The sequence below is a fragment of the Ruditapes philippinarum genome, unplaced genomic scaffold, assembly GCF_026571515.1.
Source record: "Ruditapes philippinarum isolate M1 unplaced genomic scaffold, ASM2657151v2 ctg2032_1_1_1_1, whole genome shotgun sequence".
Lineage (NCBI taxonomy): Eukaryota > Metazoa > Mollusca > Bivalvia > Venerida > Veneridae > Ruditapes > Ruditapes philippinarum.
The window spans coordinates 85,223-229,401 of record NW_026861727.1 but is presented as its reverse complement, the minus strand read 5'-3'; the positions used below and the strand labels follow the sequence as shown (position 1 = coordinate 229,401).

At 33.1% G+C, this 144,179-nt stretch overlaps 3 protein-coding genes and 1 long non-coding RNA gene across 4 annotated transcripts; 2 read left to right on the top strand and 2 right to left on the bottom strand.

Moving 5' to 3' along the window:
* Nucleotides 1–9,044: 9,044 nt before the first annotated feature.
* On the top strand, nucleotides 9,045–41,308 carry LOC132716615 (APOBEC1 complementation factor-like). The gene is made up of 11 exons (XM_060699923.1): nucleotides 9,045–9,808; nucleotides 20,500–20,572; nucleotides 20,987–21,090; nucleotides 22,790–22,819; nucleotides 25,553–25,641; nucleotides 27,758–27,893; nucleotides 31,068–31,157; nucleotides 34,836–34,943; nucleotides 36,224–36,353; nucleotides 38,034–38,171; nucleotides 40,688–41,308. The coding sequence occupies exons 1-11, from the start codon at nucleotides 9,137–9,139 to the stop codon at nucleotides 40,765–40,767; spliced, it is 1,650 nt and encodes a 549-aa protein (XP_060555906.1). The 5' UTR covers nucleotides 9,045–9,136; the 3' UTR covers nucleotides 40,768–41,308.
* A 13,324-nt stretch (nucleotides 41,309–54,632) lies between these two features.
* Nucleotides 54,633–59,073, top strand: LOC132716610 (uncharacterized). The gene is made up of 2 exons (XR_009623834.1): nucleotides 54,633–58,169; nucleotides 58,206–59,073. It is a non-coding gene; the product is annotated as an uncharacterized LOC132716610 (long non-coding RNA).
* Nucleotides 59,074–64,447: 5,374 nt separating this feature from the next.
* LOC132716609 (uncharacterized) lies at nucleotides 64,448–85,375 on the bottom strand. Its single transcript, XM_060699918.1, has 11 exons — nucleotides 85,213–85,375; nucleotides 83,116–83,211; nucleotides 82,545–82,706; nucleotides 81,333–81,436; nucleotides 79,634–79,787; nucleotides 79,130–79,261; nucleotides 78,353–78,486; nucleotides 77,394–77,523; nucleotides 67,155–67,239; nucleotides 65,949–66,047; nucleotides 64,448–64,738 (listed from the first exon to the last, which is right to left on the bottom strand). The coding sequence occupies exons 1-11, from the start codon at nucleotides 85,357–85,359 to the stop codon at nucleotides 64,551–64,553; spliced, it is 1,431 nt and encodes a 476-aa protein (XP_060555901.1). The 5' UTR covers nucleotides 85,360–85,375; the 3' UTR covers nucleotides 64,448–64,550.
* Nucleotides 85,376–90,786: 5,411 nt separating this feature from the next.
* Nucleotides 90,787–93,348, bottom strand: LOC132716608 (cytochrome P450 2C23-like). The gene has a single exon (XM_060699917.1). It carries the CDS (start codon nucleotides 93,217–93,219, stop codon nucleotides 91,717–91,719), a length of 1,503 nt encoding a protein of 500 aa, XP_060555900.1. The 5' UTR covers nucleotides 93,220–93,348; the 3' UTR covers nucleotides 90,787–91,716.
* Nucleotides 93,349–144,179: the final 50,831 nt, after the last annotated feature.

Genomic DNA, 144,179 nt, shown 5'->3' with positions numbered 1-144,179 from the left:
TTGGCCAACCGTGACTGTATAGTTTTATATACACGGCAGCTGTCAATTCATGAAGAAATCTCACTTCTTGCAGCATTATTAGTTCGAGACAAGTTATATGGCCGTATATAAACTGTTGTTTGCAATATAACCCTCGCCTGGCGGCTCGGTCTATATTTACGAACAACCGTTTATATAGGGCCATATAACCTGTCAAAAATCTTTATATCTATACTAAATAACAAAATATTTTTATAATTGGTCATATAAATCTACAGTCTTGCATATCAGACTGGCGCTTCCGTTAGTTTTACCCATGCCTCAAAATTCATCTGGCAAGATTAAACAGAAGCGATGTGTGCGTTTTTATTTGTCTCGTGCGCAAAAGAAACTAAGTCGTGTGCACGAGTTACTAAGTGGTGCGCATGAGATAATTAATTGGTGCGTACTTGATAATATCTTGTGCGAACAAGATAATTAAGTGGTGCGCACGAGTAACTAAGTGGTGCGCACGAGTTACTAAGTAGTGCGCACGAGATAATTAAGTGGTGCGCACGACATAATTAACCAATCAGATGACACTTTATATATGAATTTTCTTAGTTAACTAGAAATGTTCCGTAGAACAATAATGCCCCTAATTCACCTGACTGTCACAATTGCATATACACAGTTGAAAAAAATCACTTTAACATTGACCTTTGATCATTTTACCTCATAATCAGTAGTGGTCATCTACTTGCTTTGACCAATATTCCTAACAGGTAACAATGGCTTATTCATTTTCGAGTGATTGATTCGTCATGGATTTTACATTACATGACTCTGTGACCTTTACCTTTGACCTAATGACATTGAAATCAATATGGTTTTCTACAGGCCACTAAGATACTAAGGGCAATGTCTCTATCAAGTAACTAAACGCATGGCTTATTCCTTCTCAAGTTATTGATTGGACAATGATTTTACCTTAATCGTCATTGTGACACTGATTTTTGACCCAATGACCTCATAATCATTAAGTGCCATCTACTGATCAGGTGAAATGTCTATACTAGGTGATAAAAAATCATGGCTTATTCTATCTCAAGTTATTCATCATTAGACAAGGATTTTACATGAAGCGTCATGGTTACCTTAAACTTTGACCTTATGACCTCAAGCATCGATAGAGATCATCTACTGGCCATGGGCTATGTCCCTACCAAATGAAATAAACAAGGGCTTATTCCTTCTCCAGTTATCGTAAGACCGTCAGTACGTACGTACTGACTAACCCTATCACAGGATGGTCCCCATAAAGGACCATAATTTAGTCAACATTAATGTCTGATTTATGGACCTTTCATAGTGACCTCTTATATGATCTTAACGACCTGTATAAAGTTTCGAGTGAATACCTTCAGTAGTTTCAAAGATTGAAGTTCATATATATATAGTAGAATCTAATTAGTTATTTATCTCGTGCGCAATACTTCATCATCTCGTTCGCACCCACATAGTAACTCGTGAACACGGCTTAATTATCTCGTGTACACGACACAGTAACTCCTGCGCAGGACTCGTAACTCGTGCGCACGACATAGTATCTCGTGCCCATGACTTAATTATCTCGTACACACGACTTAATAACTCGTATATATAAATAAACGAGATACACGAGATAAATAAAAAAAAACACACACGTGTCACCCCTGTGCCACCGTGCATTCTAGATCACTTTTCAGCAGCTTTTTATAGGAAAATCCAAATGATACATTTTTTTCCATAGTAATTGTAAACAATCAATAGGTGGTGACAGGATAACGATATACTCGAGTCGATAATATGCCGTGTTTTCCCTTATGTCTTTTTTCACCCCTTACCGGCCTTGTCGTATTTTTTCAGTGTGAAATTATTTTATTTTATGAGTTTTATTATCATTTTTAAGCGATCATTAAGTATATCAACATGACAGCCAGGGTTATATTTATGCAGACGACAGTCAATTTATTTTAGAGAACGCCGCAAAAAATATAACAAACAAACGATCACAGAAAGACCCGTTCTACTGAACTTTTTTTCTGTTTTGAAAGATTATGTATTGAGAGAAACATGTTTTTGCCAAAGTAAACGAATGATAAATTAATTTGGTTGACTCTATAAAAAAATTATATGCTACGAGAAAAAAAATCTGGTAATACCTCGATCGCAACTACTCGGTACTTTCCGTCAAACTTCGGATTATGAATCGTCGAGGTAGTTCGAATGGTTATAGTACACGACGTTGAGAAGGCACGGGGCATCGGCAGATGATTTAAGATCCAATGCAACGTGTAAGACGGCAAGTTCGCATACTCTCTACGTTTTAGTTTGTATGAAGTCAGCTGCCATAACTCCATCATAATTCATTGAACCATAAAAAGCCGATGATATGCACAACTAGACTTGGTACTGATCATTCCTGTACTGTAAAGTTTTGATGAAATTGCGACAGTAAATTTTGAGAAATAGTCCGGACAAGCTTTTGTGTATCTGGCAACACACAAGAAAAAACAACTTTTTCATTAAAGGGCCATAACTCGGCCAAAAATTATTCGTCCGAAAAACCTGTGTAATATGCGCAATGACTTGAGCTGCAAATCAATTCTGTAATGTTTCATTCAAATTGCATTAGTGGTATTGGAGTAGTCCGAACAAACTTTAAAAATTATTAAAGGGTCATAACACGGACAAAAATCATTGAACCGGAAAATGCTTACGACATGCACAACTAGACTTGATACTGACCATTTCTGTAAAGTTTGGATGAAATTGCACCAGTAGTTTATAAGGAGAAGCACGGACAAGTGTTGTGACGGACGGACAGACAAACGGACGGACAGACAGACGACGGACAAGTGATCCCTGTATGTCGCCACTACTCCGTAAAGGCGACACAAAAAGCAAGACTTTATTTATAATATATATATAGTAATATATAAGATGCTAAGCATGTGGAAGCAAGCAGCGTTGAATATGAAATTGTTTGTCATAAAATTAGTAAAACGTCATCAAAGTGTTATTTTGTCCTCTGTACTATAATGATATATTTTGTTGTTGTTTTTTTATCTTTTAGAAAAATAAAAGCAATAACAATTATTTGGTGTTCAAGCAGCATGCCTCCAGATTCATGCTATTTTTCATGAAAAATTTGGAAATTTGTTTAACTGAATAATATCGTCAAGAAACCCAAAAAAGAAGCAATTTACACATTATCACTGGCACTTAAAGGGAGACACAGGCAAAATTTTCATTTCTTAGTATAGAGTTTTTCAGTCATTATTCTGTAAATGCCCTCAAAATGAATATATTAGACAGTCAAAGGAACAAAACTTTTCATATAAAGAATAAAATTGTGGTCTCCTAACTTGACCCGCGTGGGTTAGGTTAGAGCGCTAGGATTTCACAATAATTGCCAAAGTGAACTCTGGAAACGTTAAAGAACATGTCAAATGAATGACTTAGACTTGATTCAATCATACAATATCCATAATATCTGTTATTGTAACTTCAAGGGTTTGAATAAGTCATGTGACTTGTTTTAAAACTATTGGTGATTCTATTCGGGTCTAAATTTTGTTCAACATATAATATTTACGCTTCAAACCCAAAATATTTAGAATTTAAACAGAAATTCATGCTGAAACTTCAAGAAATGTCATTTTAGCGTGATTTGAGTACATAAGATCATTTAATATTTTTGTCATTATTTTGTCTGAATATCCCTTTAAAGCCCATGTAAATTAACAAAAAAAAAAGAGAGAAAATATGCTAAAATAGCCCCTAATGCGTTAGCATTAGAAATTTAGTTACAAATACTGAAAAATCAGCCATTCATTGCACTAAACATGTTAATAATTACTTGAATCTGGAATATTTTTACTTTTCCTAAAATCTAAGTACATTTTCTCAAGTTTGATTTTATTGAAATATTTCGACTGCTATGGAGGCATGTAGTTTTAAGGAAGTTTATTATTGTCAACCGAACAAAGAAAGTAATTTTCAAATTGCAAACAATGTTTACAAATTTTGAAAATTCCCGAAGAATAGGTCAGAATATGCAGAAATAGTCCATACTGTGTTAGTCACGCAGTAGAAATTTGGAAAGAAATACTACAAATTTTAAAAATATCACCAAAAATAGATCATAATAGCCAAAAATAGGACATACTGTGTTGGTAACGCAGTAGAAATATGGTACGAAATACCGCAAAATCAGTCAATATATCATAATTATATCATGCAAATGTTTCCTTGAATTGTAAATATTTTCTACTTTTCTTAAAATCTTAATACATTTTGCTGAATGTTGATTTTCTTAAAATATTTTCACTCACCTTTGAGACATATGCACATTTCATGTGCAATGCAATAATTAGTGCTCCATGATTAAACAGTAAAGATTTTTATGCACATGTGATGAACGGATGCTTACCTTTTCAAGACTTTTCCATTATTTATCTGATTCTAATTTCACCACAAGAACATCAACAAAAAGCTATTGAAAATTTCATTTTACATCTCCATGTTTTAAATGACAAAAGATGAGGTGTTCCGAATGACATTTTTTCAATGTACGACGTCGCAGGCTTTACTGAACACCATTATATGTCTAGCGTCTACAAACTGATCATAGAAAGTAAATATGTGCATTTTGTACAGATTAGCAGTGATATTAGTGTAGTATGTTTGTTTAATGAATAACTATCTAAATAGATACATGAAAATGGCCGGTCGTTACATCATACAGGTATTCTAAACTCGCTAATCATAAATGTAAATTAGATTTTAGAGACTATAGATGGTCTCTTTTCGATATCATCAAAGGTTATCTGGGTGAGCAATAAAACAGTTTACAATGTACATAAAATCGTTGTTACCATTTCGTGAAAAGACACGAAAAGTGGACGCTCCGCCGCTTTACAACGAATAGAGACCAAAATACTATGCTGTCACTTGTAACCAATTTCCCACCCCTAGTCTACGGAATGCCGTTAGGGCCATCGCCTATGAATGTGTTGATCTGAAACGCGATAGTCGATAGTACGATGGTGAAAACGCGAAATCACGAAACTACGATGGTGAAAACGCGAAAGCACGATGATGAAAACGCGATAGTACGATGATGAAATCGCGACAGTACGATACAACGATGATGAAAACGCGATAAACTATCGTGTTTTCACCATCGTACTGTTGCGTTTTCACCATCGTAGTTTCGTGATTTCGTGTTTTCATCATCGTACTGTCGAGTATCGCGTTTCATATCAAACCATTCATAGGCGATGGCCCTAACGGCATTCCGGAATGCCGTTAGGGCCATCGCCTATGAATGTGTTAATCTGAAACGCGATAGTCGATAGTACGATGGTGAAAACACGAAATCACGAAACTACGATGGTGAAAACGTTGATAGTACGATGATGAAAACGCGAAAGTACGATGATGAAATCACGACAGTACGATGGTGAAAACGCGATAGTACGATGATGAAAACACGACAGTACGATGATGAAAAACGCGATAGTACGATGGTGAAAACGCGATAGTACGATGGTGAAAACGCGATAGTACGATGATGAAAACACGACAGTACGATGATGAAAACGCGAAATCACGATGGTGAAAACGCGACAGTACGATGGTGAAAACACGATAGTTTATCGCGCTTTCATCATCGTAGTATCGTACAATCGCGTTTTCATCATCGTACTTTCGCGTTTTCATCATCGTGCTTTCGCATTTTCACCATCGTAGTTTCGTGATTTCGCGTTTTCACCATCGTACTATCGACTATCGCGTTTCAGATCAACACATTCATAGGCAATGGCCCTAACGGCATTCCGTACTAGTCTGGCGGACATAGCAGGAAAAATTAACAGTGTGTTTGACTTCTAACTGTCCCCGCATTGCCATGTCAATGCAGTTTGTTTTTTACTTTCGCGCCAAGAAAAAATACCCGCCGTGCACATTGCATAATTCAAGTGCGGCGGAGGAATGAGCGGGATTTTTATATATATTATTACCATATGACTGTTCAGCACAAGGCAATGATTTTGATCAACAGTTTTGGTGATCCTTCAGTCAAAGTCTGCTCTTTTCGTCAAAACTATGGTGGCTGATTTTTGCCATTCTTGATTTTGCCCCGCGACCCCGCCAAACCAAAAGTCGACAATTAACAAGTAAAAATGGCGAGTCGCGGGGAGAAGACAAGAATGTCACAAATCGGCCACCATACAAAACACTAAACAGATCGATTGTATAAGGTTAGATAATGACATATTTATTTATGAAAAGATAACTAGCCGGAACTATTTCTACATTGTTATTTTTGTAATTACGATGTATTTTGAATATTTAAAAAAAACGTTCCGAATGTTTGTTATGTTGATTCCGTTTGTCAGCGCTCTTTTCAGATGTTTTAAAGGGGCTTCACGGAGATTTTTTTATATGACAAAAGCTAATTTTTCGAGATCTTTTTACCTTTTGAGGTGGGTTCATAACCTCAGATCCCCTTTCAAAATTCCATTTTATTTAGTTCCGCCCATTGTTTTCTCGTTTAGGACACACGCATTCTTTTACTTGGGGACCATACGCCGCTTTTCATGAAATGGCACTACTGTGTCACATTGAAGGTTCCATGGTAATCGCCGTATGAACACATCTGCGGATGTCTCTAAATTCAAATTTTCACCATTTTACGTGTTTAAATATTGAATTCTGCTTAAGCCGGTGCTAGGGGACGTGGATGGTAACTTTCACTTTCCAGTACCTTCAATGAACAGGCTCAATCAAACCGAGCCTGCAACATTTTCAATCTTGTCGTGTTGGGCTTTCTTTAGGGATTCTGTATTTCTCTATTTTATAGCAATAACCTGTGTGCAAAATTTAATTTCATTACCTCACTCCGTTTTTACGAGAATAATCATAATTATTGTGTAAAATTAGCTAAAATTAAAATAGTTTAAACTCTTCTAGTTCAAATTGGGCTAAGATTCGGACTTACTATCGATTTTCAACTTAATGCTGGGCATACTTTATTATCATCTTTTCGCATATTTTTCAGTTTTAAGTGCCCAAGTTGATCTAAGTAAAATTTTAAGATTTTATATTTTTAAGATTTTGGACCTTTGTAATTTCTCACAAAGTTGTGCCCCTTTAATGCCCTTTTTTCAGCCGGGCGATTCCTCACCAACTTCTGACTTGAATTCATCAACATTTACTAGGAATCTTCACTACAAGGAGATGCGAAAATCAGCAGATTTTTCTGGTTCATTATACATACTATATAATATATTTAAATATAAAAAAATTGGAGCTTTTCTGATCCATGTGCATATTGTTTAATATATTCAAATATAGTAAATTTGGTGCTTTTCTGGTCCATTACACAGACACTTGGGGTTTGGAGCTCAAAACGCCTTTAAAATCCAAATAAAATGCATATTTGTCAATCCCAGCACATGTACTGATCATATATATCAAAAAAACTTAATATAAGCCGTTTTGAAAAAAAATCATATTTCAACATCTATAATAATTATAGATGTTGAAATATACATCAAGTAGTCAGCACATTTTTGCAAATTTTGATATCAAATGTGCCAATATTAATGCTAAGTATTCACATTTTTCTTTAACCAAGTACATCACTTATTTTTGCAGCTCAACATATTTTCTTTCTAAAATTCGTTATAATTTAGGTATAAATTCAAGTAGGTAAATAAAAAGTTTTTCTCAAAAAAAAGGAAGAAAACAAAGAAAAATAAGAAAAAAAGAAAAAAAGAGACAAAGTGTCTGGAAAAGCTTTGCACATTTTACTAGTGCACGCTTGCACGTGCTGCCATCTTTCATTATTGCAAGCATATTTTCATACTCAACAAATACTCGCGTTTTTTGTGTAGTAGTTGATTTGTGCTATGACGTATTTTAGCTCCGCTGGTGGCCACAGGCGATATAACACGAAAACATGACAAAGTCACATCGTAACTTGACGTGGCACAACTCAGCCACCATAGGTTTTAACTGTGAATAGTCAAGTCAGGATGTCAGTGATATGATACACAACTTATTTATATAATCTCATATAATCCCGATAATCTGTAGAAATAACAACAACAGATACATAGTGGATAATCTACAAATTTACTTCATAATTTCTAAAAGTGAAAATTTATTACAAATTTTAAATTTTAAAGATTCTGACATGTAATTGCCGATCTATTTTCAAATGAATTATTCCAGATGGAATTAAGTGCCGTTTAAAACATACTATTTAAAATGTTGTGAGCACGATCTTTTTTCAAATGAATTATTCCAGGTGGAATAAAGTGTCAGTATTTGATAAGTTTAAAACATACTATTTAAAATGATGTGAGCACGATTTAAGCACGTGCCCTTCGTGTTGGAAGCGCAACATGGCCTCGGCTCAAACTGGAAATTCGACGACGACGACAACAACAACAACAGCTAACGTTTCAGGGTATTGAAAACAATTCCTCTAATTATAGAATAATATATTGTCACGCAAAATATTTTGAATTACGTCTTACAAACGCAAAATTCATAAAAAACAAATCTCGTGGCGTAAATTAAATCTCAGATAACTTAATTATTAAAATGAGAAAGTTTTTCTACCCCCCCCCCCCCAAAAAAAAAAAAAAAAAAAAAAAAAACGTTTTAGATGTAAGTTTCTAAAATATGATTTTTTTTATATATAAAACTTTAGTTTAAGCACGGGTTTACATTACAGTAATTAAGATCCGTGGTCAAGCGCTTGTCCTTAAAATTAATTTAGCCCCGTGATCATATACACTCCATAATCACCGTCAATTTTATTACTTTAACTTTACAGAATTGCAAATATACAGGCCTTGCTTATTTTCGGATGCTGGTATTCGGCACGCGCTTTTGCGGTACTTTGAAGTCGAACATCAAAGACTTTCGAAATAACCAATCGCTGATCAGTTTCTCTCGAGATAATTTGCATATCAAAGTCCGCGCGCTTTCATTAGCGAATTGCGCATGCGTTAGTACTACGACACAATTGTAGACGTCTGCTATGTTGACACAAAATGATAGCGAGTGTAGATTGATAAAAGATTTTTAACAAAGTTAGACATAATTTAGCTTAAATATGGATTCAAATGGCGTGCTGGGGGCTCCGAATGAAAGGGCATTATTGAATTTGATGGAAAAAACAGGATACACAATGATTCAAGAAAATGGACAGAGAAAATACGGTGGACCTCCCCCAGATTGGGACGGACCACAGCCAGGAAGAGGATGTGAAATTTTCGTTGGAAAAATACCAAGAGATTGTTTTGAAGATGAACTAGTACCAGCGTTTGAAAAGATTGGTAAAATATATGAATTTCGTTTAATGATGGACTTTAGTGGAAGCAACAGAGGTTATGCGTTTGTCATGTACACAAACAAAAATGACGCTATCCAAGCTGTAAGATTAATGAACAACTATGAAATCAGAAAAGGACGTTTACTTGGAGTATGCCCTAGTGTTGATAACTGTCGTTTATTTGTAGGAGGTATCCCTAAAAATAAGAATAAAGATGAAATAATGACAGAGATGACAAAAGTTACAGACGGTGTCACAGATGTTATTGTGTATCCATCAGCCATGGACAAAAGCAAAAACAGGGGCTTTGCATTTGTAGAGTACGAAAGTCACAGAGCTGCAGCGATGGCCAGAAGAAAACTTATACCTGGCAGGATCCAGCTGTGGGGCCATCAGATTGCTGTTGACTGGGCGGAACCCGAGCAAGAAGTTGATGATGATGTCATGAGTAAGGTATAAAATCTAGAGTGAAAATTGTGTAAAACAGTCCCCTTTATATTATATGGGATTAATTTGAAACAGTGGCTAAAAGTCTGAAAATGCTATCCAGCTAGCTTAAACAGGCTGTCGGTGGTTCTACTCCGATGCCCACTCCCAGATCTACCTGAACTTCTAATGTACAGGTATGCAGTGCCCACAGTCTGACTATCATAGCTTCTGCAGCAGCAACTGCCAGCTAATTATGCCAGATCATGATGAATGAAAGAAAATTTGGATTTCTTCACTGAACTTAAATTTTCAATGGTTAATTTATAGTTACTGTATGTAGACTGAAAATTTAAGATATTTAGCAACTGTAGTCTAATTTTTTTGATCATACATTTTTTAATCATACATAGTCCATTACAAGAGATGCTCACTAAGGTGGTTAGGTATATACCATATTTTTAAAGAAGACTTCAATTTGTATGTTTTGTTCAGCTAGAATTAATTGTCTGTTGTTATGCCCTACATTTTACATTAAATTCACTTGTGCTCATAATGATCTGGTGCATACATGTGTCCTGTGAAAAAAAATATGTGAAGCATTTAGTGATCTGTCTATCATAATTATTATATACATGTATTAAAATCTATATATGAGTTTTTTATCTGTCGGTACATATTTGATACATTGTCAGTGGTGAATTTCAATCACAATTTGTTATCTTCAAAACTTCAAAATGTTATACAACTTAAAATAAAATTGTGTCAAATTTTATGCTGATAAGCTGTGGATATTGAACAAGAGCAGTAAAATTTATATTTGAAATATCCAAAGATAACTGGGATTGAGATGATACTGGATGGTAATAATAGATAAACAATGATGTAAAATAGAATCGCTGGGTCACTACACCTTTTAGGTGTTACACATTTTATGAACATCTCTTATCTTATTTACTTTAGCTGATCGTAATATTGACAAGGGGACTTATCGTAAATAGGTACATCGAGGGCTCGGCGCAAGACTATTCTAACTTGTATTTTGAAAAATTTTCAGGAAAGGGAAAAAATATGTTATTTATTTTGATTTCATTTTTTGAAAAAAAATTCACAACCAATCTTATCAAAAAATAGCAGTAAGTTGTGTACATGTTCATTTTTTCAAGAAAAGTGTAAAATATGCATTTTATTGCCTACATGCTAAGATAGCCTAGTATTGCACTAGAAAAGCTACTTTTTCCAGAATATTTTATTGTGCAAAACTATTCTATCTTGAGTTAGAATACTTTAACACTATAAAATATGTCCCTTTGATTTTAAATCTTGTGGCAAAACTATTCTATCTTTAAGATAGATTACTTTTGCAATAACTTGAAAGTTAAGAATATCTTTTATCTATCAAGTTAGAATATATGTTTACTTTTTTTGAAAGTAAAATTAATTTCTTTAATCATATTTTTTAAGGGATATTTGAGGGTTTCGGGCTGTTCTAAGACCATAATATATAACTATAATTTGATATTGTTACATATTTGCATAATTATAAGTAATTTATACCCTACTAAATATAATATAAAAATGTAGTAGGTACAAGTGATAGCACCCTTGACTTATTATCTCATACAAACACACAAATCAGGTAATAATTTTCATTCTAGTCATATCTTTTGTGTTTATACAAATTCTTAAAAGTGAAATCTGCAGATTCTTAATATTAATCCCCATGTTGAGGCAAAAGCCCTTGTTGCAAGTTTTTTATATGCATGACTCGGGGCACCATGTAAAATTAACTGAATGCAATGAGGCAAAAAAATAAAATTATGAACATATGGTACTTTGTGCTAGAAAGCATTGCATGCATGCTTGGGCTGTGAATGCATCCTTGTTGATGCACAATTAAAAGACTGCTTTAACCCTCTATTATAGGAATTTTACTATCCTTTAAAGCTGCATGCCTCCAGATTTATGCTAATTTTCATGAAAAATTTGAAAATGTATTATAAAGTAAAACATTGTGAAGTGAAAAAAGAAAATTGTAAACAGTACTTACAACCCGTGTTAATTACCAAAAAGAGGTCAAAATATGTTAAAATAGCCCTTACTGCATTAGTAATGCAATAGAACTAAGGTTGAAAAATACTGCAAAATCGGTCATAATTCGCACATAACATGGAAATTATAACTTTTATCTTGAATCTTTATACTTTTCTTAAAATCTGAATACTTTTGTTTGGTTTGGCTTTATTGAAATATTTTGGTTCATCTGCAGGCATGCAGCTTTAAGTCTCTTATTATTTTTAATTTAAATAGGTACTGGTAAAAAATACATGATGTTTTACTAACACATTAGACATTTTGCAAATTTAAAAGATATATCATAATATCATTAATTCAATTTATAGAAAAATTGTTTTGTGACTATAAATTAACAAATATATTATGATCTTGCATGAAAAAAAATAAATTTCTATTCATTCCATCCTTTTTTATCGGTTTAAATCTTTTTTTCCTGACTTTTGCCAAATAACGACATGCGCTCTCATTAATGATGTCATGATGTCGGAAGACGGACAAAACCCCACCAGTTAAAACCCCACCACTCAAAATTTTATAGAGTGGACAAAACCCCACCACTTAATTTTATAGAGTGGACAAAACCCCACCACTAAATTTCATTGAGTGGACAAAACCCCACCACTTATTGGGCAAGATTTGATGAATTATAATATATATAATACACACATATTTTTCACATTCTATTTTTTAATTTCAATATATCATTTGTGTAATATAAGAATGAACAATTTAATTAACAATGCATGTACATCTTGCATGTGCAATATGCAAAAAAGGTGTTACAAACTGTACACAAAAAACTTAATCCTAAATCCCTGAAGAACAGAACAGATTATTTATTGATGTTTTGATTCAGAAAAAGGTGTTACAAACTGTAACTCCTTATTGATGAGTTGTTCACACATTATTTAGAGTTTCTGCTGATGCACAATTGTTTGTTTTTAACATGTTTACAAGAAAGTTTAGTCCACTCTATAAAACTGATGTGGTGGGGTTTTGTCCACTCTGTAAAATTTAGTGGTGGGGTTTTGTCCACTCTATAAAATGTAGTGGTGGGGTTTTGTCCACTCTATAAAATTTTGAGTGGTGGGGTTTTAACTGGTGGGGTTTTGTCCTACATTCCATGATGTCACATAGTTCTTGTTGAAAAATAATCCTGTCACCTTTTACGAAATTATGATACATTTTTGAATTGATATGACTATGTAGATAACTAGATATTTATGTGTCTTTGCATGTAAGGTCAAATAAGATTTCATTTAATTTATTTGTGAACACCAGCAGTGTTATATTTTCACTTGTGGCTGTGTCAAAATATTGCATTGGGTGTTCATTTTATAATAGGTTTCAATCTTATCTTCTAATATACTAAACCCCACTTTAAAATGACTGAAATATTTTATCTAAGGAAACATTTTATTCTTTTAACATTTGTACTGGTAATTTATGTATATATTTTCAATAAATGATAGACACTATTGAAACATATAATAAAATACCCATATCTTGACCAAAATACACTGTTTCAAATTATTTGTGTGTGTGTGTGTATGGACAATCACAACAAATAGGTAACAAGGCAAATTACCTCAGTGATGAAACAGAAATCATTCACATCCATATGGTGTATGTTTTGAGTCCCCTTGTTCCCATATTTTCTGTATGTGGAACATTTGAGTGTTTACAAGTTAAATATCATCATTATTATACCAATTGTGCAATGAATACTTATGTGATGGGATGTTTTCAAAATATTATTTAAATACGCATATGGGAGAAGAAAAAGGAACAACCAAAAAGGCAAATAATATGCCTGTAACAGTATTAAAACAGTAATATTAAATATTAAATCACTGGGATAAAGTATGCAAAATGGGCAATAACATTTCTGACAATCAGTGTTTATGAAAGCATGCAGTTTTTATAGAAAGGTCTTTTCCAGTCTGACTAAAGTTCTGTTCTACTTATTTCTTACATGTAGATCTGATTGCCCCCTAATTTGTTTAATCTTCATTGTGATTTGGATTTCCCAGGAAAGCTATTTTTAGCAATGAAATCAAACCGTCCTTTACATATAGGATTTATAAGACGAAGTATCAAAATATCATTTTCTGTTAAAGTAAACATAAGTATTGTTGATTTTTGATAGAAAAAAAATTGTTGAAGTGATGTGAAATGAACTGGAAATTAAAGACTAACTTTTTAATGGGCATGCAGTTTACCTGCTGGCTATCTGGACAACACCATGTTTGTTCTCGAAATTGTGAAAATGACCTCACTCAGTAATGGTTTTCCAGCCATTAAAGTTAGAAACCATATCGCTTTCAAAATTGTAAAAGCTTGCTGATGATTGGCTGTTTGAAAGGTTATGAGAAGGCGACAACCAATTGGTGGGTCGTCAGATCCTAATCCATAGTGTTAATTAGAAGCTGATTTTAATCAGGACATCCTTAAGATTCTCATATTATTCCAGTTCAAATAGCATTTTTAAGTTTACAAGCCTGTACATAATTGTTTTCTTTCTTTGTATTTACAAAAGGTATACTTTATAGTACTAGATTGATAATCTAGAAATACAATTTAGAGTTATGTGCAAATGAATGTTGAATTTTTTTAAATTTTTAATTTTTAAAACTTCCAAAACTTTCACTGAATTTATAATGTATCTTTCAGCAACCTTTATTAATATAGTAAAAAAATTATTTTGTTTTTGAGGATTTATTTCTTAAAACAAGGATTGTTTTTACCAAAGCACATTCTTTTACATTTATGACACAAATTAAGTAATACTATAATATTTTGAAAATTAATCACTACTAAATGTATCTTCTAAATTTTTAAAGGGAGTTTCATTAAATTTTTGTGTTTTGTATTTAAATACACTTTTAAAATGTCAGTTCTAAGAAATTGTAATCTTTGATTGGCAACTTTTGTAAAATCAAAAAGTGTTTTCCTGGGGCATAATTGACAATTTTGGACAGTGGTCTCCTTAACTCAAGTAGGTTTGAACGGTTTAATACACCTCAAAGCTTCCTAAATAAAGGTTAATAATTTGTGCATACTGGCAACACTTCATTCAAATAAATATTTTTTTCTTTATTTTTGAATTAAATTTAATTCAGTGATGATTTTTGCATAATTGTATTGTCATAAAGCTTGTTTTATTCTTCTGTTGTTTTATTGAAATTTACTGAAAGCCAGTACTCAGGAGCACTATCCAGTGAACTTGATTGGCCATAAACCATAAATCTTTAAATGTAAGCAACTTATATTCATCATTACTATTTAAACAAAGACATAAAAGGGAAAATTTCTTCTAAAATTGTATAATACTGAGTTCTGATTTTTTTTTATTCTTTGTACAGAGAATTTGAAATGCCATGCAGTCAGTAAAATAAATTAATTACAAGTGTTTGAAATTGATTAGCACTTGGTATAAATATTAAAATGAGGAATCAAATTGTCTTTCAACTTGAAAACAATGAAAGACAGGCAAAAACACATCAAGAATATGTTTTAAAACTGTAAAATTCTGTAAAATATGATCAAAGAAAAAGTGTCATAAATATTCTTGTAATTTATGACATCATGAAAGCTTGTGATGACATCATCAAACTTTGTTTATTTTCAGTTAGAATAGTTTAAATAGCAAAAACTCCTGTTAACAGCATCTTTTTATTTTCGCTAGACTAATTCTAACTTGAAGTTAGCATAGTCTTGCACAAAAGAATATCAAGCTTTTAACTTAAAAAAGTGATTGTCAAACTATTCTAACTTGAGTTAGAATTAGTTTTTGCACTGAATATATTATATCACCAGATAGAATATTTTTCTTAAAATGTGTTAAAACTTAAAAATTAGTGGGAAATTAATTATGTCTTTTTAACAGAACATGCATTGAAGGAATTTATACAAGAAAATGTCAAAAAACCATTTTCTGAAAAATATTGAGTTAGAATAGTCTTGCGCTGAGCCCTCGACATGCAATTTAAGGATCAGTTGATTGGGGGTGAAATATAACTTGGTTTGAACTGTAAATAAAATCATGTTTAAAGTCTTCAAAGAAAGCTAATTTATAGACAGTGATAGTGCAAAAGTAAACCTTGAATTTTAACATGTCTCATCAAATCAAATAATTCATGAGCTTGAATATTGAAACAGTTTACAAAAGTGATACATTAAGTCTACATTGTGTAGAAAGATAAAATGTACAATGGTATTAAAAAGGTCAACTTTTTTTGTTGACAGATAATTTTTATCCCCAAACAGGCCTTTTTTTATCCCCGTGCAAATGGTCTCCGTCCGTGTGTCTGTCCCAGTTTAGTCTGGAGCATAACTCCAAAAATTATGTGCAAGAACAATAACTCTACCTTGCCTTTTATTAGAGTTATTCCCATTTATCATACAGTGTTTTTTTTTCACTAAAATAGTTTTTTCCCCCCTCAAAGCCGGGGAAAAATCCCCCCCCTCAAAGCCGAAATTTCCCCCTATACGGCAGCCCGAATTTGCCTGCAATGACTATCATTTTATTGCAACTTACTGCCGAAAAATGTTTTATTTCATGCCTGGAAGACTTATTGTTAAGCAAGGTTGTTTACAAATTGTTCTCTGGTAGGTACATGGGAGCTACTCCCAGCATACCAACAAGTTTAACATGTCGATTTTTTAGATCCGCATATTTAGAAAAAGCGTCCTATATTAAACTTGTGTTGCATTTTTTTTTGCAAGTGTGGTATACACACAGTAACAATATCAATCGCAAAAATACAGGATCTTTAATATACGGATCTAAAATATTGACAGCAGAATTTAAAGCATAGCATGTTAATCTTGTTGGGACGCCTTGAGTAGCTCCCCTTACCTACCCGGGAACAATAAGTAAACGACTTTGCTTAGGCCTAAAAAAAATAATTGATTTGTTAGGGTAACATGCTCTCAAGGAATAGGTAGGGTAGGTCGGATTTTTTTTTTTTTTTTTTTTTTTTTTTTTTTTTTTTTCACCAGTATACATTGAAATTTAGAATATGGAAATTTCTTCTAACATCCCTCCCGGGTGGCTCAAATACATGGATCCCTTCTATGTTTTCAAAAGACATTTCAGGTATAACAATCTTAAAAACTCTCAGCGTTCTTCTGCGTGAGGATTCACACGCACGTTTTAAACAAATATTGACGATGTGATCCGCCATTTTTGTAACTAAAGCGGCGATAAAACCTGTACCGTACACAGGGCTCATCCTGGGGGGAAATTTTAAAGGAGAGAGTGACTTCTCCTTGTGAAAAAAACTCGGCAGAAGGGAAACATCCCAATGTTTATGCATTAAATTTGCATGGCTATAACATCCTTTAACTAGAATAGAAACACAATCTATTTATCAGCTATTTATAAAGCTTTTCTCATATATTTTTGATAATAATGTGTAAAAAACTATGATAATAAATTAACTTTAATATTTTTACTTTCCAGATAAAGTTACATTGGATAATGATTAATAAAATCTGTCTATCCCATGTTCTGTTTAACAGAAATTTCTTTTGTGATCTTTCTGTGTGTGTGGTGTATTTTGCGTTTATTTATTACTCGCCACCCGGTTGCCATTATGGGGCGAGCCCTCCAGAAGAGTATTAGTCATTTTTATTTTTTTTTCGGAGGATAGTGCAATTACAGGATTTTACAGAAAAGATCCCCAGTTCAAGAAGCTTCTCCTGGTTCTTTAAGCGGTGCCAAGTGTTTAAAAGCACCCATACAACAGGACCTCCCGGGGAATTTTAAAAGGTTTCCCATTCCCAAAAAATCCCCCAAAGAACTGATTAGTAATTTTTAGTTGGCCAGCCCGGAATCGAAACCCACAATGTCGAGATTTACAAGTATCCGCGCTCTAACCGAATTGAACATAAGGCGGGCTGGCTTTGTGATCTTCTATGTTTGTATTGGGTCATTATTTTAGGTGCATATAAATTATGCTTATAAAACAATTTTACATATAAGAAGGGAAATATGTAAAAATATGTAACTGCAAACATTTTAACACAATAATATTTGATCACTAAAATTATATACTTCATTTTCTTATTGAAAAAATTGACTGAGAAATTTAAGAAAAAAAATTTTCAATTACCTCCCTTTTATTTTCAAAATGAAATGTTAAACTCGGTAATATCTTTTAATAAATAATGCTTTTCGAAATTTACAATATTAATAAATCTTAAAATCTGAGCGCGTCATATTTATGACTATTAAAACAAATTATATATATTGAAACAATAAAGAACACTTCTTTCCTGACAATTTCGTTGTTATAAATATACATTGAGCACATGGGAATATAACGACGAATATTGTCGCAGTGCCGATCATGGAATTCGGGTAGTTTTTAGCAGGAAATGTCGTGCCCACGGAAAGGAGCGTACAAGCTGTGTCAAATTTTGGCATTTCTACAAAGATAACAACTGGCAAAAACACTCCTCACTGTCTACAACATAACCAAAGTAATAAGATTTTTTTTGGAATTGACTAACAAGTTTTGGGTGTAGCCCGAAAAACCCATTTGCAACGCCTTTACTTCGGGTTAAACCCCACCGGTGTATATCAAATTAGGGAAGATTTTGGCACGTGTTTAGGATGATTCGGAAAAAAATTAATACTTTAAATTATCGCCAATCCCGTATTAAAACTTGCCAAAAATATACTCGTTTCGGGCCGATGCTCTCATTATTTAAACGGTTTTAGAGTAGGCGGTCTATCGCTTTGCATACAGGTATGAAGGGTAGTATATAGCGATGCTTGATGGGATAATGATAATTAGCAGTCGTCATCATGGGCGGATACAATCTCTGCTCTTTACATCGGCAAGTAATTACTCTTTGGGAATTAAGATTTTATCGGCGTTGTTGACTTCTTTGATCAATTGGGAGAAGCGAAAATGGAAATATACAACAGCGGAAATTTTCGCCTGAATTGCCCTTCACACTGGCTCATTGAGTACCTCAATAATACGGTATTTTTATGGATTTTTTTTTTTTTTTTTTTTTTGGACAGAAAAAAAATGGTAGGGTCGGCGCATATTATTAGGTAGGGTCGGGTGACCCGAACAGAACAATTTTTTTTTTTAGGCTTAACAGTAAGTCTTACAGGCATAAAATAAAACAATTTTCGGCATTTATAATATTATGCAAAAAAAAAATGGTATTCATTGCAGGCAAATTTGGGCTGCCATATGGGGGAAAATTTCTGCTTTGAGGGGAAAGAAAACATACTATTTTGTTGGGAGGAATGGGGCCGAATTTTGCCAAATATTTTGGTGAAGAAAAAACACTGAATACTTGTAAATTTACTTAAATGGAAATAAAAAAATACAAAAATAAAAAACAAGCCATTAATAAGTTCCTTTGGGGGACCTTATTTGGTCAAAATGCACCGATATACAATATAAAAAAATAAGTTTTAGGAAACCATTTGAAACTCCTTGGACATGCTTAATCAATAATGATTCCAACCCACTTGGACTTGTTTTCAAATCCTCTTCTGAATTTAATTAAGTTATTATAGTCTTTAACATTGTTACTTTACCGCTAAATTTATATCTTCAGTCTTTTTTGAAAATTTTGGAAAAAAATATGTAAAGTAATAGTAATTGCCTGTCATAAAATAGTCTGTCTAAATATAGCCACAGAAAATAAAACGCAAAAAGATTAACCTAAAATAGATTTTACGGTAAACGTCATAAGTTACTGTAGCTAGCACGTTCAAGTGCAGTGGGCACTTGCAAAAAACATGCACAATAAATGTATATTTGCAAAATGAACAATTATCATGCAAGTGATGAAAATACAAGCTCTTGGTAATTTCTGCTAAATGCTGTATTAGATTGGCATTTTGCAAGCATGTAAGCTTAAATTCAAACCCTGTATATCTTGATGTGTACCGGACATATTAGGACCAAAATTCTGAAAAAAATTATGGGACAAGCCTGATTTTTGTATGATATGTTCGACAGTCTGGCGACAGTCTGGCAACTTTCGCGAAGCCCGGTGTCTGACTTACAATGATCAGTTTAGTTTAACTCAGTCAACAATTTTGCTAAGATAATGTTGTTTTTACCATATTGTTTTTAATCTTGCAAGGTTTAAAAGATTATTTATTTGTCAGTGTTTGTTGGGATCCAATTGACAACCAGTCTGTAATAAATTTGTTTATAAATCATAGACATTTTATATTTATGCAGCTGTATAGGCTGCTATCACCTGGCTAATTAATATCCCAGTCCGGCATTCTCATTCTCGGTCCAGAAATTATATGTTCATATTTCAAACTACTAGCAGTAAGCACAGATTTTACACTTGCTTGTATGTGCATAAATATGGGCACTATAAAATTTATAAACATTATAAATTTAATTTTCTTATAAAAAACTATAAATTTTTTAAAAAACTATGGGAATGCTTATTTCACTTTAAAAAATTATTTCATGAAAAAAATGCAACATTAATTTAAAAATTTTTTATAAATTTTTAAAAATTTTTTTCCCAGGGGAAGTTCTGTTGTAAAAATCTAAGCGAGTACAACGGGGGGAGACCAAAATTGAGGGCATTTAAAAAGCAAATAGCCATGAAAAATGGGGTATGAGAGAGTTTTTAAAAAGCTAAAAAAAATTAATGCTTTTGTTCACTTTAGAGAACGGGATCTTGCCATCAAAGCCATGAATGTAATGAATGGTATGTTAATAATTATCTCTTTTTCTGCTGGCATTTTCTTTGGTCAAAACGTCAATGTTGATTTGTGTGGAAAAAGATCTGTTTCGTTATAAATAGGGGAACCATTTAAATATATATATGGAACTTTTAAGCACACATACTGTGATCATAGGGTCAGTTTTTACCCCATCTCTTTTAAAGCACTGGTAATATTTTCCTATTGGCCACAAATCAATGTCCCAGGGGCGGGAGTGCTGAGGTTACAATTGATTGTAGATACTACTGATAAAACCATTATTTCACTCTGTATCAATAATATTGCTATTATAGTCTGTATTACGTATTGATACCTCTTTTTTTTAAAGGCCCATCCTTGGTTTTCAATTTTTATATATATATAGATATGACTTTTCTGCATATTATTAATATTTCTAGGTTCAGTTTTGGATAATTCAAGAATTGAAGTTGTACTTGCAAAGCCAGTAGACAAGGCAGAGTATCAGCGCTATGCACGTAACAAGACTGCTTTTCCTTCTCGGGTAATTTTCAGTGCTTTTTTTTCGTAACACTTTGAACATTTTTTTTTTTTGAGTTTTTAAAATTATAGCTAATTGAGGCAGCTGTGAAATTTTGGATTTTTTTTAGCACCATTCTGGGAAAAAAATGGGTGTTTTTGAGGTTTTAACTGGAAAGAGACAAACTATTTTTAGAATTTTATGCAACCATGAACTTGTTCTCTTTTCAGAACTGTTCATTGTTGTTTTAGTCATCAAATTAAGCACTGGCCCGGTGGCCCATGGCCAGTGAAAATTAGTTTGGGCCAGAATAAATTTTAAGAAAATTAGTAAAATATTAAAAATATTAGTTAAATATATAGCAGAAAACTGGAATTCGGGCCAGTAAATTCAAAATTTTAAATTCAATGACTGTTGTTTGAATTAAAAAGTTTGAATTTAAGTGCATGGTTAACAATATCTAGTCAAAATCTGATTGCACAGATGAGCAGGCCAGCCTAGCTCTATTTCACTTCTGGTTCCAGAAGGTTAAGGAAAATTCACAGACACTTGGGGTTTGGAGCTCAAAACGCCTTTAAAATCCAAATAAAATGCATATTTGTCAATCCCAGCACATGTACTGATCATATATATCCAAAAAACTTAATATAAGCCGTTTTGAAAAAATTTCATATTTCAACATCTATAATAATACACAAGATAAAAATGTTCGCCGGAAAAATTCCGCACCCCTACCGTCATAATCACCATGTATTTTATTCCATTTCCAATATTTTCACATAATCCTTTGGTCCATCGACACAGAAGATATAATTCTTCACGATGATGGTCAATTTTTAACTTCAACGGTAATATAAACAACGCAACAGCCGAAATAAACATCAGTATTATCGCCGTTTTCCTTCAATGACATTATCTTTCGATAAATTCAAACGTGCCAGTCGGCTATGACCGAAGCAATCCGATTTTGTGGCCCCAGCTTTGCCATGTGCAAAATGCGCAGCGCTTTTAAGTTTGGGAGCCACATAATCGGATAGCTTCGTTCATAGCCGTCTGGTCCATTGAATTTATCGAAAGATTTTGTAGTTGGAAAAAAAACGGCGATAAAATTGATGTTTGTTTCGGCTGTTGCGTTGTTTATATTACCGTTGAAGTTTAAAATTGACCATCATCGTGAAGAATTATATCTTCTGTGTCGATGGACCAAAGGATTATGTGAAAATATTGGAAATGGAATAAAATACATGGTGATTATGACGGTAGGGGTGCGGAATTTTTCCGGCGAACATTTTTATCTTGTGTATTATTATAGATGTTGAAATATGAATTTTTTTCAAAACGGCTTATATTAAGTTTTTTGGATATATATGATCAGTACATGTGCTGGGATTGACAAATATGCATTTTATTTGGATTTTAAAGGCGTTTTGAGCTCCAAACCCCAAGTATCTGTGGGAAAATTGGGTACATTTACTTTTCTATGCCAGTGATCTTCCTACAGACTTTGCTAAAAGACCTCTTCCCAGTTGTAATTTTCTTTAAAATCATGCAGTTTTCCCAAAAATCTTTACTAAAACCTGCTTTTTTACTTCCCAAATCAGCAATTTTAGCAATAATTTTTCCCGAAAATCAAGCGACTATTTGAGGCCTCTTCTCGATTAAAAGAAAAAAATCACTGTATGCATTTGGGTTTTACATATATTTCTTTGATTCTTATATATAGGAAGATGAAGAACTGAGTGAACTCGTGGAGGTTAGAATCAGTGTTTTGCATGGTTTTGTGTTCATTTTTGTTTTCTTTTTTGTTTACATGATTTGTAAATTTGAAGTGCTAGCTTTAATAATTAACTATGATTAATCACATTTTAAAAAATACAGGCTAACTAAATATCATTTAGTGAGCAATTTTTGTTTTATTTTTGGGCATTTGTTACTTGTTTCGTTCATTTTCAAGTATGATTTTTGTATTGAAATTCAAGATTTTTTTTATTAAATTACAGTCGACTCTCGTTATCTCGAAGTCATAGGGACCGTCCAAAAAATATCGAGATAACGAAATGTCGAGATAAACATTTTAGGGTTTGAATAAGGCAGAAACCGATTTTTACAAAAGACATGTGCATACCTTATGTCAAATAAACTACATGTATGATATCCCCAAGTCTTGTTTCATAGGCCTACCCAATATTTAACAAAGTAACATAAGCGGATTTTTACCAAATGAAATACGGGTGTCTGTGATAAAAAAAATAGTGAGGTTTACTCAGTAATACACCAATATAGTGGAAACATTGTTTTCAGGGTGGTTGATCCGGATATCCTCCCGTGTTATTTATCGGGTCATTCTCGAGATTGTTCGACCGCTGATTGTGTTGGTCGTGATGTTGCGAAACAATATTGCAACGATAGCGTTTCTATACTTTCACTATTTTATTTACATTTAAAGTCATAATGAATTAATACAGTGTTCGAATATTTATAAAGAACGCAAAATTCACTCATTTTGGACATAAGTCAATCAACACGCTAAATAGATTAACTTTTATAAAGATAGCTAAACTTGTTACAAACATAATCATCATTATGACACAGGCTATTGAGCAATTATCGTCTAGTTTGTGTTTTTCACACGTCTGAAGGGAACAAACGAAAGAAAACTATAAGTCGAGATAAACAAAGGATAATAGTGTGAAAATAACTGTTGGGGCTGAAATTTTACATCGAGATACTGATAATATCGAAATAAAAATATCGAGATAAACAAATATTTCCAATATAGATAAAGAAGGAAGAAAATCGGGACTTTCAAAATTTCATCGAGATAACGAAATATCGAGAAAAGCGATGTCGAGATAACGATAGTTGACTGTAGTACAAAAGAAAAGAAGTACAAAAGAAAAGAAGAAGAAAATTGAAAAAATAAAGAAATTTGAAAAATATTGCCCTATATAGAATGTTGAGTTTGTATTCTTTAACAAAATATTGAATGTCTGTGTACTAAAAAACCTGTGACACCTAATTTTGTAATATATACATTGCATGAATTGGTTCTTTTGTTTGAAACTTTATTTTGAAGTTATACTAACTAAATGTGCCATCCTTAAAATGCATTGGTTTATAGAAAAACCATGAACCGAATATACAGTATGTACATTTATTAAAATATTTTTTCATCTTTTATTGGTACGGTCAGAGTTTTTTTTCCCTTCTATAGCAGGGCCGTGACAGGGTGACCTTCTCAAAGAAAAATTCTTAAAATTATGCAGTTTTCCCAGAAAGTTGAATTAAGTCATCAAGTTTTTTCTTCCCCTTTTGCAAATACACTGTATAATTTCCCCCAAAAAATTTAGGGTGGGGCTGTTTCCCCAACCTGCGAAAAAAAAAAAAAAAAGCCCTGAAGGTAAGTATCATTTGTTTAAATAGCTAAATTATAAGAGAATTTAAGCTTGACTATTTGAGGACAATTTATCATGAACATCGAGTCAGTAATGGTCATTTGTCTCTTATCATGTGGCATAAGTGGTGGATCACTTGCAAAGAAATTGTTAATTACTAGTTGCCAATTAAAGCTACATGCCTCCAAATAAGTCAAAATATTTCAATGAAATCAAACTTGAGAAACATAACTAAGATGTAGGGAGAAAAAAGTTTCAAGATTTAAGATACATATTATTTGCGATAAATAACTGATTTTTCAGTATTTACAACTATTTTAATTTCTTCTTTGTTACTAACGCAGTAAAGGCTATCTGATGCATATTTTGACATTTTGGTAGTTAACCACTGGTTTGTAAGTGCCATTGATAATTTGTAAATTGCTTCCCTTTGGTTACTTCGCAATATTACACATTCAAATACATTTTCAAAATTTTCATGAAAATGAGCATGGATCTGGAGGTGTGCTGCTTTAAGTGTATGGACTACCAAGATGTTACATTTGAAATTTTTTAATTTTTTTTATTAATATTTTAAAAAAACCTCAAACAAACAACGGAAATCTATTGCTTATGATAACAATATACTGACTATACTGAAGTAATGTCATAGAAATGTAAACCCGAGTACCTTTTCAGGATGGCTGGAAAATGTAAAATCTAATACTGTGCTGTGCATTTGGCATTTTATAATGTTAGATATCATAGAATATGAATATGTGAAATGTATGTGTACATGATGGTTTGATCAGAAGAAAAAACAGTTACAGAAATATTAGAATTAACCTTTATTTGGAGAATTACAGCCAAATGTTAAAGGGTCAATGAAACTGAAATGTTTAATGTTTGGATATAATTTAGAGTTTTTAAATTCACATTTCCAAGATCATCTTTACAATTCATCAAAATACTGACCAAAAAACGTAGATATAAATAACAAAAATGCTGAGAATTCAAAACATTCTTAATTCTTATATTTTAACCCTTTTATTAGGATTTGAAAGTAATGATGAAGCTGAGAGTAATATGAACGTTTTGTTTTTCTTGTATAGGTTTTTGGATACAGCTTTCAATTAGGTGACACTGGGAACAACCCTGGTGTGATGTATAACCCATTTGCACCTCCACAACCATTTCCAAGGTAAGTCTGTTCTAACAATATGACTTTGTAAAAGGTAGATAACTTTGGTATACTGACCCATATCATATTTTGCTTGACTTGAACTTAATTAAGTGATAATTTTTACCACTGCACATGACTGTATTTCCAGGTTTATTTCCTTATTATACTTATAGAAGTTATCTTCTATGGAAAATTATTTAAATTATGAAGTGTTTCTCTAAAATAAAGTTAATACATCATTCTTTTCCTCCCCCCCTTCCCCTTTTTTGTAAAAACAATGTTTAAATACTTTTCCCAAATATGAAGGAAAGGGTCCCTTGTTTTACAGAGTGAAAAAAAACCTTGATTTATATCAATATATAGCTTGATTTAGGGGGAACATGCATGAGCTGATATGGTTATTTTATATAGCTGACTTTTAGTCCATTAGACTTCCACAAGTTGTGGTCCCACTAAAGATGATGAAGGTTTTCATTCAAGAATCTTTTCCTCCAAATGGTCTTAGAATAAACAGGCACTTGCAAATGTTGTGGATTCCTTCATTTTTTCAAACAAGGAAGCTATTCAGCTAGCTTTGGAATGTTGTCATTCTACTCTGGGGACCATGAAGGCATTTTTTCTTGCCATAATCCATAGAGAGTAGTGATGGAAATCGGATGAAATTTGTCCCAATCAATCATCATTTCAGTCGGATTGGACATAATCGATAACTTTTCGAATAAAGTCGCGTTTAAAAGAAATAGGGAAGTAACATTTTTTCCCCAAGGCATTTGATTATATCCAGTAACATGAACTTCAATTAGCACTTTTCAACACAGTTTTTATTTGTTTGGGTCGTCAGACCAAACAAATAATGGTAGCGAAATTTCAGAGTCTGATGCTGTTAATTGCAAATGCCGAAAGTAGGCCGCTGTTTTGAAGCGGTTACTTGCCTTTATATGTACACTAACGCCGTAAAAATTCAGGGGAGATCACTGCGTACAGATGGTCAAATGACAGGCGCATTAATTTTCAAGCAAAATAATTCCCGCATGGTCGAAGATTTCTAATATTGTTTTATCCTTTATAGATATACATGCTTATAATAAATTCCATGATTATTAACATCTGTGTTAAACAACAGTTAGCGTCGAAATAATAAGGGTTACAAACCCTAATTTAGAATAATATGGTTTTCTTCAGGCCTTTTAAAAATAACTTCACTGTGGCCAGGGGTCTGGAGACCAAATCCAGGAAGGCAACTCTTTTTTTTTTTTTTTTAAATTGTTTAAGTCAAATAAACATTGAATTGAATGTCAGTGTTGCAATTAGTCTTAAAGCCAATTAACTTGTAACAATTGAAACGCTGGAAAGCACTGGTGGCACTTATGATACAAAAACAAATTGGTTTATAATCTCACAACCTTCACCTTTCTGACATTCTGAGACCAAAACAAATTCAGCGCCTTCTGTGCTTTGATTACCTTATATAGTCATAATTTTACGAAATAGATTTTATTTTTTATTGGATGTCAAATAATAACATTCACATCACATTATATTACTCTTGTTTACATCACTTATTGATCCTGTTTAACTCCAAATTGTCTCTGAGATGATTTTTTGAGATCGGCGAGGTGTTCCTAAAAGAAAATTACCGTCAGAATTAATTCCCTTTGACACTTTTAATATTTTGAGGACGTCGCAGAACCAATTTTTTTGAATTGATTATTGTTGCTTTACATAACAGTAACTGATTATCGGCGACTTGCGACAATCGGAACATCACTAAAAGAAAGGCATCTAAAGAATCTTCCTTCACAAGTTAAGCTGCACATTTGCCTTGTTATGTTGTTTTAGTGTGCTTAAAAAACTACCTTTATTTAAGTGCATCTGGACCTGAACTGAACTGCTTCCAGAGCTTAATTTTAAATTCTCCTATAAAATTATTTACAGTGGACAGTTCAAACAGACAAAATTTAAAGCAGGGACACAAATTCTACTGGGACAATTGCTTATGATGACTAAATTTAATCAAATATTCAACCTTTTTAAATTGTGAGTACCAAATCAATCTTAACAATGTTTTATTTATAGGGGTGTTGGTAGAACAGCAGGTGAAATCACCCTTAAATTAACAATTCTTTATTTATAGGGGAGTTGGTAGAACAGCAGTAGGTGTCAGGGGAATGATGCGTGGACGTGGAAGAGGAGCAGCTGGGGTCAGGGGTGGTCGAGGTGGATTTATGCCAGGCTTCATCAGGGCACCAATGCCAAGATACCCAACAGATGTAAGTTGTATCTTCACCTAAAATGTTAAATTTTAAAAGAGTATTTTCTTTCTTTTCTCATTATATCAGTTCAATATAAACTTTTTTATTAGCTTTTGCATGAGTTTCTTCAAGATTATTTCCTTTGCTGTTTAAGAAATAATGTCTGATATAAAAAATGAACACAAAAATAATGTTTTAAATTACCTGACTTTTAAAACACCCATGCAGTCTGACAAAGCTTATTATATTATTGACTGACCAAGTTAGAATTTTTATCTTGCTATCCACAAATTCCAAAAATGTAAGCCACGTCCAGACGTGTCCATTTAAGAAATTTAGCCAGATAGTGGTTAAGAATTAAGCACAAATTGGTTAAGACTTTTGTTATTTTTTGGTCATGTAAACAGGGCTCGACAAATCCACTCCTCACGCTTGTAAAAATGAGTATAAATTACTCTTGGCAAGTATCTCTCCTAGCATAATACTCCTCCTATAGGACCTGTGAAATTTCTTGCAGAAATAATCAATATTCAATCCAATTCTTTATTTATTTGGAAACATATTTTTCAAGTTCAAATCACAAATAAACTAGAACAAAATAGTTTGCATGTTTGATGTGCAAAGCAGATGTTATGTTGTAGATACTATAATACCAGTCAATGAATTTAAGATTTTGAATTTACTAGCATGAATTCAAGTTTTGAATTTATTCTACTATATATTTAATGAATTTATTCTACTATATTTTTAACTAAATTTTCTGGCCTTAACTAATTTTCACTGGCCATGGGCCACCGGCCAGTGCTTAATTCAATGACAGTGTAATACCCAGTCTTCACGAAAAACTTTAAAAAGCACAGGACATTCGGGCCAGTAAAATTTCAAATCTTACTGGACCTGGTGATTTTTAGCCGGACCAAATACATAGATAGGTAATAAATTGATGGGTAAAGGAAAACACTTTATCATGCTTCCCTTGTTAATTTTGAAAGAAGCAAAATACTTCTTGTATTCTGGACCATAAGTTGATAGCTCTATAAATTTATAAGGACCAAATGTTAAGGCAAAACTGACTAGCATTGAACATGAACAACGCAGTTTGCTTCAAACAAATCACTTTCACACAAAATATTAACTTAACTCAATTATCACAAAATCATAGGTAAATAATGACCATTATAAACAATGGTTTAATTTCCGTAACTGTACGGTGCGGTACGGAAAATATCCAAGAAAAAAATGGCGGCCTCTATTACTCAATACAATTTAGACATCTCTCGCTGTGTTTTGAATTTTTAGGACAGAATTGATGGGTTTCACTTGCAAAAAAGGCAAAAATATCAATCTTTTAGAGAGCCCTGCTTCATTATTTTTAACCAGGTTTTCCGAAGGAAAAAACTGGTTATTAGATTGAGGTATGTCGGCGGGCGGGCGGATGGGCGGACGGGCGGGCGTAAACAATTTCTTCTGTGCGCAACTCCTCCTACATTTCTCAACGGATTTTGACCAAACTTTCACAGAAGCTTTGTCATCAAGTGCCCTGGGGCATATTGTCGGGGTTTTGCCATTAGATAATATTTGACCTAATTATGGCCCTTTGTTTTTTTTCCTTATATAAAATATATAGTGAACAATTTCTTCTGTGCGCAACTCCTCCTACATTTCTCAACGGATTTTGACCAAACTTCCTCAGAAGCTTTGTCATCAAGTGCCCTGACACATATTGCCAGGGTTTTGCAATTGGTATATATTTGACCTAATTATGGCCCTTTGTTTTTTTTCCTTATATAGAATATATAGTGAACAATTTCTTCTGTGCGCAACTCCTCCTACATTTCTCAACGGATTTTGACCAAACTTTCTTAGAAGCTTTGTTATCAAGTGCCTGGCACATATTGTCGGGGTTTTGTGATTGGATAATATTTGACGGCATTATGGCCCTTTGTATATTTTTTCCTTATACAGAATATATAGAGAACAATTTCTTCTGTGCTCAACTCCTCCTACATTTCTCAACGGATTTTGACCAAACTTTCTTAGAAGCTTTGTTATCAAGTGCCTGGCACATATTGTCGGGGTTTTGTGATTGGATAATATTTGACCGAATTATGGCCCTTTGTATATTTTTTCCTTATACAGAATATATAGTGAACAATTTCTACAGTGCGCAACTTCTCCTACATTTCTCAATGGATTTTGACCAAACTTTCACAGAAGCTTTGTCATCAAGTGCCCTGGCGCTCACTAAATTCCCATGTTTCTTCCAAGACATCATTCAAGAATTTTTTTAAAATTGTGAACATACTTTTCTTGATATCGCACAAAACACCACACGCCAATATTGTTGACAAAAGAAAATGACAAGAGACGCAAAAATGCAAAAATTAAGCAAAAATAAAGTACTGTTTGTTTACCTTTCTAAAACATTTGGGAAAAAAAGGCAAATAGACAACATAAAATTTCTCAATCATTTTTGTTTGAGGAATATTAAAAAAGCCATAATTCCTCCTAAAAGTTCAATTAAAAACAAATGCCCCTTCATGACAAAGCTTCTGTGAAATATTTTGCTGAAAACCTGGTTGCATCGCATTGCGATGTTCCTTGTGTTGAATTTTTCTTATAATATTTTTTCATGGCCAAAAATCTACTGGCCCGTCGGACCACCAACCTTGCAATAATCACCGGACCGATGCTAAATTTAGTGGCCTCGGGCCTCGGACTGGCGTTAATTTCGAAGACTGAATACCACGCTAAATTCAGTCTGATTCGATCTGTAGCAGTCGCATTTGCTTAAAGCTTGTTGCCGCAATTCTGGTATGTACCGCATACACTTGTCTGTCCACAGTAAAACAGTTTCAAGTGTAAAAAAATTCTTTAGTTTTATTTCACATTCTTTAACAGTGTAATGATTTAAATACAATATAACATGTATATATCATGTTGACAAGGTATAATCTATTATTTCCATTTACCTTTAGTGAACTAAAGACAAGTACATGTTGTAGCTAGATGAGTGAAAATTCTTAGCGGCTGGTCCTGCACCAGGACAAGTTGCTCTCCAAATATTTGTCGAGCCCTGCTGTAAATGCTTTTTTGACCTTTTATCGACACCTGAACGTTGTGTCCAATAATGCAGGAATGAGGAATAATTTTATATATCTTATATACATATGTTATGCGTAACTTGCACAGGCAAATTTGTATGATCTGCTCCCTGGCATGGAACTAACACCAACTAACCCCGTCACATTAAAACCGCAACATTCAAAATCTCCGATACAGGTAGTATATAGCTTATTGTCACCCATGCTTATATATATGTCAGATTGTATTCAGAAACACTGCAATTATACCAGAGCCATTATAGTTACACCTGAGGGCCAGGAATTAAGGTGAAGGATACTAAATTTACCATGTGCTGGTAGATAGAAATCCAGAAATTAGTGCTAGTTAGTTATATAAACAGACATTGTGTCCTGTGCTTGTGTGTATGACTGTATGTGGAATTTTTGCTACTCTGTCAGGGAAGCTAAAAGGTGAAGGAATGCCACTAGAGTATGTTGTATTGGTAGTTAGAAATATACTAAGTGTTGCTATAAATAGAAAGTATTGCACAAATGTATTTCCTAGGGTTGGCTTCAGAGCTGACATTGTTTCAGTGCAGAGCATATAAACTATATATCAATATCGGATGACAAATATCAAAGATACACCGATAGACATGGATCTATAATAACTGTTAATTAACCGCCTCTGTGGTCGAGGGGTTTTAGAGTCGATGACTTCTAATCCAGTTACCTCTCTGGCATGGGTTCGATCCCCAGGAGATGCTTTGGTAGTTAGGCGCGGAGGAAGGTAGTCCAGTACTGGTGTAACTCTTCAGGAACGAATCTTGGTCAGGAAACTACCCGCCTATATGACTGAAATACTGTTGGGAAAAGGTGTAAAATTAAACAAACTTGTCTGTCATTCACTTTCATACCTGTTGAAATGATTTCAGTTAAAAACATGTTCTGTTGACACTGTCTTGGTTTGCCCATTGCATGCTTTTTTTCTAGACCATTTTTTCGTGTGATCATTACTGTGAAATATTTTTACTATATATAACTACAGCTAAATATTGAATATGGAAAACTCCTTCTGTATATGTTTTGGGTGAATTTTAATAATGTCTAGACTGAATTACTTAAAATTATCAATTTTTCGAAATGTGTATCGATTATTGATCAAAAGAAAAATAACAACAATACATCAATATTGTTTCTATTGATGACAGCTCTAGTTGTCTGTTCTTCAAGAGGCGATAGACCAATTTCTTCAGTAAAGGACAAAAGTTTTTGTACTTTTCAAATTGCAAAATTTCTCAAGATTTATATAATATTGCCTAACTGTATTTAAAGCAGAACAAGACAGTTTACTTACCGCATACAGTAACATAATTTTTACTTTAACACAGAAACTTACGTATTATTATGGGTATTTTTACAGTGTTTTTTGTTTCCCTTTCTCCAGATGAGTCTGGAAAATGAAACCTGGTTCCCAATTTCAGAATCTGCTTTTTGCCCCTGAAAAGTGGTCATATTCCCCTTGACTATATGAATGGACAGCTTTCTTCACTTCAGATATCTAATTTTACAACTCAGTTACGCAGGTTTATAAAGGGGGGGGGGGGTAATAGTATGCTGATAATTTGAGCTTGCATACATTTAGTTTTGTTTTTACACGTGTTATTAGTTGTGAAAAATTAATTATTAAATAGGAAATCATTTACTTATATATAAATAACGAGACAATTACAAATGATATGACAATTTAAACGAGACACTGTACAAACAATGTCTATTCTAGGATTCGAAAAAACAGGAATTCTTATTGAAAAGTAAGAATTTATAAATGGTAGTTGATCTTTTTCCGTCTTTTTCTATGTAAAAATCCCCCCCCCCCCTCCTGCATTTGAAAAAATGGGGGGGGGGATTCTCAAAAATATGAGTGAATACCCCATCCCACCTGCTAGAATATAAGACACTGTATAAAAAAACATTTGAAGTAATACATGAACTGACTTTATAGCAACAATATACAGTCTAACTTGCCCATGCGACCACGTGTATTAAGCGACTTTTGTCATAAACGACCACTTTAAATTCCCCCCGATCATTTTCTCTCTATATCTTTAATGTATTAAGCGACTTTTGCTCAACGCGACCAGCGACCGCTAATTAGTCACCTAATTGACATCGATCTTTTCATTAAACGACCACTTTTACCTGTCAAGTAATTGTGTTTTTAGAGAACGCCACCTCGTTATGTCACAAGTGTCAGCAATCAAAACACAACAATAAACGTGTGAAAAACTCTATTTCCCATACAGTTTTAGCGTATGCAAATGAAGTTAAGTATACGCGTGACGTGTATTATCCAATGATATCGGATAAACAATGCAACGCTCCGCCCATACTGAGATGGTGTATACGCTTCGCTTGTTGACATTTAGACTGCATTGAATTGACCTTGAACTTGATCAGCCATTAAATTAATCGTAACAAATAGATGTAGTTTGTTTATTTCAAATGAAAAAATGCTCAACAGAAAACATCTTCACTAATAGGGTTTTCGTGTTGGAGACAAGGAAAAACAACGGAGAAGTTAAAAAATTCTGGAAAAAATGTCAAACATGTACGTAATGGATCAAAACTGTTTTGTCAATAAATATCAGAACGTTATTTTTACATTTGCATCCGTTTAGATTATCGGAGCGTACTTATTATTCAACATTTATATAAAAATGAAGTTGAAAAACAATCCCATCGAATAAAAAAGATGTCATTTATAAATTTTGACTTTTATATCATGCTGACTGTCTTAAGAGACCGTTTCATTAAGCGACCGTTTTTGGTGTTTCCCTTGCCCGGTCGCTTAATACACGTTTGACTGTATTTTTTAATTTTAAAAGATTTTTAAAATTTTACTCAAATAAATATTTCTTTGTAAATATTCAAGCAATTTAAGATATTTTTGGTCATTATATTTTTGAAAATATATATAGTAACTAGGAAAAAAACCCAACTGGAATTAAAAATATATTGTTCATGCTTATCAATATTAAAGAAATATATATTAGTTTATAAAATTGTACTATTTATGACAATGTAAATAACCTTTGATAATGTATCAGATATGTTTGAACCTTTTTACTAATTTATTAAAAGATTGGTGTTTAAAATTTGTTTGAATATTAAATATTAATTTTTCGATTCATACCTTAAATCTATGTAATATAATTATGTACCCTACATAATGCTGATAAACCAAGATGTGACCAGCAAGCTTACGGAAGGCTAGCCCTTTTGTGCCTTAGATAATGTACAGAACATAGGAGTTCATCCTTGACCAGAAATTTAACTGAAAAGTCACCCAATGGATTTCTCACTTAATTGGCGAAGAGTCCTTGAGCTTCTTGACTTGGGGAAAAATCTGTTGCTAAAATTGTTAATTTGGAAACTAAAAAGCTCACATAAATTAAAATTTTTGGGAAGACTGCATGATTTAAAAAAAAAAAGTTCCTTTGGGAAGAGGCCTTTTATGGGCGTCTGTTATATAGGGTGAAAAATCACTGGCAGACACTACATATGACCTTGACAAAACTCTTTTTATCATACCATTTGATATATCAAGGTGCTAGCTTTGTGGCTTTAGTGGTTATCTTTACAGTTATTATATAAAGCTTGCCAAGGAAAGTTTTTATTTTATTTTACTTTTCAACGAAATATCTTTTTACTCTTGAATACATTATTTGTGTATCAAACATAAAAACTTGAATTTAAAAGAAACAGAATTCTTAACAAGGTTATTATATAAGTGATCATCCTTTGAAATATTGTGATTTTTATAAATATTAAAACTTATAGGTTGAAGGCTCTTGTGAGAAAAAATTAAAAAAAAAAGTGTCTTGACTTTCAGATTTTAGATGAGGTTTGCCAGAAGAATGGATGGGGGTCACCAAACTACCAGCTACATTCCACAATGGGTCGAGATGGGGGAGGTGATATGCAACTCTTCTTGTTTAAGGTATGATGAAATGGGTGTAGTATATTTAGAACCTCGAAATTTATGCCAGACAATGAGCAAGTATATGATAAAATGATTTTCATTTTAAACTCAATCTAAAAATTTGATAAAACATAAAAAATAATCTATAAATCCAATTTATTATTTTGATTCTTAATTGTAACAAGTTGGCAAGTAGATGGTGCTAGAATTTTACTTAGGTATGTTGTATGCAGTAAAATGGTTAATGCTAGCATTGATTATTAATTGCTTGCAATAAGGTGAATTGCTGATTCATCCGAGTATAATAGATTTACTCCAAAGCAAGTTTTCTGTTTCATTTAAACACAATTAGTAATTTTTTACAAAAAAAAAATATGTAATTATATTTCTTAACAAAGCAAATTTGTAGATATTCATTTATTGGAAAGTAAAATAAATACCAAATAAAAACCACTTAATTAATGTCTATAGAGACGATGCTTTGTCTGTCCCTTGGATAGCCTTTGTTCACAGTAATAAGGTTTGGTTGTAATTGGTATATTATTATATTGCAAAACTCATACAAGAAGCACCTAAGAATCCAACATTTTAGAGATATACATAAATTTTGTTTCTATCAATGATGTTTCTACAAAATAAAATTGAAAAACAGTTTTGACAAAATAATAGAAAAATAGGTCTATAAAAGTTTTGATTTTCAACATGATTCAGGGCTGCCGTTTTTCCGCAGATTCGCGGAAATCCGCGGATTTCGTGAGCTCCTGGGTCATTTTTGAGATCGATGTAAATTCGACAAAGACAATAAATTCATTTGTCATATTTTATACAGTACCCAAAAACCGGCACGCTTCAGCTTTTTATTATCTTTAAGCTAGCCGCCTATGGTAGGTCTGTAAGCGCTTTTCTCATTGGTCAAATCGAGTCTTTTCCGGCATTCTATTTTAGAATAACCAATCAAATTACAGTTTACATTGTCGCTCTTGTCTGTTGTCAAAATGTCGGATATTTGTTTTGAGGGCTGATGAAAACCTGAAGTCCAACTAAAGTGTCTCTGAATGGCTTTAAAGGCAACCAAGGAAGTCAAATTTAGAGTCCAGGAAATTGATTGTAGGGCATACCAAATCATCAGTATCCATGAGCTTCCGGGGTCTTTGCCCCTTGGGGCCCCCACCAGGGCTCTGCCCGGACACGCAAAGGGGGCTTGCGCAGCCCCCTTGACCCCCGTCGTATTTTCCTCTGAGTTTGCAATTTGCTGTTGGCAGCCCTGATGATTTTAAAGGAGTATTCATCTGTTACAGGTTGCCGTTCCAGCCTTGATGACGGCCAACAATGGGCCTTATTTGCCCAACAAGCTCTGTAGAACTGTAGATGAGGCCAAGAACTATGCTGCAGAATTTGTTCTTCAACAACTTGGTATACCAACTGAGGGTAAGTCATATTAAAGCTTTTGTCCTTCATACATGCTTTACAAGACTAGACAAGATTTGCTTTTTTGAAGAGAAAAACAAGTAAATATACATGCATTGATAATTTAAAGAGAATTATTGATAAATTATTATTTATATAAAGAAACAAAACATATTTCTAGAAAAATAAATAAATGCTATTTAAGAAATTATAGAATTCATAACAACAGACAAGACATAACTTAAGGCAGAGCAATCTTTTGTTGAGCAACAGCCCTTGGAAGACAAAAAATTTGGTTGTTGCCAAGAGGGTTTGCTTTTGGAAGGTTTAAGTTCATTATGAAGTCTTACCATTGTTGTACAAAGGTTTTTGCTCAACAGAGGGCAGCTTAACAGAGGTTACACTATACATGTTTTGCATTGATTCTAGAATTTCTATATGAGAAGAGAAATAATTCCAGCATGTAGATTTGTTGTTCTCTTCATTTTTAGCACATTTAAATATTTCATATGCAAGTATTGTTGTAATAAGATTTTCATTCTAGCTTACTCTGCTTTGAAAGATTTGCTTTATAAAGTTAAGAAGTAATAAAAAGACTTCTAAATTAACAACCACATGTTTACAGGGATAAGTTCTTGTTATGTATATTCTATAAAGAAATGGTTTATTTTTATACACCTGATGAAACTTTTGGACATAATTATATGGTATGGCATTCACAGTCTGCCTTTATCATATGTCCATAAACAATGGGTTTCAGCAGCATAACTTTTGAAGAATTTCAATAATTGTGTTTATACTTGGCATGTAAGTATGTTATATCAAATCACGTTGGGTTTTATTTTTGCTGCAATTAACTTATTTAAATGATAAGAGTTATGCCCCTTTTTAACTGATGTTTCTCGTGAAATTATTATTGGTTTCTGCAGCATAACTTTTAAAGGATTTCAATGATTGTGTTCGTTTAATCCTGTGTTTAAAAGACCTATTTAAATAAAGATAACCCTGTAATTTAATGCCTTTGTTTTGATAACCTTTCTTTAAATAGTTGAATAAAGTAACCTCCAAATAAAAAACACTTAATTAATGTCTATAGTGACAATGCTTTGTCAGACCCTTGGATGGCCTTTGTTCACAGCTTTGGCTGTAGCTGATAATGATATTTCATTGTTTCTTGATAAAACTTGTTCTTGAAGTAAGTATCTTGGCAACCAACATTTTAGAGAGTGGTCTGGCTGCATAAAGTGCAGACTGGCATTATATAGGCAAGTTTTTGTTATATTGACTCACAAATGATATTCTAATAGGTAGCTTTTACTGTAGATATATATGAAATTTAAAATATTATTCAAACTCGCCAGAAAACTTTTAAGTACTCCGATTTTAAACTTGTTTGAAAAAATTTATACTTCATAACATATGCCTCATCAATATTGAAAATGTGGATTGTTTGTTTTATAGCATGCCTATTAATAAGTTAAAGTTTAGTTAGGTGAGACCTTTAATCGTGACTCACATTCTCACTCAGACATCACATTCTGACACAAGATTTTAACCAACCTTCTAGATGGAGTACTTGCTAGTTTTAATCGTGTGTACTTTAACTAAATGATCTGTTGTACTAATCAGTGCTATCTTTGACTTATAGTTTATAGTAGATGCTAGCTGATCTATCTGGCTATGTTAATCTGTCTTTGCTAGGTGCTGAGCTCTTCACTGGCAGGCCAATAACCATTCCAATATCTGTTCCCATGCCAACAGGGGTTCCAGCCCCTTCTCCTCAGGATGTTGCTTTTGCTAACCAGATGTTGAAAATGCCACCCCCACCAAGTCACCAGAGTGAGTATTATTCTAGGGCTTATTGTGACACTTACACGTCTGTTTTGACTCATAGAGCAAGTTGCAGCAATGTTACAATGAAAGGGCCTTCAGTTTATGAATTTTGTTGCTGGAATTTGGCACTAACAATTTTCGTTTTATGTTGTTTCAGCATAGAACACATTTTGTAACGATTTAACAGATATTTATCATTTGGACTTGTCTCAAAATTTAATAATTTGGGCTTGTTGAATATCAAATTTATTATTTGGTTTGTGGAATATGGCAATTATCATTAATTTTTGGCTTGGGAAATATCAGAATTTAATCATTTGGGCTTGTGAAATAATATATATTTTTCATTTGGCATGTGGAATATCAGAATTTATCATTTGTCTTGTAAAATATCCAATTTTTCATTTGGCTTGCAGAATATCAAAATTTACCATTTTGCTTGGCTGAAGTAATATCAAATTTAGCATTTTGCCTTATGGAATATCACTTGAGGATATCAAAATTTAGCATTTGGCTTGCAGAATATCAAAATTTAGCATTTGGCTTGCAGAAATCAAAATTTGATCATTTGGTCTTGTGGAATATCAAAAATTATCATAAAAATTATCCTTTTTGCTTGTGGAATATCAAAATTTATTCATTTGGTCTTGTGGAATTTCAAATTTTCCATTTACAAATGCAAAAAACAAGAGAATTTCTGCATTTCCTGTGAACTTAAAATTTATTTTTATGTGAATATTAAACAAATGAGGACTTTTATTTTGCTCATGATAAAACATTGTTTGAACGTTTCAGTAAATATCCAAAGCTATGTACATTGCTAATGTGCTAATTACATAATGCCAGGTGTATGCATAAATGACTTCAATATTATTTTTTATACACCACATTATCTCAAACTAAATTATAATACGATGTATCTGCTTAACAATTATATAGAGGATATTTGTTTAGTTCAGTGTAAGATCGGAATATACGAGTGGCGCAGCCACGAGTGAAATATGAACTTTTGGTGTTCACAAGGTGTAATATATTTCGATCTTACACTAAACTAAACAAATTTTCTTTTTATTATATGCAAAAAAACGTTTTAAAAAGACATTAAACCTAATACTGAATGAAAAGCGCGCCAAATAATAATAAAACATGACGTCATTTACGACGTCACATCATTAAGTTGGTACCCAGTACTGTGCACGCTGGTATTTTACTGAAAAAACGTAAAGGGCTTAAATTCAAAACAGTGAAATTACCAAAGTGGTAATTTCACTGTTTCAAACAGTGAAATTACCAGTTTTATTTCACTGATATATTTCTATAAACCACCGAAAAGCATGTAATAAAATGATGCGTTTTGAAGCGTAATAGGGACAGCTTGATTTACAGGGTCTTACTATGGATTTTTGTTATATTTATCTTAAACAATGTATATCAACCTTGTAAGTAATGAAATTTAGATTTCAACAACTTCCTTGCTGCATAAATTACAACAAGGTGATTACCTGAATACAGATTATAGCAGAAATTATCTTTACATTTGTTCAAGTATATCTCTGGAAGTAGATTTGAGCTTTGGCACGACAAAACCAACATAGTGGGTTAGCGACCAGCATGGATCCAGACCAGCCTGCGCATTCGCGCAGTCTGATCAGGATCCATGCTGTTCGCTGTCAGTTTCTCCACTTGTAATAGAGTTGATAAGCGAACAGCATGGATCCTGATCAGACTGCGTGGAAGCGCAGGCTGGTCTGGATCCATGATGGTCGCAAACCCATTATGTTGGTTTTGTCATGACGCGGCTCATTTGATTACCTGAATACAGATTATAGCAGAAATTATCTTTACATTTGTTCAAGTATATCTCTGGAAGTAGTTTTGAGCTGCGTCACGACAAAACCAACATAATGGGTTTGCGACCAGCATGGATCCAGACCAGCCTGCTGTCAGTTTCTCCACTTGTAATAGAGTTGATAAGCGAACAGCATGGATCCTGATCAGACTGCGCGGATGCGCAGGCTGGTCTGGATCCATGCTGGTCGCAAACCCATTATGATGGTTTTGTCATGACGCGGCTCATTTGGACTGGTGTGTCAAACAGTAGAACAATGGTCAAATATTTCATTTAAAAAGGCATTTGGCATTTTTGGTTACCATTTGAGAAAAACGGCATTTTTGCATTGTGGAACAGGAAAATTAAAAAAAAACCCCAAATATTCTATGTATTATTTATTAGTTATAAAGATTTTTGACAGGTTATATTGGCCTTATATATAAATGGCTGTTTGAAAATATATTGCAAACAACCATTTATATATGGTCATATAACCTGTCGGGAATATTTATAACAAATTTTTAATACAGCAAATTTCCTTTTTTGAGAAAAATGCGAGATTTCTTAGAAAATTGACAGCAGCCGTGTATATAAAACTATATAAATGCCATGATTATCCAATGAAAAGTGACGTTACAAACATGCAGCATTATAAATGTTGATATACATGTATACAACTTTTTTGTTGCAGTGGCTGAGCAGTTTTTCCATGCTGCAAGTTACGGTCCGCCACCCCCTGTGACTAGCATGCAGACAGTATCCCAGTATTAGTCTGCTTAGGGCTAGACAAGAAAAATACCTCAGACATTCAAAATCCAGGGATGATGTGGACTGAAAAATATCTTAAATTTCAGCTGAATAAAGCATATATATTGAAATTGATGGAGATCATATTGAAAGAGTTATTTTGAAGTAAGCTGTGATATTTACAAGCATGTTGCCTTATTATATAGTGACTTGAGAAGCTGTTTTTATATACATATATATATCATAATATATTTATCATATTGTATGTTAGAAGTTCTATATATATTATATAAACACTGTTAACATTCCTCAGATTTGAAAGGAAAACAAAAATTAAAGTATTCATTTTAGTATATATTTTCTTTTCAAAGGCCATTAAACATTGTCTTTATAAGCAGTTTTAAGTGATATTTCATCGATAAGAATTTTGAAGAGGAAAAAAAAAAAAAAAAGAGTATAATCTATAAATGTTCACATATATTAATTATTTAAACTCAAAAACTGTCTTCTTGAATGCAAAATTTCACTAGAATTTCACTGTTTTATATGCATGTTAATTTAGACTATTGTAGGTTAAGCTTTTGCCATGACTAAGTTGTGCTTGTGTATTTACCATCTGGGTTGTTACAGAAAAGTGATCTTTAATTTCTAGGTTGTAAATTTTGTTTAAATGTCTGCTGTTTTTATTTTGTGGTTTTTGTTTAGAAACTTAAAACTTAACAGAAATGTTAATGAAAGTTTGTTATGAAGTGTTTTAATGTTTTTTCACTGCTTTATATAACCTAATATTAACTCTTTCGCTGCCAATTTTCTGAGAAAACCATTGTCCCAGTGCCAAATAAATAACAGACAATTCCAGGAAATATAGTGTATATAGTGTATATACAAAACTAGCCCTAAAATAGTTATTTGTTGTTAGATTTTGATGAAACTTTCAGGAAATATTGTATTTATGTTACTCTTTATGATGATACATTCCAAATATGTAAATTTTGAGAATGTGACCTTAACCTTGACCTTGCCTGACCTTAAACGACAAAAATTAGGTATAATTTCATTTATTGTCATTTCTCGGTATACCAAACTCTTCAAAACTCTTCAAAAGTTGTCTATATTTACAGTTATCTTCCTTTAACATAAAAAAGATACTAATATAAATATATTAGCCTTCTATTACACATTTGCAATCATTAAAAGAACGTCTGTAGTTGAATAGCGAGTCGCCATTTTGTTGCTGCCAATTACAAAACAAGTTTCACTCGAAAAAACTGCTTCAAAATCGATAAAAATGACTTTTTTACATTGATGTTTCTTCACTTCCGCGTTTAATAACGTAAAACAGTCTATTTGCCGTAAAGAAGTCTAGATGTCGTTAAAATTAGTGTCGCAAAATGAAAGTAAACACACGTGGCAAAACATGTGACATCTGGTCGCCGATAGGCGACATTGGCAGTCTATACGAAAGTCGCTTATCGGCGACATTGGCAGCGAAAGAGTTAAGCAGTTATTAATGTTTGTAAAGGTTTCCTTGATTTGTGAAAATACAAAGATTTTTATTTTTAACTGTTTTTTACCCCTCTCATCTTATATCAAAATACATACAACTATTGCACCAACCCCATTTTGGAAAAAATACGTGTTTTCTGATTTTATATGCAAGTTCTCTTGTGACAAATGCATTCAAGTGCAATTATATTTTTAATACACAAGCTTAGTAATATTGATGTTTATTTTTTTCCCTGCAAAGTTGTGTTGAAGGAAAAAATTGTAATTGTAAGGAAGGATTTTGTTTTCATTGACACATCATTCATGCTATACAATCTTCCTGTATTAATTTTTATGTTTTATTTTCTATATTGGAACATTGTTATTTTGTTTTTGTTTTCATTCATATCAATATATATAGTTTTTTTCCTTTAGTTTTTGAGTCATATATAAGAATATTATATATATATAAAATGTATTTGAACACTCAATGGCTGCATAGGAAATATAAAGAAAAAATAATAAAAAAGAATGTGATAATGGGTCATAGTAATGGCAAGTTATTTTACACCAATGTGATGGATAAGTTATAAATTTTTTTGCTATTTTTTTCGGAGACAACATTTCTTCAATTTGTTTTGGGCTGATTTTTAGGCAGTTTTTTTTCTCTCTCCATATAATGCATTTTAAAGCTGCATAATATCTGAAGGTTCAAAATTAAATAAAACATCAGATGTGACAGGAGTGTTAAAGAAATTTCTAAATCCATGTTTAAGGAATGCAGGTTGGACATGAAATTTATGTTTTTTCCTCTGAGAGTAAAAAAAAATCTGTAAGAAGCATGCCAATGCTGAAAAGAAGTCAAATGCCAATTCTGAGATGAAATTAAATGCCAATTCTTAGATGAAGACAAATACTAAAGGCAAATGAGTACAAGAGCACCCCATACTTCTGTTTTTTTTCAAAGACTGTTAAAATTATTTAAGGAAAAATGTCTTAATTAGATATTTGCATGTGTTGTGCAAAATGTGACAGGATTTCCTGTTGTTTCTTTATCATCATATTTTACCATGTTACTGTCAGAATACAGACATGTTTGTTTTTTTTGCATATTTTAAGAGGTTATAGTTAATTGGACAATTAAGAGTAGGTGTATTGGCTTTATTTATATACTTTACAAAAGTTTTACCAATTTAAACCATTTTGAAAAATAAGCATGAATCTTGAGAGGTATGTTACTGTAAATAATTCATGGAATTATTTTGATTTGTAAAATAGTCATAGAGGAACATTTAAGAGATTGTTAGTCAAGTGTCTTGCTATAATAGTCTTCAAACATTAAGTTGTCTATGCCTGACCATGCAGTGCATAAATTACATGCATGAATGATTTACTCTAGTATAGGCATATTTAGTTGTTAGAAATCTTATCCAGTCAAGATAATATGTTCCACTGATATTCTAATGTTGTACCATATGTTTACAACATTTTGGCTCTTTGTGTTTCCAAGGAATAGAATATTTGTTAAGATCGTACAAAATATTTTATTTTTAAATGTATATATGGAAATTAGAGAATTGGAAAAATATTATTTACCTTAGAGCACTGCAAAATTGACTTCTGATTTTGATGAACTGGAAATAATTGATAGATTTATTTAGATTGTAGTAAGCCATTGGGTGTAGAAAGATTTTGTTTCATCAAGTTATAGGGAAGGAACAAGCACAAAGTGCTTTAATGTATTTAAGTTCCATTCATTTTTTTCCCCCATTTCATTTGTCATACATTATGTTGTAGCAATTTTTGTCATTTATGGAATCTTGTTTAATATTGTTTTTATGTTGCACTTCATTTTTACTCCATTTTTTACTTTGTATATTTTTTTTATTATTTTTTATGCACAATGAATCTTAATGCAAGAGTTATTCTTTTTTTTCTATCAATGATAGAAAATGAGCCGCACCATGACAATATCAACATAGTGCGTTTGCGACCAGCATGGATCCAGACCAGCCTGCACATCCGCGCAGTCTGATCTGGATGCATTGCTGGTCGCAAAACGCTGGTTTTGTCATGGCGCGGCTCAAATTTGATTACAATCTGATTGGATTTATGAAGTTTTGTGCCAAAGTTGAGAGAAATAGCACAAATTTTCAACAATAAAAAGCTCCAAGAACAATAAATAAAAAAATCGGTGTTTGTAGCTTAAAACAATTGTTAATTCCTTGAAGATATTTTAACCCTTTGCCTTCTGGTGGCAACGGATTCTACCCATATAACTAAGATCATGATGTTGGAACTCAGTTCCCTCAAATAATTTGGATATTTGACCTGGAACAATTTTCATTTTACTGTTTTTACTATTTTACATAACAACCTTGATCTATTTCTTAAGATGAGAGCATTGGAAAAAAAAAAGCAAATTACACCTAGAATGTTTTGATGTCGTATGCTTAAAAAGTTTAGGTTGTAAAGAGAATCTTCACTGTTTATGGAAATTTTCCAGATAAAATTGAGAATCTTAAAACAGTTTTATCAATTTGGAAAATACTTTTATTTTTTCCTCCATTTTATGTCTAAAAAACGAAGTCAATGGCAGTTGAGTTTGTTTGTTGAAATTTTGTGCCATTTCTATAGTTGAGCTGTCCCACGTATGAAATAGGGATATTGAATTCTTAAGTATTGATAAATATGTTTCATTTAGACACAGTGTGTTTTAATTTTTGTGACCATGATAGAACTTTTATTCACATTCTGTTAAGGAGTTGTTTTTCTTATTCCAGATTGTCAAAACCAAGATTTTAGCTAAGTAAAGAAAAAGATTTTTTTTTCCTGTATATTTAGATAATCCAGAGTAATTCATGATGGTAGCAGTACTTTGATTTTAAGACTGAAATCCTTGACATTTCAATGAACCAAGTACTGCGTGTAAGATTTCTTTATCACACACCCGTGCCGATTTTGTGACTCCGTAAAAATGGTATTGCACGGCCGTGCATATATATTGACGTGACGTCATTAACGTTATACAAACATAGTGTAAAGACGCGCTAAATGTTAGCGTTATACTATAGGCGCGTCAATGAAAAATGACTTTTATTTCACATTTAACGGTCTTTTTTGGGGTATGTGATAAATAGAATATTAGATTCGTGTAAGTTCATTACTGAATTTATTGCACTCGTTGAATAAAATAATATTATGCTCGCCAGAGGCTCGCATAATATAATTTTATTCAACTCGTGCAATAAATTCAGTATTGAACTTACACTCATTCAATATCCTCTATTTATGTATACATTTTATGATGATCTGGACAGAAAAGGGAACCATTTGTGTATAAATGAAACAGATTTTAAATTGGAAGCTGATACTGTTTATAGCTGGGTACCGGATTAAGGCTTGAAAAGATGTCAAAAGTATAAACAATTTTAGGGCTAGGTACCAAACTTGTAATGAAATTGGGTAAGATTTCTGGCATTATTGTAAATATAAATTTGAAGAAGGTTGAAAACCTAAAACTTTCAAACAATGACTTGTGTTTGTCAGAACTTAGAATTAAATTTGACTGGTTTGAAATCTAGACTTATTTAGGAATGTTACTAGAATTATGGAGATATATGATGGTGTGGTACCAAGCTTTAAAGTGATAAAGGGTACCAGAGTTTCAAGTAAATAGGATGGTACCAAGCTTTGAATTGATAAAGGGTACCAGAGTTTCCAGTAAATAGTATGGTTCCAAGCTTTGAAGTGATAAAGGGTACCTAAGAGTTTCCAGTAAATAGTATGATACCACGCTTTAAAGTGATAAAGGGTACCAGAGTTTCAAGTTAATAGTATGGTACCAAGCTAATTGAATTGATAAAGGGTACCAGAGTTTCAAGTAAATGTTTGGTGACAAACCTAGTGTTATGGAAGGGGTACCATCTGAGTTTGTTAAAAAAGAATCAAGTCTTCAAGCTACATGATTGTGTCCGAGACAGATATGAGATTTTGCTGCTGTTTTCAGTAGCAACTTATTATTTTTTTTACACATGTTAACTTTTACGTTTGTTTTTTAAAAACCATACTCAGCAATAAGGTTTTATAATTGCTCAAGAACATTTTAGTATTATACTTGATTTAAACAAAATATACAGCAATGTAAATTTGCATGGAAAAAGCTTTATTACATAGTGTGTTTCTATATTATAATCATGCTTGATTTATGAAAAAAAACAATACATAATGCAGTAGGGAATTGAAATCTTGATTTTAAAGAAAAAGTAAGAAATTAGCTTATTTATGTTTTAATTATTATGTTTTTTTGTATCATGCAGAGCTAAATTGATCACTGAATGTATTATTGCCTGATTATATGGTTTAAAAGATTACCTGTACGAAATTTTCTGCACGGAAATGACGCGGAATTCAATGGCAGATTCCGCCCAGAAATTTAAATTCTCCCCAAAATATACAAGTGTTAAACCATTTGCTTTTGGCACGGATTCCGGCCGGATTCCAGGCGGAAACGGGACGGATTCTGGGCGGAACTGGGACGAAATATGCAAATGAGTTGGGGGGAATTTTGAAGCGGAATCTTGGGGCGGAATTTTGAAGCGGAATCTTGGGGTGGAATTTTGAAGCGGAATCTCGGGGCAGAATTTCGGAACGGAATTTTGGAACGGAATTGTCAAACAAAATTCTGGGCGGAATTCTGGGACAGAATTCATGGGGGCGGAATTTTTATGAGTTTAACATGATCACATTTTTTTGGGATAAAATTATCAATAATGTATCACATTAAATTTTCTTTCACAAAATTTAATACATATCCTTTAGTCCAAATACAGAATAGAATACCATACATTCACTATAACACAAACAGTTTTTTTCTACCTGCAGGTTTTGGAAGGTACTGGTTTTCTTAGAATCCAACACTTTGTTTTTTTGCATTTTTTTTTTTTTGCTGAGAGTGTTTCAATCATAAATTTGTTTCAAATGTTTCTGATTATTTAAATTACTATTTCTTTAATTGATGTCTGTTTTAAGTCCACTGCCTGTGTTTCCAAGAACTTCTTGTGGTTGTGCTCACCTTTAATAATAAAATTAATAATCAATTAAACAAAAATGTAGTAATGAATTATGTTTGATTGCATAATTATATGCAGTTATATTTCATATTTTTTGATAATATCAAATTTTATGTTTCAACAGTGTTAAATATTAACAGTGCTTATGCATATTCAAAAATACTAAAGCTTACGCAGTATCTTATTTCAGTGCACAAGTGTTTAAGAATTGCTCTGTATAAGAATTAATTAACTGCTTTATTTGTGACACTATTTATTACCGGTTATGTATTTTTTCAAGGAAAGATGTTGAATAGTAAAGTATTGAGATTTAAAAATATACCTTTTCAGGAATAATACTGCACATCTTTATTGAAACACCTTGCATCTCACAGTCAGCACTTAACTCCCAGTCTGAAAATATGAGTGTAAAATGTTATTTTAGATTGTTCCATTGGAAACACAACACATACATGTAAAATAATAAATGATTATGATGACCCTGTTCAGCTGTACAAAACTTCTGAATTTGTACCATTTATTCCTATTTAATCAAATTGACTTAATTTGTTTAATAAATTCCAGGAAATAAAAAAGATCTGCTACATGCTATTTATTTATACAATACACACAATCATTATATAGAATCATTGAATAATTTATATTTTACAGTCATTATACATGTAATAAAGATTTAAAACAATTATCAGAAAAAAACAAATGTATGAAGTTGAAAATATAAAACAACATTGACCTCTTGTTACAAATTTTAGTTTGCTACCACTGATAGTTTGATATAAAACTTGTTTCAGCATTAATGTAACTAAAGGTTTATAATTACCTGATTACGTTGTTCATCATCTTGTCCCATGTTTTCACACTTATTTATCATACCAATACTAAAACACTTTGAGATCTTAAACAAAAGTATATCTCCAAAATTGTTAAAATATCAAGTACATCCTCTGTTATTTGCACTCTTTTTGCTGACCCAGATATCTAAGAATTCAAAATTCACAACTGTATAACTGCATGGACAGGTCAATCATTATGTAAAACAGGGTTGATTTACTCATCATCTCAACCTCCATTCATTGAATGTAACAAAAATTCAAGTAACAAATAGATATATAATTATATATAGAATTTAAAAATCATTACAAATTTCTGAACAAAAAAAAATTGCAATGTTCTAGACAAATTCTGCATATGAAATTTATAATGTTATCTCTCCCCAAAATAATTCAATGGAACAGCCTGATCTGTTGGAATGACCAGTGGAGTAAATTAGTCATGCAAAGAATTTAAGATGGTGGGAAACTGCTGGTCAGTTGAGTTTTATCAGAGCTCAATCTGTGTAGTGTAAAATCTGAGTGGATATATATTGTAGTATTTATTTACTTAAATGAAAGCAATTATTAGGCATATTGGCTGATCAATTCTATATAGATTAAAAGGGCATACTATATGATATTATTTCATGCAATGTTTTTGTTTTGTTTTTGTTTATTTTTTTATAACAAAATCATGATTTCTTAGAGTTTAAAATTGCAAGCACACTATCTTGTCCTGTGGCTGTCCTGATATTAAAATTTAAACAGCATTCTTATTTCAATGTTGCTTTTTATAAACTTAATCATTTTGGAGGTGAATGTTTTCAAGTTCTACACTAAGATTATTACAGTTGCTTTTCAGTACAACAAATATTTGCTAAATTAGTCTGACAATATATCATTTGCCACATATTTAAAAACATTGTTTAGGCAATTATTTTAATGTCTAAAAAATAACCCTATTTATTCTAAAAATACACCTGTAATTATTGGTCAAGTATCATGCTTCAACAAAAGTAATAGTTGGTAAAATTTCAATGTCTGCAAGTGTAAAAACGAGAGTTAACTATCATGATTTAGACATCTTATATGTGAAATTCTGTTTAAGAAAAATGTTTAAGTATAGAATTCCGCCCATAGTGAAGACCATTCCTTCCGAAGAAAATTTCAAAGTTGAAAATTCTGTCCAAGATGAAATGTTTAAGTATAAATTCTGCTCCAAATAAAATTCCAGCCGAAATTTTTCTAGTTTTCCGCCCAGAAAAGTGAACAAGATATTTTTCATGTGAGACGGAAAGACACGGAATTTGCGTTTCCGTTCCTGGTCCGCCCAGAAATCACTGATTCCGTGTCAATTCCGTGCCAATTCCGCCCAGAATCCGTGCCAAAATTTCGTACAGGTATGATTAAAAGTGAAAACTGGAAATGAAAATGAAGAGATTTTTATCCGTGATTATGTATAATTTGGCCCTGTTTACTCTACCCGGGTGTAGATTTTCCAAGGTTTTTGGCTCAAAATCCTTGGAAAAAAACCTCGGAGTATTGGAACAAGAAAATGCAAAACTTTGCTATTAAGAAAACCTTGGAAAAATAGGGAGAGGGTATAAAACCTTGTAAAAAATTTCCGAGGTTTTTTTTAAAAAAAAAACCTCGTAAAAAGTAAGACCTCGGAGTATTGGAACGATTTCCAAGGATTTCAGAATAAAAACCTTGTAAAATAATTTCCGAGGATTTTTTTAGAAAACCTTGTAAAATGAGTGACCTCGGAGTATTGGAACAATTTCCAAGGATTTTTAAAGTGTTTCCGTGGTTTGTTTTCCAAGGTTTTTAAATGAAAACCTCGGAAAGTTTCTCAAAACTGGGAATACTGTAATATTTCCCTGAGGATTCTTACTAAAGCATCAAGATCATTTTCCAAGGTTTACTTGAGCAAAAACCTTGGAAATTTCTAGAATATCCATGGAAAATCAAAAATATAACAACCAATGAAATATTCTGAAAAGAGCAATTATATTGTCCTTTTAAAGAATTAATAAATTTCTTTATAATAATACTACAGAGCAAATAATGATCACATGACTCACTGAAACATTTAATGTCAGAGTGAAGTAAATAGTAATACACTACAAATGAAAATTTAAGTTAGTAGTCTTTAATGGTAAATATTACACTCAATGTTCAGTTATAATTTTTTGGTACCTGGCAAATTTATATATATTTAAATATTAATCTATTGAAGTCCTAGCTGTTCACTCTTCATGATTTTAAAGTGTCCCCAAGTTTTTCCCTCACCGTCACAGGGGTCACATGTGGAAAATGCTTGGATACAATTCCTGAAATAAATAAAGTTAATATTTAATAAAGTACAGCCATTGAAGTTTAAAAAAAAACAACAATTATATAAAATCACTACTGGGCGCATCCCTCTCCATGTGGTCAGGCTCAATGACTTCAAACTTGCCTTACAACATTGAATTTTTGACTCTTGAAGCCAGGACGGGGCTTCTTCCCTCTGAGGGAGCTATCCAGCCCAGGATTAAGGAACACCTGTGGTTATACTCAGGACAGTACAGTATGTGTAGGCAATCAGAATTACATCATTTAATTTCTTTTTTATTCATCAATAAAAACAAAATAATACGTTCCTAACGTTTCCATAGACAAAAATATCAGTTGATATATTGTTTTAAAAGATCAGCACTTGTGTGTTAAAGGAAATATATCTTTTGAGTGATCCAAAACTACTTTAATGACAAGTTGTTTAGATAGCCTTTGTTTAAAATGAAGGCTTTAATATTTTCAAATGACCTTTTCTGTAGTTACTTTAAATGTTTGTCTAATTTGTTTTGAAATAATGAATTTAATTTTTTTCATGTTGATTTCTATTTTTTCTTCATCAGTATTTAGTGTCAAGATTTCAAGAAAACTTTTGTTAGCAGTGTGACAATTCTGCGATGTTTAGAAAAGAAGCAACGTCTGTTACTATTATTTTAGATTATGTCATATGGATGTTACAACCTAAAGCACTCTAAAAATATTGCAAAAAATAACGCTTTTCATAAGGTGATTCTGATTGCCTACACTGACTGTATCTGTCTGCTCAAAGGGGCATGAAATGTGTTCCTGCAGCAATAAAGCTGAAGAGTCATCTGATATTACATTTACAGCATTTCAAGTATCAATAAAAAAATCAGTTCCAGAAACCGTCATTCATTCCAATTTCAAATTGAAACTTTCAAAACCTAGTTTTAAAACAAAAACATACTGTAGTATATTCCTTGAAGCCTTTCCTGGTCTACAGTTGGCTTCCTTTGTGCCAATGCCAATGACTTTCCAGTATATTCCTCTGCTTTATACTATGATAAGAGACTGGATTGCCATCTTCTTGTAGTTTGGAACACCTGCAAACTTGCTTTCAAGCTGACTCTGTAATTAAACATTTGTAGATTCAAATAATAGATGAAAGTTTATGAATAATGTCATCATAGTTTCATGCATTCATCTTGTTAATACAATCATAGACAAACATAACATTCATACTCATAAAATATCCTGTAAACAATTGTATTTAAACAAGCTTACAAAGGTTTAAAATATAGATCTAAAATAGTGTGTATTTAATACTTATTTGAAGAAAAAAACACAGTTTTTCTGCATAAATGTATCTAAAAGTTATTTACCTGGACCTTTTTACTATTATGTTTCTTTTGTTTATCTTCCTGTCTCAGGTCATTGATCTTTAAGTTCAATTACAACAACCAAACATTTCCTGAATCTTGTCACACTTAGATAAATGTTTTCTTTGAAAATTCCATAATATGCTCCCTAACATTTAAAACAAGATATCTCCAAAATTGCTTAAATAAATCCATGTTTCCACTATTTTCAACTATAACAACTTGACCCATTAATGTCTGAGATTCAAATTTTTCAACAGTATGTTGGATAGGTTTATTATAATGTGAAACAGGGGTGATCCCAAAATATCAAAGCCACCATCATTTTAATTTTACATTTATTGAAGGTACATATATATTAAATGATAAATTAATGTAAAAGTTGAAAATTTTAATAAGTTCTTGAAAGAGAATCACTGTTGCAATATCATTTAGACTGATTGTTTTGGAATGTATAAAAACCCAGACTCCCTCTGAATAATCACATGGAACAATCTGGTCTATCCCAGAATGCCCAATGAGAAGATTGATCATGCATAGATAGAGAAAACCACCTGGGGTGCCATTAGTTTTATCTGATCAGTGTGTTATATTCTGTGTGTGAAATCTTAGTGGATGCAGTATTTATTTATCCTAATTATAAGAAATTAACAAGCATACTGGTTATTATATTTCAGACATTCAATTGTACATAATTATATTTAAAGGACAATTAATAACTATGTATGTTTATTGTACACATAAATTAATGGCAGAGTAAATTGTAATCTGAATGTATGTCACAAGTTTTTTTGTAGAATATACTATTTTATATGGCATAAAACATAGATTAAAGATTATATAGCATTCTTATTTCAGTGTTGCTTACAGGCTGTCAAGAAACCCTAAGTTAAGTCTATATATAGAAAGAAACTTTAGGAAAAATACTGATGCATTTGGAAACTAATAGACATAAACACTGATTGTTTCTTTTTGTATTATAGTTTTGCTCTTTTATCTATTTTTAAAAATGAAAAATATCTAGTAACGATAATTATAAATAATAAAAAAAAATATGAAAATAATTTTTGTTTTTAAAGTCTTTCTGATCATCAGTTATTTGAATAATCTTTCTTTTATTATGATTAGATGCGATACATTTATAGCCATTAATAAATGTATTTTATGTCAACAAGGAATTTATTTAACTTTTCCATGTTTTCACACTTAAATTTTTTTAATTGATTCCTCCCAAATAAATCGCTTCAGAAATTTAAAGTACAAATTTATTGAGAAGGTAGTTGGCCATCGACAATGTCCATACTGAAAATTGATTTCCCTGGACCATGCTGTCTTGCATGGACTAACCATGGACAACTGTTTGCTCTGACCATGGATTAAATAAATATCCATGGGCAAACTACAGCTGGGTTGGTAGCTTGGTTTGAGTAAATCTGCCAGCTTTAACTGTTGATCATTGCTTTTGATGCCCATTTTAAGTTAAATCATGATTACCATTATGGCTTAACATTTTCCGAGATGAAATTTAGTAAAGTACAAATTTCCGAGGTCATTTCCAAGCTAAATATTGGCAAAGTGTTTCCAACAAATTTACGTAAATTTTCTAAGTTCTTTTCCGAGCAAAAAAATGACAAAGTTCTTCATTTCCAAGCTTTTTCCAAGCTGATTTTTGGCAGAGTGTTTAAATTCCGAGATAGTTTCCAAGGTTTTCTTTATTTCCAAGGATTTTATACCAAAAACCTTGGATAAAGTTTCCAAGGTTTTAAGAAAAACCTCGGAATTAAAAAAAACCTTGTAAAACTGGTTTATTTCCAAGGTTTTTGAAGCAGTTTCCATGGTTTTTTTCACAAACCTCGGAAAATCTACACCCGGGTAATGTCAAACCAGTTTTTTCAACTTCCTTTTACCTAATATTTTAATCTTGAACATGCTAAAAAGTTTAAATGGACTTTTCCTTCTTCCGTTTTGAGACTGTCCATTATCAATTTTAGGGATATCAATTTATATATTCAAAGTTTGTCAGCCAACAGTATAGAGCCTGGTCAGACTTCATGGATGTGCAGGTTGGCCTGGCTCTATACTGATGGCAAAGGCTTAACCCTACGGTTCCAGCACTTTGAGGGTTAAGGATTAACATTTTGTATAGATGCCAATCTTTTTAAGGAAATCATAATATATGGTCATTGACACAATGGTAACACCAGGAGTGGAGCCTGTGGTTTAATTTGACTCAATATAGGGGAAAAATAAAGGAATAATCAGGAATGTCCATGGCGCTTATTTCTTGAATGACCAAAGTTTTCCAGTTGTCTAAAGCAATATTTTCAATGAAATGCATACATTTCCTTAGTTTTGATTTTGTAGGTCACTGTTAAGACTCATTGTACAGACTCAATCAAAACAAGTCTGCAATTTTACGTGTAATTTTGCTGTTTTTAATGCTTCCGAGCGTTACTTTTCCCTTAAATATCATCTAACAATTGTAGACAGGGCCAATGAATTGGTGAGTTGATTTTTTAAAGGAAGGAAGGTGATAATATTTGCCTTTGCTGTAGTTATAGATTTGCTGGTGTGAACATTTCAAAAGTTAAATTCAGGGTAGCATTGGGACTATAGTTGATTTATTTTTAGACCTCGTGTAAGTAACTCTTGCCATTTTGATTTCAGCACTTGATTTTATTAGTCATTTTTATGTTGATTTTTACTTTGATAACTTTGTTTTAGATTTTTTTATAAAGACTATTCCATTTTTTTTTTTGGGGGGGGGGAGGGGGTTAGTATCAGTAAAAGATAAGATAAGAAATGGTTAAAATTCAATTTGAAAGAATTGGGGGGGGGGGGTATTTGTGTGTAGGTGGGTGGGTAGGTTTGGAAGTGGGGTTTGTTTTGATAATTCACAATGGAATTGTCTTTGTAAACATTATAGGTAGTTGTTTTTAGTATTTTATTTATATGTAATCATTTGTAAATTAAGGGATTTTGAAGCATTTCAGAAATTATTTTTGATTCATTGTATAATTATGTTTTCCTGTATTAATCTCCTCTTTATTTGACAATCAGTTGGATAATTTTGGTGAAATGCAGTGCTTATATAACTATTTGGTGAGGGAAATTTATGTTTTACTTATTGAAATCTTTAATTATGTTCATTTTCTATAATTATTTTGTGACTACACATAGTTGCATGTGACTTATAAAGGTTGTGATGAGACAGTTGCCCTCTCTTTAACATGTGGAACTACAAATTATATGTGCTAAGAAAAATAATCTGATAATGCAAAAAGAAAAAGTGTGTTTTTGAAAACAATATTATCATAATGATGTTACTGTCAATAACTACATTCTGGACATATAGGATTCTCAATATTTTCATGATTTTCAGTAAACTGTTATAACCTTATTTATAACTTTGTGCATGAAAAAATTGTAATTTGAATGAACAGTTTTAAACAAATCCTTATTACTTTAAAGTTGAATTGTGTTTAACGCACAAAGGGAGTAGCACGCAAAAATGAACGTTGTGCAATCTAAATTAGATAAAATCATCAGAATATGGACATTATAGTATTGTAAAAAAACCTTTCTGTAAGTAATAAGGTTAAACTTAATTATTTAATCGTGTTCAATTGCACCAATCTTCTGATTTAACATGAACTTGCCTATTAATTTTTTGCTCAAGGTCGGGACAGCTAGTTGTCAAAATTGGCGTTTTCTCTGTCAGCCCAAAGTTAAAGTGAATTCCTTAACAAAGAGATGCTTTTCAAAAAATAAAAAAAAAAAACAACTGGTTTTATATGGGTAGATTCACTTATATTTCTAGGTGCTTGGCACTGTAAAGTCTGTCAATCTTCTATCTTTATCTTTTATCCAAAGTACCATGTTTGTGTCCCTTCCCATCATGCTGTCAAATATTGATTGGTGCTTTTGAATAAGCAACATGGATTATATAGAAAAAATTATTAAAATTTTAGAATCAAAATTGTTTAATCACATTAAAACACTATAATACCCTGTTTATATATTGTAAGGAATCATTTACTGTATAGACATATACTATTTAAAATATTGGTTAAAATGAAAAGAAATAATCATATTATGACATATAACCTATTTCCTTAATCATTTATGAATATATACTGATCATAGATAGGTTTGTTTAATCACATTGATAAAATATAAATCACCGTACTAATCACATAGAACATGAAAATAATCGCATTAGTAAATGTAAAGAAATCATTTAGTAATGTAGAAATCACTTAAATAATCACATAAAAAATCATGTAGTAATCATATCCTAAAAAAAAAGAGAAAAAGGGTCAAGAACTAAGTGAAAGGCAAATAATAATAACAAAAAAACAAAAAAAAACACACGCACACACCCACCATTCCACAGTTTTCATATCAATTTTTTTTCCCAATCATTTTTTATCTGGAAAAAAAACAACATATTTTTAAATTAAATATAAAGAAATAGTTATAAAGGAATAGTAATATGGCTTGAAGATAAGAAAAGATACCGAATGTAAATTAGGGCTTACAGGCTGGTTTGAAATTTTGACTGTCCAAATTTTGGCTGAAGTTATATTTAAAAAAAAAAAAGGATGCTTGGTTAAAACTGTAATTTCAACACGTGTTCAATAGAAAGTTAAAATTTTTTGGAATTATTAACTTCATTCAATATGAGATTCTTGAATATATGGAATTAATTATGATAAATAATAAAAATAAGAATGCCTAAAAAAAATTTTGTTATCATATTGTTATGTAAGATCAAAGTAGTATTGTATTAACCTGTTAGCCTTTATTAGCCTTTGCCTCCAGTATAGAGCCAGGCCAGCCTACACAACCATATACTGTTAATAGTTGAACTTTTGTATCTTTATATTGAAAACACTTGCCGATTGAATGGACTGTTCGGAACTCAAGGGATGGCAAATTCATTACACAAATTCAGCTGGTTAAGCTTTCAGTTGTTGAAGTTAGATTCTCACTAAGTCGATATGGTGCTAATTTTGTAGTGCTATTTATTATTATTGAAATTTTTTGCTGGTTTAGTAGTAAAGATGCATTGCTGCCATAGAAATTGCTTATAAAAATATATTTTTATTATGTCTTCCACTGAGCAATTTCCTATTTATACAGTAAGCCAAAACGAAAAAACACCCATCCAGCATGCTTTGTTTAATAAGTATATTTATAATGTGCCATAGGTGAAAAACGTAGTTGCTAAGTATTTTAATATTGTATGTGTAAAGTGCCTATGTATGTTCATCATTTTTCAAAGTAATTTATTATAAAATGCTAGAATGTTCATGAAAATAAACGTCTTTTTTAATAATGAGAATGAAGTTTTTAAAGACGTAGAAATACATCTACTTGTTTTTGAGTAGTTGAGACAGAAGTTTTAGTTCTATGAACTTACTGTTGGGTTGTTCCAGTGAAAGAATTTGCATTAAAACTCTTAATGGGACAGACTTGCATTTTTTTCCTATACTGCTTAATGCATTAAATGGTATTAATTTTTAGTTTTATGAAAATGTTAGGATTATATTATTATCATATAACTTTGAAAGATAATTAATTATCATATTATTAGATAACTTTGAATGATAATATTATTAGATAACTTTAAAAGATAATATTATCATATTAATAGATAACTTTGAAAGATGTTTTAACATACAGAGCATAATGTTTTAAAACCTTACATTTACTGCATGTTGTTTTTAAATTTGATATAACAAATATTTTGAAGTTGTCAGGGATTTTTTTGTTTGTTAATTAGTGCTTTTCCCCCTTTTCTGTATATGACTGCCTTGGCAATCAGGCTCTTGTTTAAATTATTATTTGAATATATAGACTTTTATAAATGGCTGTATAGAGAAGGGGAATTGGAATGGAAAAAAATACAACACAACTGGTGTATGAATTTACAAGAATTGTTCTTACTTTATGTAAAGATTGTTAGTTAATTTTATGTAGTTAATTATATGTGGAAAAAAACCAGTGGGAGGGAGGTAATCAAAACATTCCGATTTCTAACTTTAAAGTATTAAGATTTTTAACTTGAAGGGAGATAATCAAATTATGATTTTTCACATAAAGAATTATAATTGAAATTGTTAAGATTTTTAACTAAAAGGGAGATTATCCATATATTAAGATTTTTACCTGAAGGGAGAAAATCAAGGTATTTTGATTTTTTTACCTGAAGGGAGATAATCAAGGTATTATGATTATTTTTACCTGAAGGGAGATAATCAAGGTATTTTGATTTTTTTACCTGAAGGGAGATAATCAAGGTATTTAGATTTTTTACCTGAAGGGAGATAATCAAGGTATTAAGATTTTTTTTTACCTGAAGGGAGATAATCAAGGTATTAACATTTTCAACTTGAAGGGAGATAATCGAGGTATTAACATTTTCAACTTGAAGGGAGATAATCAAGGTTATTAAGAGAATCCAAAACCTTTTTGGATTTTGGAAGGTTATTTTATTGTTTAAATGAAGCATATTTGTAATAGAAAGGGAAATAATTCAAAATATTTTTTTCAGCGATAGGGGAGATAATTCATAGCAATTTTTACATAATTTAAGTGGGTATTGACTTGTGATAGGAACTTTAAATGTGCAAGCTGGACTTGAACTGTTCACTACATAAATAAAATTTATATATTTTTGAGATACAGACAATTTTTTTGGGAATATAAAGCTAAAATTATAGGTGGTAGTTATAACTAGTTCTAAATCAAAATAATGGAAGTCTCTGTTGTAATGGAATTGTACAAGATTGTATTTCAAATTCTTGCGATTTTGTGACCCTCAAAAAAAACACCACCTGGTGATTAAGACCAGCCTTTTACTTAGGCCTTTTATAAGTAGGTTTGTTAAAGAAGGGTTATTTTTTTTTAGAATTTGATTCACAACTTTAAAAAAAAATTAAAGAAAGCTTTTGATTTTAAATAAATTTATTTAATTTAATCATGTGGAAAAAATCCTGCGTAACAATTTAATTAGTAGAAAAAATAATTAAGAGAAGTAAATACAGAAATAATGTATTAATGTTGAAGTTTTATATACAGTAGAGTCAGGTGTGAAGATTTTAGCCTATTTACAGCAATGTTTTGTTTAAAGTATTTGCCATTGTTGTTAATCTACAGTTAGACATATCATAAAGCATAATGACTTAGTTCTACATGTTCAGTTATTATTTGTTATGAGAAAAAGAAACTAAAAAAGTTTCATTTGAACATTGCAATAATAAAACAGTTGCTCATTCATTCTGGTTTGTTATTTATATGTAACGGTTCAGAATTTCTAAGATGTCGTCATTGTGTTTAGTGGCCAGAAAGCTCAGTTGGCAGAGCTGTGAAACAGTATTTAATGGGTCCCAGGTACAAATCCCAATCAGAATGCACATTTTTCTCACCCTGTGACAATTCAGGTAAAATTTATTGGAAAGTTGTGGTTTTACTGAAGTGTCTGCTTATGACAAAATTAACACATGAAAATTGAAAAGCACCCGACCTTCCATCAGTAGTTTGCAAGTTATAAGACCATAACAGTGTTGTGACCAAAAAGAATTTTTTTTTTCCATTTTATCAGATAAAATGGAGCTCAAAGGCAGTTTTTAATTAAAGAGTGCAGCCTCTTTTAATTCATGGGAACAGGCACGTGTTAAGCACAATATTTAATGGGGGATAAGTACAGTATCCATATTTACTTATTTTAACATTTTATCTGATAATTATATGGAGATCAAATGCAGTTTTTAACTAAAGAGTGCAGCCTTTATAATTCATGGGAACAGGCACTTGTTCAGCACAATATTTCTTGAGGATATGTACGGTATCCATATTTACTTTTAAGTACTACTTATTGCACCAGCGTCTTAGGTAAGATAAACCACATGGAAGAGGGTAAATTGGTCAATCCATTTACAAATGGTGGCCATCTTTGACGCCATCTTGGATTTCTCAGCCGGAAACCAACCAAAGAATTGTTTTATTTACATAACCATATACTTCAAATAGTACTGAACATTTTGAAATCTGACAACCTGTTTAATACTTTTGTGACCAAAAAAAAAAAATTTCTGTAACACTAGCAGATCTTTACTTTAAGTACTCCTTTCATATTAGTAGGGGTGTCGCGTTTAGTCTTCAGTCGGTTTTAAGCTAAAAATGGGTTAGACAAGATGTGACAATTTGTTTGTATTTTAGTTTGGTAAATAATGTGTTTTGAGTACGGTGCAACCCTAACAGAAAATACTACTCCACATTCAGATATGTACTGTAATCATTTTGAGTACAGTAAATTACCCCGGTACAAACAAAATGCCAAATCTTCTCATAAAGAAAAGATGTTAACATTGAAAATCTATGGATTTTATTAGTACGGTCAGTTAAACTTTTAAAACGTTTATCAGGTCCCCATTTTAACGGTTAGACTTTTTTCAGACTAACAACCACTAAAACCGCACACACACCCCCCCCCCCTAAAAAGTGCTGTTCAGACCACCTTCCAACAAGTTTTATTCATATCATGTCTGTGTATAGAGACGTTACTCCTATTGTTATAGCTCCTATGGTTATAGTGCCTGTCCTGTCCTACACATTGTCTGGACCTTGACATGTAACTTGACAAGTAATTCAATTATCATCTTGAAAAACTTCATAGGTGGACAGATCTTACAAGGAATGCAATGCACAAGAATGATAACTCTTTGCTCCATAACTCTTGAGTTATTGCCCTTTTATAATTTTATCAGTAACAAAATTTTGCTTTTACATAATTACCTTAGTTATTCTATTCTATAATGAAAAAAGAAATTCAAACAAATTCATTATCTGTTTAGTTGTTTAATAAACATGGAACATCATTTTAATAAACATTAGGGAAAAAAACAAAACAAGAGGGCCATGATGGCCCAAAGTCGCTCACCTGTATATAGGCCCCCGGAGCGGGGCCAGTTTAAACCCCAGGGCTTTTATTTGAACAAACTAATGGTTGACACCCATTAGAAGATGTTTCATGCTAAACATCTAAGGTCTAGCTTATTGGGTTTTTTAAAAGAAGATTTTTTATGTATATATATATATATATATATATATATATATATATATATATATATATACATATTATGTATATAATTTATAAACATAATATGTATATATATATATATATATATATATATATATATGTGTGTGTGTATATATATATATATATACATATTTTTATATATGTATATATGTATATATATATATATATATATATATATATATGTGTGTGTGTGTGTATATATATATATATATATATATATATACATATTTTTTATATATGTATATATATATATATATACATATATATATATATAATATGTATATATATATATATATATATATATATATATATATATATATGTATGTATATATATATATGTATGTATATATATATATATGTATGTATATATCTAAAAAAAAAAAAAGTCGAGCTAATGAATGACCCCCAGGGCAGGGCCAATTTTGACCCCAGGGCTCTTATTTTGAACGAACATGGTAGACATCCATTAGAATATGTTTCGTGCTAAATATCTTAGCTCTAGCTCTTTGCATTCTTTAAAAGAAATTTTTTTAAGTTTTTACTATATGCATATAGGGAAAATCAATGACCCCCTGGGGCGGGGCCAATTTTGACCCCAGGGCTTTTATTTGAACAAACTTGGTAGACACCCATTAGAAGATGTTTCATGCTAAATATCTTAGCTCTAGCTCTTTGGGTTCTTTAAAAGAAGATTTTTTAAGTTTTTACTATATACATATAGGGAAAATCAATGACCCCCAGGGCGGGCCGATTTTGATTCTAGGAACAAAATTTGAACAACTTTGGTTTTGGACCTATAGATGATACCATAGACCAAATATCAAAGCTCTAGGCCATTTACTTTCAGACCAGAAGATTTTTCAAGTTTTCACTATATGTATATAATGAAAATCAATGACCCCCGAGGGCGGGGCCAATTTTGACCCGAGGGCCATTATTTGAACAATCTTGGTAGAGGTCTACCACACAATGTTTCATGCCAAATATCTTACCTGTAGCCTTTGCCAATTCAGAGAAGAAGATTTTTTTATGTTTTACTATATACATATAAGGAAAAACCTATGACCCCCCGGGGCGGGGCCAATTTTGACACTAGGGACAAAATTTGTACAACTTTGGTATTGGACCTTCAGATGATACCATAGACCAAATATCAAAGCTCTAGGCCATTTACTTTCAGACCAGAAGATTTTTCAAGTTTTCACTATATGTATGTAATGAAAATCAATGACCCCCCGGGGCGGGGCCAATTTTGACCCTAGGGCCATTATTTGAACAATCTTGATAGAGGTCTACTACACAATGTTTCATGCCAAATATCTAATCTGTAGCCTTTGCCAATTCAGAGAAGAAGATTTTTTATGTTTTACTATATACATATAAGGAAAAACCTATGACCCCCCTGGGCGGGGCCAATTTTGACACTAGGGACAAAATTTGAACAACTTTGGTAGAGGACCCATAGATGATACCATATACCAAAAAGCAAAGCTCTAGGCCATTTAGTTTCAGACCAGAAGATTTTTCAAGTTTTCACTATATGTATGTAATGAAAATCAATGACCCCCCAGGGCGGGGCCAATTTTGACCCTAGGGCCATTATTTGAACAATCTTGATAGAGGTCTACTACACAATGTTTCATGCCAAATATCTAATCTGTAGCCTTTGCCAAATCAGAGAAGAAGATTTTTTTAGATTTACCTATAGACATATAAGGAAAAACCTATGACCCCCCGGGGCGGGGCCAATTTTGACACTAGGGACAAAATTTGAACAAACTTTGGTAGAGGACCCATAGATGATACCATATACCAAAAATCAAAGCTCTGGCCCATATACTTTCAGACAAGAAGATTTTTTTAATTTTGTGTTTTTTGAAATCCTTTTCTGGCCCTGTGACCTACATATGCAACAGACCGGAACCATTTGAACAACTTTGAAAGGGGACCATCCAAGGATCATTTCTGTAAAGTTTGGTTGATGTGCAGTCATTGGTTTCAGAGGAGATGTTGTTTATGTGAAAAGTTGACGACGCACGACGACGGACGACGGACACAGGGCGATCACAATAGCTCACCCTGAGCATTGCTCAGGTGAGCTAAAAATTACAAATCATATGGCAAACAATTTGACAAGTACATAACAACTTTTAGTCAAAATTATGCAAATCTGAGTAAAAGACAATAATGAAAAAATAAACTATTAGTTTAAAGGTAATGTAAAATATATCATTAAAGTGACATTATATGCTCTCTGGTCATATTAACCTAATTTAGGCTACATTCCATTAGTAACTTGAATAACTTAACATGAACATGTGATTTCAAATTAAAGTTGTATTAAACGTGGAAAAGAATATTCATCACCTTAGTGCAGTAACAGGTTAGGTCCTAAATTTAATAGGTGTTACCCAGTATTTAGTAGGTGTAAACCAGTTATTACATTAAGTCGACATATTGTCCAATCTCTGACATTTATCAGATTTTTGGCAAGACTTAAACAAATACAATCGAAAATGACTTAACCAGCTTGAACTGGAACTGTTTCGCCTTCGCCAGTTACTAGTATAGAGTACCTGTGCTTCCTTACATTCTAATCAGGTTCTAAACTCTTGGTGGCTAAAATTGTATTTTGGTATTGAAATCCCTGAAACTTTGAATGAACTGTTCCAAATCTGAAACTTTGAATGAACTGTTCCAAATCTGAAACTATGAATGAACTGTTCAAAATCTGAAGCTTTGAATGAACTGTTCCAAATCTGAAACTTTGAAAACTTTGAATGAACTGTTCCAAATCTGAAACTTTGAATGAACTGTTCCAAATCTGAAACTTTGAATGAACTGTTCCAAATCTGAAACTTTGAAAACTTTGAATGAACTGTTCCAAATCTGAAACTTTGAAAACTTTGAATGAACTGTTCCAAATCTGAAACTTTGAATGAACTGTTCCAAATCTGAAACTGAATGAACTGTTCCAAATCTGAAACTTTGAATGAACTGTTCCAAATCTGAAACTTTAAATGAACTGTTCCAAATCTGAAACTGAATGAACTGTTCCAAATCTGAAACTGAATGAACTGTTCCAAATCTGAAACTTTAAATGAACTGTTCAAAATCTGAAACTTTGAATGAACTGTTCCAAATCTGAAACTTTAGATGAACTGTTCCAAATCTGAAACTTTGAATGAACAGTTCCTAATCAGAAACTTAAATGAACTGTTCCAAATCTGAAACTTTGAATGCACAGTTCCTAATCAGAAACTTTAAATGAACTGTTCTAAATCTGAAACTTTGAATGAACTGTTCCAGATTTAAAGCTTGGCAAAATCATTACATAAATTCAGCCAGTCAGGGGTTAATGCTAGATAATACGGACGGCATGCTCCATTGAACATTATTTTGTAAATACAGAAGCAAAATGTTGCCCAAAGAAGATTTTGTGATTATAGTCAAATATTTTCTAGATACCCTTGTAAAATCTGATATGTTAACATACGATTGCCGAACCTCTACCACATAGAGTCTGTTTATTTGCAATAGTTATATATATGCATAATTATTAGTCACAACATCAACTAATGAGCAATGAATACATGTTTTGATCCCTTTTTTCCCGAATTATATCACTTTGTCTTCAATACAAAATTAAGGAAGTCTACACCAGTCTCTCTAAGTAGGCGTCATATCCGGCCTTACGATACAACTCAGCTTCACTAACGGGATCCAACGCTTCTGTTATTCCACGTCCGACAATTATAACGTCAGTTTTGTTCACAGATATTGCATCGTTTGGAGTAATGTACAGCTGTCCTAAGGAATCAGTACCTTCTCCTAACTTTACGCCTAAAATAAATTAAGAAATTTTTTTAAATCAAATTGATTACTTGTGTTTATTTTTAAAATGTGTACAGGAGAACCAATGTCTGATTTAACAGATAGTGGGATCATAAGTTTGAACCCACTGACTATTTCAGCATAAACAAGCAATTATCATAGTATTGCAAGCAATCCATAAGTCCCCTACCGGTTAGAACCCCAGCAACTTTCTGATGGGCCATTGGCCAGTCAATTTTACCAGTGAATGAATGACATGAATGAACTTAAATCTTTTGAGTTCTAAGTTTGTCTATATCACAGTAATGTGTTAAGTTTCCCTGCCTAGTAAGGAAATTATGTTTATACAACCTTGTCATATTATTACGATGTGGGATTTTAAAGTAAATCCTATAAGGATATAAAAAATATTTTCGGTACTTTTTGAGTTATCACTGGATCCAGTTTATGTGTTAAAATTTGCCATATTTTCAGATTATTTGTTGCCATAGCAACCAGAATTTTCAACATAGGAAGAAAAAAAAAAGACGTGCATAATCTCCATACTGCCATCTATCCATATATCAAGTTTCATAAAAATATTTTCAGTACTTTTTGCGTTATCGCGGGATCCAGTTTTGTGGACGGACGGACTGACAGACAGACAGACAGACAGACAGACGGACGGAGGGTAAACCTAAAGTCCCCTCCGGTTAAACCGGTAGGGGACTAATTACAGTCTGGAATGAAATCTTAAAAAAAGTGCCCTCTTTTCCTTATTTGCGCTGGTTTCCTTTAATATGGGCACGCACACTCGGCTAAATAGATTTTTACATGACACAAATTTGTTTTTCAGGAATCAAAATTGAGGACAGGAAGCATGCTCAAGGTCAGATATTATTGGTATTAATATATATAACAAGAGCTGTTCATAAGACAAGCACGCTCCACTTTTCTCTGTGCTTGACAGTAAAACAAGGGGCATAACTTTGAGAAAAGGTAACTCAGAGTTATGGGACCTGTGCTCATCATGTTAGATAATCACAGAGAACAAAATTAATTTAATGTGTTATCTTTTAAGTTTCAACACATTTTTATCAACACTTTTGAAGATACCAACTTGTACACCAAAACTGAACCAATGTGCAACACCTATGCAAAGGTGAGTACAAGAGCTCTCCCTGTCTACAGAATAGCTAAAAATTGGATAGTTTTCTACCAAATGTTTATAAACACTTACCTGGGGTCATATGTATGAAAACTGGATCATCAATGAGTTTATGCTGGCATATAAAACCTATCACAAAATCTGAATTTTCTTTGGCAATTTCAACAGTTGCTGAAAACAAATATGATACATTTTAAATAGTACAGCTTTTAATACTTACAATCTAGGTGTCAAGGTCATATTTCATTGCATGGATACAAAAAATGATCCCGATAATATATTAAAAGAGTACATAAAGACATAAAGCTTTATCTTATGAAATGGGGTCTGACCGGCACCAATAGGAAGTCACCTTCTCCTGACCTTTCGAACAGCCAATCATCAACAAGCTTTCACAATTTTGAAAGCGATGCGATTTCTAATTTTAACTGCTGGAAAACTTATAATGAGTAAGTTATTTTTATGATTTTAAGAACAAACATGATGTTGTCCATATAGCCAGCAGGTAAACTGGAAAAACAACCTTGCCAATCAAAAATTGAATCTAATCTTTTTGGGCTGTGCTTATATCGTTTAATAATGCATTCGATTGCCCTATCTGTTTGATATTGTTTATTTTAACGCACTTGACTCTTTGGAATTTCATTCTGAATTTATCTATGAAGTAGGACAGTCTTTTTCCTATTCGAAGCAACTTTAAAATGAGCTGCCCCATGAAAAAAACCAACATACTGCATTAACGACCAGCATCGATCCAAACCAGCCTGTGCATCCATGCAGTCTGATCAGGATCCATGTTGTTCCCTTTCAAACCCTATTACAAGTAGAGAAACTAATAGCAAACAGCATAAATCCTGATTAGACTGCGCAGATGCGCATGCTGGTCTGGATTCATGCTGGTCAAAAATACACTATGTTGGTTTTGTCATAGTGCTACTCAAATTTTATTTTTTTATCATAAACATTTGTCCGTAACAATTATTGGTCAGTCACCTTTTTAATTGTCATTCTTTTGAAATGCACTTAGATTATTCGCAGCAACTTGACAGAGAAGAAAATAATGAGCATATTGTTACCATAAACTTATAACATATTTATACAAATTCATAAAACCTCAAACAATTTAGAAAGAGGAATGCTAAAACAATTCCTAAATTTGTTTTAAATATTTGTTTTTCAGCAACAAAAGTATATCTATCAATGAACATTTTTGTTTTCTTTTTCCTCAAACATGGAAAGATAACTCTTTATGTACATAAGAGATAACTCTTGCCTTACCTTTAGTATAATCTCCCTTTGCTAGATTACCTGAGCTGCTCATTTCGGCTATCAACAAACATGCCCTTTGTCTATTTCCAGCAGCCTGAGTAAAAGAAAAGGTTATTCTACTTTTAGAATATTCTATTTTTAGAAGTGTTATCACATCATAATTCTCATACTGCCAGTTATAAAGGTTTTTGACAGTTTATATATTCTATTTTTAGAATACTATATTTTTGGAAGCATTATCACATCCTAATTCTCATACTATCTGTTATAAAGGTCTTTGGCAGTTTATATATTTTATTTTTAGAATATTCTATTTTTAGAAGTGTTTTCACATCAAAATTCTCTTACTTATCATCTTCAAGTTAATATGACTGAAAATAGTTCAGGGGCCGTATTCATAAAGGATCTTAAGTTTTAAGGGAAACATTTCCTTATCTTCAAGAAAACTCCCTAAGGTAAAATTTTCCCTTAACTTAGAGGTCAAAAATCCCTTAAGTGAATTCCTTAGGCAAGAAATTCCTTAACTTAAATTTTATCCTAAGGCGAAAATTTCGTTCAATATCAGTTTTTCTATTTGTAATTACCGACTGGAGAGCACTGACTGTGCTAAAAATAGTAACAAAAACAAGATGGCTGACCTAGAGCAGGAAATGCGCGACGTTTCAGACCTTTTCATGGATATTTGTTGTATATCATGGAATTATTCGGACAATCATCATAGGACGATGGCAGAGGAAAACGATTGTGGGTTTAACACTAGTGTCATGGTTTGAGACTGACGTTTTTAAACAATATCAGTTTCATTCGCATGTCGTTCTTGTTTACCTAACTCGCTTCGAAATTTTCCGAAATTACAAAGTGAAAGTAAGGTAAGTGTTTACTATTTTACTGATAAATTAGGCCGATATGATTAAACATACGTAATAGCATGTTTATGAAAGAACCATTGTTTCACTCCTAATTGATTTCGTGACCATACATTTGACTATTTTCTGAATTTTGAGTCAATAACACAAATTATTCGTCCCCTGGTCACTTCGTGCACATTTTGCCTTTTTGGTAAATTGTTGGAAGTTGATACTTTTTTCTGAAAAAATCCATCTTTGTAACAAATTTAAAAGCCGTGTTGCAAGGGGGTTATTGGACAATTGCCAACTTTTATTAATTCTAAACACAATCAAGTCCAAGGTATATACATTATGGTTGTGAATGCTCCTTCACTTAACAGTTTTGAAAACAGGTTGGACAAATTCATGGGAGCAACACAGTATTCCACCATACTGGATCAGAACTGGGTACAAAGCCTTGGGGGGGGTTATAGAAGACGATGACGTCTTGCGACCTCAACTCCAGTAAAGTAAAGTAAAGTATGCTAGCCAATTAATTTGGGGTGAACGGTTTGACCCAATTTACAGACTTTTTATCTTACTGTCAAACAGTTACACAGTGCCCGTCCAAAATTATCTTGGTGTCTCTTTGACAAGTCTAATTAGTTGGACTAACATCATACATGTTTCTTAATTTTGTTTACAATTATTTACTTATTTTTATTTGCATAGTTCATAGTTACAAGATCAAAAAGTTAAATATACATACTGTATATAGTAAAATGAGTAAATAATGTTTTAACAAATACAATATCATTAATTAATGTTTTCATTATTCATGCAATTTGAATTTATATATAATACTAATAGATAAATTAAATTATGGACTTCAGTATGTTAGCTTATTTTATTTAGACATATAAGACATAGGTACATGTACTATCATTTATTGCATGGTTTACTGCCCTTAAGGGAATAAAAACTCAAACAAAAAAGAAATTCCTTAAAATCATAGACTCATAACCTCTGATCCCCTTTCGAAATTCCATTTTATTTAGTTCCTCCCATTGTTTTCTCATTTAGGGCACACGCATCTTTTTACTTGTGGACCATATGGCGCTTTTCATGGAATGGCACTTACGTGTCACATTGAAGGTTCCATGATGACGGCCATATGAACACATCTGCGGATGTTTCAAAATTCAAAGTTGTACCAGTACATGTTAAATGTTGAATTCTGCTTAAGCCGAGGGGGCGTGGACAGTGGTTTGCACTTGGCAGTACCGTCCATGAACAGGCACAATCAAACCAAGCATGTAACATTTTCAATTGTGCCGTATTGGGCTTTCTTTAGGGATTCTTATTTTCTCTATTTTGTTGCTGTTGTGTCTGCTTTTAATTTATTATATATGACATAAACAAGCTCATATCAGCTTTGTCTGATAAAATTGATATCAAAAATACAATAGTATGTTATTCTCTATTGCAAATTTAAGTAATTGATGTTCTTTCATTTGGTATTTGATTAAATGAAGATCATTTGACACAAGGGAATAAAAATAAATGATAAAGAACAATTGTTTCAGTATGACTGGTCTTAGTTAAATTAACTGAAGGAAAAGAGACATGAACATTTTAAAAAATAATTGACAAGAACAATGACAATGTTTGAACTCATAATATAAGGCCTTTAATTATTTTGAATTTATCAAAGAGTAACTTTCATTGTAAGAGTATATTTACAAGAAAATAATATATATTAAAAATTAAGGTTCATTAAAGTTTGTTTTGACATGTTAACTTATTCACTATGTGTTATGTAATTTTGGTAAAAAATCGGTTGTTTTCATGTGTTTTTATTCAAGAAAGGCTTTTCAATTATAATTTTCCTCTACATAATCAACTAATCAGTGAAATTTACAATTTGGAAAAAAATAAAGGAAAACAGTTTGTAAATGATTGTGAAAAAAAAATTCTTGTCAAATAGTTTTATTCATCTATGGCAAATCATTATTACAATGTGGTGTATCCTTACATTACATACATTATTAACCAGCATGAATCTGAAGGATCAAAACAATTTTACAACACTAAAGTTAGTTATTGTTAATCATGTCAATATATTTGTTTGCAAGCAACATAACAGTAGTAATCACTAATGTACTATGATAAATTAAACAGTATAATTACAACAAACAGTTTTGTCTCATTGATAGAACACAATCTTTATGAAATATGTATTTAAGTATATAAATATGCCACTGGCACTATGACAGCCAAATGTTTATGAATTATATGGCACATGGCTTATTGACACATAAAATTTGTAGTTTTCATGTGTAAATTGAACTGAATATTACATTGTAGATTTTTCCCAAAGCTTCATTTGTAGTTTTGGGCTAAAGTAGATACTACTTTACAGTAAATTATCTATAATTTATTTAGCTTTCATTTTATATTGAGAGCATCTGAATCACTGTGCATACCAGCCTTTACACATGATACTGTCTAAACCTGTCATTTTAGTAGTCAGTAAGGGAAGTGAGCAAAAATAACCACCATAGTAAAATGATTAAAAGAATAATTGTGGCTTGCATATGGTTTTTATAATCAGATTCCTGTGCTATAACTTTCTTATTTGATTCAATAACAAATATCTTTGAAGCCATGTAAACAAATCTGTCAATGTATTACAGTGATTTTTTTCCAATTTTAAAAACAACCTGTGGCTTTCTGAAGGGGAAAATATAGTGTGATTAACCAGAAAACAGGGTAATCTAGTCACATCAAATTCACATTTGATCAAATTTTCAATTTCAATTCAATTTAACATGCATAGTACATACATGTAGCAGAGGCTATTTATAGGGAGAGGTTATTGATATAAGTCAGCCAGGCTATATATAGGGACAGCTGCTGTCAGATATAAGTAAGATGCTGTTAAGTCATGGTTCTGGTAAAAAAGTGAACTTGGCATTTAAGGGGAAAATATCATTAACACTTTTAGGGGCAAATATACTTATTTTGGGCTAGGGGGAAACAGCCTTTATTCGGCTGTAAAATGTAGGGTGAAAAATCATTGTATTTAAGCAATCCTTATGTTTAATTTATGTCAAAGTAATGACTTCAGCTGTGTTCACACAATATATCTTTAATAATTTTTTAATTGCTGTCATTCAAGTATGCCAGATTCCTTTCACTGAGAACAAATTGACAAAAAGTAGTAAATTAAGTATGCAAGTAAGCCAAGTACATAGACTCTTATAAGGATCTTACACCGGATACCTATAGTATACTGACTGGAATTTCTTGCATAGCAGACTTGAATTTTTGTTCATTCTACCCATGCCGGACTACTTCTCAAAAACTACTGGTGCAATTTCTTTCTAAATTTACAGGAATGATCAGTACCAAGTCTAGTGTGCATATCATCGCATTTTATGGTTCAATAAATTTTGTTGGATTTATGGCCCTTAAACTATATATTTTTTTAAAGTTTGTCCTGACTACTCCTATTATACCACTAATGCAATTTCCAAGAAACTTTCAGGATTGATTGGTAGGTCAAGTACTTGCACAAAATACTCCGGGTTTTCCGCATGTTATGGCCCTTGAATGAAAAGGATGTTAATAAAGTTTGTCAGGACTACTCCTCTTATACAATTACTGCAATTTCAATGAAACTTTACAGGATTGATTGGTAGGTCAAGTACTTGTGCATAAATTGATAATACACAAACTTTTCACTTGAATGATTTTCAGCTGAGTTATTGCCCTTGAATAAAAAAAAGTGTTTTGCCCAGTTAATGATTTTTGGGTCTCCTGCTACACAGTAGCTGCAACATGTGACTGGCAATCATGAGGCGACACATGTAATCACTGATGGCCCTTGTTATTAGCTTAGGAAATATTCCACATAAAAAAACGACCAAAGTGGCTACTGCTTTAGTGTTAATGAATGAATTTCATACATGGAATAACATTCTCTGGATTGTTCTTTTAAGATGACCAGACTAACCCTGACCTTGAGTCACAAAGCTTTAAGGTCAAATAACTGAAATTTTGCTCTCTTTTTTTCTGTAACTGACTACAAATTTTGTATTAATGAATTGTCTCATAATTAGACTGAAATACCTTTAGGACAAGACATTCATTAAGATCAAATTATCTTAGACCTTGACTTTTAAATGACCTTGGCCTTAAAGATGCAATTACTGAATTTGTTAATTGTTTTTGCTTGGAATGGCAATTAAACTTTGCAATGAGTATATGGAAATTATTAAAATTACAATGCATCTTTATCTGTGTGTCAAGTTTCATAACTCTGACTATTTGTCTTCTTTAACTTAGAAAATATCACAAAAATGTACCAAAGTGGCTAAAGCTTAATTATTCAAGAATGAATTGTCCTTGTGGATAGACCTTCAAGATGATGAAACTTACATTGATCTTAAGTCATAAATGACATTGACTTTCAAGGTATAATTATTTTTTTTTGTGATGTAACAGACCGTCCCCATCTCAGGAACCAGAAGCAATATTTACTTGAACTTGAAATATCCTTGCAATATCACAAAGAAGCCTTTATCTTTAATGGTGGATAACAATATAAATCAGTGTGAGAGTTTATAATTTTATTTTACAAATAATATTGAATTCAGGATGAAAGTTTATTTCATGAAGAATGAGTTCATGTAAAATAAAAGTCATAAAAACATCATAAAGAGTCTTCCAGATTTTCACTGATGTAATAAGTAATCACACTTCCAAAGATTATTACTTAGTTATATGTCACCTACATTGTAGTATTTACACTTTTCAAGATCTTCAATAGATCACTTTTGTCAGTAATTGCAATCACACTTTTTCAATATTGCAAGGATATCAATACCATATGTTAGTATATTGTATTTTTTTTTCAAATTGTCAACAAATGTCATTGATTTCACATTTACAATGAGTATGAAATTTCATTTACTTAGTCACTGGCCAATAAAAAATTCTGTTTTTTTGTTTATTCCTTCTGTAGGGTTTCCAAAGCAATCTTCAATATCTTGAGTATGCTGGAAAAAAAAACAACAAATGTATTTTAATACTTAATTAATATTTATTTGAACAAAGAAGCTTAAAAACAAAAGCTGAAACAAGACTGAAGTTGTGAAATAAAATGCAAATGACTTGTTTTGTGCTGAATCTAAATAAAAACAAAAGTAGTTTATCATTTGCAAGTACATACCACCTGACAATGATCAACCAAAGGCAAATATTTCAGAATAAGAAACAGAACACAATTATCACTTATAAATGTTAGAATATATAGGTATTAGTGTAAATATCTAGGTGGCTCAAAATCAACCAAGTCTCTTTCCTATCCTAATCAGTTCCCCTCTAGCTAAATATTCCTGTCTTAACTAGGGCTGTCTGATTGATGGAAAATTTTGTATTGATATATCAAGAGACAAATATCGACTTTGAAAGTAGATAAATGAAAACATTAAAATATGCATTATGAATTGGAATCATGGTGTTATGCATGCTTGTATTAGACATTACAAATACTACAAACTAACACAAAGTTTTTTCTGTTATTTTTGTCACTCACATTTGAAAAAATAGTTTAAAGTTCATTATAAGACAAAGTTAGCCAAGAAAACTTGAAAAAAGTGACTTCTCTTATTAGGCAAAATAGACAGGTATATACCAGTAAATGAATTGAGCCGCGTCACGACAAAACCAACATAGTGGGTTTGCGACCAGCATGGATCCAGACCAACCTGCGCAGTCTGATCAGCAGATCCATGCTGTTTGCTGTCAGTTTCTCCACTTGTAATAGAGTTGGTAAGCGAACAGCATGGATCCTGATCAGACTGCGCGGATGCACAGGCTGGTCTGGATCCATGCTGGTCGCAAACCCACTATCTTGGTTTTGTCGTGACGCGGTTAAATTTTAGCTTTTATTGATATTTGAAAGTGTGTAACGATATTGTATTGTATGATATAGCGATAATAAATGACAGCCCTAGTCTGTACTGGTAGCGGGTGAAAGATTTTTATAATAAAAAGGGGCTACTTTTATACATGTTCATTTACACCATGAATTGCTGTGATCAATTCTACATTAAAATGATTTAATCATTCACTTAAATTTAAATAGAACAGAGAAATTGGATACACTTACACTGTACTTTTCTGTCTTGATTAAAAATATTAAAGATTTTTGACATGTATTTTACTTTATACGATTTACAGACACTTCACCCCGACACTTAACCCTAGACCCTTTTTTGCAGACACTTCAGCCCTCGGACAGTTCACCCCTCATTTTAAGGAATTTGATTGAGACACTTCAGTCCCCATTTTTTTCTTTTGTGTTTAACAATTATTTCTGTAGAAAATGTTAAATGTAATCAATAGTGATAGAGTATCTTTATTGTTTTAACCTAACATATTTTATTATTATTCTATCATGTAATTGACCAAAGACAATGGATATATTGTTGCTTTTGCCCTACAAAAAAGGCTCATATCACAGTTAATAGAAAATTTTTAGCTCACCTGTCACAAAGTGACATGGTGTGCTTTTGCGATCGTTTTTCGTCCGTCCGTCATCTGTCCGTAAACTTTTACTTTAAATGACATCTCCTCATAAACCACTTAGCCAATTTCATCTAAACTTCACAGAAATGTTCCTTTGGTAGTCAACTTTAAAAATTATTCAAAGAATTTAATTCCAAGCAGAACTCTGGTTACCATGGCAACAAAAACAAAGAACTTAAAATAACTTCTTTTAGAAAACCGTAAGAGCTAGAGCTTAAAAATTTGGCATGAGACATCATCTAGTCAGTGTCTACCAAGTTTGTTCAAATAAATGTCCTGAGGTCAAAATTGGCCCCGCCGGGGGGGGGGGGGGTTATTGATTTTTCCTCATTTGTTTTATAGTAGTAAAAACTTAAAAAATCTTCTTTTAAAAAACCTTTAGAGCTATAGCTAAGATATTTAGCATTAACATCTTCTAATAGGTGTCTACCATTTTTGTTCAAATAAGGGCCCTTGGGTTAAAATTGGCCCCGCCCCAGGGATCATTGATTTTCCTTAAATGTATATATACCATAAAATAATGTTAAGATGGTTTTATGAGACAAACAGAACTTCCCAAACTTTTCCATGTCGTATGCAAAATATTTTCCGAAGTATTGATTTACCTAAAATGGGGTTAAGTTATTGCGCACCATGGATAATCAAACTAGAATTTTCAAGGTGTTGCTTATTTTTGAAATTCGAAAGTTCTGTTATGTAACTTTAAATAACAGGAAAAAACTTCAAAACAAATAAATCATTGTACTATTTTAAATGCTGTTTAGCATAGAAAATAAATGTCTCTCTGATTGATGAAGTAATGTGGATGCCTTACTGGTAAAAATAGACTGTACTGGACGAAAATGATAAACGGCCAGAAAACTACTAGGGGACGGAAACTGCTAGGAAACCAGTATATTTTTATCTTTCACAATATTATTAATTTCACATAAAATAATAATTAAGTCCTTTAATTAAAAAGTTATTAATCAAATAATATTAAAAATGATTTATATAAATAAAAAATTGGATGAGGGGTGAAGTGTCTTGACGGGTGAAGTGTCTGCCGTCTGGGGTTGAAGTGTCTTCCTACCCTTCAGACAATAAAGCTCTATATAAAACAGTTGTTTGGAAATATAACCCTAGTCTCTAGTTGCATGTCACATTACTACTTTTAAATTTAAACTTTTATAATATTATGCTTAAAGTTCCTTTTATCTGAGTGTAAGCTAAAGAAATACATATCAACGTACATCTACTTACCAAAAGTTTTTAGCAAATTAAGTCCTGAATCCAGGTGAATGATTTGTACATCTTTTTCTCGAGTGTATATTTGTCAATTGGAGGTTTTTTTAACATTTTTGAAACCTCATCAAGAGTGTATTGAATATAAATCTTCAATTTTATTCCATATTCTCTAATTATAACTTGATTGCATTCATTATAATGTTGACTTTTGTAGATGTCAAACCGTATCCGAAATATCAGTCCGAGCACTATTATACTTATAGCTCTCCGATTTATCGCAGGTTCCCAACATCATGTAAGGATTGGGCTATCCAGAAAACGTACTGTTTCTTTTTTAAGACAATAAAAAGTCAGTTCTGCATTCGTAAAATACGTTCTTCATACAATAAAGCATTCATTTAAAATGTTAAAATATTCAGAAAATTGCCTCCACTGGAACGGAAATTTCCGGTTAGCTGCGTTGTTTGGCTAATATACGAACGAATTATTTTCATCGGATATTATTATGATTAAATCCACGTCAATTCCAAAATGGATAGTAGCTGGATTTGTTATTTGAGTAAGCGAATGAACAAACCGTCTGCTAATCGACCATTTTTTTCTCTTCATTTTTATCCCTTAACTTTTTTCCTTAAAAGTTAAGGGAGCATATGGGCTACCTTAATATTTAAGGGGAAAATCGGCCAAAATTAAGGAATTTTTATCCTAAGGAGTTTTATGAATAGCAACTAAGGAAATTCATAAAAAGTAAGGGAAATTCTTAAAAAGTAAGGGAAATCTTACGTTTTTTAAGGGAAATCTTAGAATCTAAGGGAATTTTTTCCCTTAGGAGCTTTATGAATACGGCCCCAGGTCTTCCTGCATCAGTAAAGCTGGTACATCACCAAATGACCTTTACTCTGTCTGTGTGATGTAAATCCCAATCATGCCCATAATTCTGTAGATCTAATTTGGACTAATCCTATGGAAAAACTTATCAAAGGGAGGTAAATGCATTATGTCTGAAAAGTTCGTAACTTGAACTGGTTTTATGTTGTTAAACATATGAAGTAAAGAATACCTATTTAAATCTTCTTACCAGCCCATCATCTTGTACAAAATGTGCATTTACATGGAATGGAGGTAATTTTACCTCATACAGTATGTACATTTACATGGAATGGTTGTAATTGTCCATGGTATAGTATGTACATTTACGTGGAATGTTGGTAAATTTTACATTGTACAATGTGTTTGTTATTTAACATGGAATGTTACTGGTACAGTATGTACATTTACATGAAATTGTGGTAAATTTTACCCCAAACAGTTATTACATTTAACATGGAATTGTGGTAAATATTACACCAAACAATATGTACATTTAAAATGACATTGTTGGTAAATTTACTGGTTACAGCAAGTACATTTTACATGAAATTGTTGTAAATTTTACACCATATAATAGTATGTACATTTAACATGATTGGTGGTCAATTTTACCCTATACTTTTGTGGTAAATTCAAATGGGACAGTATGTATATTAGACATGAAGTTGTGGTAAATTTTGTTTTTGTACATTTTATACATTTATCACAGAATTCTAGTATATTCTACCTTTTTAAGTCCTTTGACAACCCCAGCCCCTGGTACAGTATGTGCATTTGTAATATCTGCCCAGTCAGCAATTTTATGTACCCCACCTTTATACTGATGTAGAACAGTTTTTCCTATATCAGCAAACTTTCTGGAAATGAATATATGAATATGATTACTAGTATACTCAACATCACTAATTCTGCGTCATCATTTATTTCATGGTAATGGCATATTTTCATGTCACCAGTTTTAAAATTGGTCAGAATTGACATAATTTATTCATACACCTAAACAACAAAGTTTTTGTGCAAAATAGTTTACATATCTAGATTTTTGCGTAAGATAGAACAATATTTTACAAATTTCTGCAAAAAGCAACAATAGTCCATTAAATGTGTGCATACATTTATGTCTGAAACAATCATCATTTTCTTAATCTTCTTGTTTATTGAAAAAATAAATTTTGAGTTACATTATAAACATAGTTTAATATTAGAAAGTAAACAAAATAACATTTAGAAATTTAAACTGAAACATGAAAAAACTGAAGTGTAACACCATTATTGCGATTTAAATGATGACATACTGTTTTCAAAATGGCCAACGTATGATCTTATTATAACTGATTTTGACTAAATATATTGTTGTTTCCTTGTGTCATGCAGCAGAAAATACCTATATGTTACAGCTTATGACAATTTTTGTACCATAAGTTACATTTGTTACTTTATTTCATGTTCCAAATCGTTAAGTACAGTGAACTAAGAGGAGCACAGTATAACGCAGAAGAAATAGAGTTATACATACTGAAATTCCTCATTAAACGCACATAACATGTAAATTTTTACTAGAATTTTGAATCTTTATACCTTTCCTAAAATCTTAGTACATTTTTCTCAGGTTTGATTTTATCGGAATATTTTTGCTCATATGGAGTCATGCAGCTTTAATAAAAATATACACTGTAATAAGCCTACCTATCTTCGAAAATGAGGAAGTTATGTTTTTGGGCAAGTTCGCGTATTTTCTCTACAAATTCTTCGTTAAAATCGTCTATAATGTCAGCGTGTGTCTTCACAATACACACTTTACTGCCCACCTGTTCAACCATCTGAAACAGATATCAATAGGATATATTTTTTTTGTTCGAGTGATATATAGAATATATTTTCACTGAACAAGATAAAATTCCGTATATTTTCATAAGCTAGAACACTACTTTGATGCCTTTGTATTTGTAAATGTTTGTAAATCTTAACATGTGCATAAGTGATAGCGGCACTGACACAGCGGACCAGAGGAACTGTTCTGCTAGTATGTTCAAAATGATTTTTTTTTTGATGTCATGTGGCAATGTAACTATAAAAAATTTATAGAAAATAACATAATATTTTGTTCCAGGACGATTTTTTATGTTTTATATGAACATCGTTCCTGTGTGTTAAACGGCCGAAACATTCTACGTTACAACTTTTTCGAGAAATAACTACAAGGTTATAAAAACATTATTCATAATATTACATATCATAAATTTCATGAAAATCAATTTTACACCTTTTAAACAAAAAACATCATTTCTTACCACTCCGAATAAAGAACACAGCAAACTAAATGACAGAGGTCAAAATTTAAGTTGAATTTAAGATATTTCAATGCAGGATAAGTAGAAAAATGTTTTTGCATTTAAAAGCTACTTGTCCTGCAAGACAAATGACTTTTTGATCCCTGGTTAATACAAATAAAACATAAACAACCTGTAAGATATCTTTGCAATTGGTCAGGTCCACAGAGATGGCAAGGTTTGATTGCTTCTGTTCCATTATTTCTAGCAATTTCTTGCTCACTGAATTTGAGCATAAGTTTGCTCTTTCTTTGAATGTCATTGCCTGAAGAAATAACGTGCAAAATGTTTAACTTTTTTTTCAAAGGCGTCAAACTTTACAATTTAATTCATGTTCAAAGCAGCATGCCTCCTCCAGATTCATGCTTATTTTCATGCAAAATCAGTCAATAATTGCATAAAACAGGTAAATTATCTTTTAAAATGTGAATTTTTTTTTTTTCTTAAAATTTTAGTACATTTTTCTCAAGGTATTTTCTTGAAATATTTTGGCTCATCTGGAGGCGTGCAGCTTTGAATATCTACGTTAAATGTGAGAAATTTACTCAATTACACTGCAGCACTTTTGTTATAGAGGTCAGTGAATTTTTTTTGTTAAGTATATAGATTTGAGAAAAAACATAAATCTAAAACTAACAGCTTTAGCTTTGTTTGCAGGAATATCTCCACTTCCTTTAGTGGGTTTATCAAATCTATTTTCAGCAACAAACTTCAGCACACTATCAAACATTTTCTCGTCAATTTTCCCGTGCTTTTTGAGGACCCTCACCAGCTGGGTCATTGTAATCACACTGAAGAAGACAAAAAAGAATGTTTAATTAAAATGTTTCTACCCATACAACCAGTGCAGACCAAGATCAGATGGCACACCTGATTAACGTCTGCGCGGTTAGCTTTTCAGTCAGAACATATTCTGAAATTGTCCCTATTAAAAATGAAAAAATAATATAACAATACAAATAAAAAGTCCAGAAAGTGAAATGAACAAGACCATTTAAAATGTTTGATGTGGTAAGGGTTAAAGCTGGGTATGAGGATTTTGTTTCTTCTTTCAAATGTTGGTACTATTCATGTTATACAAGTTAAAAGATGTTTAATCAAACTGACATAAACATGCAAATAATTATGCAGCTTTTAAAAATACATTTATTTACATTAATAATTTTGTGTAATTTACAATATTCCCCATATAAAGACAAAATTTCTTAACCATATAAATGAAAATCATTATTGCCATGTAAACTATGACTTTTCGCCATATAAACACAAATTTTCTTACCACACATTTTCTGAACCATATAAATAAAAATTATTATAATATTACCATATAAACTATGACTTTTCCCATATAAACACACATTTTCTTAACCATATAAACCAAAATTATTTTTTCCTTATAAACTATGACTTCCCACCCATATAAACCCAAATAATATTACCATTAAACTATGATTTTTTCCCTCATATTAACACATATACATTAAAATTATTATTACCATAACATTATGAAGTATGACTTTTTTCCCATATTAACACATGTAAACCAAAATTATTATCACCATGTAAACTATTACTTATTTCCCATATTAACTTTTTTTTCTTAACCATATAAACCAGAGTCATTATTACTATGTGACTATGACTTTTCCCCCATATAAACACAAATTTACTTAAACATATTAATATAAATGTTCTTAGCCATATAAACCCGAGTCATTATAACTATGTAAACTATGGGTGTTCCTTAATAAACCAGGACTTTCCCCTCATTTACCATGACACAACAATTCTTTATAAATATCATTAAATCATACGTTTATACTATAAAAACAATATTGTTTTTACCTTATAACATAGAATTTTTCCTAAATAACCTAATCTGATGATCAAGTTTATCAGAATTTTGTACCACAAAACAATAATTTTGATTCTGTTCTCTAACTTATTAGTCATTGCTGACCGTGTGGGTTTAACACCCCTTCAAGGGCAAACGGTTGTTTCCTCCAACAAGAAACTTCACATTCATTGCTATGTACTGGTTGGTTCCAGGAACAGATTGGAGAGTGGATTAATAAGCTTATAGCTTCCTTACACAATCAAAATAAACTAAATTTGTATGAACTAAAACTACACTAAGTTGTAAAATTTACAAAATATTATTTATAAAGTCAGTGTGAATTAAAGACACGGATGGCTCCACATTCAACTGTTTTGTGAGTTTGGGGACAGACAGTGACTGACGGCCAAGGGCAAACGTGTAACATGCCCCACTCCCCCTCTAAGTGTGTGTGTGTGTGTGTGGGGGGGGGGGTATCAAATTAAAAACAAACAATAACCTATGTAAATTAACTCCATCTTTCTTGAGTCGTTCTGTTCCACCTTGCTCTCTCTCCAGCAAAACAACCGCATCCTTAACTTGTAAACCATACTCATTTAAAAGCTGAAAAAATAAAATCTTTTAACCCTTCAACAAACAAATTTTAATGACATGCAAAATTTCCTAACAATGACACACTAAATACCAATTTTCAATTTTAATTCAAAGTACATTTCTATATTATTTTTTCTCATAATTTTTTGTTTTAAATTCCCAAATTGATTTTTTGAAGTTTTTTGTTTTTAGGTGGTGCTCCTTTAAGATAATTTCTATCAAAATTCTTTTTTATACATATATTTATATAAACTAGTAACATTTCCATAAACTCCCAACTCTTGACTGCTATTGTCAATATAAGCACACACTTGAGATTGACCAATGAGATATTCTAATTCCTCTGATTATTACATTATGACTTAGATTGTGGTACTAAATTTTACCAATTTTTTAAATCAACTTGTCCATCTTACAAACTGTACAAAACCACAAATCATTTTTAGGGAAAATTTTTTCAAATACAATGTATGAACTGCACGAATAGCAAACAGCAGAGAAAATAATCAGATGTGCTGCTTAATCTTGGTCAGCTTGGCTGATGGTTAACATGTTGGACTAGTAAACTTGGGATTGCTGGCCGCATGGGTTCAAACCTCAGGTGCAAGCTGTTATTTCCGTGAGCAAGAAACTTTACACTCATTACTTAGTTTTGGTTGGTTCCAGGAACAGATTCGTAACTGTTTCAATATATAGCTTATAGCTTCCAACACAATCAAACTAGAATAAATTAGGATAACCTAAACTGATCTTGGACTGTACTGGTCACATGGGTGCAATAGATTGGTGCAAGTAGTTTTTAAAGCTAAATAAAAGATCTCAGCCTATTCAAAGCAATGCAGATGTATTTGTTATACTCAAATGTATCCTTTTTCAAGTTTGAGTTACATCCCTTTGACTTAGAAATTAATAAAATGTATAAATGCTTAATAGTTCATTTCTAACTAAAACTAGTGCACAATAAATTGTTCTTTATCATTATAGTAAATATTTCAAACACGCTGTTAACCTTTTCCAAAATCAAGTAATCATCGATAAATTTTCCACTAAAAATCTTTTAAGATGTGGTTGCATTTAAATTTATTATAATAGAAAAAGCAATGTAACTGTTACATACTTCAACAGTTTCATAAACGCTGGAACCACTGGTAACTACGTCTTCTACCACAAGGCACACATCTCCTTTCTCATACTTTCCTTCAATCATTTTCTTTGTCCCATAATCCTTTGCTTCGCGTCTGCGGATCAACATCGGCACATTATTATCAACTGACATCACCTGTAGTGTAGTATAAAAGTACTATGTTAAAACTAGGAAAACTAAGTAGTAACTTTGAATTTACCATATAATGCCCATGTCCATTAAGTTAAACAGCAAATGCAGTGCTTTAATGCAGCCAAAGGTGCCTTTATAAATTTACACAAAATTATTATATACAGGCATTTTTTCCAAATTATGATAAATCTGTGAACAACTTTGGATTTGAAATGGGAACCAAAATATCATAAATCTGTGAGCAACCTTGAATTTGGAGGGGTAAAAATTGTAAAATAATCATAAATCTGTGAATAACTTTGGATTTGGAATTTTACAAAAGATCATATTTAATCTATGAACATCTTTGCATTTGGAATGGGTACAAAGTATCATAAATCTGTGAATATTTGTTGAAGATATTAATACTAACAGATGCAATTGGCAAAGCTGTGTAAGGCACTCCACAAATTGACACAAATTTCTGAGCATTTTTTGCTACTTCCCATAACACTTGTGACACTTCACGCTGAAAATATAGTTATAAAACATTTAATATATTATGCTGTCATGACCATCATTATTGTATGAGTAGTGTTTACATATGATACATGCCTTAAATGAAATATTGCTTGTTTGTCAACCCACTCTCAAAATTTGTTTAGAAGATTCCTTTTTCATTATTTACTTTCATGCAGACTGATAAAAACTCATTTTTTAAAAAAATAAACAGTATTATATTAAACATGAGGGCTGTCCAGAAATTTGATAGACACAGAGCACTTTGATTTCATTACATCAGCTTCTTGGATAAAAAAATTGTTATATCAATAATCAAAGGACACCTTTGCATGATAGTTGGTGAAAATCATGATGTCATATGGATATAAAAAACTTGTTAAATGATGGTAAGATGAACTGAAGGTTTTGTTAAAATTGTGTTGCAAAAACTATGTCAATTTCAGGGTCGGAGCAATGTTAAGTTATTTAACTTTATGGCAATGCTTATATGGGACTGACTGATGCTTGGACGTTTATTTTCAAAACTGATTTGACCACTGATTGTTCAAAGCAACTTGTGTCTTAACATCAAAACAGATTAAGAAGGGAGAATGGCAAGTGTATTGGATAAAAAGCACACTGAACAACCAGAAGAAAAACAGCAGAAATATCGTAGGTGGCATTAGCCAGCCAAAATATCCTAGATTGCATTCTTTGAAAAAGATAAATCTCTCACTGTAGGGGTATTATGTGATATTCTTGTTTTAAAATGCATTGTGACATATGAAAAATAAGCAATCATTTCAAAAGAACATTAAACATTCAGACAGATACCATACGCTGTTTGAAACAGGAAAAACTAGAATAGCGGGTAGACACGCCATTGGACTTATTACGGATATATGATGCGAAGGGTGATTTGTTCCTATCAAATGCTATTGATAAAAGATAGGTTCATTTATATAAACCAGAATGATATAAGAGAAGTTGAAATGTAAAACACCAAATTCTCTTAACCTGTGAAATATGAATAAGAGAATTATGCAAAGAAGTATGTTTTTCTCATTGAACCTTTTCCCAAGAATGAAGTGGGAATAGCAAAGAAAAAAGTTTGTTGACGTCATCGGGGTGTTCCGTGATGATGTGTATATTTTGAATGTAAAGATTATTTAAAATGCAAATTTTGATCATAATTTTTTGCAAATGTTTTTGTTAGATATGTATATACTTACTTGCAAACCACTTGATGAATAATAAATTAGTGCACCACTTAGTGCATCATACACATACTTCTACTTCTACATTATACTGCTTTAAAATTGTTTAGAATCACTCTAAGCAGGTATACATTGTATACATTAAAGAGACAGCTACGAGATACAAGGGAATCCGGGAACTAGTCCCTAGCTCTTATTGAATAGACTCATATTGGTTCTTTTACATGCCCAGTGATAGCACTGATACATGCGAGGATTACCTGGATTTCTTACCAGTACACCTCTAGGTAGGTGGGAAACACTGAAAGTGTCTCTGAAAAATCCCTAAGGTGTAACCCAGGATCAAACCCGGAACCTCAGGAGTGAAAATCAGTGGTTTAACCAACTGAGCTACAAATGTATCGCGCCACATATGATGCATACTGGCATATCATGAACTAATCTGGTAATATACTAGAACTGACCACATTTATTTATATAGTAAACAGGTAAAGAAAGTCATATCCCGTCTAGAATCCAAAAGATTATAAATAAGAAAATAATAAAGAAGTTTTTGACTTTTATCATTCTAGAGTTAGGTTCTCTTAACAGATTTTTGGGGGTTATATCTTAAATAGAACAAAATCCATGCCTTATCACACATAATCAATATTTTACATAATCGGCCTAAATATGCATATTAAGATATATCTAATTGTAGTATATAGCCCATATAAAACATAAAAAAATAGTTTGTTTTAAGCACCTTTGCCGTAAAACATATATTTACAAAACAAGAGCTCGCGAAAACTAATGATAATAACAAAATTTACCATCAACTGAGGATACGAGACAATGACACGTAAATCAAAGTATGCCGGAGACTGTATCCCACTTTTTAGCTTAAAATCGCCAAATTTAACACCTTCAACCTCATATAATTTTATGATTAATTCTTCTAACCGGCTATCGATGTTCATTTTGTTTTTACGTGCGGAAAAGCTACGACTTATTCCGTACATTCTCGGCCCTTTCCGGCAAACTTCGGATAAAGATTTTCAGTCATATACAATAATACACATACATGTATATATAATGTAAAATATCATAAAAAGAGTTCCACAAAATATACTTATGTACTGCAGGACAAATATAAATCAAAAACGAAAGTGTTACATTATGAAAATCAGCACAGATTTATATTACTAATATATTATTATACATGTAATCACGGATTTATACGGTTTATATTACAATGTAAATCCGTGATGTAATATAAATCCGTGCTATCAGTTACTTAAATGCTGATAGACTACAACACTGCAAGTTTTAACAATATACTCCTACTAGTACCAACAGTACTACCATCACACGCCAGCCAAGATTAAAAATATATATGTTATAATGTAAAGACATTTCTTTTATGTACTGATTTACTAGATTTGTTTTCATTTATATTCATTGAAAATTTATAGACCTTTAGCCTGCTTGCACCAACTGCCCCAGCGACAAATGCAGGCCAAGATTAGCCAGTACGTACATCTATACGCTATTCAGGCAGCATGTATTTTGAACATTTTCTCTGAAATTATGAATAGGTTTGTGCAGAATGAAAGCTGGAAAAGTCCATGTAAAATATTTAGCGTGGTGAGAGTTATAAAAATATTCGTAAAAAAGTGTGTATTTGTCATCATTACCTGTCATTCGAGGAAAAAGAAGATATATTTCCTATGTATATGGTATAATTCGATATTTAATTAAAACACTATAACATTATATATATAAAAAGAAGCAGTGGTCAATAAATTAAGTGGTTAAGCCCCCCCCCCCTCAAGCAATGGATGTGGGGTTCAAGCGCTAATGCGGACACATGCATGTTTTCAAATTTGACGCCAATGCTGGTAAGGTCCAAGAACTGGACTCTAAGATGGTTCACAAAAGCCTCAAGCTTTCACCAAATATTATGCAATTAACTGCATTTTACTTAACACCTTGTCCAACGACTTTAAAAAGAGTGGTTTAACCCTTCGAAACGTCGTCGATTGTCTATATATAGATATATATATTTATTCATTTTTTTATTATTTCCAGAGTAGTTGCTAACGAGATATACGAAATGATTAAAAGGTTTTGCGTGGGTTAGGAACAATGCTTCTTTTACAATGGTGTCAATATTTAGACAAGTTCGTAGTGGGATTTTGTTCTCACTCTTTCCCACGTGATTAATGTGTAACTTAAAACCTCATTCCAGAAAAAAAGTGATTATGGCAAGATTAATTATAATTTAGATAATGCAGTTGTCCTTTAATCATTTGCATTTCTGAAAAATACTCATTTATTAAAACAAATATCACGCGAATACTAAGAAAATGTCGATATTTATATAGAATGTTGGCGCTTCCTTTAAAATTCTCAATTCCGTATCTAAAAGGGAAGGACATTTTGGTAAGTGGCAACAACTCAATTTAACCATGATTTTGAGGTGAACGTACATTTATCACATACCCGTGTCGATTTAATGGTATTGCACGGCCGTGCATATATTTTGACGTGACTTTAAAGGCGCGTCAATGAAAAATGACGCTATTGAACGCGGTTCACTTTGCAAACTTTCGAGTAGCGTCTTGAAAATTGGCATGCAGAAGGTAAACCATATTTCTGATTAGATTCTGTTAATTTCATTTCAATAGTTTCAGCAAATTTTTGTACACACAACGTCAAAGTTGACCATCAAGGCCAGTTCTGGAACATGACGTCGTTGCGTATCCGTGGCAACTGTTACGGGTATCATAACGCCATTGGCGGAAAGAATATCTTCACTTCTACTGCATAAAACGTAAATTATTTTTTCCAATAAGCTGATATAAAATTTTTCGTTTTACGCCGAAAAATGTTTGAAAAATGGAAAGAATACTGTCAAAATTATTTGACAGCTCTAAAGCGGCTTTTTAAAAAAATCGATAAGTAGAATATTAAATTCATGTAAGTTAAATTAATTAGTACTAGAAATTAAGGGCATCGAAACACGAGGCTACCGGATTTGTACGAGGGGGCGTAGCCCCCGAGTATTAATCAGATTGCCGAGTGTTTTGATGTTCTTTCTCGTTTAGTATCATAGTCAAACAAAAACACGTTCCCTGTTGTCACAATATGAAACCTAAGAAAAAAGTGACCAATGAATGAGCATCTGAATATATTTCTATCGCTTTCCCTTTCTCTACCGTCACAATGAGTAATGAGCCAATCAATGGGCATGCTCTGGCCGGAGTGCAGGTAACTAATATCTGCACTCCAGTTAACGCACTGTGCATATATATGTATAATACGGTTTAACTCTGACATTTTTCAACAGAAAGGTCCCCAAACTATGATACAACTGTATTTATTGGACTCGTTGAATAAAATAATATCATTCTCGCCATGCAGATGCTCGCATGATAAATTCAGTATTGAACTTGCACTCATTCAATATCCCGTATTTATTACATATATCTTATTTACAATTTTGATGCACGTGATCATTCTTTGATATAATGTAAGGGCCATAAGACCATAATCAAATGTTCTCTGTCCTTCTGTGGACACTTATTCTGTTCAGAACAAAGTTAATAAGGAGAGCATACTGCTATATATTCTCATCCGTTCTGATCTGGGAGGAAATGTTAACTCCTTTTTTTCTGTGTAACATTCGACAATAAAGCTTGTATCACCAGCGGCAAATTTGTTATTTGTTTTAGAAGACAAATATCAACGCTTCACATCAGCTCCTAAATAACACTAAGCGTTATGATCTAACATCCATACATAGGTAGGCACCTTCATTGGCGAGCTTTCATTATTTTGAAAGCGATGCGGTTTCTAATAATAAATACTGAGAGGTTAATATTCACGAATTTCGAGAACAAACATGGCTGTTGTCCATATAGCCGACAGGTAAACTGCCCATTAAAATGACTATTATTACAAGTTAATTTGTTAAAAAGTACTTCAAACATTTATTTTTCTAACAAAAATCAACATCCACGGATAACGTTATTCTGTTACTTCTTCTAATGCCTGTCTGTAAAAACCGGTTTGATTGAATGACTAAAATAGCTTTCTCTGGAAATCCGAATTATAAAGAAGGTTAAACATATAAGGTGGTCATCAGATCTTCATAGAAGAAATAAATAGATTCGAACTTAAGTCAGAATGCGATTCACAGTGATTCAAATATTGAATCATAATAATTTCTGTCATAAGAAATGTACCAAAAATCAAGTTTGCAAACCTTATAACAAACTTGCAATCCTCTTACAGAATATACTATTGACATAAACTATTCATTGGGTTTTGTGTCAGCTTACAAACTGCTATGCTTTTAATTCCAAGTTCTTTACCACTCCAGTGCTTGTAATATGTCAATTAAAACAAAATATCAAATGCATGTTCTCCATAGGTAATCTTCCTGTCCAGATTAACACCTTTGAACATTAGCCTAGTGGCGACAATAGATCTACCAATGCGAAAAGTTGGCAACAAATTTTGCCGTCACTTCCGTGCCAACTGATCATGGTCTGTACTATACGTTATTCAGTCAGTACATATTTTGAAATCCTCCCATAAACAGGTGAATGTCTTTGTCCTGATTTAAACATGGATTTTTTTTTGAGAAAATAAGAATCTCTAAACCCTGTAAACATGCAGTGGTTGGGTCAACCACGGAAAATCGTCATAGGAAAGTCGTTGTTGGGCCATGGTTGGCCCAACACTAATAAACATGTACTATAAATGCAGTTGTTGGCCCAACGTCGAACCAACCATAAGTTAACGCCAGCGACTTTTCTGCATTGGCCCAATAACGATAAATATATACTTTAAAACAGATGTTGGGCCAACGTTTGACCAACTATACATTTTCGTCAAATATATTACTGCACCTGACCCGAAATTTATTTTTTTAAAGACAGATATGCATGTAGATATTTTACTGTACATGTATATAAACAGTACACTGCAATGAGTAAAGACTAAAGTTTATAAAAAAATTTGAAGCCATGTTTCAATTAATATTGTCACATTCAAGAAATACTCATATAAATTAAATGAGAAATGTAAGAAATAATTACTTTAATATACAAAATTATGATGCATGTATAGAAATCATTGTTTGATTAAAGTACACAATATTGTACACAACTGACTAACATGATTCATTTGAATTAAAATATATATAAATAAATACAAAAAATGCATTCAGATCTGTAATTATGTAAAAGATTAATACAGAAAATGGAATTATATTTTATAATGTGTATATATTATGAATAATGGCGGTAAAGGCGGAAAGAGTTAAGATTTTTTTTACCCGTGCAAAAGTAAATTAAGTTCAGCTAAAAGAAGTATTGAGAACAATAGCTGCATATGAGACCCTGTAAGTATTGTTATAAACTGATATAACTGTTTGTGTGTGTATTATAAATGATATGATCTGAGATTAGTTTATTTGAAGTGTACGATAAATATTTGCCAGTACTATGTAATACATATATATGTCATAGGATATATATATATATATATATATATATATATATATATATATATATATAATATATATATATATTATATATATATATATATATATATATATATATATATATATATATATATATATATATCCTATGACAAGATTACTGGCTAATAACAGTCTTCTGATGTCACTTAAAACGTATGTTTATGTCGGAAAACGAATCTCACCCTTCCTCATTTCGTCTTAATCCGTCGAAATATTGATGGACCTGATGGAACACCGTAATTACAAGTTTAAAGGTAGTATAGCCTCTCTACTGGTTGTATATCATAATACTATGGCAGACCATTATCGCCAAAGCTACGCTTTTAAAACCGAACAAACAGGACTTAGCTTTTCTACGATTTTAAGCATTCTTGTCTTGCAAAAATGTTACTATCCAAAAAAAAAATGTTTTGCTCGCGTAGCAGATTATAATTCTAACTAGCGCTCCAACAATAAAACAATAAATTTTAAATAACATATATATAACAAGTATCCATGGCTTGACAAGTATATTCCACAACATCGCGAAATTTCTCATGTTTCTTATCTGTTTGTGAATTAATTACATTCTAGGAATTGAAAGAAATAAACACTTGAAACTACATTTATATAGACGTATTATCAATAAGATAAAAGTACATGTACAAGAAACATTATACTATCTACATAACAAATACAGGTTACCATAGAAAAAAAAACTTGATATAGATTCTTAACCTTTGTAAATATATATGGCTTAATATCTATGAAGGGTATGTGCGTACGTGCGTGCTTTGCAAGCGTGCATGCGTTTACGAGCAAGCAATCGAATGAGTTACCTGTGTTGACAAAAACAAAAACAGATAACAACACATATAGTAACATATATTTATTTTCTCGTGAATATGTAATTTCACAAACTGAGAAGCGTAACTTGAAACAAGTTTTGGGACTTATTCAAAAATAACTAAAACTTTTCACAACAATAAGAATTATAACGTCTTGTCAATGAATAAAAAAAATCCAGTATAAGGTCTGATTGTTTAAAAACTTTTTACTGGGGTTGCCTGACATTACGGGACAAAAACAAATATGTTGTTTTTGTGTGTGTGTGTGTGTGTTTTTTTTTTCGAGATTTGTAAGCCATACCATGTAGTCTAGACCAATAACTTGTGTGCATATTTTTAGATCATTCCCTTGTCCACTTTTTCGAGAAATAATCATTTTTATTGAACAAACCCAAAAATAAAAACCGTTGAAACGCCTTTTACTGAGATAGGGCTAAAATCGCACAAAACTCGGACAATCTATTTTATTCTGAGTATATTTCTTCATTTTTCCTTTGCAGATTTTTCAATTTGAAGTAGGCCTACTTTACTTAAACTGTGAAAAAATTTCAATGTTTATAGGCTTTTTGACTTTTGTTTAAAAATGAATATTTGAAAACTAAATTGTTGACAATCATGATCGCAAGCAATATGAAAATAAAATGTTATATAAAATAATATAAATTCAGATCTGAAATAAGTATGAAATTACAACTTCATTCCTAACGGTAAAATGACGTCACCCTAAGCGTGCCATTGTACAGCACGCGACTCATCTGGCACCCCCATGCCAGATGAAATTTCCGGCATGGGTAAAACACACGGAAAGGCCAGTCTGCTATGCAAGAATATATTGGACTTTGCAGGGTCCAATACTGGAATTAATTATGTTGGCTGGTCATATTGAAAGATGTTTGCCTTCATTTGGCAGTTCGACTTTTCAACTTAGTTCGTACAAAGAATGTCAGTGTAAAAGTTTAACGTTTTTCAACTCTCATTTTAAAATTTAAAGGAGTAAATGTAAGTCCAAGTTCTCCTTTCTGGTCTGGATATTCATTATTATGTTCAGGTAAAAATTTCAACTTTTGAACAAGTCCTGCCGAAAATAGAAATATTTCGATAGTTGCCAAAGTTTCTCCCAAACATGACCTTGGGCCGAGTGAAAATGGCACGAATTGTTTTGGAATTATGACGTCATTTCCTGCCGCGTTCAAAAATCGTTCAGGTTTGAATTCTTCGGGATCTTCCCAGACGTCAGGGTCTTTGAGAGCGGTACTGAGGACAGGAATTATTGTACAAATTTCTGGTATAACATATCCCCGGAATAAGGTGTCTTGTTCAACAGTATGAGGTAATGATAACGGCACCACGTGAGAAATTCGGAGTCCTTCCAATATCACTGCCTGCATGTACGGCATTCGATTTCTATCTCCGATTGATAGTGCCTCGTTTCCAAGTACATTTGTCATTTCAGCATACAATTTTTCCTGTATATGCGGATTTCTAATAAGGTACAATAGTATCCATCTTATGACAGATGCACTGGTTTCGCTTCCTGCTGTTATTAATTGGTGCGCTGCTATTTTCATATCTTTCTCATCGAAAGTACTGTCGGTTTCGTTACTTTTGTTTGCTGCCATTTTCTCCAAGTAACATTCTACAAACGTCTTTCTTTGTGTGCCTTTCTTTTGATTTTCAAACTTTTCAATCCGTTTTGATAAAAAGTGCATTTCTGCTGCATAGTCAACCCTACTTCTTTCGATACCTAAAATGTCTCCAGGAACATGTTCTAAAAACGGAAGGCAATTGAGAATAACTTCTCTTGCAAGGAATCTTTTCGACTGGTCTCGTACTGTCTTTTGAAACCAATGCAAGCCTTCATCATTTAGATCGAATCTATATCCGTACACGACTTGAAATATCACATTCTGAAGGCTTGAGTTCAAGACGCGCTCTATATCAAATGGCTGATCAGACTTAAGTATTGTTTCTGTCAAGTCATTTACCTCGAACTCTACTAAATGTTCGAGAAAACCTTTATCTTTAAAACAAATTTCTTGTAAAGTAGATATTGCAAACTTTCTACCTTCCTTCCATATTCTTCCTTTCGAAAAGAATAGTCCTTTTGTGTGTTGATCTTCTTCTTGATCGAAACTTGGCAGAGCTCTGAACATAAATTTGGACCCTTTCTTTATCAACGCGTCATGAATTACATCATAACCATTTAGAAACACGAAAAGTTTACTTCCGGTATATAGTCCAAAAACGTCACCATACTGTTTCCGAAGTTCATTTAATCTGCCCAATATATCTCTCGTAGCCAACGATGGGAGATTTCCGACAATGGGGAACAAAGCTGGTCCAGGCGGCACTCCTTTTTGACGTCTTGTGTTTATATAAACTAGGAAAAATGTCACTAAAAACACTAAAGCTGTCGTTAAAATGCTGTAATCCGTTTCTTTGTAAAGTGCTGAATCCATTTTTAGCTCTCTTTACACGTCTATTTCCAATTTACTACAAGGTTAAACATTATAATACGTACCTCTATGTACTTTACGAATGTTTACGAATAGCAAACAGTCAATTCGCTCGAGTAAACACGCTATACCGAGTGCTCTTTCTCATATTACAAATTATGCCGATTTGATTGTTGTTGTTAGGGGGGGGGGGGTGTATTATGTTGTTGTTGTTTTGTGTTTTTTTTTCCTGTTTTTTTTTTCTTTTTTATGGAGGCGCGAAGTGGTTGCACACATGCTTTACACGAGCAAAATGGTTGCAAATTTGAGAAAATGGCAACCGAGTTATAAAAAATTGTGACACCCGCTCGAATTTTGTCAAGTTATTTGGTTTGCAGTTTTGTTTTGTTTTTTGTTTTTGTTGGGGGTGGTGGGGGGCGGTCTTTGGTTTTTTCTTTGAAATTTTTTAATGTCTATTCATTAAAGCAATGCTTATGACATTCTCAATTTTTGGGAACGTATCAGTTGCCTAGTATCTCATTTGACATACAAACTTGTAATGTATATATTTTGAGATTTAATGGCTTTTCTTTTCGTTTTCCCCCCACTCATTTATTCATATTTGACTTGACTTGGGCTTAATTATGTCTAATTCATGATTTTAAGAGACTTTTTGTTCATATTTTCTTTTATATACAATTTCAAGCATATGAAATATACAATCGATAGTTGGTGCTTAGTGATATAGCTTAGTCTCCAATGTTCTATTTATAATTTTACTGAAAGCGGCTATACAGTATTAAGTTACGTACAAATGCACTAGCTGTTTATAACTGTATTGTTGAACAAATAGAATTATATCAAAATAAATTCAGAAGACACTATCTACTTAAGGTATACGTATGTAGATCGTCGCAAAGACTTTTTAGTTCAGATTGTTTTTTCCTTTTTTGTGATCTCGATAAATTTTAAGAAAATAAAGCATGTTTTGAAAAGAAATATAAATCAAAGCACAGAAGGTGCTGAATTTGTTTGGATCTCAGAATGTCAGAAATTTAAGGATTATTTAAACCAATTTGTTTTTGTATAGTGTCACCAATGCTTTCCGGCGTTTTAATTGTAGTAAATTGGCTATAAGACTAATTGCAACACTGATATTCAATCCAATGTTTATTTGACTTACTTTAAACAATTTGAAAAAAAATGAGTTACCTTAACTGGGATTTGAACTCCAGACCTCTCGCTGCGCAAACCCCTCGGCCACGGTGAATTTATACATTAAATGCCTGAAGAAAACCATATTATTCTAATTTAGGCCCGGAAGACCAACACGGCATATGGGTCGGTTTGACCGAGCCTGTTCATGGACAGTTATGTTAATGCAAACTACCGTCCACGCCCCTAGTACCGGCCCCCCAATTAAAAAATGCATGTTTCCTAAACGAGAAAACAAAGGGCGGAACTTAATAAAATGGAATTTTGAAAGGGGATCTTTTGATGTATATCTTGTCTTTTAAACTATGCATGTTAAATATCATAGTTAACTTTTAAATCAAAATTATAGGTTTGAACGCACACTGATAGTTATCAAAAAATTACACGGTCGTTTGTTCCTGAATAAGAATAATGAATTTTTAAAAGACTAATTGTTTTCCATATTTCATTGTTTAAAGAAGGTTAGTTATCTCAGAAATATTCTAGACGTTGATTTTCATTTTATTTTGTTTCGTTTGATATCTTTGGTGTCATATTTCGTCCACAAAATTTCGCTAGAACGAGGGGAGGTGCGTTCAAATATGAATACAACTGGGTCGCTCGTTAGAAGTGCTTAACAAACAGTGCAACAATAATCATCCCAATTCTTTAAAATACTCACCACCATGCGATATACAAAGTTTTAGACTTTAAGTTTTAATCCAATTTATAGATGCGTTTTCATAATCTTTTCGAGGTATTCTGTTCAGACACTGGAAAATAGCCGAACCAAGATTTTTTTCGCGTTTTATATTTTCTTCCAGCAAGGTGTTTTTTGAGCCTCAGAAATAATAAAAAAGTCACATGGGGCAAGATCTGGCGTAATAAGGAGGGTGAGGAAGCTCGACAACCTTTTCCTGTTTCAGATATTCTCGTACAATGGCCGCTTTGTGTGACGAAACATTGTCATGCAACAACCTGACACCACGGAGACCAGTTGCTGGCCGACGGTTTTCGAAAAAAAAATCTTAAATTTACGAAGAAACCTGCTTTTGTTATTTACAGAGAACTGGAGATTTCCTTAAAATTGCAGCGTTATAATGTACAACACAAGTGTATAATGTTGCAGTCTCGGTTTGATTAAACATGTTTATGAGCATGATTGCTAAAGGCGTGCTACCATCCACGCCCCTATCACCTGCTTAGGCAGATATGAGCCGCGTCACGACAAAACCAACATAATGCGTTTGCGACCAGCATCCGCGCAGTCTGATCAGGATCCATGCTGTTCGCTTACTAACTCTATTACAAGTGGTGAAACTGACAGCGAACAAAATGGATCCATGCTGGTCGCAAACGCACTATGTTGGTTTTGTCGTGTCGCGGCTCATATATCAATATTTAACTATGATATGTTACTGCACGATCAAATTTTGAACTTACTCTGCCTGCTGCTTAAGGTATTATTAAGACCATTCATAACAAATAGTTTATAAAATAGTTGATCACCCACAAAAACAAGAAATAAGAAACGGAAATAACTTCATATTAGTTACTACTAATTAAGAAATTCAGGTTTATAAGTCGTATGGTGAGCGATTTTAAATTTTCATCATATAAACTGATTAACGCAAAGACGGTTTTCATTAATGATGACCTAATGATGAACAGCGTTTTAAATGATGAAAAGCAATGGCCTTAATCAGGTCAGTCAACTTCGTCTTTTATGATATCATTAATCACATTAAATGACTGTTAAATGCTTCATATAAACAAAGTTGGTTCAGTACATGGTTGATTATAGACAACACTGGCTGAATAGAGGTAAACAGAATCCTTAAAGAACAAAACGGCAAAATCAAAACGGCAAAATAAAAAAAAAATGTTGTAAGCTCGGTTTGAATCAGTGGCCAAAAGCCATAAGCTTAAAGAACGTCCAAAAAGGCAAAATAGAAAATTGTTGTAGGGTCGGTTTTAACGAACCTATTCATGAACGGAAGTGGTAACTGCATGTCGACTGTCCACGCCCTCTAGCACCGGAACATGTATGTTTTGTAAGAAGAGTTGTATACATATAAATAGGTAAACGTATCCGTTTTCATTCATATGAATTAATAAAATGACATAACAACTTTTGAAACGAAAACTAAAAAAATCCTGAACAAAGTTTAATGTAATTTTTCAAATTCGATATAATATGTGAGAACTTTTGTACAGTGCAAAAATTAAAATCAATGGCGTATAAACTAAAGCATAAAATAAAACACAGTTCCCTTATTAGCTTATATTCGTATATAATGAAAAGTAGATATGAACATTTCTTAAAACATGATTATTATATGGTTATATATTGTAAAAAACTCAAGGAAATAATAACAGCTTAACTATGCATCGTTAATTCAAAACGCTGGCCTACTCAACATTGTGAACAATGATAGAAATGAGCTGCGTCACGACAAAACCAACATAGCGCGTTTGCGACCAGCATGGATCCAGACCAGCCTGCGCGATCAGGATCCATGCTGTTCGCTTACAGACCCTTTAACAGGTACTGTAGAGAAACTGATAGCGAACAGCATAGATCCAGATCAGACTGCGCGGATGCATGCTGGTCGCTAACGCATTATGTTGGTTTTGTTGTGACACGGCTCAAATAATGAATTGTCTTTCAGTGCAATAAGGTAAAGCGTGAATAAGTCTAGGCAGATCTCGGAAACGATAACTATACCCAGTATGTCGATTCTTACTTTAAACAACTAGTGCTTTTAATTATGATAATGTTTTACTTGTTTGCAAATATCATAATATATCATGTTTTTTTTTTTAAACGTCATATCCTGATTTTACGTTTTAAACATATTAAACTTTAGGATTTTTTTTAACCCAGACATATAGCTTTTACACTATCATAATCTGCTTTTGTTCGTCTTCCGATTTCATACATTGGCTTTTAATTATTCATCATGTCACATTTTATGGGTAAACAAGTAGTATTGCCATCTCAAACATCAGCGTAAAATACAAATGAGCCGCGTCATGACAAAACCAACGTAGTGCGTTTGCGACCAGCATGGATCCAGACCAGCCTGCGCATCCCCGCAGTCTGATTAGGATCCATGCTGTTCGCTTACAAACCCTATTACAAATAGAGAAACTGATAGCGCAGGCTGGTCTGGATCCATGCTGGTCGCAAACGCATTACGTTGGTTTTGTCGTGACGCGGCTCAAATGTAGATTGGATGAAAGGCGATAAAAATCAAATAATCACAATCCCTCTGTTTATCCATTTCTTTATAAAGATGATGAGTTTTGCAGGTGCATATAGTTTGTTCTACTTTGCATTATTAGTTTTATGTCACTTGAAATGACTTTCAATAGTTAGGGTCATGAAAATTATTGTTTTTTTCTAAAAGCTTTTCTCGACTGACATTTTTCACATGTCATTCTTTGGAAAAAATTGACTGTATTTGTTATGTTTTAACATATTTCAACATATTTAATATGTGTTGTTTTTACCTCTCCTGTGTTGTTCTTTTGTGATAAGTTTTTGCCATTGGTAAAGACCCATTCCAGCCTGAACACTCATGCAGTCTGACCAGGCTCTATACTGTTTGTAGCTCACGCCTTGTATTTTGATGTATAAATGCATTATTATATAAATAACACATGGGTTTGTGGGTAACAGTAAAAATATCATCCCGAGGACATACTATAATATTAGAGATATTATCTCGTGGCCACGAGTTATTATCTCGTGGCCACGACTTATTATATTGAGACCACGACTTATTATATTGAGACCACGACTTATTATCTTGTGGCCACGACTTATTATCTTGTGGCCACGACTTATTATCTCGTGGCCACGACTTATTATCTTGTGGCCACGACTTATTATTTCGGGACCACGAGTTATTATCTTGTGGCCAAGATTTATTTCAGCCAATGAAAATGGTCGTTTTATCTTGAATAAAAGTTAACATCACTATGACGTACAGTAAAAACTCGCTAATGAGACCAATGAAGGGACTTTACAAATCTGGTCTTAATAGCGGGTTGGTCTCATTAATGAGTTTGGTCAAACAGAAAACCAGGCAATATATTAAGGTGTACCATGTACTGTACACATGTTTAATTCTGGGCTAACCTATTTCAAATGAGAATATATTACGCATACATTATTATTTTTTTTATTTTCATTTATTTTCTTTTACTTTTTAACATTATAAAATTTTTAAACTTCTTTAGATGTACAAAATGTATTATGAATGTCTTTAAACACAAACATATTTTTACATTCTTGTTAAAAGAATGACATGACTTACTCAATTAAATCACCATTTTACTACAAAGCACATCGACCAATTAACCTTTAATTATTTTCACTGTTTTCATCGCCGATAACAACTTCAAAAACCTAATCGTATCATGTTTATGTTTGTTTAAAATTATGGAACGAAAGAGATAATGATAGCAGCAACACCTGTTTTCTGTTCAATATTTTGTTGTTTTAATCCTCCAGTTATGACATTAAAGGTGTGAAATTAAGAAATTATCGACATTATTATTGATCATTTCCGGGTTTGATACAAAGTAACCTTGACCTCTGCCGTAAATTGGATGTCGTTAAATGTCGTTAAACTAGGACATCTGTTGTTTACACTACGTGTCAAAAAGATTTCAGCAATATACATGCATGTCAATATCAAGGTGAGAAAGTGCCCGCGGTCGTATTTATGGGTTTCTAAATGTACAGAATTTACGAAATGGGACTGAATTTACTGGTCGTATTACGGAATGACGGGGTGGTCTCAAAATCGGGGTTAGCGACCATTAAAATAAAGAATAAAAAAATCGGGTCTTTGAAAAATCGTTCGTATTAGCGGGTTGGTCTCGAAAACGGGGTGGTCGTAAAGCGGGTTTTTACTGTATATCACACTTGCCATAGATTCACAAAAGCTCCGGGGACGTTTAATAATTATTATTGTACCCCTTTCTTGTATGGTCAGGTGTTTCGTGTTTCCTTTTTTTTAAAGATATACTATGCTTAAATTTGATATTAGAAAGTATTGATAATTGTTACACAGTCTCTTTGTAAACATAAAATAGTGTGCGAGTTGTGGCCTGTGAGTCAGTGTGCGAGTTGTGGCCTGTGAGTTAGTGTGTGAGTTGTGTCCTGTGTGTCAGTGTGTGAGTTATTTCCTGTGAGTAAGTGTGTCAGCTGTGGCCTGTGAGTCATTGTGTGAGTTGTGTCCTGTGAGTCATTGTGTGAGTTATGTCCTGTGTGTGAGTGTGTGAGTTGTGTCCTGTGTGTCAGTGTGTGAGTTATTTCCTGTGAGTAAGTGTGTCAGCTGTGGCCTGTGAGTCATTGTGTCAGCTGTGGCCTGTGAGTCATTGTGTGAGTTGTGGCCTGTGAGTCATTGATTGAGTTGTGTCCTGTGTGTGAGTTGTGTCCTGTGATTTATTGTGTAAGTTATATCCTCTGTGTGAGTTGTGTCAATTGAGTCATTGTTGGAGTTGTGTCCTGTGAGTCAGTGTGTGAGTTGTGTTCTTCGAGTAAGTTTGTGCGCTGTCAGTTTGTGAGTTGTGTTCTGTAGTCATTGTATGAGTTGTGTCATGTGAGTCATTGTATGAGTTGTGTCATGTGAGTCATTGTATGAGTTGTGTCCTGTGAGTCATTGTGTGAGTTGTGTTCTGTAGTCATTGTGTGAGTTGTGTGAGTTGTGTCCTGTAGTCATTGTGTGAGTTGTGTCCTGTAGTCATTGTGTGAGTTGTGTCCTGTAGTCATTGTGTGAGTTGTGTCCTGTGAGTCATTGTGTGAGTTGTGTCCTGCGAGTCAGTGTGTGAGTTGTGTCCTGTGAGTCAGTGTGTGAGTTGTGTCCTGTAGTCATTGTGTGAGTTGTGTCCTGTGAGTCATTGTGTGAGTTGTGTCCTGTGAGTCAGTGTGTGAGTTGTGTCCTGTGGTCATTGTGTGAGTTGTGTCCTGCGGTCATTGTGTGAGTTATGTCCTGTAGTCATTGTGTGAGTTGAGTCCTGTGGTCATTGTGTGAGTTGTGTCCTGTGGTCATTGTGTGAGTTGTGTCCTGTAGTCATTGTGTGAGTTGTGTCCTGTGAGTCATTGTGTGAGTTGTGTCCTGTGAGTCAGTGTGTGAGTTGTGTCCTGTGGTCATTGTGTGAGTTATGTCCTGTGGTCATTGTGTGAGTTATGTCCTGTAGTCATTGTGTGAGTTGTGTCCTGTGGTCATTGTGTGAGTTGTGGTCCTGTGGTCATTGTGTGAGTTGTGTCCTGTGGTCATTGTGTGAGTTGTGTCCTGTGGTCATTGTGTGAGTTGTGTCCTGTTGTCATTGTGTGAGTTGTGTCCTGTGGTCATTGTATGAGTTATGTCCTGTAGGCATTGTGTGAGTTGTGTCCTGTGAGTCATTGTGTGAGTTGTGTCCTGTGGTCATTGTTGTGAGTTATGTCCTGTGGTCATTGTGTGAGTTGTGTCCTGTGGTCATTGTGTGAGTTGTGTCCTGTAGGCATTGTGTGAGTTGTGTCCTGTGGTCATTTTGGTGAGTTGTGTCCTGTGGTCATTGGGTGAGTTGTGTCCTGTGGTCATTGTGTGAGTTGTGTCCTGTGGTCATTGTGTGAGTTGTGTCCTGTAGTCATTGTGTGAGTTGTGTCCTGTGAGTCATTGTGTGAGTTGTGTCCTGTGAGTCATTGTGTGAGTTGTGTCCTGTGGTCATTGTGTGAGTTGTGTCCTGTGGTCATTGTGTGAGTTGTGTCCTGTAGTCATTGTGTGAGTTGTGTCCTGTGAGTCATTGTGTGAGTTGTGTCCTGTGAGTCATTGCGTGAGTTGTGTCCTGTGGTCATTGTGTGAGTTATGTCCTGTGGTCATTGTGTGAGTTGTGTCCTGTGGTCATTGTGTGAGTTGTGTCCTGTAGGCATTGTGTGAGTTGTGTCCTGTAGGCATTGTGTGAGTTGTGTCCTGTGGTCATTGTGTGAGTTGTGTCCTGTGGTCAATGTGTGAGTTGTGTCCTGTTGTCATTGTGTAAGTTGTGTCCTGTGAGTCAGTGTGTGAGTTGTGTCCTGTGAGTCAGTGTGTGAGTTGTGTCCTGTGGTCATTGTGTGAGTTATGTCCTGTAGGCATTGTGTGAGTTGTGTCCTGTGGTCATTGTGTGAGTTGAATCCTGTGGTCATTGTGTGAGTTATGTCCTGTGGTCATTGTGTGAGTTGTGTCCTGTGGTCATTGTGTGAGTTGTGTCCTGTAGGCATTGTGTGAGTTGTGTCCTGTGGTCATTGTGTGAGTTGTGTCCTGTGGTCATTGTGTGAGTTGTGTCCTGTGGTCATTGTGTGAGTTGTGTCCTGTGGTCATTGTGTGAGTTGTGTCCTGTGGTCATTGTGTGAGTTGTGTCCTGTAGTCATTGTGTGAATTGTGTCCTGTGAGTCATTGTGTGAGTTGTGTCCTGTGAGTCATTGTGTGAGTTGTGTCCTGTGGTCATTGTGTGAGTTGTGTCCTGTGGTCATTGTGTGAGTTGTGTCCTGTAGTCATTGTGTGAGTTGTGTCCTGTGAGTCATTGTGTGAGTCGTGTCCTGTGAGTCATTGTGTGAGTTGTGTCCTGTGGTCATTGTGTGAGTTATGTCCTGTGGTCATTGTGTGAGTTGTGTCCTGTGGTCATTGTGTGAGTTGTGTCCTGTAGGCATTGTGTGAGTTGTGTCCTGTAGGCATTGTGTGAGTTGTGTCCTGTGGTCATTGTGTGAGTTGTGTCCTGTGGTCAATGTGTGAGTTGTGTCCTGTTGTCATTGTGTGAGTTGTGTCCTGTGAGTCAGTGTGTGAGTTGTGTCCTGTGAGTCAGTGTGTGAGTTCTGTCCTGTAGTCAGTGTGTGAGTTCTGTCCTGTAAGTCAGTGTGTGAGTTGTGTCCTGTGAGTCATTGTGTGAGTTGTGTCCTGTAGGCATTGTGTGAGTTGTGTCCTGTGAGTCATTGTGTGAGTTGTGTCCTGTGAGTCATTGTGTGAGTTGTGTCATGTCAGTCAGTGTGTTAGTTGTGTCCTGTGAGTCCGTGTGTGAGTTCTGTCCTGTTAGTCAGTGTGTGAGTTCTGTCCTGTAAGGGCATAACTCACACAATGACCACAGGACATAACTCACACAATGACTCACAGGACACAACTCACACAATGACCACAGGACACAACTCACACAATGCCTACAGGACACAACTCACACAATGACCACAGGACACAACTCACACAATGCCTACAGGACACAACTCACACAATGACCACAGGACACAACTCACACAATGACCACATGACATAACTCACACAATGCCTACAGGACACAACTCACACAATGCCTACAGGACACAACTCACACAATGACCACTGGACACAATCACACAATGACCACAGGACACAACTCACACAATGACCACAGGACACAACTCACACAATGACCACAGGACACAACTCACACACTGACCACAGGACACAACTCACACACTGACCACAGGACACAACTCACACAATGACCACAAGACACAACTCACACAATACCTACAGGACACAACTCACACAATGACCACAGGACACAGCTCACACAATGACCACAGGACATAACTCACACAATGACCACAGGACACAACTCACACAATGACCACAGGACACAACTCATACAATGACCACAGGACACAACTCACACAATGACCACAGGACACAACTCACACAATGACCACAGGACATAACTCACACAATGACCACAGGACACAACTCACACAATGACCACAGGACACAACTCACACAATGACCACAGGACACAACTCACACACTGACAACACGACACAACTCACACACTGACCACAGGACACAACTCACACAATGACCACAGGACACAACTCACACAATGCCTACAGGACACAACTCACACAATGCCTACAGTTGTGTCCTGTAGGCATTGTATGAGTTGTGTCCTGTGGTCATTGTGTGAGTTGTATCCTGTGGTCATTGTGTGAGTTATGTCCTGTGGTCATTGTGTGAGTTGTGTCCTGTGGTCATTGTGTGAGTTGTGTCCTGTAGGTATTGTGTGAGTTGTGTCCTGTGGTCATTGTGTGAGTTGTGTCCTGTGGTCAGTGTGTGAGTTGTCTCCTGTGGTCAGTGTGTGAGTTGTGTCCTGTGGTCATTGTGTGAGTTGTGTCCTGTGAGTCATTGTGTGAGTTATGTCCTGTGGTCATTGTGTGAGTTATGTCCTGTGAGTCATTGTGTGAGTTGTGTCCTGTGGTCATTGTGTGAGTTGTGTCCTGTGGTCATTGTGTGAGTTGTGTCCTCTGCAAGCATTGTTTTTGAGTTGTGTCCTGTAGGCATTGTGTGAGTTATGTCCTGTGGTCATTCTGTGAGTTGTGTCCTGTGGTCATTGTGTGAGTTGTGTCCTGTAGGCATTGTGTGAGTTGTGTCCTGTGGTCATTGTGTGAGTTGTGTCCTGTGGTCTTTGTGTGAGTTGTGTCCTGTAGGCATTGTGTGAGTTGTGTCCTGTGGTCAATGTGTGAGTTGTGTCCTGTGGTCATTGTGTGAGTTGTGTCCTGTAGGCATTGTGTGAGTTGTGTTCCTGTGGTCATTGTGTGAGTTGTGTCCTGTGGTCTTTGTGTGAGTTGTGTCCTGTAGGCATTGTGTGAGTTGTGTCCTGTGGTCAATGTGTGAGTTGTGTCCTGTTGTCATTGTGTGAGTTGTGTCCTGTGAGTCAGTGTGTGAGTTGTGTCCTGTGAGTCAGTGTGTGAGTTCTGTCCTGTAGTCAGTGTGTGAGTTCTGTCCTGTAAGTCAGTGTGTGAGTTGTGTCCTGTGAGTCATTGTGTGAGTTGTGTCCTGTAGGCATTGTGTGAGTTGTTGTCCTGTAGGCAGTGTGTGAGTTGTGTCCTGTGGTCATTGTGTGAGTTGTGTCCTGTGAGTCAGTGTGTGAGTTCTGTCCTGTAGTCAGTGTGTGAGTTCTGTCCTGTAAGTCAGTGTGTGAGTTGTGTCCTGTGAGTCATTGTGTGAGTTGTGTCCTGTGAGTCATTGTGTGAGTTGTGTCATGTCAGTCAGTGTGTTAGTTGTGTCCTGTGAGTCCGTGTGTGAGTTCTGTCCTGTTAGTCAGTGTGTGAGTTCTGTCCTGTAAGTCATTGTGTGAGTTTTTGCCTGTGAGTCATTTTGTGTGAGTTGTTTCCTGTTAGTCATTGTGTGAGTTGTGTCCTGTAGTCAGTGTGTGAGTTGTGTCCTGTGAGTCAATGTGTGAGTTGTTTCCTGTAAGTCAGTGTTTGAGTTGTTGCCCGTGAGTCCGTTTGTGTGTTGTTGCCTGTAAGTCATTTTGTGAGTTGTTGCCTGTGAGTCATTGTGTGAGTTGGGTCCTGTGAGTCAGAGTGTGAGTTGTGTCCTGTGAGTCAGTGTGTGAGTTGTGTCCTGTGAGTCATTGTGTGAGTTGTGTCATGTCAGTCAGTGTGTTAGTTGTGTCCTTTTAGTCAGTGTGTGAGTTGTGTCCTGTGAAGTCAGTGTGTGAGTTGTGTCCTGTGAGTCATTGTGTGAGTTGTGTCATGTCAGTCAGTGTGTTAGTTGTGTCCTGTGAGTGAGTGTGTGAGTTGTGTCCTGTGATTCATTAGTGTGAGTTGTGTCATGTCAGTCAGTGTGTGAGTTGTGTCCTGTGAGTCCGTGTGTGAGTTTTGTCCTGTTAGTCAGTGTGTGAGTTGTGTCCTGTGAGTCATTGTGTGAGTTGTGTCATGTCAGTCAGTGTGTTAGTTGTGTCCTGTGAGTCCGTGTGTGAGTTCTGTCCTGTGAGTCATTGTGTGAGTTGTTGCCTGTGAGTCAGTGTGTGAGTTGTTATCTGTGAGTCATTTTGTGTGAGTTGTGTCCTGTGAGTCATTGTGTGAGTTGTTTCCTGTGAGTCATTGTATGAGTTGTGTCCTGTAGTCAGTGTGTGAAATGTGTCCTGTGAGTCAATGTGTGAGTTGTGTCCTGTAAGTCAGTGTGCTGGTTGTGTCCTTTTGAGTCAGAGTGTGAGTTGTGTCCTGTAAGTCAGTGTGTGAGTTGTTGCCTGTGAGTCCGTTTGTGTGTTGTTGCCTGTGAGTCATTTTGTTAGTTGTGTCCTGTGAGTCATTGTGTGAGTTGTGTCCTGTGAGTCAGGGTGTGAGTTGTGTCCTGTGAGTCAGTGTGTTAGTTGTGTCCTGTAGTCAGTGTGTGAGTTCTGTCCTGTGAGTCAAAGTGTGAGTTGTGTCCTGTAAGTCAGTGTGCTAGTTGTGTCCTTTGAGTCAGTGTGTGAGTTGTGTCCTGTACGTCAGTGTGTGTGAGTTGTTGCCTGTGAGTCCGTTTGTGTGTTGTGGCTTGTGAGTCATTTTGTGAGTTGTGTCCTGTGAGTTAGTGTGTGAGTTCTGTCCTGTTTAGTGTGTGAGTTGTGTCCTGTGAGTCAGTGTGTAAGTTGTGTCATGTGAGTCAGTGTGTGAGTTGTGTCCTATGAGTGATTGTGTGAGTTGTGACTTGTGTGTGAATTGTGTCCTGTAGTCAGTGTGTGAGTAGTGTTATGAGACAATGTGTGAGTTGTGTCCTGTGAGTCATTTTGTAAGTTGTGGCCAGTGAGTCAGTGTGTGAGTTGTGTCCTGTGAGTCATTTTGTAAGTTGTGGCCAGTGAGTCAGTGTGTGTGAGTTGTGTCCTGTGAGTCAGTGTGTTGAGTTGTGTCCTGTGAGTCAGTGTGTGAGTTGTGTCCTGTGAGTCAGTGTGTGAGTTGTGTCCTGTGAGTCAGTGTGTGAGTGAGTCAGTGTGTGAGTTGTGTCCTGTGAGTCAGTGTGTGAGTAGTGTCATGTGAGTCAGTGTGTGAGTTGTCTCATGTGAGTCAGTGTGTGAGTAGTGTCCTGTGAGTCATTTTGTGAGTTGTGTCCTTTGAGTCAGTGAGTGTATAGTGTCCAATTACAAACGTCTTGAAAGAGTGTCAGTAATTTTATTGGAGTAGCGGGGGATCGAACTCGCAACCCCTAGACTTGTAGTCACACAGTGTTACCACTACACCACAGCGCCCGCTCTGATTTATAACTATTTTGGAAGTCTTATATATATTATTGTCCAATAAATTGAGTAATGATATTAAATTTTCACACCTAAATAGTTAATATAGCGGTAAGGTCTAAAGTGTTTTACAACGGCTGATATTCGTATCCTTGCTCGAGGGGTTATGATAAAGAACTTTACACAAAGAGTAGTAAAAAGAAAACAAGTAAGACTGTTTACAAGCAAAAGAAATAAACCATACCAGATAAAAGCCATGTTCTATTAATTAGAAAATTAACAATAAGTAAGCTGAGTGTTAATGATAAATGATGGTTTGAGACAAATCTATTAAATCAAGTTTCACTGGTTAAAAATATTTCTGTTGGCGGTAATTAGGTGAAAAGAAAACAGTTAAAGCAGCATACATTCAAACTCATGCAAATTTTCATAAAAGTCTTGAAAATTTAATGTAAATGAAAGGTAAAATATTTACTGTGAGATTCAGTTGGTTATTCGCGGGAATACCAAACCAGAAGATATTTTGTAATTCAAGCTTACAACATGTTTACCCTCAAAACAGAAAGTACTTTTCCGGAATAAATAAAACGGATATAAAGCAAGATAGATGTGTTCTTCAACATTGAAACTCCCTGTTTCCCTATGTCCACCCGCGGACCCAGTTGATAATTCGCGCAAATACCGAACTACCTTCTACAAGGTAGTTGGTAATTCAGAAACCTCTGAAAAACAGAACTATTTTTCTGAAACAAATGTTACGATGAAATAACAAGATATATGTTTTCTATAATATGGTAACACCCCCTTCACTGTAAATTGTCCAGGGGACTCAGCCTGTTATTCGCGTGAATCCCAAACTACCAATCAGAACGTAGATGGTTGTCCCAATATAACATGTATTTCTAAAAAAAATATATGACAAGATAAATGAATTCTACCAAATGGTATCACCCGTCTTCCTGCGTCGACCAGAGGACTCAAACAATTGGTCGTTTGCGCGAATCAGCAACATACTGAATAAAATTGGTAATTCGAACTTCTGGTTTAAAAATGAATGATATGTTCCAATATTTCATTCTTGTAATAATATATTGAATTACCAACTAACAGCTGTTTAATAGTTGGGAATTACGAATAACCAACCACCAGCTAGGTAGTTGGTTATTCGAATATTTAACTACCAAGTACCTACCAAATTGACGCTCATTTATGATAAAGTATAGGTACATTGTGTAATGATTATATTTCTGTTTGCCGTGGCTACAAAACAACATAAGCATACTTCAGTCACGTTTCAAAATAAATTTAAGAGCTCGGTTATAAAAACTTATGCTGTACAAAAGAAGCGAAAGTACAGGGATAATATACGAGTATTTTGTTTATACTGGAATCAATGGATACCGGCTAAGATACAAACAGATGCCGGATTCTAAAAGAAAACATTCGCTCATTTTGAATGCTTATAATTGCGTGTTTCTTATAGATTGAAAAGGAAACAAGGAAGGTCAAAACTAGCCTATGGTTACATTATGCCTAAGACATGATCTTCATTTTTTATAACGGAGTGAAGTTTCTTTTTTGTAATCTAAAAAAAAGAAAAGTTGACCAGCCACCGACTTTTTTTCAAGCCAGTAAAGGAGTGACAAATGAAAGACTGAAAAACTCGCACCAGTCCAATCCTTTATCAAATCCATATCACACTCCATCTAGCCTCGTTTTCAATTTTGAGACTCTAAAATCCATATAACATCCTTTTTGTGATTGAAATAACAAAGTTCTGTCAAAAAGTTAAAAATGGTGGTGCGAAATATAGAGGTCAGTTAACATGGTTGAGAACAATACTGTTTTTATTGGACTACTATACAACTGCAAAATCTTGTAAAACGCGGCTAGCGACTCGTCCAATACAGTTTTGGCAGCTGTGTATTTTTGCAATATAATTCAATATTGTACTCAACAATGTATAATCACCTTATAGTACGAATCAAGCTTCAAGAAGATAATGTGACTGTCATCAATGTGAACATATCACACATCGAACAATATTTAAAACGAACAAGGGTGTCGTTCTTGTTTCAGAAATGTTCAGATGTACAGAATGTAAAAACACATCATACATTTTAAAACACATAATAAACGACGGGACCCAGCTGGTTACCCGTATGAATCCCCAACTACTTACCAGAAGGTAGTTGATAATTCGAACTTTATTCGTCAGCCGGCCGACGTAGTCAGACAGGGCGGTACCATTTGGTAGAATTCATCTATTTTGTTATATATCTGTTACTTGTATTCTGATTTTTTTTATATTTATTTTTTTAGAGAAATACATGTAATGTTCCAGTAACCAACTACTTTCTGAATGGTAGTTAGGGATTCACGCAAATAACCAGCTGAGTCCCCTGAAAGGGAGATTGTGAAAGGGTTGTTATCATATTTTAGAAAAGACAAATCCCGTTATATAACTACGGTTGCAAAGGGATGACATTAATTTTGCAGTTTTGCAGTTTTATTTTATCTCGTGGCTACGACTTATTATTTTGAGGCCGCAAGATATTATCTCGTGGCGATGAGTTATTATCTTGTTTTCAGCCAATGAAAATGATCGTTTCATCTTGAAAGCAGCTTCCTGTTCATAGGTTATTGATTCCTTTATTCAAGTTAAACTTAACTTAGAAATTCAACCGGTTGACGTATACTTTTAAGGTCGCTGATTCAAATAACTTGCCCCTTTCTCCATATTGATTCGAATCCCGTCAGAGACTTGTATATATATATGGTTATTGTTGTAAATATGTTACGATGCCACAATGATAAATGACTAAATTTTACGGGTTTTCTGAGTATCTTTCTTTATTTTAATCAAAACTGACATATATATGTTTCATAGACATATGTCAATAATTGACCAATGTGAAAGAATTATAAATCATAAAAGAATTATTCTTTTGATATCTCCGGTTTGATTGCTACTGCTTTGATAATGCTAATGCCAATTTTACGTTTTATAATTTTGCTTCTGCTACTGCTACTGCCAATTTCACTTTTTATAATTTTGCTATTGCTACTGCTGTGCTACTGCTTATGCCAATTACAACGTTTTATAATTTTGCTACTGCTACTGCAAATTTTACGTTTTATAATTTTGCTACTACTACTGCCAATTTCACATTTTATAATTTTGCTGTTGCTACTGCTATGCTACTGCTAATGCCAATTTACGTTTTATAATATTGCTACTGCTACAGCAAATTTTACGTTTTATAATTTTGCTACTACCACTGTCAATTTCATTTTTTATAATTTTGCTATTGCTACTGCTGTGCTACTGCTAATGCCAATTTTACGTTTTATAATTTTGCTACTGCTACTGCAAATTTTACGTTTTATAATTTTGCTACTACTACAGCCAATTTCACATTTTATAATTTTGCTACTGCTACGACAAATTTTACGTTTTATAATTTTGCTATTGCTACTGCCAATTTCACGTTTTATAATTTTGCTACTGCTTCTGCAAATTTTACGTTTTATAATTTTGCTACTGCTACTGCCAACTTCACGTTTGATAATTTTGCTACTGCTAATGCAAATTTTACGTTTTATAATTGTGCTACTGCTACTGCCAATTTCACGTTTTATAATTTTGCTACTGCTACTGCAAATTTTACGTTTTATAATTCTTCTACTGCTACTGCCAACTTCACGTTTTATAATTTTCGTTACGGCTACTGCCAACTTCACGTTTTATAATTTTTTGTTACTGCTACCGCTTGCTTATACTGCTAACTTCCTACCGGTGATTATCACTTATAAAATTGAGTGTATTTTATAAACAACTCTATCTATAGAAGCTTGATTCTTCAGCGTTAGGACTATTAGATGAGAATTCAGATATGGCCAATAAGTGATGACAAGACTCTGCCCAGTGGACATGTTAATGGGATATATACAGATTATAGTGTGATAAGTCTCTGGGTAAATACGTAGGAAACTACTGAAGTCAATCTACGTTGGTGCGACACGCCCCTCCGATTAAAGTTATTGCCTGTGTGATATCAACTTTTGTTCAAAATGAAACGACCATTTTCATTGGCTGGAATAAGTCGTGGCCACAAGATAATAAGTCGTGGCCACGAGATAATAAGTCGTGGTCACAAGATAATAACTCGTGGCCTCAAGATAATAAATTGTGGCCACGAGATAATAACTCGTGGCCACGAAATAATATGTCGTGGCCACAATTTAGATAATAAGTCGTGGCTTCAAGATAATATCTTGAGGCCACAAGTTAATAAGTCGTGGCCATGAGATAGTAAGTCATGGCCACGAGATAATTTCTTGAGGCCTCAAGATAATAAATAGTGGCCACGGGATGAGATAAAACTACAAATGTCACCTCTATGCCACCGTATATATGTAAAAATCATAATAACCAGTATTTAAATGGCCTCGACATTTTCCTGAAACATGAAAAGGAACAGTAACACATCTGATTTGTTACTACATTACTGACTTTCTTCCTTTATTTCTTCAAAATTATCAATTTTTGTCTTCAGAACTCTAAATGCTATTCATACAAACCGATTCACATGCATGCGAACGATTGTGCTATCTGTTGTCTTTATTACTTCAGACAAACTTGTCTAGTGTACACCAAATAAGTTCATGTTTTGTTTTGAAGGGTAACAGTTCATCATAATCTAAGAGTAGTGATTACTTTTATTCTGGTTGTATACCATGTACATGTATGAACATGTTGTCGAACAGAGTCTAATATAAATCAAGGATGGAAATATGATCATTAACAGTGAACAAATTTCGGTATGTTGACCACCTATTTCCCTATATGTCATGAGCAAAACATACGAACTTTTATTCCAATACCGTTTGATCTATACAGCAAGAAATGTGAGTTCTTTATTAGGTGGAAAGTAGGTCAACTTCTCTTGTAATGCCATCGGGGGATTTCTTTTTATTCGTTTTGGAACCCACATATAGAAGACTTTCTTTTGAATGTGGTAAGTATTGAGTAATAATCATTTCCCTATTAGGAATGTACCAACATCCGCTATCCAGCAATGACCAATAACTTTATGTGGAATGCTTTGCCTCGCCCTTGTGTTCTTGACCTATTGGGCGTTTTACTTTTGGGAACTGCGAAAAGTGGGGAGGCGGGGTGCGAACTAAATTTTGTTTAAAACATCATGAGACCTTAATCTAGCGTTTTTTTTTAAATAAAAATTCCCTATAATTTTTTTAATGTTCACCTTCATCATGTTTATGTAATTTTATCATCAGTTTTATGTAGACCTACTTGTGCACCATTGTATAATTTTGTTAAGCCTTATCAAATATTTCAAACAATTGCAAACTGTTGAATAATTGCTTATGACAATATAATATTTATTAAAATATCTATCAAGTTATTTGTATTTATTTCTTAGTAAGCATAATGAGGTTTTTTCAAAAATTAATTTCCAATGTCAACGTGTTTTTCTCTATATGTTTATTGCCTTGGTTTTTTCTTAAAATTCAGATCAACACACTCAATTTTTAAATGTCAAGAAATATAGGTTCAGGTGGTATTCAACATTATTCCTTATTAGTAAACATGTTGTTTATTTCAAAGAGATTAGCAACATAATTCACAAACATTATCTAATATTTATCCGTAATCTTTGAGTATACATTTTACTTTAATTTCCAAATACTTTCAAACAATTGATTTGTTAGATGATGAACAGACCCGAACCTGCGATTTTCACGTATTGTGTTGCCATTTATTTATCGTAAAATATGCTGCTCAAATATATTTTCCTACATATACGCATTAAGTTTAACAGGCACTTTCAGTTGTTTGTATCATTGGTCTTAGATGTCGTGTAATATGATATATCTAACAAGAAGCATTTAATAAAATACTCGGCCGAGGCTTTTACTTGCTTTTAGTTCGCTTTTACTTGCAAATCATTTTGCATTTTTGTATTCATGAAGAAATTTTTTATTCAAATTTAAATATCTGAAGAAATGAACTAGAAAGTAAAAACAAAACATGAGAAGCTTAAGAGAGGAAAGTTTGTTACTGGAACGCCTTACGGTTAATTAAAAATTTGACGCGTAAACTATGGATTTTATATATGAGCCGCGTCACGACAAAACCAACATAGTGCGTTTGCGACCAGCATGGATCCAGACCAGCCTGCGCTTCCGCGCAGTCTGATCAGGATCCATGCTGTTCACTTACCAACTCTATTACAAGTAGAGAAACTGATAGCGAACAGCATGGATCCTGATCAGACTGCGCGGAAGCGCAGGCTGATGTGGATCCATGCTGGTCGCAAACGCTCCAAGTTGGTTTAGTCATGGCGCGGCTCATATATTATTTTACTTATTTCAGAATAGCTAATGAGATTCCTAGATCATAGTTTGTAATTTTTAAATAACCATGGAAATTCTCTCACTTATATTCAATTCTCCCCAGTAAATTTTACAGAAAGTCAGACTGATTTTAGCCAGCCTTCGGCCGAGAAAAAGCCATATACGTAAAAGTATAGTATATTTATATCAATTTGTATTCCAAGAAAGAGATATGTTTAAAATAATGCTAATATACTGGTGCCCGATGTAATAAATGTTAATACAGACATAGTACCATGGAGTCTTCTTCACATCAAAGAAATGAGATTGTAAATGAAAGGCGATAGTCACGCCCATTGTAGCCGACATAAATAATTCAAAATCTTTAGAAATATAGATTCGTTGTATTTATAGGATATTTATTGCTCAATATGATAAGAAAATAGCATAGTGATGTTTACAACTAAAATTAAATGTCCGCCCTTAGCTTAAAATAGATGGTCTAGACGAAATAAATAGCTGCCCTTTTCGAGCATATGTTTTATTTCATTTTTTGTAAAAGTAATATAATTAGAAATAGACTTCATAATATACGTATAGTTTTTGTTCCTTAAATTGTCCATAGATAGAACAAAAATGTTGTAGACAAATTAATATTAAAATGCGATATGAACAGATCCTCTAGAAAACATTATATAAAACATTTCTTTTTCACGGATGAAATTATTTTCTCACTTCGAAGAAGCAAACAATAAGTTTTGTAAAATCAAACTCAAAATAGCATATCATGTAAATCAAAATAAAATTTATATACCTTTTGACAGAGCAAGCAAGCATTTTTATACATTGGAACATCAGAAAGATATAAGAGATACTTATATTTAATGTACCCGTTGTTTTTGTATGTCGAAATTATGTTTTATTTTAATGTGTTTGATCACGTGATATTATTTGATATAGATGAAAGTTAGACATGTTGAAGACATGCAAAGTACATTTAAATCGTTGTTACTAAAATTTGTTAAGCCACTGCCTCAATATTCATTTTATTCTTTGAACATAATTTTCTAAATGAAGATACTTTAACACAAAATAAGATTTAAGTGTTAGTTGTTGGACCAACAATGGTTAATTATACACACCTTATTGAGTTAATTAAACAAAATCACCGTGTTTTGTTTTACTTCAAGAAAATTGTTAAGCAGTTAGCTGCAACAAAGGAAAACTTATTTCCTTTGTCATTGCTGGGGCTTCTCAATAGCAGGTATTGTGTGCAATTAAACGCGTAGGATTACTTTATAACAACGTCCGAAAATGCTGTAGATTTAAGTTAAAGACATTTGTAACATCATAATTGTAATTTTAATTGACCGCCTAGCTTTTAAAACATTGACCAATTCAAGTTTAACACATCAACTGCATAATTCGGCTATGCTGCTAACTTACAAACAATGAGCTTGTTTGTTACGGTACTTTGATATTTATACACATCACTACAACAGTTGTAAAGTGCCATGTGGCAGCCGTAAATAGTCGCCCCGTTCTTCACTTCAGTGTTACATTTTTCTGATACTTCGTGATCATTGAGTCCAGCACTTTTAAGTGTTGAAAATTGTGTTCCTCTCAAGCCGGTGCTGGATGGCGTGTGGGATGTTGCACCTTTTCAATATTCATTATTAACACTGTCAAATCGGGTCTGCAATTTGCATGTAATTTGTGTTGATTTTAATGTTTCCGAGAGAACACTTTTTTCCCCAGATATTGAATAATAGACTTAAGTTCAATGGGGTCCATTTGTCTTAATATATGTGTTGATCACATATTTTGTATGTTGAATTTTATTGGCATACTACAACTGCTTCCAAATGTACTTCAAAGTCAATGACCCTTTACCATACCTCAGTGTTCAAAATACCTGTTTTATAAACAATACACTTACCTAAGATCAGGAGATTTTTTTCATATAGAATATCAAGCAAACACACGTCCAATCTTAGTAAGCAAGCTATTAAACAACTTGAACAATTAAGTTACTAGTCATGTCCATGTAACAGGAAACGTAAAAAACTTCACACAAGTATAAGATACTTACTTCACGAATATCAAAGTGGAATGAAGTGTGTTTGATTATTTTGATATCACGATTTTAAGAAGCATCAAAGAGGCATCAAAGGATACCTATGGATGGTCTTCATCTTAAATGATAAAGATGAAATAGATCAGTCAAAGATCAAATATCATTATCGGTTTTATCAGCTTTATCTTTTATCATCTCTCTAATCACCTTAATGACCATTGCATGTATCATTAATACAAAAGACATTAGTGCATCACTAGTTTCACAGATAGTTGACTTAAAGGCAAAGGCGTTTGATGGTTCATTGTAAATGAATAATCCCTCCCTAATGACGAGGACGAATTTAAATGTCACCACAGCAATAAAGGTGGGGTAAAAAGCACAACAATTGCTTAAAAAAGAAATCTAAAAAACAACAGAAATCTTTAAAGTGTCATGCGATTCTTTGTATCATAACAAACATGTATTCATTTATTGTGATTTCGTTGACCTTATCTGTAACATGTAGAAATATCAACAAAACATATGAATTACAGTAAAGTATCATATATTTTTACTAGAATATATTTTGACTTGTGTTCACGTGCCGAATAATCACAAAAGGACCGTGCAATGATTCATATATCATATTATACTCATAATAAAATGATAATATTATATTTGATGAAAAAAATAAAATTGTTTAACTTGAATAATATTTTAGTTTGTTTGGATCAGATAAATCATATAACGTTCAGGCGTTGACAAGACTTCTTAGCTGAAATTGTTAAATTGTAAAAATGCTAAAAGCATTTAAATTTGTTAGATTTTGTGAGTAAGAAACATAACTTTTGGAATGGTATTATATGTTTGGCCTTTTTAACATTACATAGTTAACGGTATGTTTGTAAAAGAAACGACAACAGGCAACTTTATAGATTCGTACAGAAATGGGTAAGAAACTCAGAAATTCTTTTTCTCCTGCTAACAAAATGATACAAAATGTAAAATATTTTTGAAAATTTCCTTATGTATGATGGCGTTATTATGTTATTATCTGTTGGATCAAATACGGAGAACTAAATTTTCTGAAACTGTTACATGTACAAGCTACTAACATTTACATGATGTTGGCATCCAAAAAGAAAACACCAACAAAAACACCAATAAAAACCTCAAAAACAACAACAAAAACAACAACAACTTGGAAATATCTGAAAACAGGATCAAAAGTGTATTAATAATGTATTTATTGCCAAAAAAGGACAACAAATGAATAATTATATTCAATCGCAGTTATACTATAAAAATGTTATAGCCCGGAAGTTTTTAATGCTTTTCCTAAATTATTAAACATAAGAAAGACAATGTTTTCTTACAACATGAACTTTATCATGTTGATTATTAACTAAAGAAGTAATGTAATCATAATCACACGCTGATAATGGAAAGCTGAGCATCGTCAAGACAAAACCAACATAATAGTTTTGCGACCAGCATGGGTCCAGACCAGCCTGCGCATCCGCGCAGTCTGATCCGGATCCATACTGTTCGCTTTCAATTTCTCTACTTGTTATAGAGTTTGTAAGCGAAGAGCATAGATCCTGATCAGACTGCGCGGATGCGCAGGCTGGTCTGGATCCATGCTGGTCGCAAACCAATTATGTTGGTTTTGTCGTGACACGGCTCAAATATCCATTCTCACTATTCTCACAACAGAGTGAATAATGATAAAAGCAATAAATTGTGTTTTGTTGCAGTACAATGACGTCCTAACAGTTTTAGGAAATAATAACTTTCAAATGACAATGTTAATAATCTCTTTATAAGTCAAAAGCCATTCTTCATGGTTAAACTTTTTATTCAGTATCATGCAATGTTCTTCAATCTTCAAATATTCAGTCCAAATTTTGAAATATAACTTCAATGCGTTTTTTTTCTCCCAAATCAATTTGCTCCGCTGTAACTGTAAAATAAGTTTCGCCTCTACTCTCTAGTTCACACACTGGCTTTTACTTTCTTTATTAAACATCATGTTTATTTGCATATTACTACTGTATAAAATAAATTGGTTAGTAAATAATATTTTACATAACATAATCTTTGATTAATCAAAGAAATAATAAAGATATTTTAAAACGCAATTTTGGGTTTTAAAATGCTAAACCTTAAGCTAATTAGATTAATCTAAAAACAAGTAAAAGTTTTCCAATTCAGTAGAGCGAAAATGTCATAAAATCATAGCAATAAACCATCACCATAATAATAATAATAATAATAATAATGTAGTGATAATTTCAGATTATCGCATGACCGCCACAACTTTCCTTTGAAGATCGGCGTTCTCTAAATTTCAGTATTGGAAAACTTTGGGGGTGCTCTAAATGAGGTATCAGTACGCTTTGGGGTGCTCTAAATGAGGTATCAGTACACTTTCTCGCGCATGCCCAGTTTATTATTTTATTTCAAATCATAAAGTGAGTATACCCGAAAAAGAGCATAACAAAACATTACACAGTTGACAGAACTCTTTTTTTTTTTTTTTTTTAAATAGTTACATATTGTCTTGATCTTTTTTTCAAAACTTGAAAATGCAGTTATTATAAAGATGTTGAATCAAGTGGAAAGTAATTGCCATTTTCTGCATCCTGACCTCGAGGACAAACTAGTCTGAAACAATGATCAAATTATTCATTTTTCAGTAAAACACTACACGTATTCTAGCGTAATTATTAATAAATGTAGTGTTAAGAAAAAAATCACTACATTGTCGTTAGTTTTAAAAATACGCGTACAAGATATACCTCTAAAATATACACCGGGACTCTTATTGACAATATTTCCTAGATTATATTTTGAAAATGAGCTGGAAAGATGATTAATAATTGGCATTCAGAAAAATGCGTCCAATGGTTATTTCATTCCAGTTCCTTCAACGGCGTCTAATGGGTATATTTCTGCGGGCATTTATTAAAATATTTATATGTTTAAATAAAGCAAATATTACGAGAGAGCGTAAATCTCCAAGAAAATAGTCGTGATGGTCATGCGATAAAACAGTTACAGAATAAATACTCGGACTTCACCGGCTGGTATCAGCGCATGGGGCGACAAAAGGGTCAATCATGGAAATTAATCTCGACGTTCCGTCTCGATTAATTTCCTATGATTGACCCTTGTTGTCGCCCCATGCGCTGATACCAGCCGGTAAAGTCCTCGTATATATTCTATAACTATTACATATGATTCTGTATTAGATCCTTCTGGTAATATGATGACTAAATAACAGCTCAAATGTTTATAATTTCACACAAATAGCTAATATCTAAATACGTATGATCAACAATTCCAAATATTGAATTGCTAATTACTTTTAACAAATTTCTGTGGCTTCCACGTATTATTTGATATTTCTCTATTTATCAGACTCAAGGGTACTATGTCTACGATTTTAAACTTAAACTTTTTGTTTTAAATTTCTATTCTTCTCCAGCGATCTTCAAAGATGTTTGTCATTACGCATATACAATATTAAGGGCTTAGCATTATGTTTTGTTGACGTTTTCTATCAAAATTACCAAGCTTTATGCTTCTGAATATAGTATTTGACAAAATGATAGTTATGAAATCATTACAAGATACTTTACATTCATTGTTACTGGTTGCTTCCATGGATGATTCGAGGATGTTTCAAAAAGTTTATAGCTTATAGCTTCCAACACAATCGAAAATATTTTTTTATAAACTAAATGATTGCAAGTTACATTACGTATTTTAATATTTGTATTTTAGTAAGAATGATTTTTAGACACGTGTTTTTCATGTGCATCGTTTTATTTTTCGGCCTTTTAGTACGTATTTACACAATGAAATTGGTCTCCGCGACTGACCAATTAAATTTTGTAATTTTTATACGTACTTCTAAATTTTAACCGGCTTAGTGTTTTAAATTATTTTTATTAACAGTCGACTTACTAGATTGATAAACAGTTTGCCGAGTTACCAAAGTAAATGTGTTTCGGTTTATTTTAAATACTGCAATCCTATTGGACAAAAAAAATTTCAAACACTAATCTTGGTTAATTATGTTGATGCTCCTTAAAATGGGATCAAAACACACAGAAAATCCGATAGAAAAAGATGGCATGAAAGTTTCACCCCTTTTTCTAGTTTTCATATTCAATTGTTGATAAATGGTTTAATTCCACAAACTTTCTTTTCATTGTTTAATCTATTATATCCGGGGATGAGGTGTGGAGGATAGAAAATAAACATACGTAATTTCAAATTCTTCAGAAGATATTCGTCCAATGGCAGTGTGATAAATCATAGAAAATCATAACTATTGTTGACATTTATTTCATAGGAAAGGTCTTTCAAAGACTATATTTGTCCATACCCTTCTTGTAACAGATTTTTGTAATTATTATATTCATCCAAGTGGATATGAGATTCTGTGCTAGATTTATTTGATATATTTGTTATATAAGATTATTCCTAAGACTCAGTGAACATAACTTTTGATTCAGATTTAATTAGGTGTGTTCATTGACTTACTGGCACGTGCCAAACAGCCCAACAATATTTATCAGTCTTTAACCGCCATGATTCTGAAATAAAACATTGCCGCAATATATCAATAGGAATTAAATTCGTCACATCTATTTATATACAATTAAAAAAGTACCCATGGCTTAGATGTGGTCAACATATGTTCTGAAGGCAACCGTAATATAGTCTAGACGAAACAGAAATAAACATTATGTTAGATTTATTGTTATAATTAGTTTTTGTCCTCTTTTTAAGTACTGAAAGAAATTCAGAAGATTTCTTTTTTATGAGACGAACAGTATTTCTTTAGTCTATCTATATAAAGATATTTATAAAGGTGTTAATTTAGACATATTACACTATGATTAGAAAATGAACTCCCGGCTTGTCAGATATGTTGCCTATATCAGGCTTTTTACGTATTCTCTAGTACTTTAGACTTGCGATATGTACACATTCGGGTAGAACGAGTTGATTAGTTTATTCAAGAATGTGATGGTTACATATATCATATTTTTACAAATGTATGTATACATATAAGTCCAAGAAGAAAAAAATATTGGATTGCTGCACATTCAATCATTTTGGATATGCTCTGTATTTATATATATCTAAAGCAGATAATCGGTAAGTATTTACTTTTGCTTAAAATGTGTTGTTTTTAATGCTAGCGCCATTATAACCTGTCTAAAGCTTCTAATGTTTCAGCAACCAGTCAATGCTTACTTATTTAAATTCTTATTTATATTATGCTAAGAATCATCTTTTTTTAAATCTTTAAACCAAGACACAAAAGTACATGTTCGTTCAATTTAACCTTGAAATTATCACACAAATAACATGAAATCTTAATAACTCTAAACATAACATTTATACTATAACATTGTGGCGGTTGAAGGGGGAGGTTGGATGTGTTAAGTATGTTTAAGAAAATATCAAGAAAGGTTTTATTAAAGGTGGCAGATAAATACTTGCAACAAATTATAGATCAAAGGCCATTATTCGGCTCATTAGCTTTGTTTTATAATCTTGGTTAAGACCTTAAAGACTTTTCATGAATCATTCATACAAAAGTAGATCAGAACATGTACTGAAGCAAAGCTCTTTAGCTTGTTTTCAAGATACGTAAGTCATTGAGAATGCATTCTACAAAATCGTTCTTTCTTACACAAATTAAAGGTCATCTGTTTCTGATAGTTTAAAGGTAAATGGAAATTAGTATTTAGTGTTTAATGTAATTTTATTTGTCTTTAGTACATTCTTGAACATAAAACATTATGTAGTATGGGACGCAATTTCAGATTTTTCTTTTTTATGGTTATGTCAAAAGTTCACAGGAGCTTATCAAGTAAAGGGTACTTTTTGTCCTACATTGTAAATAAAAGATAAACTCTTCCATTAAAATGTCAGTGTCTTAATAAGAAAGAGAAATCTGAAAGGTGATTTACGTAACTTTAACTGTTTTCTTTGAAAAACATTCGTTTGTCATGTTTTATTCCATTCTCGTACTACAATGTACAATGTACTACTACACTTGACAAATATATCAGTCCAGCTCAAAATATATAATTTGCCATTTTTTTGATAAGAATAACGACATTTTGACAAAACTGAAGTACCCAAAATTGCGATAAATGAATACCAATATTAAAACGTAATGATTCGTATAAAGTGTATAGCCCGGAGTTATTGTACGCATTGCCTAAATTTTTCAACATTCTATGAATCTCTGCACCTCCTAAATTATTCAGCTTTATATAATCATTGTTATCTTGCAACATGAACTTTTTCATGTTTATTATTGACTTGCAGTAATGTAATAAACGGAAATATGATCTATTTTTACAGCATAGTTAATAATGATAGATGCAATTAATTGTGTTATGTTACAGTAAAATGACGTCTAAACAGTTTAAGGAAACATTAATTGAGTGACAAAGTAAATAATCTTTTTCAACATCACGAGCCATTTTTCATGATCATTATCATAGCATGTTCTTTTACAAAACAATCAGTCCTGATTTTCATCTATAATTGCGTTGTGTGTGTGTTTTTTTTGTTTGTTTTTTATTGTTGTTGTTTTAAAATCAATTTGTCTTGCTTTAACTTGGAATTATTCTGCTGTCCCGTTTCCTTATTAATACCATGATGGTATTATAGTATCCATGTTACATGTTGTTACAATTCGATATGATGCTGATATGTTCTGTAAATAACATTTCATCATTGTAAATCATATAATTAAAACTTCAAAATTGCCGGAAAAAAAACAACGTTTTTTTTAACAAATATAAATTTTATCAAAATTTAATATGGTTAATTCATTTGTTATTATGGTCAAAAATTAAAAAAAAACTTAATTGCATGTTTTTGTACTTTTTATAATTAGTAAGATGTAACACAAAAATATTTTTGTTAGATTAAAAACTAGAATTCCATTAAAAGATTGTACTTTTTCAATTATTTTCTCCATCACTTGATCATTTTTAATTTCAATGACACAATTACCCCTTGATTAAAAATATGTATAAAAAATCCTCATTTACAGATACAAATATTTTACTATTTCTAGATATTTATTTACCAGTTAAACGTATCTTTGGGCTTTCTTTTCCAGATTTGTAGAGCATGTTAGATGCTTATCACCTGAATAAAGTAAAACTGAATGAGAAATAACTTGTTTAAAAAGTATCAAAACGTTATGAAAAGTAGAATCTTGACTTCTATATAAAATACGAAATCATTTTAACTGCACTTATTACAACAGTGCAACAAAAGTAAAAGATTATTCAGGTAACTGGCCAATGAGTAACTATTTTGAAACTATAACTTGACAAGAAAAATAAAAAGCTTTTCAGAATGCAAATAAAAGCACTTCTATGGTATAATGGGCCGTTAATCAAATGGTTAGTTTTCTATGACCCGAAAGTGATAAATTTGATTTTATTCTAAAGTTTGTATTATTTCAATTTGTTGTACCTATACGAACATTAATTTCATCCATTGTATAACTGATATGTTGTCATTTGTTTGTTAACTTACAAATCTTGTAATTAAGGATAAGAATATCATTAACATTGACCATATTTATTTTAAAGATATACGACACTGTCATGTTCTCTTTCTTGTCCATTCTAAACTTGTAGGAAACATTATAAGTTTTTTATAACGTTGAAAGTTTATCTAAAGCGCAATTTTTGTTTTGTTTTGGAACACAAATACATAAGCCAAAATAGTGACCGTGCAAGTGTGCTGATGATAAAATACGAAAAATAATCTCGACAAGTAATGTACCAAAACAATTTCATTTACAAGTACAATGTATCAATATTTTAGCAATTCTTTGAATACATGTTTGTCGTATGATTCTTTTAAAACATGGTTGCAATTTGAGCTTTCGTCAGCTAACTGCCTACAACCAGTATCTACATGTACATGTATATCAAAGTTTTAAGCATATCCAATTTTATTTAGTTTTTTGTTTTTAAAAATTTCAAATGATATTTGATGTTTTTTCGTTATAGAAATAGTCATCCTTTAAACTGTTTGAAATATGATCACATTACTTTTGGTGTTAAACACTAAAAAAGAGTACTTTATCAACGTTATTGTACTTCCTTTTACATATCTTTTATTAACAGACTGATTAAACCCTGGGCTGCAATTTTCAACTGTTAGTTTTTATTTCAACTGCTTCAAGATTTCTTTTCAATAACACATATAACATATTACGGCTTAAGCGTGAGGTAATGTTTTTGTTTTCCACACTTTCAAAAATATATGTTTTAGAATATTAAAAGCTTTTGAGGAATGATTGTTATCAAATGATAACATGCTATTTTGATATTGTTTCTGCTTAGATGATAGGCTTTTGAAACAGTTAGTTCAAGATCATAGTTTGTCTTCCCATTGTTTTCTTTTTTAGTTTTGATGTCACTTATATGAAATTCAAAATACAGAGAAATCAAATACAGAAAGGCGCCATGAAAGGTATATTTCTGTGGTACTCATATTTCATGTTCATAAAAGGCTATATTTGTTATTTAAAGGGGGAAAAGAATAGAATGAACTCTCGTACTTTTACTATTTTACCCTTACTTATAATTTCTTGATTCTTGGCCTGTCTGCTTTTTTAAAGTTAATAAAAAACTCGATCAAAAGAAAATTTGAATAATATTGTAATTTTTTTATGGGATAGTTCTGTCAAAAGTTAGTTGGCCAAACCATATTTATAACTACGAAAGACCTATGCGGACATTTCAACCTCACGAATTCACGATTTCAACTCCATGAATTCACGAATTCAACTTCACAATTTCAACTTTGCGAATTCACGTTTTGAACTTCGCGATTTCAGCTTCGTGAAATCACGATTTCAACTTCATGAATTCAAATTTAAACTTCAGGAATTCACGATTTTAACTTCACGATTTCAGCTTCATGAATTCAACTTCATGAATTCATGTTTTGAACTTTACAATTTCAACTTCACGAATTCGAGATTTCATCTTCACGAAGTTTCATCTTCAAGTTTAAACTGTATATATACGAAGTAAAAATCGTGAATTCACGAAGTTGATACATTGTACCGTGAAGTTCAAAACGTGAATTGATAATGTCGGATTCGTGAAGTTGAAATCATGAATTTGTGACGATGAAATCGTTCAAACGATAAGTAAGATATATACTCTGAGGTCAATTGAAAATCGTAATATTGTGCTATTCATTATTCTTAGTCCTATTTGAGTGATACGCGTTGCAATGCTGTCCCGTCATGTCGAAAAGACCTGAGTGGATCCCCCTAAAATTGAAATTAACTAGACTTTAAAGTATCAAGATAAATTTAAAGTAAAAAGAAATACAAAAAAGGCAAAAGGAGTTACTGATTGCGTTCAATGGTGTTTATTCATTGATTTAATAGCAATAGCAAAACAATCCGTACTTACCACTTTTAAAGTTTCCGAAACAATGTTCCTCATAACTGTGATAAACTATGATAAACCATATGATAAACTTTATAAAACTAAAAGATCAGAATTTGTCAAAAGAATTTAATCTAAATTACACTACATCTTTATATGCAATAAAATACAAAAAACCCACAATATTTACAGCTTAAATGTGGTCTTGTGAGTTATAAAGGTAATTGCCATATTGTCTAGACGAAAGAAAAAACATACTTTTATATTTGTATTGTAATTAAATAGTTTGTCCCTCTCTGTAAGTGTTGAAGGAAAAGATATCTTATGTGTGTAACGGACAATATTCGTAGTTATACCTATATGAAGATATTTGAAATGCCAAACTTTGATTAAAAATAGTGATGCAAACAGAATTATTCTTAAATCATAACTTAAATTCGTCACATATTTACTTACATAGACAGTTCTTCAAGTAAAACATACTTATGATATAATGACATTCAGTCAATAATATATGATTCCATTAAGAGTATTCAAAGCAAATATTTTCTATGGCTTCATCAAACAATCATAAATTCATTACAAAAAATTCCTTTGGCCGCATCAAAAAATCATTCCCTAGCAAATCCAACGTCATTAACTATTAGAACGTTTTAAAAATAAGATTTAATTCGAGCTGTTAATAGCATGTTCTTTATCTTCTAACATCTAGTAAAAAGTGTTAATTTATCTTTTTTCCAGTAACTTTATATATATATAAATTGAAAATGCTGAAAGAACATGTAAAATGCGCCGCTTACCTGAAATGAGTAACAGCTCATTTATGACAAGTCGCGATGATGGCTTTTCCTTAACAGGTAAGTTGAAACTTTCATTTCATAATGCAAAAGTTTATCTAATTCGTATTTGTTCTGAATACGCAGTGTTATAGGTTATTGTATAATGAAAAAAGCTCATTGATCTTTGCAACATTTTGTTCTTAAGTTGACATAATTTGAATTTGATTTACAAAGAACGAGTTTTTGGATTGACAAGTGTTGTATAACGTTAATTTTATAAGCATAAGAAAATTCAGTCAAAATTTTCTTTACAAAAGATAGCGCTAAATATTTTGAGACATCGTTTGTTGTTATTTTAAGATACTCAGAGTGTTTAAAATGTTAACATAAAAAAAGAAATAACAACAACAACAACAAAAATCCTCTAGAACGCTCAAAAATGGCAACATTTTAATCATTGTAAGCACATAGGAAACCTAAGAACTTTAGACAAACCTAAATCATGGGGAGATTTGTCGTTTATGGCATGAAATAGGGTAATGATTGCCTGCGGCTAGTATAAGATACGGCTCATCAACTTCGTCTTTTATGATATTTCCTTGAGCTTATGGCGCGGACACTTGACTCTGTACTAAAGAAGATAATAATATCCTTTGTTACTGTTGAAACACTGTTTTGTAATGATAGATTTGAAAGCACTTTGTAGGCCTATGTGTAAACAAAAACATAATAACAAGTGTTCTAACTTAAATATTTTAACGTCGTAATGTGTTGTCATCTTTAAAAATAAAATAACACCTTTATTGTGCACACAGATTCAATAGAGAGAAATAAAGAATCCTTAAAGAACACCCAAAACGACAAAATTGAAAATATTGCAGGCTCGGTCTGTTCATGGACGATACTGGAAAGTGCAAGTTATCGTCCATGCCTTCTAGCACCGGCTTAGGCAGTATTCAAAATTTAACATGAACTGGTAAATTTTGACAAAATTTGACAAAATTTAAAAGTGACATTATGCCATCAAGTTCAGCTGTATTAACAATTTATTTAATTTAAAAGATTAATTGTTATTACGGTGACTGATCAACAATTGATACGGACAATATTTTGTATAATATATAAATCTGCCTACAGTATAAATAGACTGGCCCACTCGTTTTACAAATAAATATTATAGGTAAATTTCTATGTTTATTTATAAACAACAAGAGTTATTTATATTTCATGCACAGTAAGTTGAAAAATTGAAAAGATTTATGAAGAAAATGTAAACTTATTTTGACTTTGACTTGTTTACTCACCATATACCCTTGGATGGACATAATGTCACTTTTAAAATTTAACGTTTAAAATGAAACATACACGCACGCGCGCACATGCGCAAGCACTTACGAACCCACGCGTTTGCTTTTACGACCCTACAATTTATCAATCTTGTTAAAGAGCTAAATCTTAAATGAAAGAATGTTAAAGAGACATTTGACCAAAATATTGGAATTAAAATTTAATTTGTAGATAAGATTAGTGTTGACATAGAAACAAATACACCTGCTTCAGATAGTTAAGTAGTAAATTGCAATCATCATTTTTTAAATTTTATTTTATTTGTCTTGAGCATAATATTTTACTATGCGTGGGACGCCATTCCATGTTTTTCTTTTATGTTTATGCAAACCTAATCAAGTAAAGGTTACTTTGCTCGTTCTTTGTATATAAATAAACTCATTTTAATGATTAAATAAAATTTAGATGTCAGTATTTGAATTACCGAACGAAATGATAGTTAATTATCGTGGATTTTAGAGACAAAAACACTCGCCATTTGAATTGCAATTCTATATTAACCCTTTCCCTTATATAAGCGTGTTTCGACGGCTTTTTGCCCCCCCCCCTTTTTGAGGACTCAAACAGTGAAAAAATGCCCTATTTAGGCCCCAATCCGTTTTTCGTTTGAGAAATGTTGTTAAAAAAATTGACCATTTTTTCGGCGCCGTCCCCCATCCAAATATTACATCAGGGGGTTGCCAGAAGGGGGATGTGCCCCCTTCTGTTTGGGGGGTTTGAAGGGGGGCGGAGTCCCCCTCATCGCCAAGAAAATTTTGGACTTGTGAGAGGCTTAAAATGACCCCAGGTCGATCATAAGGTAACGTGTAACCAACGCTGAAAAGCCTTTGACTCTATCTCAATCCCTTGAGAAGTTGCAGCACTTTGAAATAAATTTTGATGGAAAAAATCGAGGCAAAATAGTGATTTTTGGCAATTTTGAGATGTTCCCTCGTTGCCATGGTAACAGAAATTTAAGACTGAGCATGTCGTTAACAAGACAATGGTCCAGTCAACATTTGTTTCAAGTTTGATTAGTATTGAAGCATTTTTCATAGTTTCATAGCAGTTTGAACTTGTAAGAAGAGGCTTTTCACTGAAAATGGCCATTTTTCACAATATGCTCATGGGGGAAAGGGTTAACTAAAAAAATTATAAATGTTACAAAACAACAATTTTTCACCAAAATTAGGTAAAAGACCAAATGTTAACATGGAAAAACTAGATTTTGGGTGGTTCCAAGGTTTTTCATCAATTTTTGTTAACCTTTTCCCTTATATAAGCGTGTTTCGACGGCTTTTTGCCCCCCCCCCCCTTTTGAGGACTCAAACAGTGAAAAAATGCCCTATTTAGGCCCCAAACTCTGTTTTTCGTTTGAGAAATGTTGTTAAAAAAATTGACCATTTTTTCGGCGCCGTCCCCCATCCAAATATTACATCAGGGGGTTGCCAGAAGGAGGATGTGCCCCCTTCTGTTTGGGGGGTTTGAAGGGGGGCGGAGTCCCCCTCATCGCCAAGAAAATTTTGGACTTGTGAGAGGCTTAAAATGACCCCAGGTCGATCATAAGGTAACGTGTAACCAACGCTGAAAAGCCTTTGACTATCTCAATCCCTTGAGAAGTTGCAGCACTTTCGTCTTTGAAATAAATTTTGATGGAGAAAATCAAGGCAAAATAGTGATTTTTTGGCAATTTTGAGATGTCCCCTCGTTGCCATGGTAACAGGAAATTTAAGACTGAACATGTCGTTACAAACGCAATGGTCCAGTCAACATTTGTGCCAAGTTTGATTAGTATTGAAGCATTTTTCATAGTTTCATAGCAGCTTGAACTTAAGAGGAGGCTCTTCAGTGAAAATGGCCATTTTCACAATATGCTCATGGGGGAAAGGGTTAACTAAAAAAATATAAATGTTACAAAACAACAATTTTTCACCAAAATTAGGTAAAAGACCAAATGTTAACATGGAAAAACTAGATTTTGGGTGGTTCCAAGGTTTTTCATCAATTTTTGTTAACCTTTTCCCTTATATAAGCGTGTTTTCGACGGCTTTTTGCCCCCCCCCCTTTTGAGGACTCAAACAGTGAAAAAATGCCCTATTTAGGCCCCAAACTCTGTTTTTCGTTTGAGAAATGTTGTTAAAAAAATTGACCATTTTTTTTCGGCGCCGTCCCCCATCCAAATATTACATCAGGGGGTTGCCAGAAGGAGGATGTGCCCCCTTCTGTTTGGGGGGTTTGAAGGGGGCGGAGTCCCCCTCATCGCCAAGAAAATTTTGGACTTGTGAGAGGCTTAAAATGACCCCAGGTCGATCATAAGGTAACGTGTAACCAACGCTGAAAAGCCTTTGACTCTATCTCAATCCCTTGAGAAGTTGCAGCACTTTGAAATAAATTTTGATGGAAAAAATCGAGGCAAAAAAGTGATTTTTGGCAATTTTGAGATGTCCCCTCGTTGCCATGGTAACAGGAATTTTAAGACTGAGCATGTCGTTACAAAGGCAATGGTCCAGTCAACATTTGTGCCAAGTTTGATTAGTATTGAAGCATTTTTCATAGTTTCATAGCAGTTTGAACTTGTGAGAGGAGGCTTTTCAGTGAAAATGGCCATTTTTCACAATATGCTCATGGGGGAAAGGGTTAACTAAAAAAATTATAAATGTTACAAAACAACAATTTTTCACCAAAATTAGGTAAAAGACCAAATGTTAACATGGAAAAACTAGATTTTGGGTGGTTCCAAGGTTTTTCATCAATTTTTGTTAACCTTTTCCCTTATATAAGCGTGTTTCGACGGCTTTTTGCCCCCCCCCCCTTTTGAGGACTCAAACAGTGAAAAAATGCCCTATTTAGGCCCCAAACTCTGTTTTTCGTTTGAGAAATGTTGTTAAAAAAATTGACCATTTTTTCGGCGCCGTCCCCCATCCAAATATTACATCAGGGGGTTGCCAGAAGGGGGATGTGCCCCCTTCTGTTTGGGGGGTTTGAAGGGGGGCGGATTCCCCCTCATCGCCAAGAAAATTTTGGACTTGTGAGAGGCTTAAAATGACCCCAGGTCGATCATAAGGTAACGTGTAACCAACGCTGAAAAGCCTTTGACTCTATCTCAATCCCTTGAGAAGTTGCAGCACTTTGAAATAAATTTTGATGAAAATCGAGGCAAAAAAGTGATTTTTGGCAATTTTGAGATGTCCCCTCGTTGCCATGGTAACAGGAAATTTAAGACTGAGCATGTCGTTACAAAGGCAATGGTCCAGTCAACATTTGTGCCAAGTTTGATTAGTATTGAAGCATTTTTCATAGTTTCATAGCAGTTTGAACTTGTGAGAGGAGGCTTTTCAGTGAAAATGGCCATTTTTCACAATATGCTCATGGGGGAAAGGGTTAAGACATATATGAAAGAACATATATGGAGCAAAGAAGCACCATCGTGTATTGAAAATAGGTCGCATAAGTATTGTACATTATTTAACAAATGGTTATATGTCAAATGTCTCATGCCAAAAAGTTAAAACATTTTTGGTGAATGGTAAAATTTAAACCGATCAAAGAAGGAGAATAGAAGAAAAAAAATAATACCGAAAAAAAACTTGAAAAAAAGGAAAAGCACCACCCCGCCCCCCCCCAACAAAAAAAAAAAAAAAAAACAAACAAACAGGCGGAAAAAATCAACAACAAACCAAAATGCTAATCATGCCTGATATGCTAAAGTACACACATTTTGAAAACAGGGTGAAAACTTTATTACAATATGCTGTAGATAAAACAACAACAACAACAACAACAACAAAAACAGAACATTATTAATGACCAAATGAAACTACAAAAGCATGTTGATTCAAAATTTCTATGGTAACAAAACGGCGTAAATTGGATTTTTTCCACGCTTATCTTCAATTGCGTAAAATTTGACAATGGCTGTGTGCATTTAACATTATAATTAACGCGCTTATATGTACTTAATTTACTGTTACAAACTCAACGGGAAGTAATAAAATCTTTATCATAAGTTGGTAATTGAAAATGTTCGTATAGTGTGAACAAAGATAGTGGTAATGAATTGTTGCAGTAAATTAAGTCACATATAACAAAGTGACAGCGACAGTCGATAAGCTAAATAATCAAGTATCTCTTTCACTTAACTTCGGCTTAAGTCGTGTTATTAAAAAGTTGGCAAAGAAAAAAAACAACAAAAAAAACCTACTCATTTTTTATGTTTTAAACATTATTTAAAAACTAGATAAAATGATAGTTAATTTAACAAACGGTTATAGCCCATGAGTTTATAAACTAAAATTATTTTATGCGATACATAGTTACTTGTACATAAATGAAAATAAAAACCAATTTATTTGTTGTTTATGATATTACCTTAAACTTGATTCTGATTGCATGTTTGTCGTGTATATATTTAAATATACACCTGTCCAATTTCAGGTTGTGATTTAAGTTTGTAAATGACATCTTTCTTTTCGTGTAACATTTAATCTAAGGTATGTAAGGTTACTTAAACGTTGGCATAAAGTCTATTGGAACCTTATAGTGTTTGTTGCAGTGAGGTAACAGCTGTAATGTATGAGAATACCTTTTTATTTTATTCCTTGAATACATCTGCAGATGTTTTTAAAGTAAAAAATTCGCCAATTCATGTTAAATGTTGCATTCTATTTAAGACGGTGCCAGGGGGCGTGTACGGTTGGTTGTTCTTTCAAGTTCATGAACAGCCTCAATCAAACCTAGTCTGCAACATTTTTTTTCTGTCGTTTTCAGTCGTACCTTATGTATTATATTTCCCCCCTATTTCCAAAACATGCTTCTGTTGTTATTTGTTAATAGCGGAACTGGCAGTATCAAAGCACTAATTGAACTTTAACTTGCAAGAGAAATATTAGGAAATAATTACTCCTAAATAGATTAATCATTCATCATGCAAAATTGTTTTCCCAGCGGGGACAAATTTGAAAACGCACACACAAATATGCCAATATCAATTGAATGGGAAAAAGAGAAGAAGGTAACTTTGTTCAGCAGATTTATTTTTTTTAAACATATACAGTTTCTCATGAATTGTTATAACACCTTATGTGACTTTCACATACATTCAATATTTTTAATTTTATCATGAGACCCAGGTATATAAATATGCTTATACCTAGGTAAAGATATACTATGCTCATCTTTGAGTAAAATATTTTAATCACAAATAGTTATTGAAATTTATTACATTCTTAATGAATATGTCTAATCTGGATAAAATTATGAAAAAAACTATGTATAGGAAGCCGCTTTCCCTATTACAGGTCATATAAAGTTGTTTTTTTCCCATAAAAACGCCAGTTTTTTTAATTGCACTTTATATTCATATTGTTACCACCTAAAGTGAGTTTTTAACATAACATAGTGAAGACAAAACATGTTTATGTTTTATTTACAAAGTGACTGTATAGCAATTATCAATATTTACTAAAAAAATATCAAATTTGAGCATAGACTATTTTTGATAATAAAGGAAAAGTATTTAATATATGTTATTATAATGTAATTATTATATATATTATGATATCATAATTCATTTTTTACGTTTAAATCTTAGTCCAATTATAACGATCACATGTTTACATGTTTCAGTACTCCTTCTTTCTATTAGTTTAAACAATGCATTAAATGTACTATTTATTTTTTATTTTTAGACGAGATACTTGGCGCAATCAAACTTTTTCAGCGACTTAGCCGAAGCTACATGTTAAATGATTAAGAATTTCCTAAAAAACATACCTGTGTATTAAATTTTTTATAATTGAAATTGAAACCTCGCATAACCCGTCATAGTTGACATGGTCAGTTGTTTGACTGAGACTGTTCATGGACACAATTTTTAGAAAATAAAATCTATTGACCACGTGATCAATAAACGGCTTTAAGCAGCATGCCTCAAGATTCATGCTAATTTTCATGACAATTTTGAAAATGTAAGTTATTGTGAAGGGACTAAAGAAAGTTATTTAGACATACAATCCACGTAAATTACCAAAATAAAATCAAAATATGCAAAATTAGCCCTTACAGCTATAGTAACGCAGTAAAAAAATTGTGATATATACTGCAAAATCAGTCATTAATCACACAAAACGTGTAAATTATTACATGAATCTTGAATCAATTTACTTTGTTTTAAAATCCTAGTATATTGTTCTCAAGTTTTACTCTCTTAAAACATTTTGGCTCATCTGGAGGCATAAAGCTTTATGTATAACTTAGCATTTAAAGATGAAAATCATAATAACTGTAGAAGTTTTATACTTGTATGTTTCTATAAGGTGAATCACCGTGATAATAATTTATAGCATTGATATATTGTAAAGTGCATTTTGTTTAGAATTCTTGTGTACAAATACAGGCGTCATCATGGTAATTGCCAATATTTCCGTTGTATAAAAAATTCAAACAAGCAGTTTCACAGTTTCTCATTTACACTGATGTAGAATATTTCTGAATCCATGACTAAAATAACCTTTAATTGTATTTCTTGGGCTATTAACGATTAGAAAAACAAAATACAAATATGGATAATCTATATTTGTTAGTTTATTTAGCGTAATATTCTGTTGAAGAAATTAAATATTGTTGTATATCTAATCATTACCGCCCTCGCATAAGCATATAAAACATGAGCATGTTTGCTGTTATAATAGAAAAAGCATGTTCATTACTTTGTAATTTAACGTTAAGGGAATGTTTGTAAGTTTGTATTGCCTCTATACATATAATCCGTTTCAAATTGATTGTTGTTAATTGCCAACACATATTTAGCCTCGAATTCCACTCCCTTTAATATTATCAAATGTTGATATTACTTTTTCAGATGCTTAGTTGCCGTGTCACTTAATATATTTTGATATACTATGCATCGTAAACGTTTGTGTTGCTATATGTAACTAGAGAAAATAATATGTTATTTTGTTGTTCTGTTCTGACGTTTGTAAATAATTAATGATACACTTGACTGAAGCGTGTATCTTTATTTTTTATTTGTTTTCGTTTTATATGAAACATGAACACTGATTAACATTTTTTAAAAGAATTCTTTAACTATATTTGTAATATATGTCGTGTTTAATAAATGTTTGATGTTTCTGACGAATGCATCTTGTGCACGATCAACAAGGAAGGCACTCCCACACGATCCAGCAACAAGAGCCAGTGGCAAGGAGCCCAGGAGGACCCCCACGAAAAAGTTGATTTTGAACAGTTTGCAGATGAACGTGTCACTAAAAAGGTCATCTGGAATAAAAAAACTCATTTTCCGTTGTTTTTGTTCTTTTGTTTTCTTTTTGTGTTGTTCTTACAAAATGATATCTTGGTATGTAATTGTACTTTTTCCTAAATTACGCCAATTTGTTGTGGTAAAGGTCTGGATTTGGTTTTCCGAGACTGAAAAATTAATTCCCTTTATGGAAGGATATTAACGCCAAAATTACATCTTGCTTTCTTACGTTACATCGTGCTTTCTAACTTGTACATCTTGCATTCTGACTTGTACATCTTGCATTCTGACATGTACATCATGCAGTCTGACTTATTCATCTTGCATTCTGATTTTACATGTTGCTTTCTTACATGCACATTATGCTTTCTGCTGTGTGCGTGTATGTTGATATCGTTATTTAACGATCAATTATTATTCATTTGTTGATCAATAACTTAACTATTTGGGTCTACGAGCTTGAATGACGAATGACATAAGGAAGAATGACACATAGCCGAAAGCCGAATGCAGCATCTTCAGCCTAACTTGTCATTGTCAGCTGGAAATATAATTTGACCCACAGAGTTTACGTAATAAATAAAAAATTGGTCAACTCGTTTTGAATATATGTTTACCTAGTGGAAATGGAAATTTTAAAACAAAGGACGTAATTTGGTAAACTGAATCCGAACCGCAATACGGACTTTACCGAGAATATAACTGTAGCGCCACCTGTTAGCATAATTTGGGTGTCACATATTATTACACCAGATGTCGCGTCGTATTATGCTTGCTGCATTCGGCTTTCGGCTATGTGTCATTCTACCTTATGACTCGTCATTCAAGTTGAGTAAATAGACCCAAATACAAACAGTTGCAGGTTAAGTTATTGAATTAATATACCAGATCAACTGATCGTTAAATAACGATATGAACATACAATTAAGCAAGACGCACACAGCAGAAAGCATAATGTGCTTGTAAGAAAGCAACATGTAAAAGTCAGGATGCAAGATGTAAAAGTCAGAATGCAAGATGTACAAGTTAGAAAGCACGATGTAACGTAAGAAAGCAAGATGTAATTTTGGCGTTAATATTCTTCCATATCCCTTCTTTCCAGTTTTTTCTTTTCAATATCTAAGATTTGATTTAAGAAAGTGGCGAGCATCTGTCAATTATATTGATAATAAAGTTATAATAAGAATAACCTCCTACAGTCTAAGCCTACTAATTAATTCTATTTACGGTGCAAACCTTTTGAGTTATTTATCATTTTTTTAAAAGTAGCAATTAATAAGGCAATTTGCGCCAAATATAGCAAAATACTTAAGATCCTACAATTTTATCAAGCACTGTTACAGCTGATCCATATTACGTTCGTTTCTATACACAATTACTTATGGCAATTTTCTTCCTCAGAGTGAATGATTATATCATGTGCTTAAATTTTATTATCAAGCATTATACTGCGAAAGGTTTTCCTGTAACACGAAACCTATGATGTAACGCCTATGATTAAGTGGCTTCTACAAATAAACGGAAATTATTAAAACTTAATTTTCCGTCACTTCGTGGTTAATGCTATCGTATATGTTGTTCTTTATTCCCTTTAATGTTCGGATCTTAGTCCGAATCTAAATTTTTCACTTGTATTGTAACCATTGTTCTAAAAGCTTTACTTTCCTTTAAAATTACAATTGCAATTCATATTGGGTGAGGTGGTCTTGCTGTAAGTATGTAACAACTGAGGTTAGCCACCAACAAAATTTAACTTCTAATTTAGGTTTTTATACAAAGAACAAATAAGAATTTTATTTGTCCAAATATGTTTTTTAATCTTCTCATTATGACATCCAAAGTCCTAATTTGTTATAAGACATTAAAACGTCACACCAACACAGTAAGGTCATAAAGCCACTTTCCAGCTTTACTGGTGGAGGAAGATTCCTGTTGACACTGCGTGTACGAGCAGGAACCGAGGTTCCTTAAGCTAACTGAACATGAAAGAATTCTAGGTCATTGACGGGTTTCGAACCCTCGACGGTGAGGGGCAAGTAGATGGACACTCGTCTTGTTATCAACTTTCAAAAGTACACAAAACAATATACTTTTTCTTTTTTTACATTTTCATTGCAAACAAAAATGACATTTAAAGTGAAATTGTCTATGGCGGAAAGTATACAATACCATGAATATTTATTTATGTTGATGGTATCAAATATGATAATAAACCATGAAAGAATTTTATGTGCAGTTGATAATAAAATGTTCTACAACAAAATATTAGCTATTTATCATATAAATGCCATATTAAATCATGTAGAAATAGACAAACATGTTTTGTTCAAGAAATATTTTGTACGAATACATTTCTATCATTTGTTTATTAATATTTGAAATATTTCTTGAAAATGTGCCAAATGTAGACCAATAGACTTTAAAAAAAGCATTTTTATACCCCCACAACTTGTCGGTCGATCGGTCGGTCAGTCCGTCGGTCGGTCCACATCATGGTTTCCGGACGATAGAGTTTGGAATAAAGTATTGTAATCAAACTTGGTATATAGCAACATTATGTGGAGACTCCGGTTGGTATTGCATTTGGACCCCCTGTCTTCAAGGTCAATGTCACTATTTCTAAAAATAGAAAAATGGTTTCCGGACAATAACTGGAGTTAGGCATGAGATATTGTAATCAAACTTGGTGTATAGCCAGCTTTTATGAAGACCCCGGTTGGTATTGCATTTTGACCCTCTGGGGTCAAGGTCAAGGTCACCGTCACTAAAAATAGAAAACTTGGTGTATATTAAGCTTATTTGGAGACCTAAGTTGGGATTACAATTAATTGAAATATTTCTTTGTACACAGTTGATAGTTTGTGTTCAAATTTTTCTTCAGACTACTTTTTTTCAAAAAGTCAAAGTTGCTGGTGGGTGTATTAATCACCTTCAGTGATAGATCTAGTTCATCTCGCGTTGGCAGATGAATCGAAATATTCTTTTATTACCCAAAGTTACTTAATATATACAAACAATTTCTCAATAATACCACTAGCTTACTTAATTTCATCATGAATATACGTCTTGCAACATTTAACGGCAAGGGAAAATCTTGAAAAGTTAACGTTACTATTGCGACATTAAACGCTGGAAGGTTTTACTACAGTTAGTCGAGGTTAATGGTGCGACATTTAGAGGAAAGTGAGATATTTAGCGATGTTGCGACATAATATAACGACGACACAGACATTCATATACTCTAATAACTCAAACCCATTTAGCCGCCTCTTACGATCACCCTGGGATAAACGGTAGCTGTAATTAAGATTCCTCAACCCTTAAAGGCAACGACTCAGCATGAGTAATTTCGAATAGAGTTCCTCGTCGAATTTTGGAGAGGTATCCGGAAATAGAGGTCCTTGAGGTGAACTATGCGACGAAAACTACGAAAATATCCCTAGAGGGCGTGACAGAGCCCAATAAAATAAATTGTGTAAGTCTCGCGATTTTATTGTACACTAGCTTGCATGTTAAATATATTTATTATTCAACTTAACTCAATCAAAGTATTCCTAAGTCATGCAAGTTCCATGTTTTGCGTGTTGTTAATGTAGTGATACAAATAAAAGGAAGTGATATAAACTTTATCTTTTGTTCTTTTGTAACTGTGTGATTAATTGTAACGCTAACAATATGCATTATCGTGAAGCACGGCTTACAAGAATTACCGGAAGCGGCGATCGTGTTTCACCGGACGCGGTGATCGTATTGACAAACTTAACAAGAGTATGGTATATTTAAAAATTCAAAATAATCATAGGTTCTCATAATGTGAATAAATTTTAACAGACAACCCCGTACATATAGTCAAAGATGCTATATTTTGTATCCACGAAGATCGTTCGGCACGACATAATTGTTTGTTATACCGGTTATGCGGTATTTTAAGTTTCGTCTATCTAGCCTTTTTCAACATCGATGGTTCCTGTATTCCTGCTTGAATACTGGAAAATCACCCTTAGGATATGTTGACTGCTTTTAAAATACTTTTTAGCTCGACTATTCGATAAGAATAAGTACAGCTATTGCAGTCACCCGAGCGTCGGCGTCGGCATCGGCGTAACCACTTATGTTAAAGTTTTTGTAATAGTTCAAATATTTTCAAAGTCCATTGACATATGGCTTTGAAACTTTGCACACTTGTTCACCATCATGACCCCAACCTGTAGACAGGAGAAGGTAACTCTATCAAGCATTTTGACAGAATTATGCCCCTTTTTCGACTTAGAATTTACGTTAAAGTTTTTGTAATAGTTCAAATATTTTCAAAGTCCATTGACATATGGCTTTGAAACTTTGCACACTTGTTCAACATCATGACCCCAACCTGTAAACAGGAGGAGGTAACTCTATCAAGCATTTTGACAGAATTATGCCCCTTTTTCGACTTAGAATTTATGTTAAAGTTTTTGTAATAGTTCAAATATTTTCAAAGTCCATTTACATATGGCTTTGAAACTTTGCACACTTGTTTACCATCATGACGCCAACCTGTAGACAGGAGGAGGTAACTCTATCATGCATTTTGACAGAATTATGCCCCTTTTTCGACTTAGAATTTATGTTTAAGTTTTTGTAATACCTCAAATATTATCAAAGTTCATTGACATATGGCTTTGAAACTTTGCACACTTGTTCACCATCATTACCCCAACCTGTAAACAGGAGGAGGTAACTGTATCAAGCATTTCTTTTTACTATCAAGCACTAAGAATAGTCGAGCGTTGCTGTCCTACCGACAGCTCTTGTTTGGCGTGTTGTCTGTGATTTACAGGCTTCATAACCTCAGATCTTTTTTCAAAATTCAATTCTCTTTGGTCCCGCCCATGATTTTTCCCTTTAAGGACACACGCATTTTTAATTGGGGACAGTACGTCGTTTTTTATTGAATGGCACGAAAGTGTCACATTCAAGGTTCCATGTAAACCGCCGTATGATCGCATCTGCATATATTTCTAAATTCATAATATCACCATTTTTCAATAAGGGAATGGCATATTTTTAAAGTCTGTCCTTTTAAAAAAGGGAGGACAGCTCTTTGTCCCTTTCTCATAAATAGAAGGGGAATCCTATGATGGGTGTATGTGGTCGCACGGTCTCTTTCCATACATACAATTTGTACTCGATACATGTATGTGGTCGCATGGTCGACACTTTTTAATCAAATGACAACGTTTTTAAAAGTCAATTACTTCGGAACCGTGTGGTGCAAAGTCTTAATTTTTTTTAAAGAATAATTGAAACTTCTGTGTAGGAGCCTATTAAGGGCATTTAAAAAGGAACTTATAAAATCCTAATTAGGGCGTTTATACTCCTTAATAGTGGACATAGAAAACGTTACTAAAACTTTTTTACTCCCTGGTACAACTAAGTAGGGATTTTTACTTTTAATAAGAAGAAATAAACCTTACTTTATAATGAGTTTAACAAGAGCACCGCTAGGCGGAGCATTATATGCCCGAAAGTGTTTTTTTTTAGTAAGGATGAAGCATTTGTAAGACATGAAATTCGCTGTTCATCCTATAAAATTTTACAGCTGTAGGTTGATTAATACTAAAGTTATTAATAATGACCTTAACCTTTGACCTTGTGACCCCAAAATCAATAGGGGTCTTCTACCTTATATGGACAATCATCCTAAGAAGTTTGAATATTGTGGGCCAATTGGAACTTTAATTATGCTCTAGAAACTGTTTTCAGTATTAAGGTAAAAGAGACTTTGACCTTGTGACCCCAAAATCAATAGGGGTCTTCTACCCAATATGGATTATCATCCTATGAAGTTTGAATATTGTGGGCCAAATGGAACTAACGTTATGCTCCGGAAACTGTTTTTGGTTTTAAGGTAATTGTGACCTTGACCTTTGACATAGTGACCCCAAAATCAATAGGGGTCTTTTGCCCAATATGGACAATCATCCTATGAAGTTTGAATATTGTGGGCCAAATGGAACTTAAGTTATGCTCCAGAAACTGTTTTCAGTTTTAAGGATAAAGTGACCTTGACCCTTGACCTTTTGACCCCAAAATCAATAGGGGTCTTCTACCCAATATGGACAATCATCCTATGAAGTTTGAACACTGTGGGCCAAATGGAACTTAAGTTATGCTCTGGAAACTGTTTCCAGTATCAAGGTAATAGTGACCTTGACCTTTGACCTTGTGACCCCAAAATCAATAGGGGTCTTCTATCCAATATGGACAATCATCCTATGAAGTTTTAACATTGTGGGTCAATTGGAACTTAAGTTATGCTCCGGAAACTGTTTTCAGTATCAAGGTAATAGTGACCTTGACCTTTGACCTTGTGACCCAAAAATCAATAGTGGTCTTTTACCCAATATGGACAATCATTTTATGAAGTTTGAACATTGTTAGTCAAATGGAACTTAAGTTATGCTCCGGAAACTGTTTTCAGTTTTAAGGTCATAGTGACCTTTGACCTTTTGACCCCAAAATCAATAGGGGTCTTCTACCTAATATGGACAATCATCCTATGAAGTTTGAACATTGTGGGTCGATTGGAACTTAAGTTATGCTCCGGAATCTGTTTTCAGTTTTAAGGTCATAGTGACCTTGACCTTGTGACCCCAAAATCAATAGGGGTCTTCTACCTAATATGGACAATCATCCTATGAAGTTTGAACATTGTGGGTCAATTGGAAGTTAAGTTATGCTCCGGAAACGGTTTTCAGTTTTAAGGTCATAGTGACCTTGACCTTTGACCTTTTGACCCCAAAATCAATAGGGGTCTTCTACCCAATATGGGCAATCATCCTATGAAGTTTGAACATTGTGGGCCAAATGGAACTTAAGTTATGCTCCGGAAACCAAATTGCTAACGGACGGACGGACGGACGGACGTACGGACGGACGGACGGACGGACAGACAGACAGACAGACGGACGCCAGGGGGTATAACATAATATGCCCTTTCGGGCATATAAAAAGGCTTATTAAGAGAAATAAAGTTATCATCAGGTGTTGAGAAATTAAATTCTAATCAGGGTTTTGTGATTCCTAATATTGAGCTTGAAAAGTCTTAATATAAAATAAACAAACAAATTTGGATTTTGTAACTTTTAAGTAGGCTTTTATACAAGGAGCAGATAAGACTTTTATTTCTCTTAATTAGTTATAATTAAACTTCTAATATCCTGGTCAACGACACATCAACACAATAAGGTCGTACAGCGACTTTCCAGCTTTACTGGTTAGAAGTGGTTACTGGTAGACCCCGTGCACGAACGGGAACCCAAGAAGATATCGTTGTCTTTCCGTATGCGAGCTGTTTACCTTCCTCACATTTATGAATTCTAAGTCCCTGGTAGGATTCTAACCAATATCGGTGAGGGGCAAGTAAGTGGACACTAGTTAGACACAAAAGGAACTCCACTGAATTTTTTTAAAATGGCGGGACTGGAAATGATTTTTTGAGATTAATAGGTTTATTTTCGGAATTTTCAACAATACAGTCTTATTTTCTTTTTTTATAATTTTGATGAATATTTGCATTTTAACAATCAAAAATATTATTAGTATGCACTTTGTGCTGAAAACAAAAAAGAAAAACAAAACTGTATTGCGCGTCTTATGATTCTAAGGCTGACTAGAAGAATCCCTTTACTCATATTTGATACACAGTCAAAATATATACAATGCAATTTTCATATTACATTGTCTTGTTGATTGAATTATTAATTTTGATTGATTTTCTGATTTTACGCCGATTTTAACAGTTTGCTTTCGTCATAACACTGAGGTCGATCATATTACCGGTTTTTCGGGGGTAACTAACCAGTAATTAAAAAATTACCTCGTACTTGACCTAATACTTATCCCACTTCATTTTTAATCACTGAAGAGACAAATGACCTCTAGACTCAGTATACGAGACCAATTGCCAAGGAATTACTATGCCTTGCACCCGGATTGAACCAGCAACCCTTGGAATTCTTGTTCGATGCACAAAAGCGGGAATGGCGGCATAGCCGAGTGGTTAACGTGTCGGACTAGTAATCTAATGATCGCTAGCCACATTGGTTCAAATCCAGTCAGGGGCAAGTCATTGTTTCCTTGAGCAAGAAACTTTACACTCATTGCTAAGTACTGGTTGGTTCCAGGAACGGATTCGAAAGTGTGTCTATAAGCTTATAGCTTCCTACACAATCGAAATCAAATAAATTCTGTATAAACCAAAGCGAGAGGACGTCTTGTATAATCTTGCACTGTCAAGGTATGGTAGAAACATAAGAACAAAGTCAGTTTCTCAGTTAACATCAATTACCTTTCGTAACAGGGAATATTATTTTTTCCCCACCGCAAACTGTTTTCCTGGAATATTGAAATATAAGGTTACACATGTTTAACCTGACCTTGTCAAACTCGCGGAAGTAACTTAACAATAATAGCTTGTGCTTAAAATGTAAGCTATTGGCTGTTATCAACAAGTATATTGCCTTGTTATATGATAGACCATTACAATGTAACAGGAGACAAAGCGTTTTGTTTTCTATTACAAATTATTTAAATCTTAATCTATCTTAATGTAATAAATTATAAACAAGTCACTCATTTGTTTAAAACCCTGTTGAGATTTGTGTACATGTAGTTCTTATCACACACGTAAAATCGTTTGTTAAAAGCAGCATGCCTCCAGATTCATGCTCATGAAAATTTGGAAAATGTATTAAAAAGTAAATTATTGTGATTTCAGAGAAAGTAATTTACACATTGCAAATGGCACTTACAATCCACGTAAATTACCAAAGTGAGGTACAAATATACATAAATACCTCTTACTGCGTTACTAACGCGATATAATTATAGTGAATGATACTGCAAAAGCAGTCATTAATCGCATATGACATGTAAACAATTAATTCAATATTGAATCTTTTTACGTTTCTTAAGGTCTAAATACATTTTTCTAAAGATTGAATTTTATGAAATATTATGACTCATTTGGAGGCGTGCAGCTTTAACTGACTGATTAAATTCAACAGTATAATTATCCAGGAAAAAAAACCTGGTATTAAATCTTTTATATATATATTACAAAATAGAGACAAACAGAATTCCTAAAGAAAGACCAACACGGCAAAATTGAAAATGTTGCAGGCTCGTTTTGATTGAGCCTGTTCATGGACGGTACTGGAAAGTGCAAGTTACCGTCGACGCCCCCTAGCACCGGCTTAAGCAGAATTCAACATTTAAACACGAAAAATGGTGAAATTTTGAATTAAGAGACATCCGCAGATGTGTTCATACGGCGATTATCATGGAACCTTCAATGTGACACAGTAGTGCCATTCAATAAAAAGCGGCGTATGGTCCCCAAGTAAAAGTATGCGTGTGCCTTAAACGAGAAAACAATGGGCGGAACTAAATAAAATGGAATTTTGAAAGGGGATCTGAGGTTATGAAGCCTGCGTATCACAGACACTGCGTCAAAAGACAAATTTAAAAAGCAGGCAACATACCCTAAGGGTGATTATACAGTATTCAAGTAGGAATACTGGAACCACCCAAGTTGAAGAATAGAAGAAACCAAAAATACCACATAACATGTATACACAACAATTATGTCAATATATATACAAAACAACTGGACAAAATCTTTGTTATTCTAGGAGAACATGTTTAATATATTTGAGAATTATTGTTTTTTAATAAATTAAACAATTATTATAGAAATGTATTAAAATGTTACTTATTATGTCTTACACTTACAAAACAACAGGATGGCATCTGCGTTATTCCAAGAAAATATAAAATATGAAAAACAAAATCAACAAGGAAAGGCGGCGTTTAATGAACGCATCCCCAAGACGACCCATCATCACAAGACTACGATAAGGAGCCCAACAGGACCCCAAACAAAAAGAGGACAGGGTACAAGGCAAAGCTTTTTACATACATACTGCAAAACAACTGGGCAGAATCTTATATATATTACTAAATGTTGTTTTACATTAAGAATGAATCAATATGTTTTATCTGAAACCTTAATTGCATTATTTATGTTTTGCATCCTATTTAAAAGTTATGATTATATAAAAAGAAAAAAAATAATATTGTGTGGCTTTCGGGTATAACTTAAAGATTAGCTTTACAACTTGTGTTATTAATTGAACGTCTAGACCAAATTATGACCACTTTTCAGCTCGAAATAATGTAGAACTTGTAAAGTACAAAACAGTTTTAATGGTTCATGCCCCACATTTCTCCTGGTTAAGCTGGGCCCTTCTTCGGTTTTTCTGTCTGGCTGCTTTTTGTTAGGGGATGCGATCTTTAAATGTGACCTTTGTTCTCATAGCTTCTTGATGTTCTAATATATACTTTTTCTGATCTTTATTGTAACATAACATTTCACTATTCAACAAAGACAAATAGGACATTTTCAGGTAAAATTTACACAATCAGCACTTTATCCAACAAAACAATCTTGGTTAGTTGTACGTGTAACATATAATTGATTGAAAACGAAGCAAATTATA

Bases quoted from the DNA above. Each gene is read 5' to 3' on its own strand.
- LOC132716609 (XM_060699918.1), bottom strand. From the start codon at position 85,359: ATGAACATCGATAGCCGGTTAGAAGAATTAATCATAAAATTATATGAG. The intron at 79,788-81,332 runs GTTATTGTTTGT...TGTCTTCTTCAG, and splicing joins GATGGAGTTAATTTACATAG to TGTGATTACAATGACCCAGC. The intron at 79,262-79,633 runs GTTAGTTTTAGA...TTATTTCTTCAG, and splicing joins CTGCAAACAAAGCTAAAGCT to GCAATGACATTCAAAGAAAG.
- LOC132716608 (XM_060699917.1), bottom strand. From the start codon at position 93,219: ATGGATTCAGCACTTTACAAAGAAACGGATTACAGCATTTTAACGACA.
- LOC132716615 (XM_060699923.1), top strand. From the start codon at position 9,137: ATGGATTCAAATGGCGTGCTGGGGGCTCCGAATGAAAGGGCATTATTG. The intron at 34,944-36,223 runs GTATGATGAAAT...CATCTGTTACAG, and splicing joins TGCAACTCTTCTTGTTTAAG to GTTGCCGTTCCAGCCTTGAT. The intron at 36,354-38,033 runs GTAAGTCATATT...TGTCTTTGCTAG, and splicing joins ACTTGGTATACCAACTGAGG to GTGCTGAGCTCTTCACTGGC.